General features: G+C 39.9%; 1 protein-coding gene across 4 annotated transcripts; it reads right to left on the bottom strand.

Annotated features, from left to right (window-relative positions):
- Positions 1-24,977: 24,977 nt before the first annotated feature.
- On the bottom strand, positions 24,978-143,024 carry KAT6A (lysine acetyltransferase 6A). Of its 4 annotated transcripts, none has more exons than XM_074383823.1 (18): positions 142,934-143,024; positions 140,658-140,789; positions 139,479-140,403; positions 80,856-80,964; positions 75,901-76,016; positions 75,225-75,306; positions 72,297-72,432; positions 70,013-70,332; positions 68,136-68,254; positions 51,312-51,427; positions 44,500-44,641; positions 43,047-43,208; positions 41,914-42,007; positions 39,379-39,610; positions 38,440-38,647; positions 36,469-37,071; positions 33,011-33,323; positions 24,978-30,319 (listed from the first exon to the last, which is right to left on the bottom strand). In XM_074383823.1, exons 3-18 carry the CDS (start codon positions 140,076-140,078, stop codon positions 27,657-27,659), a joined length of 6,015 nt encoding a protein of 2,004 aa, XP_074239924.1. In that variant the 5' UTR covers positions 140,079-140,403; positions 140,658-140,789; positions 142,934-143,024; the 3' UTR covers positions 24,978-27,656. The 4 variants fall into 4 exon arrangements, with proteins under 4 accessions (XP_074239924.1, XP_074239925.1, XP_039319311.1 ...); XM_074383824.1 differs by having other exon boundaries at positions 140,702-140,789; XM_039463377.2 differs by lacking the exon at positions 140,658-140,789.
- Positions 143,025-144,179: the final 1,155 nt, after the last annotated feature.

Here is a 144,179-nt window from a genome sequence, read left to right as displayed (position 1 = left end):
GCCACCTTGGCACCTATGGACGCATTTGGATCTGACTCCTTGGAGCCTTTGACCTGGCGGTGTTACCTCCCCTGTTCCTGAGACCCCACCCTCTCCTCTTCCAACTCCTGGATGCTTTCTATAGGGCTCACTAATAGAAGCTTCTGCCTGGGCTCTTTTTCAGTTTATACTTTCTCCCTCCATGATCTTAGCCTTGACTTCCACTAGCACCCACATGCCTGGATCTACAACTCCAGCTTTGACCTCTCTCCAAAGTCTGAGGCAAGGAGTCCACCCAGCACACCATCAGAAGTCACCTCCTGGCTCCTCCATCCCCAGTTAACCCAGGCAGAAACCTGGGTATCCCAGAGAGCCCCTCTTGCTCTCCTTTACAGCCCCAAGTCCTTCTTACTCACTAGATTTCAGAGGCTTATTTCAAAACTAGTTCTCAGATTTATACATACACTCACATCACCTAAGGATCTTATGAAAGTCTGGACTCTGATTCAACTGCGATGAACAGATTGCAGCCATGGCTCATAGTCTCTCCCCTGCCTGTAGACTATTTATCTTTTTAATTTTAATTTTATTGATACATTTATTTTGAGATGGAGTCTTTCTGTTGCTGAGGCTGGAGTGCAGTGTCCCAAGAGCTCATCGCAGCCTCTGCCTACCGAGTTCAAGCGATTCTCCTGCCTCAGCCTCCCCAGTAGCTAGGTTTACAGGTACTACCCTCACACTCGACTAATTTTTGTATTTTTAGTATAGATGGGATTTCACCCTGTTGGCCAGGCTGGTCTCGAACTCCTGACCTCAGGTGATCTGTCTGCCTCAGCTCCAAAAGTGCTGGGATTACAGGCATGAGCCACCTCACCTGGCCTATGTATACAATTTACATACACAGCTGTGTAAGCCTACCCAGCCCAAGCCCATATTTCCAGCACCCCATATGCTCTCTCTTATCTCCGCTGTCAATGTCCCTCCAAAAAAGGCAAGCACTGTTTTGACCTTTAGCATCCTAGATGAGTGCCCAGGTTTGGAATCAGGCAACCCTTTCGTATCGGCCTGTGGGACTCATCCACGTTGATGTGTAAAATCGGCAGCTCTTCTCTATTCCTGTGTGGCTTCCCGTGCTCTAAACATACAAGGCATTTACCATTCTCATGTTGATGGATGCCTGCCTCAGTTCCCCTTTGAGGATACTGTGCATAAAGCCACTGTGCCCTTTCGTGGACATTTCTCTTGTAAACAGAAGCCCTCATTGGTGCCACATGTACACATATATGTTGCTTCAGTAGGTACCGCCAAACACGGCAGCCCGGTGGTGATACCAGTTTACACTCCCCTCAGCGACACAAGGGCATCCTAGATGCTCTGTACCCCCGCCAGCACCTTGGACTGACATTGCTTTCCAGCGTAGCCTTTCAGCAGCTAAGCCCCACTTTCGTCCTGTGGCTTTAACTTGCCCTGTTCTGATGACTAAGAAGTTGAGCATCCCTTTTTGTGTTTATTGGACATTTTAACATTCCTCTTTCATGAAATATCTGTTCACATCTTCTCTCTTTTTTTTTTTTTTGACACAGTGTTACTCTGTTGCCCAGGCTGTAGTACAGTGCCACAGTCTTGGCTCACTGCAACTGCCACCTCCTGGGTTCACGCCATTCTGCTGCCTCGGTCTCCCGAGTATCTGAGATTACAGGAGCGCGCCACCACATCCAGCTAATTTTTGTATTTTTAGTAGACAGGGTTTCACCATGTTGGCCAGGCTGGTCTCGAACTCCTGACCTTGTGATCTGCCCACCTCGGCCTCCCAAAGTGCTGGGATGTGAGGCACCATACCCAGCCTCATGTCATTTGCTTATGTTTTAATTGGGTTCATGGTGGTTTGAGATAGGAAAAACCAATGATTCTTTTCCTGCTCTCACTTAACACTCAATACAATGGTGAACATACTGTTTTACCTCTAATCATCAAAATATTGGGGGGTTCCCCACATACCACCAGTTCACTAGTGACCCCCAACTGGGTGTCCTAGAATCCAATTCTGTTCTGAGGCTATCTACCTGGATTTGTGGGCTCAATCCCATGAGACTGTCCCTGCTTCAGATACCAGCTGCAAGCGCGAGGTCACGACCAGTGCTTCTCTATGACTGGCTCTAAATTGGGGTCCCCATGCCCGCTCCTTGGGCTTGATTAATTTGTTAGAGTGGCTCACAGAATCCAGGGAAACACTTTACTCACATGTACCCAATTACGATCAGGGACAGAGCAGCAGATACGGATGAACAGCCAAGTGGACGGGATGCTCAGGGCGAGGCATGTGGAGAGGTCTTGGAGCTTCCAGAACCTGTCTGGGCCCCACCTTCTGGGAAAGTCCATGTGTTCAGCTACCCAGAAGCTCCCTGAAGCCCAGCCTTTTGGGTTTTATAGAGGTATGATTGACGACATCATTGGATCCACTCAATGTTCAGCTCTTCTTCCTTCCGGGAGCTGGGGGGTGGGGTGGGACTGAACGCCCCAACCCTATAATCATGCAGTTGGTTCCCCTGACAACCAGCCCATCCTGATGCCATCCAGAGCCCCCCAGGAGTCACCTCAGTAGAACAAAAGATGCTCCGATCACCAGGAAGTCCCAAGGGATTAGGAAATGGGGTCAAAGGGCAAATATTAGAACAAAAGATTCTTCCAGCACCCCCTTTACAGCAGTATGAGCAGCTATACGTTGGAAAGCAGGCCAGATACCAACGTACACATTTCTTATCATTTCACAGTGGTACTTTCCTAATCTTACTCCTCCGTGAGCTCCTCCTCATTCCCTTTCCACGCCAGTTTCCTTCCAGTATCTCCGGAGGGCACGGTGGACGCACCTCCCCACCAGGGTGAGCCTGCAGGCCCGGCCTTGCACGGAGCCGTCATTGGTGCTTAAGTCCCATCTTCCAAGCCACGTGGCTGCGCTGCACACGGACACTGGTGTCCACCAGCTCACCCCAGACATCGCTCTCCCCTCTCTCCACAGCCACCGCCCCTCCTCGGGCCCCCCACCATTGTCCCCTAGGCTGTGGTTGTCACCCACTGAAACCATGCCCCAGAGCTCAGGGAAAAAACCCAATGACTCATAGAAATGCTTGCGTTTTCAGGATAGCAGAGAAGAAAAGACAACTTCCTGAAACACTGAAACTCCCTCTGCTCATGAGATTTGAAAACTGGCTGCAATTGGATGGAACCAATATGGTCAACTAAGTCTGCACAGAGCCCGCCTGCTAATGTCACAGCCTGAATTTCCGCTGTCATACTAACTTCCCTAGAATTTGCACATGGGACCCATGAGGAGGCATGAAGAGACAGCTGCACAGGTGCAAGAACCTTCCAGATCTCCTTTATCCCCCCACCAGTCACCTACTAATCCCAGAATCCACTCCCTAAATCTTTTCTAATAAAATTCCTGCCTAAAGCCAGCACAGGGAGACAGATATCAGCTGGGCGGCTGTCTCCTCCTTAGCCCACTAGCAATCAAAAGCTTTCTTTTCTCAAAAGTCCAGTGTCGCGGCACTGGTTTCTCGCACGTTTGGGAAAGTCTCTTTTGCTTGGTAATCCCGCCAGCCAAAGCCCCGCCTCGTGTGTCACTGTAGGGTAGCCTCCTCGTCTCCTACGTCTCTCCACCTGCCTCAGCCCTTGCTGTGGCAGCCTGCCAGGGAGCCGTGGGGAGGACAATGGAGATGTCTCCCAGGCGTGATGGCTGAGGTCAAGGTCAAGATCACGCCTCAGGACTGCGAGGGAGCATCTGTCCCAGGCCTCTCTGCTCGCTCCTCGTGGCTCACGTGCTCCTTGGCTTGGAGGTGGATGTCTTGTCTTCTCCCTGCGTCTCCCATCATCTTCCCTGGGTTCGTCTGTCCCTGTGTCCAAATGTTCCCTTATAAGGACACCAGTCACACTGGATGCTGGCCCACATCAGTACCCTCCTCTTAATTTGATCAGCAAAGCCACTTTTTCCAAATGATATGTTACACACAGAGTTAAGTGACTGGCTCCAAGGCGATGGTCGCAGGTTGTGGGGGTTGGGACTGCAGCATCTTTCTGGGGGACACAATTGAACGCCTCCTACTCCCTTATCTCCTGAATTAAGCCCTCAGCAGCAAGGTTCCTCTCCACGCCAATGGAGCAAAGAGTCCCTGGGGTGGCTGTCCAGGCTCCTGGCTCACCCTCTGCCTGCCTTCTAGTCTCATGCCCCCGACACCCTCATGCCAGCCAAGAAAGAAGTCTTGCCGACCCTAACCTGGCTACGTCTGAAGCTCCATGTTCATTGCCTCAGGCCCGCTGTCTCCTCTGCAGGTCTCTTTGACCTCCAAGGCTCACAGGCTGCAGAGCTCTCCCGAAACAGCCCTGCCAGAACCCAGAACTCTTCGGGCAGATGTCCCCTTCTGTGAGAACGCACATCGCAAGCCAGTTGTGTGCCCGCTCCTCGCCTTGGTGTCCTTCAGTCTTGCCTGTCACCTACCAATCATTCCTGAAGCCCCCGCCAGGCACCAGGCACCAACTGGGCTCTGAGTTCATTGTCGCACTCAACCCCCATAGCCAACGGGTCGCAGGAGAAGCACGGTAGAGCACAGCTGAGCGGCCAGCCCTGATGTCGCCTGAGCATGCTCTTTGGGACCCAGCCCTGATGGACTGTCTGTGCACAGGATGGACAGGAGTCACAGACCCCCCCCCCAACCCAGCCCAGGGCCCAGCAGGGACCATAGCAGCTCAGGGTGGGAGGAGGGTGATGAGGAGCCGAGGCACTTAGGCTCAGATTCCGTCCCCAGAAACAGGTCACATAGCTGACTAAGAGGGAGTGAGGCGTGGAGTGGGTTGAGAGGGGCTGATGCCTTCACTCCTTGGTCTCCAGGGCCCAGAGCACCTAGCACAGCACTCCAGGGCAGGCGTCAGTGCATGTGTGGTGCACAGAGAGTCTGCAGAGACAGGAGCGGGAGAAGCCACAGCCCACTCTGGCCTTGGGGCACCTAGTCTATTTCATCAGTCAACAATTCCCAGCCGTCTCCTAAAACCTCTACAATCCCGGCACCTTGTAGGCCAAGGCAGAGGACCCACTTGAGGCCAGGAATTCCAGACCAGCCTGGGCAACATAGCAAGACCCCATCTCTCCAAAACACTTAAAACAAAAAATACCTTTGCTGTTTTCACTTCTTCACCCAATTTTTAGCCCTAGCTGCCTCCGATTCCTTGCCTCCTGCCCTCTCACCTCCCCCACCAGGCCTCCACCCATGGCTCCAGAGGTCACGCTCAGTCCCATCTGACTCAGCCCATCAGCAGCGTTCAACAGAGCTTGTCGCTGGTCACTCCCCATCTCCAGCACAGCATGCCCTTGGTGCCTGAGACCCACCTGGCCTGGTTTTCCTCTGATCTTTCTGGCTGCTCCTTCTCACTCCCTGCCTTTGAGCACTGAGCGTCCCAGGGCACTGTCCCTGCACAGGGTTCCTTCCTGCACCCACTCTCGATGCTCTCACCACCTGGTGGTTTAGACACACCCACCAGCTGGCCACTCCCACCTGCACACCTTCACGCCCACCCCCCGTGAAGTTCAGTAGCCACCTACCGTCTTCATACTTGCACCTGGATTTCCAACCCTCTTCTCTCACCTAACACACCCGGAGCTGTCTCACCCCATGCTCCTCCCACCGTCTCATCTATCCCAGGCCACGCCAGCTCCACGCCTCCAGTTGCTCAGAGCAAAACACAGTTCTCCTAACTCTTCTCTCATATCCCACATGTGCTCTGTCAGCCAATCCCATTGACTCCACCTTCCAGCTGCAGCCGGAACTCAGTCTTCTGCCCTGCCCTTGTCCACACCACCATCCTCTCTCTCCTAAAGTGTGAACAACTCACTAACTCAATCCTGGTTCCTCCTTGTCTACATGATGCCTGTTCCAATTAGCAGCCAGAGCGATTCTGTTCAAATTAGATCAGACCACGTCTCACTCCTCTGTTCAAAACCCTCCGACACTTGCCCATCTCAGAGTAAACGTCAGCGCTGCCCCTGCCACTCTCAGCTCTCTGAGCCCCTTGCTGCCCTGCTGGCTGCCTGGGCACCTCTTGCCTCAGGGCCTTTGCACCTGCTGCCACCCCACACCCTCTGCCTGGCATATTCCCTCACTTCACTTTGATTGTCACCCAAAAGTTAACTTTCTTTCTTTCTTCTTCTTTTTTTTTTTTTTTTGAGACAGAGTCTCACTCTGTTGCCCAGGCTGGAGTGTAATGGAACGATCTCAGCTCACTGCAACCTCCGCCTCCCAGTTCAAGCGGTTCTCCTGCCTCAGCCTCCAGAGTAGCTGGGACTATAGGCATCCACCATCATGCCCGGTTAATTTTTGTATTTTTAGTAGAGACTGGGTTTTGCCATGTTGGCCAGGCTAGTCTCGAACTCCTGACCTCAGGTGATCCACCCGCCTCGGCCTCTCAAAGTGCTGGGATTACAGGCGTGAGTCACTGCACCCGGCCCCAAAAGTTAGCTTTCATAGCGAGCTCTTTCTATTGGTCTTTCCATAACGAAGTACAACAGCCTGGGTGCCTTAAACCTCAGATGTCCATTTTCTCACAATTCTGGGTGTGAGAAGTCTGAGATTGAGGTGTCGGCAAGGCCGGCTTCCCCTGAGGCCTCCCTCTTTGGCTGGCAGAGGCCGTCTCCTTCCTGTGCCTGCCCGTGGCCTTCCCTCTGTGCATGCGGGTCCTAATCGTGTCTCACAGGACACCAGTCCTATTGCATTAGGACCTACCCTAATAGTGTCATTTAACCGAATCACCTCCTTAAAGGCCCTGTGTGCAAATGCAGTCACATTCTGACGGGTGGCGGTGAGGATCTCGACATGGAATTTTGGGGGGACAATTCAGCATGCAACAGCCTCCCTTACCCCTGTGCCACAGCCTTCCACCCCGTGTACCTCGCTCCCCTTCCCTGCTTGGGTTTTCCTCCTCGGGCACTCGCCACTGTCTGCCTATTGCACTGTGTGTTTCATTACACACTGAATTCCTCACCTGTGTCCGCTGCTGCCGTGTGAGCCCCGGGAGTCTTGTCTGTTTCACTTTCTGTTTCATCCGCCATGCCTCTATCAGCCTGGTAAGGCAGGCACTATCTTAATATAGCATAATTAACATCTATAGTTAATGTATATTGACTGAATAACTGAATTAAAGCCACAGCTGTTTTTGCAAGGCCTCCAGAGCATCCTGATGTTCCTATTTTTTTTTTATTTTTCTGAAAGATTTCTTTGTGAGCTCTGAGCACGGACTCATCTTGGGAAACATGTGTCACAGTCATTCACGCCCGCTTTTGCCCGTTCATTTGCAGACTGCTTCCTCCTTGCCACTTGCTTCCTCCACCCAACTGTGAAACAGCCTTTTCATTTCTTAACCTTGTTGTGCCTCCAGAAGGCACATCGTTTTCTTCCCTCCTGCCCTTCTGTTTGGTATTGAAAAACACACCCCGAGAGGCATAAATGCAGTTTTTTTTTTCTTCTAGTGAATTTTCTGTAACCATAGCCTTGCTTTAAGAAGACTCAGCAGATAACGAGTGTAAATGCCAAAAACATCAACCAAAGGCAGAAGGCCAAAGGGAAGGGTAACTGTTTTACTAAAAGGTCTTTTTTCTTTATTTTTAAGGATTCGGTGTGCATTTCCTTCGTGGTGGTTTTCCTTTCGTGCTCATCAAATGTGATTTGACTTACAAATTATAATTCCTATTATAGTATTTAGAGCATTTGTACTACATGAAGGTAGACACAGCTGTCCTGTCATTTTTTTCAGTAAAATGCTTACAAATACTTTGGGCTTTTCTTGACCTTTTCATTTTTTCCTCCCAGGGTTTCTGATTGCCGATGCGGGCTCCCGGCTTTGCCCTCAAGGGCTGGTGTAAGCCTAAGCAGCAGTGGAGTGGCGGCTCCAGGGAAGGGGCGATGTCAGGGGAGGGAGGAGTCTTCCTCCCCGATCAGCCCACAGAAACCCCTGTGCCCATCACACACGCCTGAGCTCCCAGTCCTCTGGGTGTTCTTCGGAGCTTCCGAGACCAGCTGTGACAGAGGGAAAGGGAAAGGCACATCACAGAAAGGGGTTCCAAAGACTTCACAGCCAGGCTCCCTCATTCCTCGGTGAGAAGCAGCAGAATGAAAGTACACCCAGAGAGCAGGGATATTGTGCAGGCCCAGAGAGTTTAAGAGATGACACAGGCATGTAGAGGCAGAGGTCCGGTCCTTCACCCGCGTGCTTGCTGAACACATCTGTTGCAATGGTCCTGGGCACAGAAACATGTTGGGAGTGGGGGGATTCAGCACCTGTGCTCCCACCAGCTGCTTCGCAGGAAAAAATCCAGGAGGGTACAGGAAAAAGTGAAAAGTGGTTTGCATTAGCCTATAGGCATGATGACACATCCCTGCAATGGAGTACTACACAGCCTTTAAAAAGAACAAGGTGGGCAGGCACAGTGGCTCACATCTGTAATCTCAGTACTTTGGGAGGTGGACGGATGGCTTGAGCCTGGGAGTTCAAGGGCAGCCTGGGCAATGTAGGGAGATCTTGTCTTTAAAAAAATAAAAACATAATTAGCTGGGCATGCTGGCATATCCCTATAGTGCCAGCTACTCCGGAGGCTGAGGTAAGAGAATTGCTTGAGCCTGGGGGTGGAGGTTGCAATGAGCTGTGATTGTGCCACTGCACTGTAGCCTGGATGACAAAGTGATACTGACTTGGAAAAAAAAAAAAAAGAACAAGATGATTCCATAGAATAGACGATACAAATCAGATGAAGAAAGTAGTTTTTCATCCATGTGCTCAAACACAAGAGGAGAGTTAGGTGGCATGGACGTATTCACAGACATCCGTGTCTGTCTCTGCTGAGATATGCATGGGGACTGTCTGCCGTGGGGAAGGGAACAGAGGAGTTGGGGCAGAGAGACGAACTAAACGTTCCATTGTATGTATGTCCTGTATGCAGTTCTGATTCTCTGACATGTGAATGTCTTACTTTTTCTGCTAATTACTAATTAATCCCTACTAAAAACAGATTTTTTTTTCCCTGGAGACAGTTTCACTCTTGTCACTCAGGCTGGAGTGCAGTGGCACGATCTTGCTCACTGTAACCTCCGCCTCCTGGGTTCAAGCAAATCTCCTGCCTCAGCCTCCCGAGTAGCTGGGATTACAGACACCTACCACCACACCCGACTAATTTTTGCATTTTTAGTAGAGACAGGGTTCCACCATGGTGGTCAGGCTGGTCTCGAACTCTTGACGTCGTGATCCTCCCACCTCAGCCTCCCAAAGTGCTGGGATTACAGGCGTGAGCCACTGTACCCAGCCTGAAAACAGAATTTTAAGGCTGTTCTTTGGCTGCTCTGTGTTCTGACATCTCTCATGGAGAGTTGTGGTTACCTACCCGCAGAACCACTGAGATGGACTCAGGCCAGGCAAGTCTAGTTTCCTTCCCACTGCTCCTTATATATCCTTCCTGCAGGTGCTGGCAGCTTTCAAGCTCCCCACCATCCCTCACTTGACCCTGCTCTCAGGGGGCCAGGCCCACCTTCCTGCTGGCCACAGGCCCTTTAGACCCCCAGTACCACCATCAGGGATATCTCTTAGAAATGATTATGAATGAACTGGTTCCTGCCACTCCTTTGTTGGCTCTCCTTCTTCACTTAAAAAAAGATATGTTGGCCGGGTGCAGTGGCTCACACCTGTAAATCCCAGCACTTTGTGAGGCCGAGGTGGGTGGATCACAAGGTCAAGAGATCAAGACCATTCTGGCCAGCATAGTGAAAACCCTGTCTCTACTAAAAATACAAAAAAATTAGCCACGCATGGTGGTCCGTGCCTGTAGTCCCAGGTACTTGGGAGGCTGAGTTAGGAGAATTGCTAGAAACCGGAAAATGCAAGTTGCAGTGAGCCAGGATTGCACTACTGCATTCCAGGCTGGTGACAGAGCCTGGAGTGACTGGTGACAGAGCCTGGTGACAGAGATGGAATCTCAAAAAATATATATATGTGTGTGTGCGTGTGCGTGTGTGTGTGTGTGTGTGTGTGTGTGTGTGTCAATATTACTAGTGTAACTATTTGTAAGGTCACGGTTCAGGGGCATTAACTACATTCACATTGTTTTGCAACCATCACAACCATCCATCTCCAGAACCTTTTCCTCTTCCCAAACTGTAGCTCTGTGCCCGTTACCAGTAACTCCCAGCCAGGTGCGGTGGCTCACGCCTGCAATCCCAGCACTTTGGGAGACTGAGGTGGGTGGATTATTTGAGATCAGGAGTTTGAGAGCAGCCTGGCCAATATGGTGATACCCCACCTCTACTAAAGATACAAACGTTAGCTGGGAGTGGTGGCAGGTGCCTGTATTCCCAGCTACTTGGGAGGCCGAGGCAAGAGAATTGCTTGAACCTGGGAGGTGGAGGCTGCAGTGAGCCAAGGTTGTCCCACTGCACTGCAGCCTGGGCGACAGAGAAACACTGTTTTAAAAACAAAACCAGGCTGGGCGTGGTGGCTCACGCCTGTAATCCAAGCACTTTGGAGGCCAAGGCGGGCAGATCACCTGAGGTCGGGAGTTCAAGACCAGCCTGACCAACATGGTGAAACCTCGTCTTAAAAAAAACAAAACAAAACCAGTAATTCCGCCCTCCCTGTGCCCCTGGTAACCACTCTCCAAGGTGCCTAAGTTGGAGCAAAAGTAGCTGAGGTTTAGGACCGTGAATTTTAAATCATTATACCTAGGCTCAAACACATCTTTATTAATCAAAATAGGAACCATTACAATCAACACATTTTTGCCAACGAGAAATAAGTTTGTTTACTCCTGTAGCGTAAAATTCCGTGTGTTGGGATTCAGCAAACTCTTGGAAAGCGTTTTCCGCATCCTGCTGGTGGTGGAAGCGTTTACCCTGCAAAAAAAGTTGTCGAGATGTTTGAAGAAGTGGTAGTTGGTTGGCAAGAGGTCAAGTGAACATGGCGGGTGAGGCAAAACTTCACAGCCCAATTCGCTCAACTTCTGAAGCCTTGGTTGTGACGTGTGGCCAGTTGGGCATTGTCAGAGAAGAACTGGGCCCTTCCCGTTGACCACTGCCAGCTGCAGGTGTTGAATTTTTGGTGCATCTCATCGATCTGCTGAGCATACTTCTCAGGCGTAATGGTGCCACTGGGATTCAGAAAGCTGCAGCAGATCAGACTGGCAGCTGACCACCAAACAGTAATCGTGACTTTTTTTTGGTGCAAGTTTGGCTTTAGGAAGAGCTTTGGAGTTCAGCCACAGAGCTGGTCATCACTAGTTGTCGCATAAAATCTACTTTTCATGGCACGTCACAATCCAATCTCGAATGGTTCCTTGTTGCTGAGTAGAATAAGAGAAGACGATACTTCAAAATGACAATTTTTTTTTAATTTTGTCGCTCGAGACACCCAGTCATTGAGCTTTTTCCCCTTTCCAATTTGCTTCAAATGCCGAATGACCGTAGGACTGTCGACATTGAGTTCTTCGGCAACCTGTTGTGTAGTCATAAGAGGATCAGCTTCAGTGACTGCTCTCAATGGGTTGTTGGCATCTTTCGATGGCCTGCCACTATGCTCCTCATCTTCAGGGTTCCCATCTCCTTTATAAAACTTCCAGAACCACCGTTGCACACTGCATGTTCATTAGCAGTTCCTGGGCCAGATGCATTGCTGATGCTGAGAGCTGTCTCTGCTGCTTTATGGGCAAGTTTGAACTTGAGTAAGAGAATCGCTCAAATTTGGTTTTTGTCTAACATCATTTCCATAGTCTAAATAAATATAGCATAAACAAGTAATAAGTCACTAGCAAAATAAATAGAGAAATGCACATTAAAATGATGTGTAACAAAACCACATTGATTTAAGACTGTATTCCAGTATCAAATGGCAAATTTCAACAATGCAAAAACCTCAATTACTTTGGCACCAAACTTTCTGGCTCTGAATTTGCCTATTCCAGGTGCCTCGTATAAGTGGACTTATGTCTTTTTTGTCTTTTTGTGACTGGCTTCTTTCACTTAGCATAGTGTCTCCAAGGTGCATCCCCGTTGCAGCCACTGTCAGAATCCCCTTGCTTTTTAAGGCTGAATAATATTCCATTGTGTGGATAGACCATATTTTGTGATCTGTTCCTCCGACTATGGATACTTGGGTTGATTTCGCCTTTCGGCCATTGCGAAGTAGCCTGCTAGGAACCTGAGTGGACAAATATCTGTATGAGTCCCTGCTTTCATTTCTTTTGTATATATATGCCCAGAAGTGGAATTGTTGGGTCATATGGTAATTCTGTTTAATTTTTTGAGAAACTGCCCTACTGCTTTCCACAGCAGTCGTTCAATTTTGCATTCCTCCCAACAGAGCACAACGGCTCTGGTTACACTACATCCTTGCCAACACTTACTGTTTTCTGGTTTTTGATAATAGTAAGCCTAATGGGTATAATGTCATGTCTCAATGTGCATTTGGTTCATGTTTCCCTAATGATTAGTGATACTGAGCATTTTTAAAATTTGTGTTTTGTATATCCTGTTTGGGGAAATATCTATTCAAGCCCTTCATCCAATTTCTCTCTCTCTCTCTCTCTCTCTCTCTCTCTCTCTCTCTCTCTGTGTGTGTGTGTGTGTGTGTGTGTGTGTGTGTGTGTGTCTCCCCACCCCTCTAATTTTTTGAGACAGGGTCCTTTCTCCAAAAGGAAACTTGCAAATGTTTTCTTCCATCGTGTGAGTCACCTTCTCTCACTGTTGATGGCATCCTTTGATGCACAAAAAGGTTTTGATCTTGATGAAGTTTAATTTGTCTATTTTTTCTTTTGTTGCCTGAGCTTTTGGTGTCATGTCCGGGAAATCACCGCCAAACCCAGTGTCATGAAACTTTACCCGGATAAGGGAGTTCACTTTCACATTTTGTTTTTTGATCCATTTTGAGGGGTGTGTGTGTGTGTGTGTATGTGTGTGTGTTATGAAACAAGTGTGCAGCTTTATTCTTTTGCATCTGGATATTCAGTTTTTTCATCATTATTTGTTGAAAAGACCGTCCTTTCCCTGCTGAATGACCTTGGCATCCTTGTTGAGAATCAGTTGTCCGTCTTCACATGAGGGTTTATTTATTTCTGATATCTTTCTTCCGTTACGTTAGTCTATTGTCTGTCTTTATGCCAGGACCACATTGTTTTGTTAGTGTAGGCTGGTAGGAGATTTCTTTCCCCTCCATCTTGTGCCCTTTCCCTGACTTGGAGATATCCAGGTCTCTCCGGCTAGCCGTGCCCCTCAGCCTCCACCCTCCTCCATAATCCTATTTATCACTCAGAGCCCCAAATTAAGACCTTTCTCCCTTACCTGCACCCATTAAAATACATCCATTCTTTGCCTCTTTCCTTCAAGTTCACGACTGACCCAGTGCGGAGTTCATGCTAAGGTGTTGGTGGCAGCCATGGCATCATGCACTCTCCCTTTTATGCCGGGTCCCCCCATCCATATAGGCCTAGCCCGCCGTCCACTGCCAGGCTGTTGGTCTCAGACTACAGCCCTGCCTTCCTCCACTCTGCCCTCACCACTGCTTCAGGGGCCATCTCAGATCTTGACCCCATCTTCCCCCCAAACCTGCAATAGCCCTTCAGTTGCCATCTGTGATCCACCCACCCATCCAACTGCAAACCACTTAACTTGGTATTGCACTGGTATTATACCCAAAATATAACCAGAGCCCTGACCTTCCCTTCGCCTCCAGCACGGCTTCCCTGTCCCAGCCACCATCAAGTCTCACCCAGGTCGCCGCAGTAGCCTCTTATCTGCTCCCCCTGTTTCCACCCTGGCCCTCTACGCAACAGCCCAAGTGACCCTCTTCAGGTGTAGGATGGACAATGTCACTCCCCTGCTCAAAATCCCCCCACACGTCCCCTTCCCCTGCCAAGGGATTTCCAAGGACTTAGTGACTACCACCATAAAACTCCATAGGAGCCACCCAACACTCAGCGGCTGGCACAGACATTTAGTGGACCATCCAGGGGCCTGCAGACAGATGGCGTGACCACCAGGCAGGGCTCTAGAGGGGCCTCATCTGCGCGGGATCTGTCCCTTTGTGACTGGCCCTTTCCTTCCAGGTCGAGTCCTCAAGGTGTATCCGCAGTGCAGTGTGCACAGCAGCCCCGTCCTCTGAAAGGGTGAGTCACATTCCGTGGTGTGGATAGACCACAGCTGTCCATCCATGCATCCACCTTTTGGGTATTGTGAATAATGCTATTAGGGGTGTATGAATGTCACTTGTTTTTTAAAAATCCAATTTGATTAGGTATAATTTATATGCAGTAAAATGTATCCATTTTCATGTGCAGTTTGCTAGGTGTCAACCAGATACAGAATGTTTCCGTCGCCCCAGAAAGTCCCTGTGCCCTTTGCAGCTCATCTCTCCCCCATCCCCAGCAGCCCCTCCTCTGCTCTCGCCGCTGTAGGTAAGCTTGGCCTTTTCTTGTTTTTCTTTCTTTCTTTTTTTTTTTTTTTAATTGAGATGGAGTCTCCTCTGTGGCCCAGACTGGAGTGCGGTGGCAAGATCTTGGCTTACTGCAACATCTGCCTCCAGGGTTCAAGCGATTCTTCTGCCTTAGCCTCCCGAGTAGCTGGGACTACAGGCGCACACGCCACACCCGGCTAAGTTTTGTGCAGGGTTTCGCTGGATTGGTCAGGCTGGTCTCAAAACTCCTGACCTCATGATCCACCCACCTTGGCCTCCCAGAGTGCTGGGATTACAGGAGTGAGCCACCCGGCCTGGCCTTTTTTGTTTTATTTTATTTTGAGATAGAGTCTCACATCATCCCCCAGGCTGGAGCACAGTGGCGCCATCTCGGCTCACTGCAACCTCCGCCTACCAGGTCAAGCAATTCTCGTGCCTCATCCTGCCAAGTTGCTGGGACTACAGGCGCACCTGGCAGTTTTTCCTTTTCTAAAGGCTTATAGGAATGGAATGATATAGAAAGCGCTCTTTTGAATCTGGCTTCTTTTGCTCAGCAAAGGGTTTTGGGATTCACTCATGTTGTTGTGTGTGTCCTTTATCAGACAGTTACTGTTCCATGTATGGCTATGCCACGTGTGTCCACTCAACTCCAATGGACATCTGGGTTCTTCCCAGTGTTGGCCACTTGTGGCTCAAGCTGCTACAGACATTTGTGTAGAAGTCTTTGGGGAAACATATGTTTCTGTTTCTCTTGGGTAAATACCTAGGAGTGGGCCTGCTGGGACGGATGTGGTAAACGCATGTTTAACTTTTTAAGTCATGACCAGAGTGCTGATTTTCAGTGTGGTTTACTCTTTTACATTCCCAACAGCGATATGTGAGAATACAAATTTCTCCACGTCCTGATCAATATGGTCACTTTTTAGTCTTTTCCATTCTAATTGTGGGAAACAGTATCTCACCGTGGTTTTAATTTTTATTTCCCTACTGATCAATGATACTAAACATCTTTTCACATACTATTGGTCATCCATATATCTTCTTTGGTAAAGTGTCTGTTCAAATCTCCCACCCATTTTTTTAAATTAGGTTGTTTAGACTCTCAACTTGAAAGAGTTCTTTACGTATCTGGTTATCAGTCCTTTGTCAGATATACGTATTGTAAATATGTGTATCTCCCACCCTGTGGCCAAATTTTTCATTTTTTAACAGTGTCTTTCAAAGAACAGGAGTTATTTTTGTAATGAAATTCAATTTATCAGGTTTTTTTTGTTTTATGGATGATATTTTTTGGTATCCACTGTATTATTTGTTTGGCTTCTTTTGCACATTATACTTGAGATTCATTCATTAAACGCTGAGAAATGCTGAGTGTATGATAGAATATATTGTTTGCTAGGAAGAAGGATGACAAGGAAAACCTAGCCAGCCCTCACTCCAAGTAGAAAACTACTTGGGGCATTCTAAAGTGGCAGGACTTTAGATATTTATATTTATATATCTATATCATACACTAGTGAAAACATATCTTACACCGGTTAAAACAATTCTTTTATCATACTCTTGTTAAAACAATTCTTTAAGCATGGGACATCTGGCCCTGCCTCCATAGCTCCCTTGTGGAGAATACTTTTGAGTTTGTCTGTGATCAGTGGTAAGTGAGTATCAGCTGCCCACTTGGTATATTTTTGTGTTACGAGAAGATACTGAACATCTGTTTATTAATGATCATCACCTGTTCAGAGAAAATAAATGCGTGGGTCAGAATCTGCTCCAGGCCTTCAGCCCAGGATGCTGTCAGCCCCTGAGGCTCTCAGCTTGGAAGGCGTTGGCCCCTGGGATGGATCCACTTTGCTGTTCTATCTGGGTGTCTGCTTCTCAGTTCCTTCAGCACCGCCTGGGTGGGGGTCTCTATGGCCGCGCTGGTGCTCAATAGCATGTAACTATAGTTCTTTCAGTTTCACTGGCTTGCAGAATTTCTTTGTGTGTACATACTGCAAATTGCTTAACCATTCTAATGTGATGGTATGTGAACTGTTTTGGGCCACTACAAATTATGCTGTTGTGAACATTCTTGTACATGTACCCTGAGACAAATGGACTTGTATTTCTCTAAGTTTGTAATTTACAGTGGAGTTTCTGGAGGATGGAACAGGTATAACTTCAACTGTACCAGATATGCCAAGAAGCTTTCAAAAGTGGTTAAACTAATCTACACTCCCATAATAGTTTATAAGTTGCTTCACATTCTCACATTCTCATTAATACTTTATATTTCTTTCCTTTTTTTTTTTTTTTTGAGATGGAGTGCAGTGGTACCATCTTGGCTCACTGCAGCCTCTGCCTCCCAGGTTCAGGTGATTCTCCCACCTCAGCCTCCCAAGTAGCTGGGATTACAGGCACCTGCCACCACACCCAGCTAATTTTTGTATTTTTAGTAGAGATGGGGTTTCACCATATTGGTCAGGCTGGTCTCGAAATCCTGACCTCAAGTAATCCACTCACCTCCGCCTCCCAAAATGCTGGGATTACAGGTGTGAGCCACAGAGCCTGGCCAATACTTTATATTTTAATCCTTTTCATGTTAATCCAGTGGGTGCATAGTGGCCATTCATCTTCTGATTTTTTTTTTGACTATATACATTTTCATTAAGGCCATATATTTCTCTCTAAATACTTCTCTAGCCTTTCAATGTCTTCAAAAGTGGAGAGAATAGTATCATGAGCTCCCATATACTCACCAGCCAGTTTCAACAATTATCAGCTCATTGTTAATGTTATTTCCTTTAGACCAATACTGGATTATTTTGAGCAAATTCCAGATACAATATCCTTGCATCTATAATTATTTCAGTATTTAACTCTAAAATAAAATGACCTTTCAAAAAATAAAGACAATATCACTATTTTACACCTTAAAGTTGCAAATCCTCAAAATCATCAAATCTGCAGTGTTCAAATTGCTATCTCGTAAACATTTTAATTTCTCATAATCAGGATGCATTTCATTCACATATCTCTTAAATCTTTTAATCTGTACCCTCCATGCTCTCCTGTCCTCTTACTCCTTGTAATTTATCTGTCATTTACCCTGTGAAGTTTCTCACAGTCTAGATCAGGCGTTCCCAAACTTTTTACACAGGGGGCCAGTTCACTGTCCCTCAGACCGTTGGAGGGCCACCACATACTGTGCTCCTCTCACTGACCACCAATGAAAGAGGTGCCCCTTCCTGAAGTGCGGCGGGGGGCCGGATAAATGGCCTCAGGAGGCCGCATGCGGCCCGCGGGCCGTAGTTTGGGGACGCCTGCTCTAGATGTTGCTGCTTGCGTTCCTGTGGTGGTATTTACCATGTTTCTCTGTCCCTTGTTTTTCCTGTAAACCGATAAATTGAAGCACATTCAGAGTCAGGATGGTTTTCTGGCATGAATATTTTCATAGGTGGCATGACCTATGAGACACAACATCTCAGATGTCTATTTTTGAGATGCTAGTGGCATTTGATAATCTTTGCCTAGATCCATTATTTCATATGGGTTGCAAATAATTCAGCTCAAAATATTTTCTAAGTATTTTTTCTTTTTTTGGAAACAGAGTCTCACTCTGTCACCAGGCTGGAGTGCAGTGGCACGATCTCAACTTCCACCTCCCTGGTTCAAGTGATTCTCCTGCCTTAGCCTCCCTAGTAGCTGGAACTACAGATGCGCATTACCACACCCAGCTACTTTTTATATTTTTAGTAGAAATGGAATTTCACCATGTTAGCCAGGATGGTCTCCAGCTCTTGACCTCGTGATCTGCCCACCTTGGCCTCCCAAAGTGCTGGGATTACAGGAGTGAGCCACCGTGCCCAGCCATATTTTCTAATTTCGATTCTTCTTTGGCTTATGAATTATTTAGAAGCATTTCTTAATTTCTAAATATCCTGGAATTTTCCAGTTATCTTTTTTTTTTTTTTTTTTTTTTTTTTTTGAGATAAGAGTTTTGCTCTTTTTGCTCAGGCTACAGTGCAATGGCATGATCTGAGCTCACTGCAACCTCCACCTCCCAAATTCAAGTGATTCTCCTGCCTCAGCCTCCCAGGTAGCTGGGATTACAGGCATGAACCACTGTGCCTGGCTAATTTTGTCTTTTTAGTAGAGACGGGGTTTCACCATGTTGGCCAGGCTGTTCTCAAACTCCTGAGCTCAGGTGATCCACCTCAGCCTCCCAAAGTGCTAGGATTGCAGGTGTGAGCCACTGCACCCAGCCCAGTTATCTTTTTAAATAGCTTTTTTGTGTGTGTGAGATGAGTCTCACTCTGTCACCCAGGCTGGAGTGCAGTGGTGTGATTTCAGCTCACTGCAACCTCTGCCTCCAGGGTTCAAGAGATTCTCTTGCCTCAGCTTCCCTAGTAGCTGGGACTACAGGTGTGTACCACCACATTCAGCTAATTTTTGTATTTTTAGTAAAGATGGGGTTTCACCATGTTTGGCAAGGCTGGTCTCAAACTCCTGACCTCAGGTGATCCACCCACCTCAGTCTCCCAAAGTGCTAGGATTACATGCGTGAGGTACCACGCCCAGCCTTTTTAAATAGATTTCCAGCACATTCACATTGCAGTCAGAAGACTTACTCTGTGTGACTTCAATCTTTTCACATTTGTTTAAACATGTTTTATTGCTTCATGTATGGTCAATTTTTAAAGATATTGCATATTCTGTTATGTTTCTATTTGTCCATTAGGACAATTTTACTACATCTATTCAATTCTTTTATATTGTGATTGATTTCTGTCTGTTATTCTGTAATATACTTAGAAGAGTCAGCAAAATATCCCACTATGTACTTTCCAATATACCAGCAATGAACAAGTAGAATTCAAAATTAAAAACACATCACTATTTACATTAGCATCCCCCCAAATCAAATACTTAGTTCTTAATCTAACAAAATATGTACAAGATCCATATGAAGAAAACTTAAAAACTCTAATTTAAAAAAAGAAATAGAGATTTCATTTCGTAGGAGACTCAATATTGCCAAGATGTCAGTTCTTCCCAACTTGATCTATAGATTCAATGCAATCTCAATCAAAATCCTAGCAAGGTATTTTGCGGATTATGACAAACTGATCCTAAAGCTTATAGGCAAAACCAGAATAACCAACCCAATACTGAAAGAGAAAAACAAAATTGTAAGACTGACACCATCTGACTTCAAGACTTGCTGTAAAACAGCAATATAAAGACAGTCTATGGCCAGGTGTGGTGGCTCACGCCTGTATCCCAGCACTTTAGGAGGCTGAGGCAAGCAGATCACTTGAGACCTTGTGTTTAACTATATGCAATGTATGTGTGTGAGAGAGGAAGAAAAATCATGGCTTTCCAATAATGCAGAAAAAGTGTTTGATAAAATTCAACATCCTTTTATGATAAACACTCTTAGGAAACTAGGAATCGAATGGATATTCCTTCATCTGATTAAGGGTGTGCCTGCTCTAATGAATTCAACACTGCTGAGCCAGTGTTGTAAGACCAGTAAAAGAAAAAATGATATTATGTTTGTTGAATGGAAGAATCAATACTGCTGTCAATTTTCATTAAATTGATTTTTAGAATAAATGTAATCAAAATAAAATGTCAATATGATTGTTTAGGAATCTAATACGTTAATTCTAAAAAAATATATGGACATGCAAAAATCCTAGAAGGGTCAATCACTTCTGAAGCAGAAAAATGACTTAGGAGGACTTGCTTTACTTAATATGAAGATTGATTTTGTAGCTACAGTAATCAAGCCAGAATAGACATAGAGAACAATGAAACAGAATAAATCGTCCAGAAATAGGCTGATGCGTATATGGACACTTGATGTAGAGCAGTGGAGAAAGACTGGGTGCTGTCTGAACCGTGTCTCCATATGGGGGAAAATGAAACTGGTCCCTGCCTCATACCATAAACAAAAATCAATTTCAGATATATTTATATAAAGATTATTATATAAAGATTATTAAAGATTATATCTTAAAGATTATATAAAGAGTAAGCAAAATAAAGAAACCGTTAGAAACTAGAAACTGTCAGATAAAATCATTATAATCTCAGAGTAGGGAAAGATTTCCCAATCCACACAGAAAAAGCACTACCCATTAAGAAAGATATTATTGAACTTGAAACACATTAAAAACTTATGTTCATCAAAAGATATCATTAAAGTGAAAGGGCAAGTCCCAGAATGGCAGAAGATATGTGTAACATAGGTAACTGGCAAAACACTCTTATTCAAAGTATATAAAGTACTCCTATAAATCAATAAGAAAAAGGCAATTCAATAGCGATCCAGGCACAAGACTTATACACACTCTTCACAAATGAGGAATCTCAAATAGCTGATAAGAATATGAAAAGGTACTCAACCTCATTAGTGATCAGAGAAATGCAAAAGAAAATCAGAGAGATTCCACTGCACACATATCAGACTAGTAGAAATGGAAGTATTTGAAACATCAAGTATCGACAAGAATGTGGAGTAACAGGAACTCTCATACACTGCTGATGGGGGCCAACAACAAGAAATGGAGTTTGGCATTGTGTGGTACAGCTGGAGTTACACCTGCCTGATCATCCAGCAATTCACCTTTTAGGAGCATACCTATGAGCAATGTCTGCAAATGTGCACCAGATGTATGTGGGATTAGACGCAGCAGTTATCATTGCTAATAACGCAAAATGGAACCTATATATTTGTCAACTTTAGAATGTATACATGTTTGTAGTCATATAATAGACTATTACCGTAGTGAAAATAAATGAACTACAGTAATGTCCAACTTCATAAACAAATCTCACAAACATATTGAGGGAAGCCAGATGAAAACTGTATGATTCTATCTCCGTAAACTTCAAAACAAGACAGAGTGAAGCTATGATGCTTAAGAATGCACACCTAGGTAGTAAGATACGAGAAAAAGATTTATCACCTAAGCCTGGATGGTGATCATCTCCACTTGGAAGGGAGACTGTGCTTAGGAAGGGCCCTCATAGACACGATGGAGGGACTACTGAGCTGCTGTTCTACTTTGGGCCTGATTTATTTTTACAGAGGTATTCACTTTAGACAAATACATTCTGCTGTATTTGTTTTATGAACTTTTCTGTATGTGCTTTATTTTCACAACAAGGGGTTTAAAAAGATGCAAGGAAATCAACTCCCTTATTGCATGGGCACTTTCATGTCTGCATGTGACACCTGAGGCTGCAGAAGAAAGCAGCTGAGAGAGCAGCCCACTGGCTGCCACGACCCTCCAGAGCAGGGAGCCGCCCGACAGCAGCAGCACTACAAACTGAGATCCCTGTGTGGTGACTCAGCAAAGGTGAATGGCAGTAGCTGGCTTGGGTCTGCTTTGCTTTGTATTCCTCTGTTCTTTTAATTGAACTACTTCCCCAGCCCTTTAAAGTTGCTCTTGCAATATTCCATATTATTCGGTTTTCAGATTTCCAACTTTGAATCATCCTTTGAGGAGGTCAGGTTAGGAGTTCTAGTTAATTGTAGCTGTTTTCTCTTAACAGGAAGTAAGACAAACTTCTTTGAAATCATGTAATTATCCTATTTTGCAAGAAGCCCTTGCCTTTAGTTAAGCCTTAAACACTGTCTCTGTCAATGTGTTCATTTTCTTTGGAAAACTATGATCAAATTCAATCATTTTAATGTAATTGACTACAACTGCTTTATTAACCTTCTTTTAAAAAGAAAACTACAGCATTTGGAAAGGCTGAGGTGGGAGGATCGCTTGAGCCCAGGAGATCGAGGCTGCCGTAAGTTGTGATCATGCCACTGAATTCCAGCCTGGGTTACAGAGCCAGACTCTGTCTCAAGAAAAAAAAAAGAAAGAAAAAATTAAATCAAGCAATTTTACTAAATGTAGCAAATCAATTAAACCAGTAAAACTTGCTTGCACATGGGACAGAGCCTCAATCCTAGCAAGGAAGTTATGTATGAACGTTTTTCTTCACTTTGTTCACAACAGACTTTAAACTTAGGATACCAATTTAAAGGTTTTATATAAAACCTTTAAACTTAGGATACCAATTTAAAGGTTTTATGTAAAACCTTTGAAAATATAAGAGTCTACGGTTCAAAAAGCTCTTTAAGGCCAATTTTAATGAGAGGTGATTTGAATGGCCCATGTCTTCCAACATTAAGCGTATGTCCATTTTTCAAGGCATATTAATAGAAATTCCAATGAAATTCGCCAGCTCTAAAGTGAAATGTTGGTGTGCACTTGAAGCACAGGCAACAGCTGACCTCAGTTCATCATGCTTATCTTGCTGGTTCAACTTTGTGCATGTATAAACTAAAAACAGTTAAAAATGAACTCACCATCCCACAGAACATTTACTATTTCTCTTTTGAAATGGCTTAAATGTGACTTCCAGAAATGTCCATTTAGTAAAAAGTTAAATGTTACAACATTTTTGGCTAAAATAACAAGAATATATATTTCACAATCAGAAAGTTTGTTCGTAATAGCCGCAGGAAAACATTCTCTATGACTATCTCTGTCTACGGCTTTAAAAGACCTCAAAATCCAAAGTCATCACATCCCAAGCTTTTCTTATTTTAGGCAAAAATGACAGCTGCCACTTTTTGGAGGCCGTATGCAATTGGTACACCAGTATGTAGGCTCCTTACTAACACAGATAAAAATCTCTATGAAGCCCAATCTGTAGCTGTCACTCTGGAAAGAAAATCTATGGGTCTGTGTTATGTAACCACACAATTTACGTAACAAACCCATCCTGCCCATGATCAGAAATTTATTAACAAACAGGTTGGGTTTCGTTCTGGGGACTGTAGGCATTTACTTGCATGACCATGCTCAAGAATTCCAGACACTTGCCAACACTAAAAATGTTACTCTAAATGATCTTTTGAGTTCATTTACATAAATCATTCATTTGATTTTTAGATTTCTTGAAGGTCAAGTCAATAAGTAGAGCTCCTTTTCCCCACCACTCGTCCTAAGGATCCTACTTATTCTCTTCTGCCAAGGATAGCTCTTTCTTGCACTATTCCTTTCAATTTCCATCACCACTGACCCACATCTTGTACATTATGAAGACTAGAGGAAGGAATACGACAAAAATCACCACCGCCTGAGCTGTGATTTGGAGAACCTGAGAACATTTTCACCTAAAGAGCTGGAATCGTGAGGCTGGTAAGACTCTGGTGTTCAGGGAATTCATACCGGTATCACCATGTTGCAAAAGCAGCCAGGCACCACCTGAAGTGCCCAGAAAGGCTTTAGAAGAATGTGATTCCTGGTGCTCTAGTTACTCAACGTTTGCCAATAGGTTGGTTGACTAGGGCTCTCAGTATCACACACACTGATGGAGCATCACTTCACTTTCCTCCCACATCCACTGTCTGCAGGAGGTGGACAGACAACAAAGAAATCGGAGCACTTCCCCTACTACAAACAATTCATCCATTCCTTGGCTGTACATTGAATTACATAAATTCAAATTATACTTAAATACAATATTGTGTGTATGCGTGTATATAGTCTAGAATATGGTCTTTGGCCACATTATCTCTTACACAGAAAAAAACAGAACTGCTTTATGTTGAAACCACTTAAAGCAGGCACTTTTCAGTAGCAAAGGCAAAAGTTTTCAAGACAATCCACTAGTAATTGCATAGCACAGTGACACCACCTGTGTCCATATCATGGTTATATAAGCCAGCCAAGACATCAAGGGACACAAACCATTCCTTTTCTGGCGATAACATGAGTGTACCGCCTAAACTTTTAACAGCATGAAATTTAGAACAAAGGTCTGCTATAGGTAATGTCACGTACAGTTCCTCAACTCCTCACTCAGTGTGAAAGGGCAGAGAAAGTGTGGAGGCCATTAAAACTTGAACCTGCCTCACTGCCTACCACCAGGAACTAAGGCCAGTTTTCCAAAGTGAAATCTGATTTTCTGGAATCTGTCTCCTGCCCACAATTCTAAATGATAAGAAGCAAACACAACCCAAAAGAGAACACCAAAAAGTCATCAGTGTTCAGGGCCTTGAGTTCTGGCAAAAGCAGAATGAGCTGGGGGGTGGGGGGCGCGGATGGACGAAAATGCTTTAAAAATAGTTACATTATAAAATAAGATTCATAAAAATTATTCCAATTTATCACGTCAGGAGCCACTTGCTATTGCAACTGCTTTTTTTTTTTTTTTTTTGGACGGGGGATGGTTGGGGAAGGGGAGGCAGGGGACAGGAATTAAAATCCCTTTAGGTTTTTGTATGAAAGGCCCTACAAAATCCAAAGTAGGGTTACTGGGCCATGTTCTTTGGGAAAGTAAAATCCATCCATATTGTTGGTATTTAAACACAGACATAAATGAAAACTGGAATTTCAAAGCAAAGGCCAACCTGTCCTCCTATAATAAAGAGGAAAATGAAAAGGCTGTTTATAGGTCTCTGGGTGTAGGACGAGAATTGAGTTCTGACATACTGGGAAGGGAGAAAAATTCCACATGCAAGACAGACATCCAAAATGGCTCAACATAATTTATTTTTTATGTTAAAATGTACAGAGTTCCTTTGAAAGTACTTGCTAGAAAGGGGAAAAAAAGATATTACATACAAGGAGAGGAAGGGAGGCCAACTGGCCCAGGAGCGCATGACATGGAGAAGTACAAAGGCATCTAGGCACCCCTTCCCCTTAGCTTACAAGTCACCATGAACAAAGTACAAAGAGGTTACAAAACAGGAAAAGCAAATATAAACAGACAGGATAGACGTGGCTTCCTTTGTACATGCGGCTTTTAGAGGCATCTGGAGCTCTATTCACACACGCTAGAGATCTCTTTAAAGAGAATTTTTATCTTTCTTAAAATAGTTTTTAATATTCTACAACAAAGATAAAAAATTTTAAAGATGGAATGAAATGAAAAAGCTCTTATTTTAAAAGGCATCAAAGTCACTAACAGTGAGTTTTTAAATTTCTTTTTTAGAAGATTACCCAAGTTATCTTGCTAAAAATACATTTTTTTTTTAAACAGAAGTGAAAAAATGACAGGTACCAATATTACTGTGTTGGATAATTTCTTTTATAATATAGAAAAGAACATTTTTTTTCTACAATAGTTCTACAGTCACAAAGAGGCTTGTGGAAAAGGGAGCTGCCCGATTGAATTTTTTTTTCAAAGAAACAAACAAAACCAAACACAACCGCAAACCAACAGAAACTGAATTCACGGCCCTCATTTCAACAGCTTCTCCTTCTGCCTTGACCCACCCTCCTCCCAATATACCTCCCTCCCGACCCACCCTGTCCCCACCCCAACCAGGAAGCAATGACACAGCTGAAGATGTAGGGCGAGGGCAGCACAGTGCACTTTCTACATAGATGACTGGGAACTGGAGTATATACAGAGAAACCGGGTCCTACACAGCCTTGCACATGCTCAGAGCTGAGAGTGGGAAGATGTGGAATTCTGCCTGTTTCTACCTAGCACGCTTGAGAAAGTCAATTAAAGTGTATAAAAAAACCAACAAACCTGTGCATTTGAAAAAATTTAATGCCTAATTAGTACTTTAAAAATATCTATATAAAATGTACAAATAAAGGAGAATTTAATGCTTACAGATATTTCTTTAAGCAGTACTTCCCCCTTTTGGATATTTGACTGCACATACCAAGTGGTATAATAGTTTCCATCTTCTAATGATGGAATATATATATATATATATATATATATATATATATATATATATATATATATTTTTTACCTATCCCTGGAGCAAGTAATAGGAAGAGAATGGGCAAACTGGTTGCATCAGAGAAAAGGGAATGGAGTTGGGAGCAACACATGGACCTGCCAACATCCTGCTGTCCAGATCTGCCCTACTGTGCTGGTGGTCGGTCGGTCCCTCTTCTCATTAGCCACTCACAGGAGAGGCGCGTGTGCACTCTGATTCAGAGGGGATGAACTCAGGATCTCAAAAGACAAACAAAAACTAGAGGTATCTTATTTAAGTAGTTATGAAACCCACACCGTGATCTCCCTTCTGACACACATCTGTGCCATCTCTTCCAACATGAAATAAACAGTGTCAAAGGTTTGTCAGTTACTTTTCAAATCACTACAATGTACAGTAATCCACCGTTTCATGAAATAACCTAAGAGGCGAATCACTCGGGACTGCTTTTTGAGTTTTATCAGTCAAAGGCTCAAGCATCAAGACCCTCAGTTAGCATTTCAAAGTACATACTAGAAACAAGAGGCTGGGTGGTGTGTGCGTTATGGCTGATTCACCAGGTGGTAAAAAACAAGAGGTTAATATCCTCTTTTTGATTGTTAATTGACCATCTCTATTCCTCCAAAGGCTGGATTTGGATTGCAAACAGCTTTTCTCTGAGATTCTGCTGTTAATTGAGACTTACAGTATTTTTGTGTCTCTGAGTGCTGAGTGGGAATATTTTAAAAAAGAAGAAAAAAAATTATATTACACTTGATTCAAGAACAACAAAGATTTCAATGAAGTCCGTCTATAAAGAAACATTCTTGGGGAAGGGTTTCAAGAGGTGTGTGTGGGGGGGGGAGTGGAGGGGATTTTAAAAGGAGAAGCATTTTCCTGCCTCACTTTATTAATAATAATAATAATATTAACAATAATAATAATAAGTTTAAGGAGCTTGGGTTGTTCTCCATGTCCCCGTCCGAGTCTCCCCTAAGTGCCTCCTGCTGGAATGAAGTAGGAAATGAAAGGGTGGGTTTGGAGGAAAGGGTCTGGTTAACCCTTGAGATGTATATAACATTTAAAAATGACAACATTGGGAGCTGCAAACAGTGAGGGAAAACATACATTTTAAAATAAAGATAATTCACTTTTACACAAATTCTGTCCATGTGGTATGTAAAGAAAGTAAGGCTCTTTTTAATTATGAAAAGATTTTGTGCATGTTTCCCATCCCCAAATCCATTTTTAGATGAGTTCTACTGTAAAATGTTCAAGATTGTGAAGAAAACCAAAACCCAGAACAAAATGAACCCAAAAAAAGGGAAGATCAGGTTTTCTAAAAAATAAAATAAACCAAAGAAAAATTCCTCTAAATCTACAGCAATATTTTAACTGGAAAAAGGTCCATTTTTCTCTGGTTTGTCAGTATAAAAGTTTCCTTTATTTATATATATTTAAGTTTTTGACTGCAAGTCCATCTTGCTCATCTTCTCATGTAAGGTCCGTTGAGTGACTGCTTGGGCACACCAGCAGCGTTCATGTAGCTGTGATGGGAGGGGCCCGTGTACATCATGTTCCCATGAGGGTTTGGCTGCATAGGCTGCTGGGTATAGGCCTGGCTCCCCATCATTCCCATCTGCATCTGCATAGGATACTGTGCTGTCTGGTTCATGTAGGCAGGGTTACTATGGTAACTGCTGTTCATCATGGGCTGTGTCATTCGATAGCTGTTCATGGCATTCAAGGTGTTCATATTCATGGAATTGACATTATAAGCGGGGGTAGGCATCAGATTAACCCCCATGTTCATGCCACGCTGAACAGCCAGTGCACGAGGACCGGCCTGCATGGCAACCGCTGATGGGCTGCGGCCATACAGCTGCTGCTGGTGAGCAGCCGCAGAGGGCAGTGGTGCCGACTTGGAGCGGATGGAAATGTGCCCCTTCACTGGCATTTGCCCTTGCAATCTCTGCGTGTGAGGAATGCCAATGTTGGTGGCAGACATGTTGCACTGGAGCAGAGGAGATGTGAGGTTCATGGTAGTGGATGCCAAGTTTGGGGGTGGTGTCATGGTGGCTTGTGCTTGAGGAGTCCCAGCTAAGGGATGAGACGGAGCCAGCTGAGCCAGTCCTGTATTGGACAGAGAAACACTGGTTGCATAGGAAGTCACAGCAGGAGAATGGCTATAAGGCATGGCATGAGGGTCCATAATGGTGTTGGTCAGCTGCTGCAGCTTGGCTAGGCTGAAGGTGGCTGATGGTTGAGAGTAGCTGCCGGCACCAAAATCCCCTGGAATCCTCTCATAGATACTTATGTTCCCAGTGCTTCCAGATTCTGGTATCTCCATGATCATAGGAGCTGCGGTGAAACTGTTATTCATACTACACTGTGACAGAGGGGGCTGCTGTTGGGGAGGGGGTGGGGGTGGAGGCTGCTGGGGCTGCGGCTGCGGCTGCTGCGGCTGCGGCTGCTGCTGGGGTGGTGGAGGCTGGGGTGCTGGTTGTGGCTGTGGCGGCGGCGGCTGCGGCTGCTGCGGAGGTGGTGGCGGCGGCTGCTGCTGCTGGTTACTGGGAGGCCTCTCCACCACACAGCTCTGAGGTGACTTGATGCCGCAGTTGGCAGCAGGCTGGACGCTGCTCTGCTGCATCATGCTGCAGCTGCTGCCCATGCTAGCCATCTGCTGAGTGACCACACAGCTGCTCTGGGTGAGGCTGCTGGAGGATGACAGCCCACCATAGGAGCAGCTGCTCTGGGAAGAGCTGTTCCCACAGATGCTGCCACCCATCGTGGAATCGTAACTGCTTGGGTTCTCATAGTTTTCAGTGGTGCTCTCAATGCTGCCCAGATCACTGAAGCCGCTGTCCACCACCTGCTGAGAGTGGTCTGAAACGGAAGGCACATCCATCATGGGGCTGGTCTCCATGTTCTGCATAGAGGGTGCGGACAGGGATCCTTGTTCTGGGCTGATCTGGGTGTAGCCACTCTCAAGGGCAGGCACGTTGGGACTGCTGACCGAACGGACTGACTGGCTGGGGTGAGACTGAACAGAGGAGATAGGACTGTTATGTTCTGATGCATGACAGTCTTCAACCATGGACATCTGAGGGTCCTCGTCAGCCTGGGTGTAACTCTGCAGGGTCTGACACGCAGCGAGAGTTTCCTCACAGTCCTGGTAGGCGCCCTCATGCTCATTGCTTTCTTCTTGAGTCAAAGACTGCACTGCCTGTACAGTTTCCAGATCCAGTTCACTATGAGGAATCTCTTCTTCCTCTTTTAATTCAGTTAACTCTTCCTTAGTGTGGGAGTCTTCTTCGTGGTCATCCTCAGACCCAGGCATCGGCTCTGACACCACGGATGTGTCATGGGAAGGCTGCTCCTCTTCAGAATCTGGCTCAGTTTCCTCTTTATCCTTTATCTTTTCTCTATTTTTCTGCATATTAGCATCTAAAAAAGACTCTTGACCACCAGGTTCCTCCTTGACATCTTCCCTCACAGGCTGTTCCTCCAACTCTTTTTTCTTTATGGACTCGAGGTGGCCGTCATCCTCATCATCAGCATCATGGTCGTCATTCTGGACAGTCTCTGCAGCCGCATCCTCCTCCTCCTCTTGCTCTGGCTCCTCCAGTTCCTGCTGCTCCTCCTCTGACTGCCTCTGCTCCTCTGAGACGCGGGGCTTCTCTTCTTCCTCCTCCACCTCTGGCTCCTTGGCTTCGGTCTCAGGACTGTTGCTGCTCTCTGCTGGAGAGGCTACTGGGACTTCACTGCTGGCTGCGTCCTCTTCCTCACCCTCTTCAGCCTCTTCTGCCTCTGCCTGCAACTCTTCCTCCTTCCTCTCCTCAGGTAAGGGCATGTCTTCTTTTGGTTCAACAGTCTCTTCACACTCTTGGATCTTGGGTTTACGTCCAGCTTTAGAAACAGGGATGACAGGCTCAATGACGCATGCTTGAGCAGAAACCGGCATGATTTCCCTACTCAACTTAAATCCTGGTTTCCGACCAGGTCTTTTCTTCCAGTGGATTGGTTTTCGGCTCTTGCCTTTGGGCCATCCCTTTTTCTTTTTCAAAGGTGTGGATGTATCTGGCTCAAGAGAAGAATTCTTCACATCACATTTTCGCAAGAGAGATACTGGCTTTAGGATAGGAGTGTCTATACAGGAAGGATAAAAAAATAAAGACATGTTACAAGGTCTTATATTTTTCTAGTTCCTTCTTCTGAGACTAGCATGTGCAACAGAAATGACTTTATAAACAATTACTTGTATAAACTAACTCCTGATAATCTTCATTTTAAAACTAATTAATGACATACTCCAAGTAACACAGTGAACTGGCAGAACTATGAAAGAATCCTGGTCAACACTGTATTATCAGACACTAGTGAGAACCAATTCAGCTGGGTGTTCACACCTGTAATCCCAGCACTTTGGAAGGCTGAGGCGGTCAGATCACGAGATCAGGAGCTGGAGATCAGCCTGACCAACATGGTGAAACACTGTCTCTACTAAAAACAAACAAAAATATTAGCTGGGCATGGTGGTGTGCGCCTGTAATCCTAGCTACTCGGGAGGCTGAGGCAGGAGAATCACTTGAACCTGGGTGGCAGAGGTTGCAGTAAGCCAAGATTGCGCCACTGCACTCCAACCTGGGTGACAGAGTAAGGCTCTGCCTAAAAAAAAAAAATAAAAAATAAAAAATTCAAGACTACCATCACCAGCTCTATGGCTATGGGAAATTTTTCCATGTTTTGGTTTCTTAATCTGTAAAATGGAGATGAGCTCTACAAAGATGCAAATAAGTAGTAAGTCAGCCTTTTATCAAGTTGTCTCAGCCTTTTATCAAGTTGTCTCTACTGAAAGCTACAAATCAGCTTATTTCCTCTTTTCTTTTCTGCTTGTGATTTATGTTCTCTCTCTGATTTTCTTCGTTTCCATAAACCATCACTTCAGGTTGTATGATGAGCTAATTACTCCAGGCCATGACTGAGCCATCGTATGTAAGAAGTTGTTCAATTAATGTTGTGTTTGTATGGGAATAGCTGCAAAGCATTTATTTAGTCCTAGACAGGAACTGACATTTAAAACTAGACAAACAAGAAAAAATTAAAGCACCAATTATATTCATTAGAAATAAATTTGATATTAGCATTTTTAAAAACGGTGGTAAACTATACATAAAACTTAAAATCTTAACCATTTCTAAGTGTAAGTTCAGTGGCATTAAGTACACTCACATTCCCCATTAATTTTTAAAGGATAAGAATATTAATATAAGAACAAGAACAAGAAGGGGTGAGAATGTAGCTAAGAAGATACATTTTGCAGTAACTTGAAAGTCAACAAAGGAAATGGCTGCATCAGCAAAAACCTAGGTAAACAGGAACTTCATGGGGGTAGAGTACTATTTTAGTGTACAATGATCTAAGACAGACTGTAAAGTGCCAAATTTACAAAATAAATTTTTAGTTTCACAGTTAATGTATTTCAAAACATAACAAGTTAAACTTTGTAGAATCATTCATGATAGAGCAAAAAATTCATTCATCTTATCACTATATTAAAAGTATTGTTGGCTGGGTTGGGTGACTCATGCCTCTAATTCCACCACTTTGGGAGGCCAAGGCAGGCAGAATGCTTGAGGTCAGGAGTTTGAAGACTAGCCTGGCCAACATGGTGAAACCTCGTCTCTACTAAAAATACAAAAATTAGCCAGGCATGGTGGCATGCACCTGTAATGCCAGCTACCTGGGAGGCTGAGGCACGAGAATCGCTTGAACCTAAGAGGAGAAGATGGTAGTGAGCTGAGATGGTGCCACTGCACTCCAGTCTGGGTGACAGAGTGAGACTCCATCTCAAAAAAAATAAAAAATTATTTGTTATATAGAAAATATGAGAATGGAGAAAACACAAGTTTATCTTCTAGACTTGAAATGACTTTAAAAAAAAAAAAGAAGAAGAAAGAGCTCAACTAGTTAATGTATGAAAGCTAAAGGTTTATGTGCCAAGACTGGACAAACAGATTTCTTCAAATTTCCCCAACAAAGTAACAAAGCTCATTCTGCGCCCATGCGAGACAAACACACTGCAGATGCAGGAAGCATGACACACTGGCAAAACTTCAGGCTAGGGTGAAAAAGACTAGTTTTTGACCTGGCTCATATACATAAAACCTAGTTTCAGCATTGCTAGAGAAGAAATGACAACTAGGCTACTTTAAAAGTTGACAGTTGAATTTTTACCTACACTATAAAATCTATTTTGAGTTATTGTTACCATTTGTGAGAAATTTATTACTAGTTGGGTAAGACATATTACAGATAGGATTCAGGAAAGATTCCTGAACAGATCTGAAGCTAGTTCCGATTTATATGAATCTGCTCTTTCTGAAGAATTTTCTTCTTCGCATTCACTCATTTAACACCACGTACTAAGTGCCTGGCTTAACCACTCAGCATATAGCAATGAACAAAACAGACTAAGTCTAGAGAATGCACATACTAGTGAAGGGTTACTACATCTTCCTGATGCTAAGTCCAACTCACCCTTTAACTAAAGAGTCTAATAAAGGCTTAGAAAGGATTAGGGAAAAAAAAAAAAAAAGTTGCCTAATAGTAAGATATTTTCTGCAGAGGCAAATTAATACAGGTTCTGAGTTGAAGGGAAAACACATTTAAAAATGAGGGCAGATATACTTCATACAACTTTTTAGAGACTGCCAAGTATTCCTTTTCTTGTTTAGTGGGTGTGTTCATTTTTCAGCCTTTTTGCTGAAGGGTCTGTCGCTGCGACTGCTGTATATCTGAAGACAATAAATCACAGTAAGTGAGTTCTATAAAACATACCGTCAGCATCATCTGACTCTTCATCTTCTTCTTCATCTTTAGACTTCCTCTTAGAAGAGGACTGACACCTGAGTACATCTTGCGAGGACAAACGACGGAAGTATCCTCTAGGGAAGAGTTCGTTTTCATCCTCTTCCTCCTCTTCTTCATCAATCTCAAATGTGGGTTCTAATCTTGGCATTGGCCTCTCAGAGTCAGAATCTTCAAAAGGTTCATCTAACACTTCAGTGGTCTCAGAAATAGTTTCTGTGACTACACTGCTATTGTGGTGTTTGCGCTTTCGGACTCTCCTCCTTCGGTGGAGAAATGGTTTCTGTTTAATAGAGAAAGCAAGTATTTACAGTTATGAACACTATCTTTTCTAATAATAAAATGAAAACAGTTTTAAAACCAAATAGAATTAGTACATATTAAATGAGGATGCTGCTTACCAAACACATTCTGAATATTATTTCAAAATACTATAGTAAGATACCATACTTATTATAAATGCAAAGGTGTTAGACAACTGAATATAACTTTGTAAAAGAATAGGCAGCCATCTCCAAATAGCAGACATTATAATTCTCTTAATAGTTCAGTTGAATTTAGCACCCTAGAGAGTTGCCCATTTTAATACTGAAATGACCAAGAGGCTTAATCCCTTAGCTCTTCCTTAAGAGCAAAAGAGAAACAAAAACACTTTGTCTTACAGCACTACTGTGAAGGTTAGCAGAACTATCAGTAAAGCTGTATGCAATTTTCATGAACTATTCATAAAAAGTTGTGGAATGTAGAAATACGGAGTTGAAATGTATTTACTCAGTGAAATATTTCAAAAGTAAAATAAATCTGTTACTGAAATTTAGGCACATTTAGCACAACTTCACACTGGGCTGACCAAATAGCTTCAACTACACAATTAATATCACAAAGTAACAGATGAAGCCCCAGAGATGATCTAATCCAATCCCTTCATTCTACAGATGTCAGAGAGGTTATAGGACTTAAGTTCACACATTCAGTCAAATACATGTATTCATTAACTTCAAAATGACTTTGCATTTGAGCTAACTGCCTGTTTTTTTTTTTAACATAATAGCATAATTTGTTTTACTTTATAAATTGGCAATATAAACGCTAGCATAGCAAAGATCTATTCTTCATTATCATGCAATGAACAGCAGAGTTAATCAATGCTCAACTTTCTTCTACTTCAAACTTACTAGTCCTAATCGAGAATGTAATTTTCAAATTAGATTTCAAATAGCCCTGATCCTTGGAGCAATGGCTGATTCTAGGACTAGGGCATGAAATCTACAAGATGAACCTGAAGCATCTTGTAGTGCCAGAAAGGAAATGCTTCAAACAAAACAAAAAGATCCCAATGTGACAACAACAGTATGTTACAGTAAAGAAACACAGAAGGCCAGGTGTGGTGGCTCACACCTCTACCCCCAGCACCTTGGAGGCAGAGGAGGGTGGACTGCTTGAGCTTGGGAGTTCAAAACCAGCCTGAGCAACATAGCAAAACCCAGTCTTTATCAAAAATACAAAAATTAGCCAGGCGTGATGGTGCATTCCTGTAGTCCCTCAGCCTAGGTGGCAGAGTAAGACCCCATCTGAGGAAAAAACGAAGACAAAAAAAAAAGGAAAGAAACTTTCGGTTGAAAGATCTCCCAATGGTCAAAGCTGGAACAATCTGAGCAATACGTTTTAAAAAGTAGTAGTACTAGATTATAAATTGAAGTATCGAGTAAATATCTGGGTCCATAATGATATAAATAAATGCTTGGATAAACAAACAGCTGAGGGAGAAAGGACAATCTCCCAAGCAGAAATTCAAGTAACTTATGCTGAGCCTCCACCCTGAGGGGGTAGAAATCTTGTGTGGTTGTGCACAGTGACTTCCTTCCAGCACAGGAAAAGGGAAAAGAGAAGTAGACACCTGGCAAACGGTATCTTAAAGCAGATCATCAAAGTTAACTTCAACAAGGAAAAGTCATATTGATAATAAATACCCTCATACTTGATACTTTTTTTTTTGTTTTTACAGACGGGGTCTTGCTATGTCACATAGGTTGGAGTGCAGTGGCTATTTACAGGTGCAATCATCGTGCACTACAGCCTCAAGTTCAAGTGATATTCCTAAGTCTCCCAAATATCTAGGATTATAAGAGTGCACCACCATGCCCAGCTTCCCTATACATAATGATAGATACATGTTGACAGGCACTCTTTAATTATGTGGTAAGAATGCCTTTTACCTCTATGGTCTTCCTCTTAAGAATATATTACCCCATTCTAATATTATGAGGGATCTTTTACAAAATACCTGACCAGTCATTCTCAAAACTGTGAAGTCCACGGAAACTAAGGAAATTCTGAGAAACTACCACAACCAAGAGGAACCTAAAGACACACAACTACTAAATGTAAGGTGATATGCTGGGTGGGATCCTGGAATAGAAAAAGGAAATTAAGGAAAACTGGAAGTCTGAATAAAGTATGAACTCTAGTTAGTGATGTATCCACATTGGTTCAATAACTGTGATAGATGTACCACATCGACACAAGGGATTAGTAATACGGGAAACTGACTGGGGTATATGCAAACTCTGTACTTTCTTGGCAATAATTCTGCAAATGTAAAACTGCTCTGAAGATATTATTCTCTTAAAAAAAAAACACACACACACACAAAAAAAAAACCTGCCTTGCTTTTTAAGGCCCTGTAAGGAAAGGAAAGGAATGGAATGGTTGTGCTGCTGCTTTGGCTGGAAGCTAGCTGGGAGTGGCCTCGCTTCAGTCTGGCTGCCTCCTGGTAATGCTTAAAGCCTGGAATGCTTCTGGTAAACAACTTAACAGAATTCCTTATCATCATCATACATTATTTAATAATTAATTGGCTATCATTCAGAAATTGCAAGATGATCGAATATAGTTTAGAAAATATTTTTAAAGCAAGAGAGACCAAGTTAAGCCACTGGAGGGATATGCGAGAAGTGGGGAGAGCAGAGAAAATAGTAGCACCCAAGATGAGTGACTGTACTGAGTACCCCAAAATACAGGGCATCACTATGTTCGCTTTCCAATTAATTGTGTAATATTTTGGTCTCCTTTTCTAATATCAACTCTTCTAATCTGTACATACTTTAAAAATATTTTTAAAGCTCCTAAAAGTCCTGATTTGGACATCAAACCAGTAGGCCGAAAAGAAGTCTGTTTGCGTCCCAAGAGGTGGAGCCCTTAAATAAGCTTATGATTTCCGAGTGATTTCCCATGAATCAAAGAAGTCACATGCACATCTCAAATGTTCACTGCGAAGATCTCGAGCTACAATACATAAAGGCTTAAAGTTTCTAAAGCAACACACTATGAATTTCTAACTTTACTCTTTCAGAACTGTAAGCTAAAATAAAAAGGAATATAATAAACTGGAATTGGCGGAAGAGAAGACCTGGAAAGAAACGTGTTACCTTTCGCTTCAACGTGGGCTTTGTGAGAATTGGTGGTGAGCTTGACTGAGGGCTTTCTGGCTCTTCCTCCTCCTCGCTACTCTCACTGAAGTCCCTGAGGACAGCCCTGTCACCCTCACTGTAGCGGCGGGGCAGCCTCTCATTTCCTTCTGTTAGTCTGCACTTCAGAGCCTCAGGGCTTTTCTTGAGCTGTCCTCGCCAGGGCTCAACCCCTTCACTGAGTCTTCTTTTGGGAAGGTCAGGTTTCCCATCCTGGCTTGGCTGCTCCTGAGAAGCCACCAGCTGTTCTTCACTTTCAGTGTATTGTTCCTGGGTAGCTTCTGATTTCTCCCCACATTCTCCATATTGTTCCTGAGGAGGTGAAGATGTCTCTTCTAAGAGCAGTTTAGAATCTTTATCACCAAAACGTTCCTGGGTTTTTCTGTTCTTCCTTCCCCAGCGGCCCCTCCGAGATGGCTGGCTATTTGCAGGAAGACTATCACGAGGAAGGACTTGTTTGTTCAAACGTGTAGAACTGACTGGAGCCATAACTTCTGGTTTCTTTTCACTTTCTACTGAGTAAGAATCTTGTTCTTTGTCCTCACGACACACAGACTTTCCCACCTGATTTTAGAAAATAAAACAATGCTGGTTAATTTTTCAGTCTTGTTTGCTTACATTTATCTCTTCTGACCTTTTAAGTACTGAGAGAGAAAAAAGGAAACTGAGTTTTAAAAACAAAATGATCAATTATTTAATATTTAACATGAATATTTCCTGTTTCAGCACTGTTTTAAATTCTATATATGCATTATTCATTTAATCTCCCCAATGATCATAGGAAGTATTACCACTACATTTCCACTTTACAAATAAGGTGTGTTGGGTACAAAAAATAAGTATTCTCCCCCAGGTCACTCAAGAGCAAGTGAAGATGGTGGGTTAGAAAGCCAGGCAGTCTGACTCCAGAGCCTGTGCTCCGAAACTCTCTGCAGTACCATCCTCAATAAACAAAGTGAACACTATTGTTCTTCTAAATGTTAAATGAGATTGTGAAATAAAAATTTATAAACAGGGAGGAGGAGACAGGATCTTGCAACATGGGCAAGAAGAAGGAGGCATTTGAGAAATATGAAAGAAAATTTATGTAATTTAAAAATTTACTTTTATTCTGAATATTTTGAAAATTAAACTGCACTAAAGAGGGGCATGGGATTTATGTTTATCAAAGAAGGACACAGATGTTGAAAGAATGAAGCACTGCTTAAAAAATAAGAGCTATAAAAATATGATCACATGAAGAAAAACACTGACAATGACACATGTAGTACAGTCCATCAGCAACCCTTTAACAGCTAAAAAGACCTGTGTGTGCAGGAGATGCTTTGGTGCCCCATTAGAAAACATACATGAGTTTACAACAGTTCCTTGATATTCTATTTAAGGAACATCTATCTCCATTTCATTTTGTTTTGTTTGTTTGCTTTTTGTAGAGATGGAGTCTCACTATATCCCTAGTTTGTTTGTTTGTAGAGGTGGAGTCTCACTACATTTCCCTGATTGTCCTGAACTCCTGGTCTCAAGCAATCCTCCTGCCCGGGCCTCCTAAAGCACTGAGATTACAGGCATGAGCCACTACACCTAACCTCCATTTCATTTTTAAAAAACTGTTGGATTTGGATTCAATTCGGATTTCTCAACTAATATCCAGCTTAATATTGAGCTGCTTATTGGCACCCTGGTAAGAAATACTTTTGTCATAAGTAACACATTGTAAGAAACCTGATGGTCTCCTAATTGCCCAGAGCCAAAAAATACATAAGTAAAGCAGGCTCAGTCTTCCTGAAACCTCCACCATTGAAATAAAACTCTTGACATTCTGATGTGAATTTACTTTTCTGTGAAAGATTATCATAATACATTATCATAAATACTCATGAAATCAAAAATATATCTTATGTCATCAAAAATAGAGACTATCCATGCCCTTACACTGGTCTCCAATTCTCTTTCCTGGCATTGTGACTCTTCATTTTCTCCTTCCTCAGCCTCCTCCTCTTCCTCCTCCGAGACCACAGAGTTGGACACTATGACTGGAGTCCAGCGTAAACATTCTGGATCTACATCTACAGGTCGCAAATTCAGCTGAAGCTTTGCCATGTGATCCTGGATAAGTTTTTCCCGGCGGATAATCACAAATCTGGAACCAGAGAAAAGTTTATAGCAATCAACAATGTATAAGATGCACATAAAAATGAATGTGGAGATGGGAACCCCTGGCAAAGCCTATAGAAGATGATGGGCACTGCAAAGACAGCCTGCCTGGGAAGATGGAATGTGGAAATGACCCACCACATGAGATGGCCAGGAGTATGAAGCAGGGCAAACGCTTAGCTCTTTACCGTGGCCACAGTCTGTTTTCACTGCCTGCTGTCTCACACGGCCCACTCCAGAAGTTCACCTGCTCTTCTGTACTCTCTTTCCTATCTCCATTTATTTGGCTCAAATGCCTCTGTTCTTCGTGACCTTTTTCTACTACTTTAGGGAATGGTGAACTGTCTGTTCTTCCTTTTAATCTATATTCACTTTGTGCCATTTATATGAACATTTATCACGGGCACTTCATTTAATGACACTGTTTCTAGAGTGGTTACTTCTTATACTATGAAAGAGCTCCCAATACTAGAAGATGAAAGATTCAGTAGCTTATATCCAAAAATTAGGAGGAATACACAAGAAAAAGAGTTCAGTTTAAGAAGTTTGTATATATAGTCAATTGAATAAATATCCTAGAAAGGAAAATGGTATCTCATCATCACCAAGTACATCATTTGTATTAGTTAATGCCCTTTCATCAATAATCTGGCTGGCTGATCCAAAAGCTTCAACGTAATTATCTTTCAAAGGTATACAAAAGGATGTGATACTCACTGGTCACTACGGAAGTCCAGCATTCGTAGGTGGTGGAGTGTGGAAGTGATGTCTTGAGGGCAGATTCCAGTTAACTTGCTTAACTTCTTAATGCTAATCTGCTTGTCATTTTGGTGATAAAGGCACTCCAATATTACACTTTTCCAATATGCCATGTAGGAAAGACGACCCAGATCAGATAACGGTTTCTCTGGAGACCCTGCTTGGCCTTCACGCTTTGATAACAAATAACCTAAAGAATCACACATAACCTAAATCACAAATATGTCAGCCAGTCCAAAAAACAGGATTCACCAAAATAATAATCCCCTCTTCTACAACCAAGAATAACTCCAAAGGTAAATTCCTTCAAAAAAAGAGAACAACATTGCAAAACTATTTTAAAACAACAAATCTGCAGAAAGAATACATAGTTTATATGTATTGAACACTAAGTATTATTTTGTCTAAGTTAATATGAATTACCTTGTTAAAAAATTCAAAAGTGTTAAAAACCAGGACTCTGTTAACTGTTTGTAGTTCAACGTCCTAGGGGAAACAAGCCTTGAATGCTTTATTTGGACACTAGGTGGCAACAGCTATATCTGAACTGAGAAGCGCCAAAGAATGCCTTCCTTTTCACGTAATCCTATTAAAACTGTAGTTCTGTGAGCGAATTAGATGACAAAACTTTCACTTCAACCAAAACCCCTCACAATTACCTATCACTCTAATTCTAGGCAAGCAGGACTGCCAACCTAAGTGTGGGAACTGTGGACTCTGTCCTCTCTAGTGCACAGCTCTCAAGAACTGAAAAATAAAGGCATAACTTCTAAGGAAAAGCATCAAAAATGGGAGATGGGAGAGAAAGGTATTTTTATTGCCATTAAAGAAAATGTAAAAGCAGTGTAAGAATATAATTTGAAAACATGTATCAGGAAAAGTAAATATAAACAATACTGTTACTACACAGATTGTTTGTATACCTCACACACAACACACACACCCCCCTCAAATATTTTCCTTAACTTTGCAATTTAATGGTATATATAAGATGTCTAATCATGAATTCTATTTCAAAACAATATATTAACATTAAAGGAAGTAATCTGAGTTCCATCCCCTACTGTTCATCTAAAAAGACGAGAAAATGTGTAAAACAACCAGTAGTACATACTTCCAATAAAATATGGACAGAAGGACAGTCTAAAGCCAAGAAGCAGCTTAATTAACGTCTCAAGACTGGAATCAAAATCTTTTGTTTGAGGCCGGGCGCGGTGGCTTAAGCCTGTAATCCCAGCACTTTGGGAGGCCGAGGCGGGTGGATCACGAGGTCAAGAGATCGAGACCATCCTGGTCAACATTGTGAAACCCCGTCTCTACTAAAGGTGCAAAAAATTAGCTGGGCATGGTGGCGCGTGCCTGTAATCCCAGCTACTCCGGAGGCTGAGGCAGGAGAATTGCCTGAACCCAGGAGGTGGAGGTTGCGGTGAGCCGAGATCGCGCCATTGCACTCCAGCCTGGGTAACAAGAGCGAAACTCCGTCTCAAAAAAAAAAAAAAGTTTGAACCATTAGTTCTGCATATATTCATTTAAATATTATTTTATAGCACTATCCGAGTTAAATATTCCCTTCAATTACTATTTCATAATCATTATGGCATTTATTACAAACATACATCTAACTTTCTAAGCAAGATTAACAATGTGTAAAAAACAAAATGCAGTTCCACAATGATCTCTTTAGAACTGTGAGCTGTCACTTTTTAACTCAGATTAAACTACTTTCCCTATCGTTCACTTCTTCAGATATTGAAAGATGTGTTGCATATGCTTAACCACTAAGTAAAGCCTAACTAAAAAATACACACATTTTTCTCAGATAATTGGATAACAAAAATAGGGAAGGCACAGTACTTATTAGCACTAATTGAAGCAGTTATACAATATTCTTAACATTGTATTACTGCATAAAACTAAGTTCCATTGTAAATGAACAGCTGCAAATTAAGGGTATGTGCTATATATCACAAAAAATTTTATTCAGTGTTAAGTTTTTAAAAAATATTTCATGTCCAACCAAAATAAAAGGAACTTGTGGCTTTAGGTTTATTTCCATTTCTGAGATACAGTCTTGCTCTGTGGCCCAGGCTGGAGCCTGCAATGCAGGGGTACCACTGCTCACTGCAGCCTCAACCTCCTGGGCTTAAGTGATCCTCCCACCTCAGCTTCCTCTATAGCTAGAACACTAACCAGGTGCATACCATCATGCCCGCCTAACTTTTTAAATTTTTTGTAGAGATGAAGCCTCACCATGTTGCCCAGGCTGGTCTTGAACTCCTGGGCTCAAGCAATTCTCCCACCCCAGCTTCCCAAAGTGCTGAGATTACAGGTATGAGCCACAGCATCCAGCAGTGGCTTTAGGTTTTTAAAGGCTCATATAGCAATACAACAAAAGATACTGGGAGCCAACAAATCATCTACAAATCTTTAAATATATATATACAGAAGAAGGTCCACCAGAAGAGACCAATGAGAAATTAATATAATCCTTACTGAAATCGATGAGAAACCTGCCATAGCCCTTACGCTGGTATTGAGGAAGAATCATTATACAGGAAACGTTGTACTTCTGTTGGCAGTGCTTTTCCTGGTGGAGAAAATACAAGTTTTAAAACAGGCTGGTAAAAGTGGATAATAATGCTAATTGTTAGGAAACAAAGACTAATGGCCAAAACCACAGCCCTGGTCCTTTGGGAATAGCAATATACATCAAGAAAAAAATACCCAACTGGGAGAAGATAGGATAATGTTAAGTCACTGCCATTACCCACAAAGCAACTATCTCAGGAGAGTAAAAATACAAAACAAAACAATGCCATCAACAACAGTACACCAGTGCCTAAGGAACAACACTGGAATCTGAGTCCCAAACAATCTGCAAAGATATAAATGATGAATCAGTCAGTGTGCCACTCCAGAAGTGAGAAGACTCATCAATTATGTCAGAGTTTTCTTTTTCTCCTGCTCTGGTGCTACTCAGGGCAGTCCTATTAGTTGTATCTAACTTTACAAAATAGTCATCTTTTTAATTTTATAAATTAGTCAATGTATTTTAAGTCATATTTAACCAATGAAGTAGCCTACTTAAAGAACTCTTATAAATGCTTACAAAAAGCTAGTACTTCCACTTAACCGTTTCATACACTTGGATTTTACTGCTTAAATAAAAGTATACCTTTTGTGCTGTCTGACTAGAAAAGAAACTTTTCCCTCTAAGGGAATGGAAGATTAAAAAAGAAGTGTCCTTTAATCAAAATGTCTTCTTACTTGTATTTCTATGCCTAAAGTTCAAATTAGAAGATTTAAGGTGAGGCAGACAGAACTCAAGAGAGCTAATGACTGTTTATTTCACAAGTTCCATGTTATTACCATGGGAAGAGAAGTCATTTAAAAACTTCCTCGTGAGTATTGCCGGCAGTCCATGCTCCTAGGAGAATATAGGCTGTTGAATGTTGTTAGGTACCTTCTAGCACTTGGTAAATTTCCAAATATTCCTTCTATTCTTTCCAAACAGCTAGATGACACCTAGGAAGTGCTGCATCTTGTCCTGTCCCCAAGTGAGAACCAGCAACAATTGTTTTAGATTTCCATATCAATTCAAACAAACTTTAAGCTGACATACTTACCTTAGAAAAGTAACCAACAAGGTGGCAGCCCTTGACATCATTCTGTGTTAGTACATAAAAAAGAAATGGCTCCACATCGTAATAGAGGGTTTTGTGGTCAAGAAACAACTTTGCCAAGAGACACAGGTTTTGACAATAAATGGTACTCACATTCCCATCAACCTAGAGAAATAAAACAAAATAGTCAATAGATGGTCTCTTCAGTTCTAAAATAATAAATATTGATTAAAAGCATTTCTAGATATCCACAGTCCAACTTAGGAGAAGGTATCCATGACCAGAACACTATGGAACCTGGAAGCTATCCTTTGAAATGGCAGTATTATGTTATCTGCTGTTCTAGGACAAGCAAATATATAAAATATGGTACCTTCAACAAAGCAGGAATAGCTAGATAAGGAGGTGATAATCTGGTTTTCAAACAGCAATTTTTGCTTTTATAAAAAGATGAATTGCAGCAATCCTTTCGATGGCAGGCTTTGTTTTCAAAGTATCTAACACAACGAAAGGTCTAAACGCAACCCTTCTAAAACACATTTACTAGGTAAAATAAGATGTAACTATGTAGTCTAATCTGTGCCAGCAGCCTGAAGCAATGCAGTCTAACTACCATGATCAGGCTTACCCCCAGATGAAGCTACTTGAGGGGGTACTAACTACTGCCAAGCAGAAGCATCAAGTGAGTTCTCCAAGTTATCATGTGGCAAATGAGGCTCCAGGCTGGCCAGGCTCAGGAGCACTCTGCTCTTTTCGCTCCTCTCAGCCTTGTCTGTATTCATGGAGTTGCCAGAGCTTTCTCTTTTATAAAAATGCCAATGGATGCCCACATTAGCACCGAAGACACTGGCATACTAACAGAACTCAACAATCCAGGTAAGTTAATATTCTCTTCAAACAGTATTTTATACCACACCTACTCCAGCTTCTCCCTGGTAGAGAGCTCCTCTATTGATCACTTAAAGTCTTAGGGAAGACCAAGAAAGTGAGAGACTGAGGAAATCCTGACAATCTGAAATTTTACTGTTAGACCAGGTAACAGGGTACATAAACAAGTAGTCGATTAATACTAGGCATAAAGACCACACAACTGAGGATCAAGAGCCCTATTACCAGCAATAGAGAATCAGACACAGCAGAGCACACATCATCATCATATTAAAATTTACTATTAAACACATCTCTGTGAGATACTCCTTTAAATAAATGACAAAAATCCTTTCATTTAAATGCCATATTTCATAATGCTAAGACGTACTTTTATCACATCTTAATATGTACAATCAACTGGCATTTTATAATCAAATGAAGTTTTAAAAATTATAATTACCAGTATTTTTTCCTTTTTTGTGATACATAAAATAGTAAGTTAATAGTAAGTTGCACAACAGATGCAATACAGGTGGCCCTGTTTTTGAAATGGATGGGAAGGCAACTACTTAAGCATCTACCTTACCTCAAAGACTGAAATATTATTCTTTCTGTAAATCTCATTGGCAGGAGGATGGAACCAACCACATTTCTTCATGTGCTGCTGCAGAATAGTTCTACTTTTCATATATTTTAAACAGAATTCACAAAGATATAATTTGGGCAGCCTGTAAATGATAATTAAACAAAAAAGACAGGGTTTTGTATTTTAGAGAACTTTACACTTAGAATTACCATCTTTTTGCCTCTCACTGCTAACCAGGTAACAGGTTAAAAAAAAATTAAAATGGCATACACAAAAATACTGGATGGTAAAATGACAAAATACGTAATGCAAATAAATTACTGTATCTTGTCTCATATTTAAGTACTGAGATGAAAAGAAATAAAAAATTAATTTAGTTGCTATCAATTTGGATAGTTATGCTTAAAACATTACCCTAGAATTAAAGAAAATATTTGCTAAGTAGATTAACACAAACAAAAAATGTTTGATTTGTGTGAAGACCACAGCTATTTTTTCAAGTTCCCACTTTGAAAGCAGCTTTTGAAATATAATGATAATTTATCTGAAAATATCTAACATTCTACTAAAGTTTTTCCCAAGGTATATTTATAAAACACAAATCCTGCAGATACTAAGGATTTCATGCTCAAATAAGAGCGAAAAGGCACATGATTTTTCCCACTTTTCCTGGGGGATTCACAATGTGCATTAGTTCTTTCCACATAACCTCACATCTTATTTTTTAAACTGTCATTCAATTCAGCACACTGAAAGCTTTCAAGGAACTTCTGTCGTATAATAATCACTAAACATCTATGGTATATAATATTGTTTTTCAAAGTCTCTAAAGCTAGCCACAGCTTGTTATTATATATACAGCTTATAATTATACTATTAATACAATCACTCCAAAATCAAGCAGAGTGAAACAAATAATGAGTGGCACTATAAATTAAGAAGCAGGAGCTAAGAGCATGGAAAGCAACATGCCATTGGCTACTTTGTTTCTACTGCATTCGGCCTCAAGCCCCACTATTCAGAAGGAACCACTAGATGAAGATGTTTTTACTTCACCACCAGAGCTACAAATCACAAAATGAAATGGCTCCAGTTATAAACTTCATCATTAATATGAGCACTACATGTATTTACTAAGCCTTACAGGTGATGACCTACAACTGCCAGACCACTTCCTGAATACTAAAAGGAAGAGGAAGACTGAGTCTCCCTATGTAGATGTTAACGGGTGGCACCTCCCTCCTTAACTGTTTTACTTACCTCTATTTACGTGCACTAAATCCTCAATGACCAATTTTAATTTGTCATGGCATGAAGATAACAGAAGTAACATTACCTGAGTACAGTTTCACTTTGAGGGCTAAATATTACACTAAATAATTCCTGCAATATGAATCTGAGAAACCTAAACAATTTTGAGTTTTTTAAAGTATTTTTATAAAAATGAGAGAGTACAAAACAGTGACAGACCACAAAGCTTTCCAAAGTATGGTAAAGATAAATGCCAACTTTAAGGGCATCCAATCCAACTGTTGTCTCAGCACAGAGACGTGAAAATAAAGTACCATTTACGTTAATTAGCTAGATTTAGTCATATTTCATAATGTATATTTTTCAAAACATCATGTTGTACATGATAAAGATATACAATTTTAGCTATCAATTGAAAAACCAGAAAATATTCAATAAACGCTAATTACTTTTCTGGAAACAGAAGGGAGAAAGGAAGGAAGGAAAGACAGAAAAGAAAGTACAATTTATTTCCTAAAGTCTGTGATAGAAGGCCAAGCATTTTTAAAGCTGACATCAAAAGAAACAAAATCTCCGAGAAAATTACTGTAAAGTCTTCTCTGGTAAATGATGAGTTCATGCCATTTCCTTGGAATGGCAAGATATACGGCATTTTATTTATAATTTAGAAAAAAAAAAAACAAAAAAAACTTTAGTTAACCTTATTATGTGAAAAACAGTAAACTGAAAACAAGCATTATGATCTATTTTATTCCAATTTAGTTCTCCCTGAAAACATTTTAAAAGCACCTTACTTTATTAGAAACAAGCCCACTGGGATGACATTGCTAATCTAAAGGGAATCATCTGCAAAAAAACTCCTGGAAAAACAAAATATTTCTAATAATAGTATAAACAATTGCAGTTCTCTCACTGAAAAAAAAATCTACCATATAGAAAGGACATGAGACTATGTGAAATGAAATGTAGTTATGAAGATTATGAATACTCCTGGCTGCTTTTGGCGGTCTTGTTCCTGGTAGGACCTAGGTCTCAGCTATCAAACAGGTATGGTGGTTTTGATCAACTGTACCATGAGGTGTCACCTCCACACTGGAAGTTTATTCTCAAGTCTGCCGCAATGCTGACAACCCAGTCCATGGAATCGGGACTGTGCTGCAGCTGGGAGTGCTTCTCTCACTTCTAGGATGATGCAGTTATTATTCTCAGGAATTACTACAGTACCTTCCGGCCTTTTCTTTTTTTTTTTTTTAGACGGAGTCTCACTCTGTCACCAGGCTGGAGCACAATGGCGTGACCTTGGATCACTGCAATCTCCACCCCCTGGATTCAAGCGATTCTCCTGCCTCAGCCACCCGAGTAGCTGGGACTACAGGCAGGTACCACCATGACCAGCTCCTTTTTTTTGTATTTCTAGTAAAGACGTGGTTTTACCATGTTGGCCAGGATGGTCTCCATCTCCTGACCTCGTGATCCACCCACCTTGGCCTCCAAAAGTACTGACATTACAGGTGTGAGCCACTGTGCCCAGCCCCTTCTGGCTTTTGAACATAGTCCAACATAGTAGCAGTCTGTGCAGTCAACTTGAAGCAAATTTTTAATGTAACAATAAAAATTATACCAAATTATTACTTAAATCTAAGATTACAGTACAAGCCAAGTGAGATCAAACTAGACACACATGTTACATGGAATAGCCTAGGCCAGCGGTTAATGGTGATGGCTATGTCGTAAGAGAGAAGTGATTTTAAGTTCTGCCACTTATATACCGTACTGTCTAGGCCCAGGTCTGCAAAATTTAGATGGTAACATTCACCTCACAGAATTATACTGGAGATGCTTAGTCCAGTACCAAGCTCAATGGATGGTAATTACAGCTTGTTATTACTTATGATTATTATTTGTATTCTCCTTTCATCAATTTTACTCAATAATTTAACAGCCAAAGGCATTAGGGATTCTATTTGGTTTCTTCTTCAGTAACTGGGATGATGAGAATAATCAAACTGGTTCTAGTGACAATCTCATAATCTAAGCATCAAATAAAGTCCGGAGGAGAATCAAAAGGCAGAGGAATCTTCTTAGGCTACTCCATCACCTAGGAATCTGCCTCTTTAGGATCTCAAAACAAAAAGGTTATTAGAAACTAAGCTCTAAGCAGCATAGGAGCAGAGGGCATCCCATGATCACAATTTCTTTTGCCTTCATCCCATCTATGTCACGGCAGAGTAGGGTTTGCGATGAACCTGTCTCTGCCATTTGTGGGCACTACAAGGCACCATGGCAGGAATTCAAGGTTAAAACTCTGTTTTACACTCTACAATGTCTGAGGACTCGATCACACTGCTCCAAATGAAACAGTATTATTGTTTCACTGTTTGTTTGTTTTTTACAAACAAGGCATACACAAATATTTGCATATGAAAAGATATTCCCTAAAGCATAATCCCACTTTCCAAAAGAGATTTTTATTCTTGTGATCTTTTCATTTTTGTTTGTTCCAATTGCCCTGTTTTTGTATGTTACAGTGTTTAAAATCTTTAATAAGAAAATAATTTACTCTCTCCCTCTCTCTTCCTCTATTTTTCCTCTTTTAAAAAAAAAATAATTTAAAAGTAATTTAGTACAAAATAAAAAGGCATTAACAAAATTAAGAATATGGGTTTATTATTTGGAAAACGTTAAGATCTATGAACATTTTAGTCACTTCAAGCTTCAAAGAATTCAAGAGTAAAACAGCTTAAGCTCTTTTAAATAAATATATGTATTTTTTTTAAAAAAAGGTAACCAAGAGAACTGTGAATGTAAAGATAGAAAAAAAAGTCATAATTACTCAAGAACCCATTAAAAATTATAGGCTATTTTCTAACTTAAAACTCAAAGAACCCTACCCAATGCATGAAGAAATGTAGAGAAAATGTCTAAAACTGCTTAAGGAAGTTGATGAACTTACAAGTTCCTATCCTATTTCTGCTTTCTACTGACTCCTATTATACTTATTTTGATTACTTATGACATTTTTATTCCTTCACTGATAACTAGTCTTATTTTGATTACTTATGACATTTTTATTCCTTCACTGATAACTAGTCTCCTCACACGTGTTTCTAATGAAAATCTCATCACAACAAAAGCTACATTTTCAAAGACTCCTTTTAATATCTTTCTTTTAAAAGACAACAGTTTATGTTCCATTCTCATCATTCTCTTGAAAAGTAAATGCTAGCCCTCTATTTCCATTCCTGAATCTATTTCCTCCGCCCACCTTGAGTAGACAAGGGGCTTGTGGTTTCTACAATCCCTGGAACAGCTGATAGACGTGTTGAATAAGCTTTCCTTTCTAAGTTGAGCACTCTTGTGATCTGGGCAGCTTGCAAAGAGCTCACTTAAAAAATGATCATAACAACTAATTTTAAACCTGATGAAGAAATTAATTACTTCGCTTCTTTCTTTTTTTCTTTTCTCGAGACTGAGTTTTACTCTTGTTGCCCAGGCTGGAGTGCAATGGCGCGATCTTGGTTCACTGCAAACCCCGCCTCCCAGGTTCAAGTGATTCTCCTGCCTTGGCCTCCCGAGTAGTTGGGATTACAAGTGCCCACCACCACATCCAGCTAATTTTTTTGTATTTTCAGTAGAGACGGGTTTTGGCCATGTTGGCCAGGCTAGTCTTGAACTCCTGACCTCAAGTGATCCATCTACCTCAGCCTCCCAGAGGGCTGAGATTACAGGCATATCCTTGGCATATTTCTTCTTGGTCATAAAAGACTGTGGCTATTTAGAACTCCTGAGGAATGAGTTACCCTGAACACCAAGTTCTGTAGGTAGTTGAGGAAGTTCCTGCCTTCTTTTAAAATATATACATATAGGGCCGGGCGCGGTGGCTCAAGCCTGTAATCCCAGCACTTTGGGAGGCCGAGGCGGGTGGATCACGAGGTCGAGAGATCGAGACCATCCTGGACAACATGGTGAAACCCCGTCTCTACTAAAAGTGCAAAAAATTAGCTGGGCATGGTGGCACGTGCCTGTAATCCCAGCTACTCAGGAGGCTGAGGCAGGAGAATTGCCTGAACCCAGGAGGCGGAGGTTGCGGTGAGCCGAGATCGCGCCATTGCGCTCCAGCCTGGGTAACAAGGGCGAAACTCCGTCTCAAAAAAAAAAAAAAAAAAAAAAAAAAAAAAATATATATATATATATATATATACATATAGAATAATATGGAAATGCAAATACAATGTAACCTTCTCTTAAAGTCAGATTAATTGTTGCCAGCTCATGATACGGTATTGCTGCCTTAAATATACACCACGGTGTTTGAGGCTAACTGATCCTACAGTAAATAGCCCTCAATTGTTGTTTAATGAGCTTGTATGTTAGTTTCCTGGAGTTTTGCTTTTTCTTTGTTAGTTGTCACTTTGAGGTCAGTGTCTGAGATAGCATTCTTACTCCACTTTTTCTACTTGGAGTATAGACTAGAGAAGCAAGTTATCATATGGAAATAAAAAGTAGAATGATAAATGAGTTCTACTAATTGGCCCTTTAACAACTATACTGGCCTATTCCTAGTTTCTTGAAAACAACCCATGTTGAGGCACTCAACATACTGTAAAGTACTAAATAAATTTTGCTAATATTTTGGACAGGCAATATTACTAGATGGGTGAAAACTTACATGATGAGAGTATTCTGAACATGTATTTAACTCACAAAGCACGATGAAGTATTATTTCTTGTATGGGTAACTGGGGCATAAGTAGTATATAGATTAGAGAGCATTAATGGCACTACTACACTTCAATTAACTAGTATTTAATTTTTTGATCTCATCTTATTTCATCTTTTAATTTTAACCATAAAGAAAAAATATAATAACTGACATTGTTGAACACTTACCATTTTCTAAGTGATTTACATGTTGTAGCTCATTTAATGTTCTCAGTATCCCCGTGAAGTATTCTTACTATCTCTGCTTTACAGATGAGGAAACAGAGTCACAGAGCATTTGGGTAGCTTGTAAGGTTACACAGCTTATCAATTTCAGAGCTGAGTCATGAAACCAATTTAGCTCCACCAAGCTGGTGAATGATCAATGTTTATTAATACATCTGGAAACCCAAGCTATTTACATATAATTTTATACCATTTGTTCAATTATTTCTGGGAAAACAAACCATTTACTACATTTGTCAAATTATAAATATTTAGATTAAAGGCTAATCAACTGAAAATTTATGTATGAGCCTCTTTTTCAAAATTCTTAGTGATAGGAAAGAAGACAAATTTCTCTCAAAAAAGAAAAAAAAAAAAAAGCATCCCCCTTTTATTGTGACCATGCATTCAGGTTTCTCATTTTAAACATCAGCATCTGAGAGGTTACAGAAAAGAACATCTAGAGCAAACTGAGATGACGTGGCTGTCAAAGCTGCTGCTATTACAGACATTTAAAAGCCCCCAGTTTCCTCAAATGTAAAGGATAAAGTGGACTCCAACATCTTCGAGAGCCCCTCCAGTTGCAGACTTCTATGGGTCTCAAAACAGAAGGTCAAGGGTCTCTCAAAACATACCTTGAGTATTCTTGAGGATATGGGGAGGAGTACCAGGTGTGAATTTCATACTTCCCAAACTCAATGACAGAGGGACAGCGGACTTGTGGATCAGGGGGACCAGTCACTCCAACTTTCTGTGCAGTCAAGAAATACATTCAAAAGTTAGCTAAATTAGACACACTGAGATAACAACAAAAAAAAAGTTCTGATTCTAAATGTTTTCTTCTCAGGATTCCAAAGGAGAAAAACAAAAATAAAAAAAGCCAGAAGCTAACACATTTTGAAATAAGTTATATTATTCCTTATATAGAGTACCCAGATAAGGAATAAAAATGCTAATAAATCTCTTAGACCAAATGCATTTGGTGTCACTGCATTTCCACATTTAATAACCCTAAGAATATTTTCCTCAACTAAATTCACTCTTCATGACTTGATATGAAAGAGAAACTGCTGATACTTGATGATATAAGTTAAAGAATAATTCACAGGTGAGGGAGGGGGACACTGCATATTTGCCGAAGTCCTACCACACTGTCTCCGCTGACAAAAATGGAGACGTCCTACTGAACACGTAAGCACACAAAGAAAAGGACGATTTTCTAGTTTGGGGAAGAAAGCATTTAAGAGAAATATAAAAAGAATCTGATAAAACAAGTATCAAGAGAGTCTTCAATTCATTTCATACTATGCCTAAAATTCCCTTCATCAGTAGCTCTGCATATATTTGACCAAAGAAAAAGATACTGTGTTATATTTAGACCTTCTCTTTTTCCTACCTTCTCTTTACAATGAAAGCAATCTCTACGCCCTTCATCCCTGCAATAATCTGAACTATACTATCCAAACAGGAGAATAACTTTTAAAGCCTTTATGACTTGCCTGACTTCCAGATCAGCAATTCAAACCTAAGTACATATTGCTCAAGACAATAAAGGCTGTTAAGGGTCTTAACACCTTAACTCAAGGGCAACATGACTCGCTCTGCACCCAGTCTAGCAACAGATGCATATACACACTTGCGCCCACATGTGTGCATACAGATTTATCATGGATGCTCTACAAATACTGACAAGAAAAAGACAAAGTTAGAGTTCAGTTTAACCCAATACAAGTATTAATACTCTTCCCCAAAAGGACAACTGAAACTTATCCTTCAATTTAATGCTTTAACTTATCCTTCAATTTAATGCTTTAACGACCACTAAGAGATTCGTAAAAATCCCTTGTTGGAGCATGCAGACATGCACACATATTTTATTACAAAACTAAAAAGAACAGAGATTTTTCTTCACTGGTTTTACATAAATTCGTTTCTAAGAAAGACGCCTCTTCACCATAACTCATTTGAGAACTCTCTGGTCTTTCTAACCACTCTCTTTCGTAAAAGGCCAAGGGACTTAAGGGACTTATCTCAGGTTTCACACTGGAATATAGCCAAGTGAAACCTACAGCTCTTCCTTAGACACCAAAAAACAAAAGACAAACATCTGTTTGTGGAACGAACTGTGTTATAACACCAACAAGTACTGGGGCCCCTCCAAATACAAAAACAAAAACAATAAAGAACACATAACACCGGGCTAAAATAAGATTTTTTTCATTTCTCAAAACCCAAACAGAACTCTATAAGAAGATTTAAAGGCTGCTCTTCAAACTATATTCCAGAATCAACTATTCTAACTCATAAAGTAGTATCTTTTCATCTATCTTCACAACTCAAAGGAGTAACAACAGTATAGGAAACTTCTGAAATAACCAAATACCAGAAACCAGATCTAACTTCCTGAGGCAAGGATAAGATGGGAAGCCCGAAAGCTGAAGTCATGCACCTGCTGCGGCACTGCCTGTTGTTGGAGGGCATTCCCATCAGCTGCCCACTGCTCTTCTAGGCGGATGCCCGATGTGAAAGTGGATATCCAGTTCCAGTACAGTTGTTTGCACATCACCACAACTATGCACGTCTGTCCAGAATGGGACCTGTGTTAGATTCCCTCTACCAACACCCGCCCTTCACCTTTGCACCGCGAAACGCTCCTCCTGCACATGTGCTCATGCGCGAGACTGCCTCCACTCACAGCTCCCCTGAGCAAGCTTCCACAGCAAGGGTGTTTCCTTTTAGGAAGGTTTAGAAATTAAACTAGCAAGGCTCTCTACAATGGCTACATGGAAACCACTCATTCCAGTCCTAGCCAAGATCGGACTGCAATAACTGAACTACAAGGTTACCTTTGCTAGGTTATTTTCTTTTAAGATTTCAGCCAAAGTATGCTTTCATTAAACATGTGATTTTAAAAAGTAGCAGGTATCTAATATAATCAAGGGCATAAAATATATTTAAATGTTTAACTCAAGTTCTGCCACTTCATGTCCTCATTTCAATATCCTAAATTCTTTAAAAGAAGACATAATGTTGTTCTAGGTCAGAATTGACCTTTTAATCAAAAATAACTAATGAGGGGTGGCGGATTAAATGCACTAGTAATCGGACTAAACCAAAAGAGAACTTTACGCCTATTTCTAGATAACAAAGTTTTTATTACCACCAGTGTATATGAAAAAATTATTACTCTTCTATGAAAAATTAAGCTTCTGTTGAATGACTCATCTAATTCCAATTTCTAACATGAAAAATGGCCATTCTTGCAGTACCCCCAACTCTGGATCTGGTAGGAACACCAAAATTGTCTAAATAACAATTTCTGTAAACACAGAGCTGCTGCCTTCCCCCATCTGTCCATTAGAGTGCTCCCCCTTGCCCCTTCCTCTCTATTCCCCATGGGGGAGCAATGTTTTGAGGAGTAAGAGGGGAGTACCCCTTTATTATCAGTGTGAGGGTGGGAAATGTGGAGAGAAGAGATGTCTTTCTGGCATTTGAACATTTTCCCACAGAAACACTATAGTAAGTAATTCCATTCATTAGGGATTAAAAGTTATATGATTGAAGAGGTATTTAAGAATGAATTCACATGCTCCACAACACAGAGAGCATGAATTTAAGGACTAGAGAGAATCTGTTTGTGGAGCACCGACTGTGCTAGACTCTGAGCTGAGCTTTACACCGTTACATCCTTTGGTTCCCACAATCCATCCCTCAAAGTAGAAAACGATATGCTCACTCTGCAGATGGTAAAACAAGCCTCAGAGAGGTTAAGAGGCAAAAGTACCGGGGCAGGAACAGGGAGTGAAGCATAAAGACAGAAAAGAATGACATGGGTAGAGATGTGACTGAAGTAGAGATAGCCCTCAACTAATTCCTCCCTAAATTCCCAAAGTTTGTGGCATAAACTTTTAAAAACTGGAACTTGGTTTTCCAAAGAAATGAAGCTACAAGTCCACAAACTCTTAACCTAAAACCCTTGGACTGGAGTAGAATGTTTTGGAGTTCTGAATTTTTCTGATTTTACAGAATTATGAGGACATATATGTGCGTAGCCCCAGTAGGATTTGGGGCAGCACTCCATAATCAGACACACTAAAATTTCCTTAACAAAGCATATGAATATTCACATTAAGTAGCATAAATAAGACACAAAAAGTCTCACATCAGTTCAGATCATGTTTTGCCAGCAACTCAGTTCAGGTCAAGTGGGACCTTATTGCAAAACGAGTTGGAAAAAAATTTCTTTTCATTCTCCAAAGAAGATACACAGATGGCCAAAAAGTTCATGAAAAGCAGCTCAATATCACTAATAATTAGGGAAATGTAAATCAAACCATAATCAGATACTACTTCATACCCATTAGGATGGTTATTATTTTTAAAAACGAAACAAAACACCAGAAAATAAAAGATGTTGGTGAAGATGTGGAAAAATCAGAACCCTTGTCCTATTGCTGGTGGGAATATAAAATGGCACAGCTGCTGTGGAAAACAGCATGGTAATTCCTCAAAAAAGTGAAAAGAAGTACCACATAATCTAGCAATTCCACTGCTGAGTATAGACCTCAAAGAACTGAAAGCAGGGACCCAAACATATTTGTATACCCATGTTCATAGCAGCACTATTTACAATAGCCAAAAGGTGGAAATAACCCAGTATCCATCGATAGAAGAATGGATAACCCAAAAGTTGTACATACATACAATGGAGTATCTCCAGCCTTAAAAACAAAAGCGATTCTGACACAGGCTAAAGTACAAAACCTTGGGGACATTATGCTAAGTGAAACTGCCAGACACAGAAGGACAAATATTGTATAATTCTACTTATGATACCTACAGAAGTAAAATTAATAAAGGCAGAAGACAGAATGATGCTTACTGAGACAAGGAGGATTGGGAGTTGTTTAATGGGTACAGAGTTCCAGTTTTGCAAGACAAAAAAGTTCTGGAAATGGATGATGGTGGTGATTGCACAGCAATGTGAATATTTTTAATGCCACTGAACTGTACACTTAAAAATGATCTGGTTAAAATAACTTCTTTGTTATTTATATTTTACCACAATTTTTTTTTTCAAGTTTTCAGGACTCCTTAGAATTCAGGTGTTGTGACCTATATAAAGAGTAAAACCCAGCTAAGATATAAAAGCTCAGGACACAATATACTACTTATCTTTCCTTTCTCCTGAGCCTTTTTGCTCTACACTCAGACTTCTCTTTATCCATCTCCTTTGCTAGTTCTTTTACCACTAAATATGGACAAAAATCTAGAATCCTGTCCTAAGCCCTCTTATCTTTTCTCTCTGGAGGACCCATAATCCAGTGCTCCTATCAGCTTTCCACTCTCCCCACGCCCTCCTATCTCTCTACACAGCTTTGATTCTAAGGTCTTTCCCTAAAACTCCACTCTCTGCATAGACCTTTAACTTCCTTGTTTTCTTCTAATTTAACAACAAAATCCTAACCCCTGTTAGATTCAACTCTTCACACAATCCAAGTTATTACCTCAATGTGAACATGAGTGGTGAAAAACAGAGAATCATGCTACCCAGTCTCATATGATACTCCTACCCACAAACCTCAAGTGGGCCCTGATGCTCCCTACTCCATTCACCCTCCTGTTCTGAAAGACAACTGCATCCTTTCTCCTCTGCTCAAGTCTCCAACACTGCTTACTCCATCTTCACTTTCAGCCAATGCTTTTGCTTCCTACTGCACTAAACTGAACAAAATCAAAACAAAACTTGCATATTTTTTTCCACCCACATCTGTCTGCCTCCACCATTGTGTCACATGTCCTGCCTTTCACCAATACTAAGGATAGACTGTCTGAGCTCCTGAGCCCATGGCTTCTGCTTGTGCATGAGATATCTTCTGCTCCTTACCCAAAGACATCACCCAACAGTTCCCCTCTTCGGCATCATCAGCTTTCCCTGTACCAGGGCATTCCAACAGCATATACAAACAGCTTTTATTCCTTCCATATTAAAAAAAAAAAAAAAAGGTGTGGGGAGGGGCCAGGCCTACAATTCCAGCACTTTGAGAAGCCAAGGCAGACGGTTCACGACGTCAAGAGATCAAGACCATCCTGGCCAGCATGGTGAAACTCCATTTCTACTAAAAATACACAAATTAGCTGGGCTGGTGGCACATGCCTGTAGTCTCAGCTACTCGGGAAGCTGAGGCAAAAGAAATCGCTTGAACCCAGAAGGCGGAGGTTACAGTGAGCCAAGATCAAGCCACTGCACTCCAGCCTGATGAGAGAACAAGACTGTCTCAAAAAAAAAGAAAAGAAAAGATATCTTCTTTAGCTCTCACAGCTCTACCCAACTCTCCCTTTCTCTCCTCCTAATTACTGTAAAATACCTCAAAAGAATAGCCACATATTACTACTATGATCAACTTCTCCTTCCATTCTTTCTTGAACTCACTCCAACTATCTTTTTACTCTTCCCTGTCCCAATCACGGAAACAGTTCCTCAAGATTACTTCCTTGTTGCTAAGTTGAACAGTCAATTTTCGGTTCTCACCTTACTTGGTCTATTTGCAGAATTTAAAAACTGATCCTTCCTTCTTGCAACACAATCTTCATGAACTAACCTTCATGGTTTTTTCCTACTTCACTGGCCATTCCTTCCCAGTTTCTCCAATCTCTAAAGGCTGGAATACCCTAGAACTCAAAGTTCTTCTCTTCTCCCTAGTCTCATTTTAAAAAAAAAAAAAAAACAAAAAACCTACTTCCTGGTGAGTTATGAATTGAAAATTTCAGCCCAGGCCTGTTCTTTGGACTCCAGAGACACATATACCACTATCTACTTGATATCCCTTCTTGAACTGTCTCATAAGCATGTCAAGTTTAACATATCCAAAATCAGACTCCTAAATCTTTTCTCCAGATGTGTTCTTCCTATTTCTCCATCCCAGTAGATGGCAACTCCATCTTCCAACTGTGTTCTGGCATCACCTTTGATTCCCTGCTTTCACAATGCATCAACATATCCGAATGGGTCTACCTTCAAAACATAACTGGAATTCCAGTTCCACCACTACCACCATGATCCAAAAACACCACATCTCTTACTTACTTCAACAATTTTAAGAGTCTCCCAAAGTTCTCCCTGCTTCTATACTGCCCCCTTGAATCTACACAGGAGCCAGAGTAATCCTGTTAAAACCGAAGTCATTCTTCTGCTCAAAACCCTCCCAGGGTTCCTATCTCATTCAGAGTAAAAGTCAAAGTCCTTACAACAGCCAAGAAGACCTTACAAAAGCCCAGCCTTCCACTACTTTTCTGTCCTTGTTATCTGCTATTTTCAGCCTTACTTACTTAGCTCTAATCACATTGGTCTCCTTGATCATACCAAACACAAATCATGACTCAAGGTCTTTGCATTTCCTGTTCCTCAGCCTGGAATGTGATTCTCCCAAATACCTACATCCCCCTCACCTCCTTCAGTTTTTGCTAAGTGTCAGAAAGACAGTCCTCAACCCACCAATTTAACATTGCACACATTAATCCTCTCCCTCTGAATTCTCCCTCTTCCTTCCCAGCTTTTACTACATAACACTACCACAGGAATATCATTTATTTTATCCAAATTAAACTGTAAGCTCCCAAGAGTAAGGATTTTTTTTTTAATGTTTTGTTCACTACTAAATTTCTAGTGCTTAGAACATGATAACCAGTTTTCAGTAATATTTATTATTAAATATTATCTATGATAAAAAACTTTATCAACAATCACCTGTGTGCTAATAACATTGCAAATCTCCTACTCAAGATCTCCTGTATATACATGTACACAACCATCTACCAAAGTTCTCCATTTTAGATTTCACACAATTCCATAACTATGTAAGCATGGTCTCGTCTTCCATCTAAATAAGCTCCTCTTCCTATATGCCTACATTTAATACAATCATCTAACCCCAAACAGAACACGAGAAGACCTACTTTGTTCTGCCCTCTCCTTCTATCCTAACTCCCAATCCAATAGTAGTCTTTTCCATTCTATCTTAAGTCTTTCTCAAAAAGATTATCTGTGTCTCCTGTCTATCTCTTCTACTTTCATTTAGGCCCTAGTCACTTCTCATTTTGACTGCTGTACATTTGACTGGTTCCTTGCTCAGGTTTTCTTCAATTCATTGATCACAACATCACCAGAGTTGAGTTTCTAAAATGCAAACACGTCATCCACTTAGTGGCTCAAGCCTGTAATCCCAGCACTTTGGGAGGCCGAGGCGGGTGGATCACGAGGTCGAGAGATCGAGACCATCCTGGTCAACATGGTGAAACCCCATCTCTACTAAAAATACAAAAAAATTAGCTGGGCATGGTGGCACGTGCCTATAATCCCAGCTACTCAGGAGGCTGAGGCAGGAGAAATGCCTGAACCCGGGAGGCGGAGGTTGCGGTGAGCCGAGATCGCGCCATTGCACTCCAGCCTGGGTAACAAGAGCGAAACTCCGTCTCAAAAAAAAAAAAAAATTCTTTTGCAGTTCCAAGAGCTATTTAGTTACTATTTAACTACTTTAAAGAGCTACTTTACCTGCAAGATAAAGTACAAACTCCTTAATATGAAACACAAAATCTTCATGATCTAGTACCTTTCTAATCTCATCTCTTGTTTGAGCTCCAACCAACTACATACAGCTCCAAAATTTCAACAAGATTTCTCATCCAAACTTTCTCCTAGAAATGCCTTCTCACTCTTCTCCAATAAGCTCTTACTCATCTCTTCAACACCCTATACAAATGTTACCTCCTCTATGAAGACTTGAAATTTTAGTTAAAATGATAACATCCCTAGATGCCTTCCTGTTCATTCTTACTGCATCTTATGTATATCTCCATAGTAATACTATTTCATAACTTAAACAGTTAAGAGTTAAGGCCATAGAGTCAGAATACCTGGGTTCATATATTGACTCTGATACTTAACAATTTAAAACTCTAGGTAAAATAATCCTTCTAATGTTTCCTTCTTCACTTGTAAAATGAGGCCAAGTAACTAATAAGTTTGCATTAAATGAAACAAATTGATATATAATGCTGAATACAGTACTTGGCATATAGTAAGAGGGTATCTATTACTAACCACATGGCTTTAATTATTCATTTATATAATAGTCCCCCTTTTCCACCCACAGGGAATACATTGTTCCAGAACCCACAGTGAATGCCTGACAACTGCAGTTGGTATTAAATGCTATACAAGTTGAGTATACCTAAATTTTCAGTATACTGAAAATTTGAAACCTGAAATGCTCCAAAATCTGAGCACTAATGATACTCAAAAGAACTGCTCATTAACATTGCAGATTTTGGATTTAGGATGTTTGACTGCTAAGTAGATGACACAAATATTTCAAAATCTGAAAAAAAAAATTGAAATCCAAAACACTTCTGGTACTAAACATTTTGGATAAGGGATATTCAACCTGTATATACTATGTTTTTTCCTATACATACATACATACATACATACCTATGATAACATTTTATTTATAAATTAGGCACAGTAAGAGATTAACAATAACTAAAAACAGAACAATTACAACAATGTACTGTAACAAAAGTTGAGTGAATGTGGTCTCTCTCAAAACATTCTATTGTACGGTATGCACCCTCCTGAGGAGGAGGAAATGATGATAGTAAAATTCAGACCTTGGCTAACCAAGGGTAACTGAAACCATGGAAAGCAAAACCATAGATGAGAGGGGGGATTACTATAAATATAAGAGATAGGGAGATTATTGGCCCATCACATCAACAAATAATTGAGGACCTACTACGTGCTGCAAGTCACACTGTGGAGATGATACAGAAAACATAGTATCTGCCCATAAAGGAGTTATAAGACAAGCAGTCCTTATTTTTTATGGCACTGTGTTATAGGAAACATGTACACATCAGAATTGTGTCCTTCCTTCTGAGGTGACAGATTTGACCTTAGTTCTGATATGCATGAGTTTTGTGTGTGTTGTAATAAAACTGTTTATGAACACTGACATTTTTCACATGTCCCTAAATATTATTCTTTTTATTTCTGTCCGACTGTTTAAAAACATTTAAACCATCCTTAGCTTGCAGGTCACACAAAACTGGCTGTGGATGGGACTGGGCCATGGGCCATATTTTGCCAACCCCAACACAGATAAAGCAGTTTCTAAGCTGTATCTATGCTCTCAAAAATGACTCTCTGCATTATCTTTATGATTCTTTTTATCATTCAAAACATTCTCTTATCTAGCCAAGATTACCTTTCCAAACTGGCTTCAAACCACTTTCCCTATTACAGTGTCAGAGAACCTGGAAGTCATCTTTGATCATCTCCTGTTCCTTCAGGCTATCTTAGTTGACAAGCATGAGTTTCAGTTAACATTACACCATGCAAAGTGAGGAATGCCTGGAATTTAGTTTGAGATAAAACAGAATGTAACATCTGTTGGGCAATGATAAGTAATACATTGAATTACTAGTATTCAGCTGGATCTTGGAGGGTTATGAAAGCTAGTAACAAGATGTTAGCTTTGGCATGATAGGACTTTAAGGCACCCTCATGACTTATTTTTGCTGTTGTTTAAGTGATTTCTCCTTGATAATGCTCAAAATAGGGATGGGAAGTTGGGAGGTGTTTGGTGTGTTAAGGCAAATATTTACCCATTAAGTATAAGCCACATATTAAAGGCTGCATAGATGTATTTTTAGTTCACTGAATAATTCAGCACAACTTTAAGTACTTACTAAGATAGTAATTAAGACCTTAGGAACTAGAAAAAGCTAGCACAGTTCAAATCCTCGGCCGAGTCACCTTATTTGAGCAAGTCATGATTAGGTTTGTTAAAAAGATTAAACGAGTTGATATTTGCACAGCATTCAGAGCACTATGCCATTCATGCAGTGAGTGCCAGATATACATGAGCTTCTGCTTGCTATCTCAGTGGCAGGTTCTTGGAATACACAGATAAGCAGTTAATACGTCTTTGCTCTCCTGCTGGAATTATTTACAGTAGTCTCCCCTTATCCTCAGCTTTGCTTTCATAGGTTACCTGTTGTCAACTTTGGTGCAAATTTTATCTCACACCGTCAGAAGAGTGAGTATTGTACAACAGTACAATAAGATATGCAGAGAGACCACACTCATATAACTTTTATTACAGCATATTGTTAAGAATTGTTTTATTAATATTTTATTATGCCTAATTTATAAATTAAACTTTAGCACAGTATGTATGTATAGGAAAAAACACAGTACAGTACATACAGGATTCAGTACCCTCCACAGTTTCAGGCATCTACTGGAATCTTGGAGCATATCACTGGTGGATAAGCGGCGACTCCGTAGTCATTTCTTCCTCAAAGCTGAAGTTAATGTTGTTTACTACATCTGATAAGCCATACTTCTGTCCATTTACCTAAATCCTCAGCATTCCTTAGGCCTGCTGCTTCTGTCATCATCTCAGACTGCACCAATTCTCACACATCTTAGTATACTGTGAACATCGGAGACAAGTCTGAATCATTTAATAGAGTAATGCATTACATTTCACTGGTACTCTAAGCATCTATGCACCTTTACCTACCTGCATTTAGCACATGCCTAATGATTTTGCTACCCCCATAAGATCCTGCATACAGAATAACGTAGGATGTTTTTGTGATTAAGAGTACAGAATTGAAAGTCACACAGGCCTAAGTTTTCATTTTCATTTTGGCTCCACTACTACTAACATAAAAACTTAAGAGGAAGTCACGGAACTAAAAGTGTTGGTTTCCTCGTATGTAAAATGGGGATAACACCCCTACATCATAAGGTTAATAAAGTTGTTGAACATAGCTTACTGCATTTTTAATAATGATTTAACTCTTCACGCAAAGAAATTTTAATAACCTACAAAGATTTCAAAAATGCTCTGTACTTTCCAGAACCACACAAAACCCAAAGGAATCCTTCAAAATCAGAAAGCATTAAAATTCATATGAAAAGATAATGTGCTCTTTGATATTTTATGTAAAAATCATTCCATATATTTCAAGAAGGCTGTCATGCTCCACTGGAATGAGCTGAATACAAATGCTTCTTTCTACTGAAAGAGGCTTTTAAGAAAAATTATTTCTCCAATCTCTTAAGATCATAGTTGAAATAAAATTCTAGAACAAAAACCGATACTACTAACTGTTTTATGCTTCCACTTTTGTGTTCACAAGTGGCTCTTTTTCCTGGAACTGTACATTGTACAGCCAATGATGGAACACAGTACTAGGCAAACTACATCCACACTTCCACTACTGCCTGTAATAATTTTTTTTAAAAAATCAAAACCACTGGGCGTGGTGGCTCATGCCTGTAATCCCAGCACTTTGGGAGGCTGAGGCAGGTGGCTCACCTGAGGTCAGGAGTTCAAGACCAGCCTGGCCAACATGGTGAAACCCCATCTCTACTAAAAACACAAAAATGAGCTGGGCATGGTGTTATGCACCTGTAGTCCCAGCTACTCGGGAAGCTAAGGCAGGAGAATCGCTTGAACCCAGGAGGTGGAGGTTGCAGTCAGTTGAGATTGCACCACTGCACTCCAGCCTGGGTGACAGAGCGAGACTCTGTCTCAAAAAAAAAAAAAAGTCAAAACCAATTAATAGCTGGCTCTTTTTGAAAAAATCTTGCCAAACATTTCAGTTATTTTTGACTTAGATAATGTTCCACGCAAAGTTTAATTATTTTCAATATAGTCCCTTCCAGAGTATAAGCTCTAAGAGGATAGAAAGCATGTCTTTGTGATAACCCCTACACGTAGCATAGTTTCTAGAACACAGCAGGCACTCAGTATACAATAGGATGTTAGTTGGATGGATTCTAATATTAATTGCTTCATTATTGTCTTTTGCTGGTGCTGCTGTAAAACTACAAAAGACCCTGTAACAAAATATTACCGCAAAATTTTTGAAACACAGGTTCAAGCAGCTTCTAAGCTATATCTATGCTCTCAAATACGACTTTCTGCATTGTATTTATGAATCTTTTTAATGTTCAAAATGTCTTCTTACCTAGTCAACTTTCCTAACTGGCTTCAAACCACTTTCTTTATTAAGTTAGAGAACGTGGAAGTCATCTTTGATCATCTCTTGTTCCTTCAAGCTAAACATTAAATGCACCACTAAGTTCTGCTGATTCTATCTCCAAAATGTATCTAAATCCATTCATTTCTCTCCCACTTCTACCACTACCCCTCTAGTCCTAGCTAGCATCTTACATCACCCTGATCACTGGAATTGCCTGCAAAGTTGTTTCCGAGCTTCTAGTCTTGCTTAATTCCAAACCACTCTTCATGTAGTGGCCGAGAAAAACCAATTTTTAATAAAACTGATCCTGCTGTTTGCTTGCTTAAAAACCATTCGATGGCTTCCCAATGCAATTATGATAAAAACCCCAATCCTAACTTCTGGCCTCGGTCTATTTCCCCAGCTTTACCTGGTGTGACTCTTTTGTTCACTGTACTTGAGTGACACTGAACTTTAGTTCCTCAAACGTATCAACTTCTTTCACTCCTTAGATGTTTATATAGGCAGTCCTCTTGTGTCTGTAATATTCTTTTCTAGCTCTTCACTCTGCTGACTTTTGAATCATCTTTTGGAACTATGTATAAATTGTTACTTCTTCAAAAGTCTTCCCTTGTCATAAACCCTCCAACCCCAACCCTCAGCACTGTAGCCCAGCCCAGCAGAACCCCTAGCTGAATTCTTATTTCCTTCCTACCATAAGTTTCTAAGTACAGTTTTATTTTTATGAGTGTTTATTATCTATCTATTCCTGAAACTAAAAGCTTCGTGAAGGCAGAGTCTGTGTCTTTTTGTTTGTCTGTCTTATAGTTCTGGTATCAAGGCAGGTGCATGATGCTAAATGAGTAAGCCTCATAGAGAAATAGCACCATCATCAGAATTTCAGCGCACTGACAATAAAAATAAAGATGAATTAGACTTTCAAGATCTAGCTGTTTATTTCCTTGGTGCCAATACATACATAGACAATCATGAGTTTAATCAAATGCTGGGAAGAAACTAGGATTAGCTAGATTACCATCAATATGCATTTACACTGTCTCCCCGAGCCTCGGCATCCCATTTAACTCTTTCTGGTCACCCTTCTCACATCTTTCTATTATTTCAACTCCTGCTTCATTTCTCCCAGAAGAAATTTCATTCAAATATCCATTCACTAAACAAATATTTACTGAGCCTTTACTATATTCCAAATACTCACTAGGCAGCAGTGACCAAAAAGAAAGCCCTCATTCTCAAGGCACGTATATTCTAGAAATAAAAAATTTAAATTAAAGAGGTGGTAAGTACTATGCAGAAAAAGCAGGCAGGTCAGGGGATAGAGTGACACAATAGGCTGTAAGCTATCTTCGTGCGAGAGTCAGGAATGTCTCTGGCAAGATGATGTATAACCAAGACCTAAATGGAATGATCCTAGTAAATCATCAACTCTAGAGGAAGGGCCATCGAGGTAAGGTGCAGCGACTACAAAGGCCCAAAGCAGGCATGCTTGGTGTGTCTGATAAAGAGAAGAAGAGCGGCCAAAGAAGGAGGCAGGCACAAGATCATATACAGCCTTGAAGATGAGAGGACAGACTCTTCTTTATTATTAATTCTAAAGAACACTGAAAGACATGAAAGGTTTTCTGAGCAAGGGAGTGGGATAATCCAACTTACATTTGAAAATAATTACACTGGCCCTGTGTAAAGAATATAGACTAGAGAGTGGGATGGGGGCAAAAGCAGAAGCAAGTTTAGTCTGGAGGCGATTATAGCAGCTCAAGACAGAGATGACAGTGAGTTGGCAGTAGCAAATACAGACATATTCTGAAGGTGGAACCATTAGGATTTGCTGATGGACCGAATGTGAAGTACGACAGAGAAAAAAGTCAAGGATGACATCTCTTTGGGCCTAAGCAGGTACAGGACAGAGCTACCATTTACTCTTACTGATCACTTAAAGAAGCCAGGATCTATGGCTACAACAATAGGAGCCTAGAATATCTTGCTGTGGACAGAAGTAAATAAAGTGATGAGGATGTGTTAAAAGGACACAGGAGCTTCTAGAAAGGAGTTCTCCTCTGCCTAAATTTGGAACAATTTAAGCATCAAAATAAATACTAACAGCAACGAATTATAACCCATAAAATAATCTACCAGTTTAAACAAAATGAGAAATAAACAGAAAGAAGAAAAAGCTTTTCCTTACAGTAGAATGCCAACTAATAAATGACAAAGAAATGACAGAATTAGAAAATAATGTTTGGCCACCAACAAAGTAAATGATTCAGGCAAGAATCATCTCTAGATGCTAAATATGGCAGATAAAAGTTTGATTTAAAACAGGATATTTGCATTTATGTATCAAAGTATGTCCCCTCAAGACACTTAATTATATATAGAAAACAATAATGTTAGAGAAGAAACATGGACACCACCTAAACCGGGTGGTCACTGTTAGTGGCACCTGCAATGAGAATTCGGATATTATGCGGCTCCTGATGTGACACACTGAGGAGGACACGGCACACCTGCGGGATTTTCTAATCATGATGAAAAACAAAACAAGTTCAAAGTGATGACATTGTGTAAAATAAATGACTTGTGTGCTTCAAAACTGTCAAGGTCATCAAAGATAAAGACTGAGGAACTGTTCCCAATTGGAAGGAGACTAGAGATAGGTGACAACTAAATTAGATAGTAGTACTTGATTTGTGTTAAATTCCTGATTTGATGATTGGACCATGGTCATGTATGAGAACATTTTTGTTTTTGGGAAATACATACAAATAATTAGGAGTAAAGGGATATTCACATTATGTCTGCAACTTACTCAGAAAAACGCAACAAACAAAAAACAGTTCTTTCAGTCAGGAAGAACATAACTACTGCCCCCTTTCAGTTCCCACTGAAGTCCACGTAGATTTCTACTAGAGTATCTATAATAACTCATTAACAGGAAAGGAAACAAGCTTTGAGAGCAACTTGTCCAAAGCCGAAGTTAGTGAATGACAGACCAAGACTTGAACCCAGGTCCACCTGACTCAAAGCTAGTATTTTGTTCAACCATAATACAGCAGCATGCTGAGTAAATGTGTGCTATTTGTACTGCTGTTTTATTTTTTCAAAAGTATTCACATAATGACCGACATCACGGTCTATTCACCACTGGGTCTCTTAATACAAAGACTTTTCCCTAGAATCCTTGGCAGCAACCTTAGAAATTCTTACTTTCAAGATAAGAGATAAGAGAACTTGGCTTACATGGTACATTTGTTGGTGGCAAAGAAGGAAAAGACAAAAAATAAATGAACATAATCTGTAAGAGCCTTTATAATCTAGTCCCTGCACTTTTCCAACCTCACCTCCTGCCATTCTCCACACCCTATATTCTTTATCTTAAGCCATTTTAATTCCCACAATTAAGCATGTTTTCTCCTGTCTTCAAGTCTATTCCAACTTCACTTCTGTTCCGATTATATGGGAACCAAATCGCTGTTATGCTGATAAACTCCTACATATCCTTTGAGACCCCTCAATGAATCCTCTGACCTCCCCAGGCAGAAGTAGAAGCTGGCTTCCCTATTCTTCCAAAACACTGTGTATTCTATAATTGAACTTTTCATGTTAATGACATTATTTATTTACAAATCTCTCCTACAGTTCAAGGAAAGAATTCAGTCATTCACTGGTATCTCCAGCATCTGGCACATACACAGACTCTTTGGCTATATATTTATATTCTTGCCATATGTCCAAAAAAAAAATGGCAATTTTTTTTCTTTTTTTTTTTTTTTCTTTTTTTTTGGTCACAGGGTCTCACTCTGTCACCCAGGCTAGAGGGCCAGTGGCATAATCTCAGCTCACTGCAACCTCCACTTCCCAGACTCAACCGTTACTACTGCCTCATGCTACTAAATAGCTTCGACTACAGGTGTGTGCCACCATACCTGGCTAATTTTTGTTATTTTTTATAGAGATAGGATTTTGCCATGTTGCCCAGGCTGGTCTTGAACTCCTGGACTCAAGCAATTCACCCATCTTGGTGTCCCGAAGTGCTAGGATTATAGGCATGAAATACTTCTTGAATTAATAAATATGGGTGCTTTACCACTCACGAGAAGCTTGTTTTTGTTTTTGGTGAAATCCCAAATTATTCTTCATACAGTAAGACAAAAAATAAATAAACCAAGCTTATTTAATGCTGATAGTCAAATCCACCTGCTTATCTGCAAAACCAAAGCAGTTATCATGGGTTTGAAAGGACTATTATAACCAGCAGAACTACATATACACACAAAGCACAACTACTCTGAGATTAGGCAAACTGCTATTATTGCTTAACCCACAATGTAATTAATCTGCTGTTTCTCAGCCATGAACAAGTTGCTTGATTGTCCAACCTGAATATCCAACTTTACCTGCAGTGCTTGTTCTTGGATATCACGAAATAATTCCATATCTTTCTCAGTCATGATTTCCTGGCTCCCAAAAAGCCGTTCCTCATTTTCTTGTTTGCCATCCCAGCCATCCTGATTGTCTGCATATAAAGAAAGAACTCACATGTTAACTATCCTTAGATTAGTAAATGAATTAGAAAAAATTTCAAGTCTTTATTTCAATTTGAAGAACTTAATATATATTAACAAAGAAGAATACAGCATTAAACTGACTCCTAGAAGAATACTACTCAATAAATATTTACGGATTAAATCTGCTTTATAGTGGAAATCCTGAATTGTCTTAGAGCTTCTGAAAATATTATACAACTAAATTTAAACTTCATTAAAAGACTGTCATCTGTTATTAACTTAACACAAGAAGGAAAAGGTCAAGGACTCAATGTTGACAGCATTCCCAAACTGGAAGAAAAAAGTACAATCTAAAGGTACTATGTGACTTTAATGCCCTCTAGTGCATGACACAGATAGATGCAGGCACAGTTCTAATGCAACATTCGGTACTTAAACTGTGTAATTCATAAAGAAAATGACAGATCCTATTAAAGCAAATGTTCACACCAATGCCTAAAGCTCAAAATTGGTTCTCTATATCCTTTATACATTTTCTCTAACAATTTCTAGTTCAAAAGCTTTCTAGTAGATTCTTCTAATAAACCATCTCCAGTACAAATGGTTAATTCAAAAATGTCCTTCATTAAGATTAGCTTTGAGATTCTTTCCAAGTTCAATCTCAACAGACTGCACATTTTCTCAGATAAACATGCTCAAGACAGGAGCTTATCTACAGTCTACATGGCTGATAAAGACATGAACAGTCTTGAATGCTTAGAGAGTAATTAGTTAATCATCACTATGGTGAAAAAAACCAATCAATAAAGCATACAAAGGGGACTCTGACAATGACAAGGACTTTTTCTCCTGCACTGGACAATCAACCATTTATGAAAGCAGGAATGACAGCAGTGAATACACTCCCTCACCAAGGAGACATTCAGGGAGGAAACCAAGGTCAGGGAATTCTCTTGCAGCAGATGAGACACTACAACTCTGGCCTTTGTGATCCAAAATGAGTTCATTCTCATTCTACTTTCTTCAGCCCTTTCTACTTTCTTCACAGGGTTAGTTTCCCTAAATTCAAGGCTGGGCAATGAGACTAAGTGAAGCTTTAATTTATCGGACAGCTCATCAAACTATTCTCCTCTGTCCTGAATGATCTGCAACATTGTTAAGTCCTCTCCATAGATGTTTTCTACTTTGAAAACTAGGAAACTTAAGTCTGATACATACGCAGCCTGGAGCTGTGGTTCTCTATCTTCCTTTTTTAAGTGCAATCCGTGAAAACTTACAGCTATATTTGCCAAGATCTAAAGTAGAAAAGTCAATGACCTCATGACATCTGCATATATTTTGGTCTTCTCTTCATGCTTAGATCAACAGCATTTTACCCACCTCTATTCTTTCCAGTTTCCTTCCTGGAATAAGCAAGGCATCAAAACATTTACCATATGATTTATTTAGTAATTTATGAAATGTAAAGTTATCCTCAGGTGACATCCCAAGTTTCTATAGGCAGATTCTTTGTGGGTCTACCAAAAAGGCAGCTTCCTTTTGCCTAAGAGTTCCTACTGTCCCATTCTGCAACTTGATCTCTATCTTCTAAATTCCTGCTATAATTATCACCTCAGTATCATCTACATATGTTTTTTCAATGTGTTCTTATATTCTATAATCAATTTTTTATAATCCAATATAAATCTACTCTAGATAATTAGTGTTACCCCAAATAATACATGTATACAATACTATCTGTTTCTAGGTTTGTTCCAAACTCTTACCTGTGGGCCAATCTGAAGTGCTTGACTTCCTGTTGCCCCTCTTTCTGATTCGATATTGCTCAGAGTAGTCCACCACTTCCCCCCGAGGTTTCCGCCCATCAGGGGAAGGGGTAAAAAATTTGGTAAGGCCATCAATGAGCCCTTTGGTTTTCTTGTTGAACTTCAAGGATACACTGCCATCTCTGCAGAAGTCCAAGCCATCTATCCGCTCTAAATATCCTTCTTCTGATGAAGATGATGCTGATTGGCTGGAAAGAGTGATTTTTCGTTTCCTACCCCTTCCAGGGCCAGTTCGAACTTTGCTGAAGGGACCTTTTGATCTAAAGAATTAAACAGGGGAAAGGGTAACTATTAAAAAAGATATTTATAAAGATCCTATTTAATACATAACACATACTTAGTAAGGAACCTACAGCTTTTTTAAAATCGGTATTAAGAATATTCTGAAAACTATAAATAGTACTCCATGAATGTAAATTAATATTATTAGAAACACCTCAGCCGGGAGTGGTGGCTCAAGCCTATAATCCCAACACTTTGGGAGGCCGAGGCGGGTGGATCACGAGGTCAAGAGATCGAGACCATCCTGGTCAACATGGTGAAACCCCATCTCTACCAAAAATACAAAAAATTAGCTGGGCATGGTGGTGCGTGCCTGTAATCCCAGCTACTCAGGAGGCTGAGGCAGGAGAATTGCCAGAACCCAGGAGGCGGAGGTGGCGGTGAGCCAAGATCGCGCCATTGCACTCCAGCCTGGGTAACAAGAGTGAAACTCCGTCTCAAAAATAAAAAAAAAAAAAAAGAAAGAAACACCTGCTTCCAGGAAGCCTACTTATAGTGCAAAGAACGGTAGGCCAGGAGTCAGAAGACTTGTTCTAGTCATAATTCTCTCTCTTACTAGTTGTACAACTTGAAGAAAACACATATTTTCTAAACATTTATGTCAGTGTCTTTATCTGTAAAATGACAGACAATCGGACTAGAAAACAACTAAGATCCTTCCAGATATAAAGTTCTACTGCACTGTGATCTCTGCACCAACTCAAAGTTACATTTTATCTCTAAAACACAAGGACAGGTTATTTCTTGAAAGCCAGGAATCAAAACATCATTTTAGAGGAAAATCAAACCTTAAGATTCTGAATATAGACTACAATACTGGTTCTGTACATTTCAGGTTGCTAATGCCCATTCATTTCAGTTATATCACCTTCAAGATAGCCCTAAGTGTATTAAGTAAAACTTCTGCGAATAAAGGGAGGTTGACAAGCCTGATGATATTTGCATATCATCAAAGGTGAGTTACTACAGAGATATTTTTTTAAAAGACAAAACTAGCTACTGAATCTTCTTGCCCCACCTCCTCCAGACATAGCCCAGCTTTCTAGCCCAAAATTTCTGGTTTCTGCTAACAGATGAAAGAAAACATTCAAATTATTTCAAATAAGAAGAACACAAAAGTGGGACTTAGCCATCAAGCCATCAGTTCAATAGGAAGAACCTATCTAGTGATTTGTATACCTAATAGATATTAACAACTGAGACAAGATCAGGAGAGAGACAAATAAAATGTCACAGTAACGACTTTTTTTTTTTTTTCCTGTTTTTATATAAGAGAAGCAACATAGGCAATGGTTAAAAGTCAGACTTTGAGGCCGGGCGCAGTGGCTCAAGCCTGTAATCCCAGCACTTTGGGAGGCCGAGGCGGGTGGATCACGAGGTCGAGAGATCGAGACCATCCTGGTCAACATGGTGAAACCCCGTCTCTACTAAAAATACAAAACATTAGCTGGGCATGGTGGCGCGTGCCTGTAATCCCAGCTACTCAGGAGGCTGAGGCAGGAGAATTGCTTGAACCCAGGAGGCGGAGGCTGCGGTGAGCCGAGATCGTGCCATTGCACTCCAGCCTGGGTAACAAGAGCTAAAATCCGTCTCAAAAAAAAAAAAAAAAAAAAAAAAAAAGTCAGACTTTGATGCCAGACTACTTGGATTTTCATCCCAGTTCAACATTTACTACGCCTTAATTTCTTCCTTTGAAAAATGAAAGTAACAGCAGCAGCTAGATTTCACTGGGTAATTAGGAGAATTAAACAATTCAATGTAAAAGCACTTAGAACAGTATCTGGCATTTATTAAGGGCTCAATAAGTGTTAGCTATTATTATTATATAAAAGTGCCAGACAGAACAATGGAAAATGTTTTTCATAGAGAATACAAGTGAATCCTACACTCTAGAGAAGACCCTATCCTTTTCTCCCCTCACCTTGCCACAAGTACAACTTACACCGTGTTTTGTTTCTTTAACCTGTTTTTTGGACGTCCTATTGGATTAGCATAGCGCCGTTTTATCTGCGCCGCCTTCTTTTGTAGAAGTTTTCGTCCTTTTTTCCTAGGTCGACATATTTGACATATCCACATGCCTATAAAAAAGTAAAATTCCACATACGAGTATGACAGATATAAATATACTGAAAGGTTTCAGATAGTCTAAGTCAGGATCTTAACTTTTTCAAGTAAAAGACTGTCATTGGAAAATCTGATGAATACCCCCCCACAAAATAAACATTAAAACATATACATACTAAATCCAACAAATAATTGGAAGACACTCACATACACCTTGAAGCCTACACTGGAGGTCCACCGACAGCTAAAAATCCCTGCTCTACATCTAGCACCCAGATATTGGTCTCTAATCACTATCCTACAAAAACAAAAACAAAAGCCACGTTTCCACATAATGTTTGATTCCAGGTCAGGGGAGGGATTATACTGCAACTTCTTGTAGTACCAAAAAACAAAGAAGTAATTTTTTAAAATGGAGGCATATCAAAAGGATCCAGGACTTAAAAGAGTTTCCAACAGCCAAATGTGGGACAACTTTGGGTAAAAATAATCACAACAATGGATTATAACCCCTAGAATAAAATGATATCCGTAAGTCCATAATGATATAAATAAATGAATGAATAAGTGAAACCAAGGAATAGTTCTTCCTTACAGAAGCATTCCAATTAATAAATATAAAAGTATAATGAAAAATAAAATCCCTGTTATGCAAACACCAATGACAGATGCTAAAGTTAGTGAGCAAATGGAAAAAAGAGGAACTTTAACGTATCTATCAAGTTTCTTCACTGTAACCAAGAGATCAAAATTAACGCTCCTAGTATAAGACACGTCACTATTATATACCCCTGCTATGATGCACTGAGAAAGGCACAACATCATTTCCGTGGTATTCTTGCCAAAATTTACGGCTTCAATCTAATCATCAGAAAGTAACAGGCAAACCTAAACTGAGGAGCTTTCTAAAAAATAATAGACCAATTCTTTTCAAAAGTGTCAAGGTCAGTTAAGACAAAGGTCGAGGAATTATCACAGACAGGAGGAGACTAAGAAAGTACGACAACTACATGTAATATGACATCGTGGGTAGGATCCTGCACCAGAAATTCAAACAAGATCTAATTGGAGCCTATCAATATTCACTTCTTGGTTTCAATAATTGTACTCTTTTGTAAGATGGTAACATTAGGGGAAGCTAGGCTAAAGGATACAGTGAGAGCTCTCTGTACTGCTTTGGCCACTTTTCTGCAAGGTTAGAATAATTTCAAACTAAAATGTTACCTGTCTTAAGCTGCTATATAATCTCTTTTGTAGAATTTAAACACAGGAAAGGAGTCCTAAGAAAATCTTTCTTGGCTGGGCACAGTAGCTCACACCTCTAATCCTAGCACTTGAAAGGTCAAAGTGGGCAGATCACCTGAGGTCAGGAGTTTGAGACCAGCCTGGCCAACATGGTGAAACCCTATCTCCAAAAAAATTAGCTGGGTGTAGTGGTATGCCTGTAGTCTCAGCTACTTGGAAGGTTGAGGCAGGAGAGTCGCTTGAACCCAGGAGGAAGAGGCTGCAGTGAGCTGAGATAGTGCCACTGCACTCTAGCCTGAGCAACAGAGCAAGACTACATCTCCACCCCAATCCCCCAACCAAAAAAAATCTTCTTAAGGACTCTTAGAAGGCCCTTTGCTCAGACTTCAAATATTGAAAAGGTGAGTATTTATTTTTTAATATTTATAAATTTAAGACTTTTCAAAAAGTAACAATCAGTAAGTGAATTCAGGCCAGGCGCGGTGGCTTACGCCTATAATCCCAGCACTTTGGGAGGCCGTGGTGGACGGGATCACTTGAGGCCCAGAGTTCCAGACTGGCCTGGCCAATATGGGGAAACCCCGACTCTACGAAAAATAAAAAAAATTAGCTGGGTGTGGTGGCACACCCCTGTAGTCACAGCTACTTGGGAGGCTGAGGCAGAGACTCGCTTGAACCTGGCAGGCAGAGATTGCAATGAGCCAAAATCATGCCACTGCACTCCAGCCTGGGCAAAAGTGTGAGACTCCATCTGGGGGGTAGGGAATAAGTGAATTCAAGTAAAAACCTCAAGTGGTAACATGGCTACAAAGTACGATTAAGTCCTTTCCCATCAACAGAAAACTTTTTCCAAACAAGTATTATGAAATATCCTATAGGCATCCTTAAGAAACCTATAAATTATAAAATCAGAGTTAAAATGGAATTTATGATAAGACGAAAAGGAGTAACTGACTGAAGTTTTTTTAAAAAAGCATATGAATATGGAAGTCCAACCAAAAGGCAACTGTGCCCAAACTAAATACTTCTCAATGAACAGGGACCAAAAGAAAAGAGTAACATTAAGCTGCACCCTTATGATCTGGACACTTTTTTGTTTACAATGTACTTCATAAAAAGGTTTAAGTTTTGAATAAACTGTCTATCTATAGCTCTAGGCCCCTCAAAAGTGCTAAGCTGTGATATAATCAACATGATCTAATACTATTTTATTTCCTCCTTTAAAGAAAGAGGAATTTCAAGATAGTATTTCAAGATATATTAAGCCAAGTATTTTATCTTCTAGCTAGAGAAGTATACATATTTATGCAAAGATGTATAAATGAACCACTTCACTCTTCATGGATGCCTATATATTGAAAATAACAATACAGCCATACCATATAAGAATTTTAAGATACCTAACCAGATCCCCACCTTTTAAGGTGACAGCTCTCTTCCTACTTATACAACCTCAAAAAGAGAGATCCAGTTATTCTTTCATTTAGCAAAGTAGATAAAATGTGCTTTCACTAACATATTCCTTTATATTCCCAGTTTGATTTCAGAAAGTATTTCTCACCTTTTGGCATCCGGGTGAGTGGTGGATCACAACACTCCATGTGAAAACCTCGGTCACACGAATCACAAAAGAGCATGTTATCCTATTAGAAAAAAGATAAAGGACAGTTTTGCTTAATCTTATGAAGCAGAAACATGTTAGGATCATAACCACATAAAACCTAGAAAGCTTCAGGGATCTTAAAAAAAGAGATGAGTGACCATAAGATTAAGTTTTCTTAATTTGTATCAACTAAGTAAATAGAGTAGCAAAAAGTTATGTTCCACCCAATCTTTCATAAAGAGCTAAAGTTCCATCAGTTTCAAGTCTATCCAACAACCAGAAATAAGCTAACCCTGGTCTGCTTTAATAATGAGAAAAGGACAATTTGTAACTAATATATCAACTGACTATCCTAAATGAATGCCTCTGTACCGCTCAAAGAAATTTTGGGGGTATATACTGCAGTCTCTCTGCAAATATATAATTAAGTGCTTTACAAATTTCCTAGACATAATCTCAGTCTAAATGAACAAGTATTCTAAACTAATGACATGTAGATTAAAAGAGGCTACTGGCTATTCTAAATGCTACTGGACCAAGCGTCTGAAAAATAACCAGCCATACTTAGATGAAAACACTGGTCGGACATTCTACTGTAAATGAAACACCCGTATTAGAAGGCAAAGATACTCACCGCATTTTTGCCTTGATCTCGACAGGAGCTGCACGTTTTACACTCAATGCACTGCCACCGTAAGGCCTTCACTCTAACCGTTAGTTCAGGGGAAAACTTTAAACAGGATGGATGGCCTAATAAGAGGGAGAATATTCATGAATGAAACACTCAAGAATGATTTTACTATTGTACTAGAGAAATTATGTAGAAAAAGGCAATCATCTTAAATACAAAGTACATATCAAATAAAGCAAGATGCTTCTGGAAGTTTGCTACACATTTTTCATCAGGACTTGGCACCACAATTCAGTTTTATTAATGTTAAAGAGAAATTTTAGGACCCCCTCCGCACAATTTGATTATAAAAAACTTGACAAACTCCAAACTTTTGTTAAGCCTGCATCAAAGCATTATGTTTCTATAAATGCCGGTAAATACATGAATGCGTTATCTGTTCATATATGAGAAATGCTCATATATGCATTACTGAAAGAATATACAAAAAACTATTTACATTGGTAACATCCTAGAAAACTGAGTTATATGTATCTAGGAGAGGATTTTATGTTGCACTTTTATACCCTTTTGTGCTGTCATTTTTTTAAATGATAACATTTAACTTGTAATTTTTAAAACACAGTTAGTTCCCTCTGATCTGCTTTGTTTTCTGAGGTTTTAATTACCCACAGTCAATTGCAGTGTGAAAGTATTAAATAAGCAACTCCTAAGTTTTAAATTGCACACTGTTCTAAGTAGCATATGAGATCTGCTGTCTCAACTGGGCTGTGATCACCCACACTGCATACACTACCCACTTGTTAGTCACTTAGTGGTCATCCGGGCTAACAGGCTATCGTTGGTATCACCATGCTGGTGTTATTACTATGCTTGTGTTTGAGTAACGCTTATTTTACTTCATTAATGGCCCCAAAGCACAAAACTAGTAATGCTGGCAGGTTGTTATAATTGTCCTATTTTATTATCTATTATTCTTAACCTCTTACTGTGCCTAATTATTAAGTTAAACTTTATCACGTGTATGTATGCACAGGGAAAAACACAGCACCATATACACAGAGTTCGGTTTCATCCAAGTTTTCAGGCATCCACTGGGGGTCCTGAAACCCCAAGAATAAGGGGGGACTCCTGTATACAATAAAAATCCTGTCACTTAAAGTGAGTTATCTGCTCACAATTTAAGGCACACAAGCTAAAACTAAAACCAAAAGCAGTATTTCTACAATGCTCAGAATGAATACCAACAGAGAAAAAAACATGCTTCCTCTTCCCAGCGTTAGTCATCAATCTGACTCTAAAAAATTAAGGGTAGCCAATATGCCCTTAAAAAGAGCTGTCCCTCTCTCTCCTCCAAAAGTTGGTTGTGTTTATTTTTCTTTGGTGAGAGAAAGGGCTTGTTAAATCATCTTCTCCTCTCTTTTCTATTCCTAAAGGATTTTCTCTGTTATGAGATAGCAAGTTTATCATCAAAACATCACTAGCACTGAAGGAAAATCCAAGAGATGTGAAAATTTCACCCATAATCCTATCATCCTAGAATAACAGCCATTTTTATGTTACACTTTTCCTATTCAAACTAGCTGAAAGCCCTTGCATGACTGTAATTTTAGCATATACACAGTTTTTACTTAATTTTATTTAAGTAAACTTTATATTCCTTAAACTAATCATATTCTACTGACTGATACACTATAACCTGCATGACCATTTCCCCATTGTTAAATACTGAGACTAGAGAACACTAAAGTGAATTACTTCATGTTTACAGATTATTTCTTTTAAATTAATTCCTTAGAATGAATTCCTGAAAGTGGGACTGGTGAGTCAAATGAATTATACACATTTATAGCTTGATATGCACTGCTAAAACATCTTCCAAAAACTATGATATAATATACAGTGCTACCAGCAAAAGAACAAGTGTTTTACCACAATTACATGAACTCTAAGTTTGAGCTCTATTTTCTTTCGATTGTGATTATTACAAAAGCTATAAAATGATACTTCACTGCTACTATGGTAGGTGTTCCTATTATTACTTGAGTAAAACACTTTTTATAGGCTCAATTATTAGTTTTCTTTCATATAAATTGCCAGTTCATAGGCTCTGCTCTTCAGACTTTATGCTTAGAAATGGAAACATGTTCTTTATACTTACATAGCTTCTGGCCCCTTGCCATATTTATAGCAATTATTTTCCCCAAATTATTCTTGCTCTATTTTAGGTATGTTATTTTTTAATTTAGAAAATATCAACGTTCATGTATCCAGCTAACCCCATGCTTTCCTTTCTGGGGTACTGTGACAGCCAGCCTCCAAGCTGCTCCCTGGGCATTCTTGCCTCCTTCTAGTCATACTTTCACAGTTCCCTCCCATATAACTGGGTTGATCTGCATAACCAAGAAGATACTGCTGAAATAACACAGTGTGACTCCAAGGCCAGGTTAAAAAACACACTGCACATTCCACCTCATTCTCTCTCAAATACTCATCTGGGAGGCCAGCCGCCATGTTGCAGGCACTCATGCAGCCCTGTGAAGATGTCCACATGGCACAGAACTGAAGCTTCTTGTTAACAGGCTGTGGCAGCAGCAACTTGCCAGCCAGGTAAATGAGCCGTCATGGAAACCTTCACATGACTGCAGTACCAGTTAAAATCCTGGCAGCAAACTCATGAAAGATACCAAGTCAAAATGACCCAGATAAACAACTCCCAAATTCATGACACACAGAAATAGTAGGAAGTAAAAAAATGTTTTGCTGCTTGAAGCTAAGTTTTAGAGTAATTTATTTTCTGCAGCAATAGATGATAGTTAACTGTTCTACAATTTCTTTAAAAGTTACTACTACAGTAAGAGTTTTCAAATTATATTCATCCTTAGCTCAGAAACCACCTCAAATAGAATGCTACTTAGAAGGCAGGGCTGTAAACACAACACTCCCTATCCTCCATTTCATTTCCACCTTACTCAGAATAAACTCCTTTTATGTTTCATATATTTCAGTTTTATTTAAGGAATTTGAAAATCACTGCATTATATGGTATGCCATTGTATTTTCATCTAATCTTTTATGATTTATGGTTTATATTTAACCATGAAACCCATCCAGAGTTCATTTTAGTTTATGATAGCATGTTGGATATGATCACCCAGCACTCAAGATCTATTCTCACCTTCTTCTTTGCATAAATTGAAAAGCTAAAAACTGTACTTCTTAGACTCCTCTGCAGCTAGGCTCTAAGTTCTGACAACTCGATATGTTCTCCAGGGATATTTCAAAGGCAAAAATAAGGCAAAGATCATCCTCCTCCTAGTACTATTTTCTAATGATTAGAAAAGTCATGGAAACAACCCTATCCATGCTTCTCCCTCGTGGACATCCAGAGCTGTTGTGATGATGGCCAAACTCAGCTCTTCAGCGCCAACTACAGAGTGCAATCGTTGTGCAGGACTCCCTCCTGCTTCCACCTCTTCCAGATAGAGGCAGGCACATTAACTCCTTGGATGGGTCAGTGCTGCAGCGTCCCAGGTGTCAGTCGTTAAAGCCCAGCCTCCAGCTTTCCTCTTCAGCCCCACCAACAATTTCACAAACACCTAATTCCAATAGTAACTTCCTTCCTCTTGAAGTATCTAGTGTGGTTTCTGTTTTCTAAACTAAGTCATGATTGTTATTAATATAGAACACTGAAAATTAAGCCAATAGTCAAAGATAATGCTAGTTTACCAAGGCCTTCCTGTAACGTCTTGTGAGTTCTTAAAATGTAGAGCAAGAATATCTCTGGAATTGGCAAGTTAGGAGATTCTGCAAATTCTTTCTTAGGGCCTAGAATTTCACACTGCTTGCTAGACTGCAGTATCAACACTATTTCCCAATGTGACATATGTAAGTTTCCATCAAGAAAAACAAATCTGTTATCCTAGTTCTATTCATCAAGCCTGAGGCATAAATCAAGAAAGACTAAGTAGTGATTATTAAAGAAACCAGCAACAACTTCAAACTGATTGCTGTGATTTAAGCAGATGTTAAATACTGAAATGTACAGACCAACAGGAAAAAATAACCCCACAGAAAATGTTTTATATATAAAAAAAAAAAACTAAGACCTGATTTAAATTAACTGGATTACACATTTCAGCTATATATTCAAATCCCTTCCTAGTGCAGAAGCTCATCTCAGTTAACTAAAATCATAATCAAATTAAAATATAGTCATGCATCACACAAGGACGTTTTAATCAAATACAGCCCACATATGTCTGGGCACAGTGTCTCATGTCTGTAATCCCAGCACTTTGAGAGGCAAAGGAGAGCGGATCACCTGAGGTCAGGAGTTTGAGACCAGCCTGGCCAACATGGTGAAACCCTATCTCTACTAAAAATACAAAAATTAGCCAGGCCTGGTAGTGGGTACCTGTAATCCCACCTACTCGGGAGGCTGAGGCAGGAGAATTGCTTGAACCCAAGAGGCGGAGGCTGCAATGAACCAAGATAGTGCCACTACACTCCAGCCTGGGCGACAGAGGAAGACTCTGTCTCAAAAACAAACAAGAAAAAACAGACCACATATGACTGTAGCCCCATAAGGTCATAATACTGTATTTTTACTGTACCTTTTCTATATTTAGATATGTTTAGATACACAAATAGTCACCAGTGTTATAACTGCCTACAATATTCAGTATTGGACAGGTTTGAGCCTATAAGTAACGGACTATACACTATATGACCCAGATATGTAGTAGGCCATCCCTCTTGGTTTGTGTCAGAACACTCTAAGATGTTCACATGATGATGAAACTGCCTAAGGACATGTTTCTCAGAATGTATGACCCATCATTAAAAGATGTATGCCTGTATTAATTTCAGAAGAATCAAGGACACAAACTCAAGTTACACATACTTTCCTCTTGCTTTCATAACACATTTTAGAACAACAGAAGGAAATCACATACCACTGTTGCCACAGTCGGCACAGGAGATGAGTTCCTCTGGCTTCTTTTCTCGGTTTTGTTCTTTTGTACCAAGACAGAAACTACAGATGGGGATTGGTTCAGCAACCGGCTGTGAAGAAAAACACAATTCATTCCAGTACTAATACTTTTATTTAGTATTACTATAAAGACATTAAAATTATAGTTTTAAATTCCAATGAGAGTAAGTTTAGGATGATTGTATTACTCTCCTAAATTCCAACTATGTAGGTGAGTTTTTACAAGCCTGTTCTGGCTAGGCCTTTACAACTGGTCCTTGCGATGACCATTTAGAAACTTTACTTTAAAAAATCATATCCCAGTCATGTTCGTCACTTAGAAACTAAGTGATACAACGTGGATTTTAAAACACAAACCCTTAAGACTGAAAAATTCAACTGGAATAAGTTCAAGAAGACACAGTCTAAGCCCTGAAAATGCATGTTATCTACTGGAAGAGCAGTAAGCTCTACACAAGTAAACACAGACACAGTGACTCCTCGGCAGAAGACACTAAGTGCTATAAGAGAGAAACAGTAAGTGTTTTCTAGCAGTAGGAAAGAGAAATTCCAACTGTGGTGTGGAGGAGGGAAAAGGTTGAAGGAGGAAGACAGCATGTATTAAGTACTGGTACTACGTTGTGGGATCTTTAGGAACTTGTCCAAGGACAATAGCTAACAAGTGCTAGGAGCAGTTTAATCTATGTTCCTTCTAAGAGTGATGGAGAGAAGGCAATAGAGGTAGTATAAACAGAACGGACTTAGGTGTGCAGTCTGGTAAGGTCAATGCTTCAAGTACCTGGTTTCTGCTACAAGACAGGAAAAGAAAAAATAAAAAAAAGAAACTAGATAAGTTCATGAAGACTGAAACCAAAGGTAAGCCACTGAAGGTAAAGAAGTTGGACTTTCAAACTCACTAAAATATATACATTAAATATCTGCAATTACCTAAATATAGCTTTCAAATAAAAATATAATGTGTTTTTTTAATTGGACTTTATCCTACAGGAAAACTTACTGAACCAGGACATACCACTTGTATTAGAGAAAAATAATTATTGTAGCAATATCAAAGACAAATGGGGAAAAGTCCAAAGATAGATAAAACATTTACACAGTAGTTACAATGGTCTGGTGAAGACAAGTGAGAACTTGAACCAAAGCTAAGGAAACGATATAGAAGAAATAGCAATGGGCTTAAAACCAGTTGTGAGAGTAGCAGAGAAAAGAGAGTTAAATATGACTAAAGGAACTGAAAAGATGCTATCAACTGTGCACAGTGAGTCATTTTAAAGTAGAAAATTTGGAAGAAAGCAAAGGAAAGCAATTTGGAGGAAACTGATGAGTTCCATTTTAAATGTGTTTAGTTGGAGGTACCCTCAGTCACCCCTCAACTATTTATGCTAGGCAGTGTGCAGGATGGCAATAGAAAGTCCTCGAGATGCATTCATTCGTTCATTCATTCATTCATTCATTCACTTGCTTGCTTCCCCATGGACAAAGTATCGAGATGCATTTAGTCTACTGGGGAGAACAGATAAGTACAATAAAATATTTGTAGGTGCTACGATAGAACTATAGCAATGGAAAACAGAGGAGGAAAGTAGGGAAGGAGGTACTTTGACAGAAGCATCCTTTGACTTATGTTTTTCCAGAAGCATTTAACAGGCAGCCCCACTAGGTTAAAAAGGTGTTCAGAAAGGCAGAAAACACACAATCAGGTTTGGGAGGGGAAAGTGAGCTTAGTTTAGGGCTTACTGAGCTTTAAAATGCTTATGTAACATTCACATAGCAATACCAATGGACAATATAATACAGGGAGACAGAGACTGGTCTGGATTTTAAAATCTAGAAATCATATACATACAAAATGGCACTAAAGCCATCAGAGTTGATAAGTTTTCTTATGAAGAAACGTGTAAAGAAGAGAGCTAAGGTGAGAACACCAATACTTAAGTGGCTGGCACAGAATCAGCCAGAAAAGCAAACAGATTTAATAAGAGAGTTGGGTGGAACATCAATATGAAAACATCCAACACAAACAAGTTAACAGTAGTGCTCTAGCCAAGAGACTGAGAGATGAACAGCTAATTGTCTTAATAATTATGGCTTAATCATAATTAAGACTATCACATCCTTTCCTCAGAAACGAATGAAAAAAGAACTGGGAAAGTAAGTCAGGAAAGACTTTGTCCAGCAATGAAAAACAAAACAAAACAAACCTCTAAAGAAGGCCTAGGAAGAAGGTAGAAGCCAGTCATGAGATTTGAGCTTTATTCTGTAGCCTCCAAGGTACAACTGGGAGAGTTTAGGCAGAGGAATAGTATGGCCAAGATTTAAATTTTAGAAAAGTCATTATAGGTACACAATTCAATGTAATGACCTATGAACGGTGGGTCACAGTGCCATATTCATATATAGAGCACATTATAGCACTTCAGCAGTCTGGTTAAAAAGGAACAAAAGTTGAGTTTAGAGCCATCACTAAAGACAAGCCCACTTTAGGACAGGAAGCTAGAGGGAAGATTGAGAACAGTATCACAACTCAAACCAAATTACTAAAATTACATATTTAGGTACAGCAAAGTACTTGGCTAATCTGCTCTTACTTCTCAGGGACAAATTAGATCATTTTATTACTACCTAACAGAGAAAACATAAAAGGGGAAAAAGAGAGAAAGTCTGGAAAACAAATTATTGTTATTCTTCAGCATAGGAAACACAGTCTTAGAAAGTTAAGACTATGCAGTAATCTGTATCTTCGAACATGTGTCTTTGCCATCCAGACCAAGACAGTAAAGTTTCTAATCGCAAAAAAATATTTAAAATCATAACTAATAAACCCCTAGCAAAATTATCCCTACATGTCCCTATATGTTCCCTGTAATGTTACTGTTAATACTTCTTTTATGTATGATCAGTTTCACACTACTAGACTTTGTCTAGCCAAACCATTAAAACCTGAAGGGCAGAGGCGTAGTGATTCAGACAAACTGGCTGTGTTGTTACTTAGAGATGGGTAGACAGTTAAACTAAATCATTCTAGCACTTACCAAATAACCCTAGTCTTAGACCTTGCTTACTCATGACACAAAACAATTTGCTGATTTAGTACCAATAATGACAACTTAAGTTTACACAATATTGATATTTACAGTGTGAAAATAAAGCTAAAAAGCAATTAAGTCAAATAAAGGCATTATTCCAAAGAGATTCAAGCTGTATAAAAACAGTTTTCAGTCACACATGGCATGCCCCCCCTCCACAAAAGACGCATATTATTTGGCCAAACATAAAAATGATAAACTTTTCAGCTACCAAACCAAAGTAAATCCACAGAGAAATACTATTACTGACAATGATCACGACATTTTAACTAAGTGATTATTTCAGTTTGTTTTTTAAGTGCAATTTGGAAAAGAGTAACAGTACCTCAGGGGTTTAGTCATTTTAGCTGATGAGCTACAGCAAAAAACGGTTTAAATAAATCATCTCGTTTTATGGGTTTTCTTTAATTTGTTGATCAAATAGCATTACTAATCAGTACACCATGATTTGTTTTACAATCTGCCAAACTATATTGTTAAAAGCATTTAAAAATTTTAACTCCAGGTCACTCTCATTCCCAAACTATTAATCAGCATGAAAACCAGTGAGGCAGGGTAAACCTATATTGGGCTCACCATAAAATGTGAATCTGAAATGCACTAAGGTGATTATAGAAAAAAATAGGAGAGATATTCTTAATATTTTCCAAGTAAAATTCTACAAGCTGATTTCAATTGCTCTGTATCACAAAGACAGAAACTACTGATAATCGGTGAATATAATTTTTAAAAATCTATGCACATAGTATGCCAGATATTTCTCTCAGAGCTATCCAAGCTTCTTTCTTATCCCTTATTTTTCCCATGATCTAATAAAGGAAACCTGTTGCTACAGCTCATAAAAGAAAGGTTGTAGCAAATGACCTTACATACCATTAAACACAACAGCCACAGTGAATCTGTTAAAAGGTAAATCAAAGCATGTCATTCAGCTACCCTAAACTCTCCAATCCAGTTGCTTCCCTTTCAGATTAAATGCCACACGAACTACAAGGCCTGTGTGATCCGTACTCCCCTGCTCTCTCCCTCAGTTGCATTCCTAACTTCATCTTCTATTGCTGTCTGCCTCTACTATACTCCACTCCAGCTTCCTTGCTTATGTTTCCTTCAAGGCAGCGGTTACAGGCACAGGGCCTTTGCATCTGCTTTCCTCCATATCAAGAATGTTTCTCCCTAGATCTTTCAGATCTCTACGCAGGAAGTCACTTTTTCAGTAAGGCCTTTTTTGAACCCCCATCTAGCATTTCATAGTAACCCACCAACCCCAATATTCACAAGTTCCTTCCCTGCTTTTTTTTCCCCTTAAACCTTTTCATTAACTAATGTGTGTATGCGTATCTTATTACTTATTCTTAACTAAATGTAACTTCTATGAAGGCTGATTCTCATCTGTTCAGGACCATATTCCTACTACTAAAAACAATGCCTAGTATATAGTAGTCACTCAATAAGTACTGCTGAATAATTAACTGAATTACCTTGTAGAACTAGAAATAATAAGAGTACCTTACATAGAAAGAACAATGAATTGGGTACGAGCCTGATAAAAAGCCATGTGCAGCACAATAATTACAGTAGTACACAAATGCTCTATTGTTTACAAAGCAATTTCAGAAAGTGATTTCAAGGCCATAAATAACCAAGTAAGATTTCTGCCACAGCAACTCATCTCCATTCAATTTCTCATGAGACTGTATAAACCTTGTGTCATTCATTGGTTGCCCTACATCACCTTAAGCACCATTTTGAGATCTCTATAATAATCACCAGATGGCAGCATTGAGGCAACACAGGGTGGATGCTCTGGTAACAGGCATTCTGACTTGAACTTCTGGAAACAACTTTTAACAACAGGAAAAGTAAAAATGTTCCCAATGTTCTCTGTTAAAGTTTATATCATGAAAGAATTTTTAATCACAACCACTTATAATATATTAAAATAATGATATTTTCTAGATATACAGATATAGTATCAGATATTCCCATCTTAAAGTATAACTTTCATTTCCTTCCTTTTTTTTTTTTTTTTTTGAGACGGAGTTTCGCTCTTGTTACCCAGGCTGGAGTGCAATGGCATGATCTCAGCTCACCGCAACCTCCGCCTCCTGGGTTCAGGCAATTCTCCTGCCTCAGCCTCCTGAGTAGCTGGGATTACAGGCACACGCCACCATGCCCAGCTAATTTTTGTATTTTTAGTAGAGACGGGGTTTCACCATGTTGACCAGGATGGTCTTGATCTCTTGACTTCATGATCCACCCGCCTCAGCCTCCCAAAGTGCTGGGATTACAGGTTTGAGCCACCGCGCCCGGCTGGTTTTTTTTTTTGTTTTGTTTTGTTTTTTTCCTTTTTTTGAGATAAAGTTTCGCTCTTGTTGCCCAAGCTAAAGTGCAATGAGGCGATTTCGGATCACTGCAACCTCCACTTCCTGGGTACAAGCAATTCTCCTGCCTTAGCCTCCCAAGTAGCTGGAATTACAGGCATGCGCCACCACACCCAGCTAATTTTGTGTTTCACTATGTTGGTCAGGCTGGTCTCAAACTCCTGACCTCAGGTGATCCACCCGCCTCTACCTCCCAGAGTGCTGGGATTACAGGCATGAGCCCCAATTTTCATTTCTTTCCCCCATACTGTCCTTAATTTTTTTTAGCCATAAACCTATAATTATCTCTATTTTCTAATATCTTCTGAGAAATTCAAATCTACCTTTATTTTGTCTCTGTTCTTAAACACTGACATAAAGAACAGTGGTTCTTCTAGTGGTTTCCGAGTACTTTATCCCACCCCTTCTCCTACAGTTTTATGTAATTATTTCCAGTTCTTTTAAGACTACATTGAATGATAAATTCTATAATCTGTCAACACCAAAATTTTCATGGAAAAAAACTGTACTTGTAAACTCAAAGCTTATGACTTTGGAAACCTCTAAGAAATCACTTCATAAGCAATCCGGCAATACAGACATGCCTTTTCTAAAGCTACAAAATTTCTCAAGTTTTACAGCCACTGGAAATTACTGAGACACACTGGCATAACCAATTAAAAGAGTATGGAAGAAGTGGCCAGGCACGGTGGCTCACACCTGCAATCCCAGCACTTTGGGAGACCAAGGCAGGTGGATAAGGAGCTCAGGAGTTCGATACCAGCCTGGCCAATGTAGTGAAAACCCATCTCTACTAAAAATACAAAAATTAGCCGGTGTGGTGGCATGCACCTGTAGTCCCAGCTACTCAGGAGGCTGAGGCAGAATTGCTTGAACCCAGGAAGCAGAGGTTGCAGTGAGCCAAGATTGTGCCACTACACTCCAGCCTGGGCAACAAAGCAAGACTCCTTCTTAAAAAAAAAAAAAAAAAAAAAAAAAGAGTATGGAAGAAGTACAAATATAATTCATGTAATACTCCCTGTAACACTCAAACATCCACCAAGCAACAAAAGAATAATAAGCACATCCTTCCGTAGACTTAAAAACAACTATCTATAACAACAGTTACCTACAGTTTCAGTGTCCCCTCCAAATGGTGTTGCCATTTAGCAGTGTTGAGAGGTGGGGGCCTTCGGAAGGTAACCGGGTGATGAGGGCTCCCGCCCTCATAACTAGATTAATGCTGTTATCAGGGGAGTGGGCTAGTTATCGTTGGAATTTGGCCCCCTTTTCCTCTCTGTCCTGCATGCTTGCTTCCATCCTCTGCCCTTATGCCATGTTACGGCACTGCAAGAAGGCTCTTATAGAGAGATGCAGCCCCTTGATCTTCTCAATCTCCAAAACTATGAAACAGATAAACTTCTTTATAAATTACCCAGTCTGTAGGATTCTGTTACAGCAGCAGAAAACAGGCTAAGGCGTACACAAAACTTACATTCAACTATAATTACTACAACTCATTTCTTTCAAATCCAGTAGTGTACCACGAAAGGGCACATATTATATGATTCTACTTATATGAGGTACTTAGAAGAGGCAAATTCATAGAGACAAAAAATAAAACAGGTTACCAAAGGCCATGGGAAGTGAAGAATGGGAAGTTATTGTTTAGTGGATACACAGTCTATCTGAAATTATGAAAAAATTCTGGATGGATGGAAAATAAATGGATGGTGGTGATGGTATCACAACCGTGTGAATGTACTTAATGCTACTGAATTATACGCTTTAAAATAGTTAAAATGGTAATTTTTATATAAATTTTACCATTATGAAAAAATGAACAAAACCAACTGGTATAGATATTTTCATATTCTCGCAAATCAAATTATTTAAGAAGTAAGTCAAAACTGATGTAATGAAAAGCAACTACTATAATTTGTTCTCATCTTGAAACCTGTATTTTTAACCATTCCTGTGGAACCCTATGAATATGCTAATCTCGTATGCAGTAAATAGAATTAGAATATAATTGTAGCCCATCAAAAGTGAAAAAAAGTTACAAATAACAATTAAATTTGGCTACTGAAATTAAATGTTAGCCATTTATTTTCACTGTACCTACATGGAAGTTAGTTATCTTTTAATCCAATTGCATAAATACAACTCACCTTATGTCTTAACAATTGTCTTATGAAGTAAGACTAAGAATTAAATCTATTGATCAAACACTTTTCAGTCTCAAATGAAAAATTCTTTCCCACCACCATGTACCTTTCTCCAGCCAGGTTACTCTGAGCACAAACCACCATAAGCTTCTTTCAAATCTATCCCTCTACAACTACAGCCCAGACTGCCTCTCCAGTCTTCTGGCAGTTCCCAGGTACTTTATCCCTCCCCTTTCGTCTCCCACAGTTAGAACCAAATAAAGTAAATTTAACCTGAAATTAACTTTCTTCAGTGGGTATTTGTTTTACAGAAACTGAAACAAATAGTTTTCAGCAGAGACATTATCTGTAAGTTGATAAATATCTACTGACAAGCACTCAACTATACAAATATCTGAAGGATAAAGAGGAGTAAGTCAAGCTTACAAGAGTGGAAAATTGGACTATTCTCAGGCTTGGTATAGAAGAAAACCAAAATGATGCTCAATGGCTGGGCACGAGGGAAATGAGTATTGCTAGGTTGTCAAAATATAACCCAATGCATGCATAATAGAAAGTCCAGTAAATATTACTCCTTGGTGGGCATTTTAACATAACATAAAAATCTGAGTCAATCAAAGAACAGGTTATACTCACATTTTCAAAACACTTATAAATGTCAGTCAATTCAAAACAAAATCCACACAAAACAATTAGAAACAAATTACCATTCATATTATCTACTCACACACCAAAAAAGTAAGCCTTTTGCGAAATCTTTGCAAAATTAGTTATTTCCAATATCGTAAGGGTAACAAACCGGTACACATACTCCCTTTCGGAAACTCATCCTTTGTTGGAAAGTGTTGATACCTTGCGAAAGCTGAATATTCTAAAATGTATGATTCTCTTTCACTCAGGCAAGCCCTCCATGTCAATTTTACCAAGTTTTTCATTCTTTGACTAATAATAGCCTTTGATGAACTCATGCTCCTCCCAAATCCTGACAGTACAGAATTCCATTTTTATCCACCTTTTCCAAATTGAAGGTAAGCAGAAATAGCCACTTAATTCACCTCACATGTCTTGTACTTAGTATGTACTAAGTAAGCATTTGTTGAAATTAAAATGCAACGAAACCATGCTTAGCTCCATTTATCATTATTTACTCAGAGCTTTTCCTCCTAGATTCTGTATCTTCAAGGAAACTATATTTGGGTGGACTTTAATCTCTTTAAATTCTTCAGCATCCCATATACTATCAAGTACTGTATGGCTGCATATTAAACATTTTTAAGGATAATCAGTTCTGAAAAGTACACAGTTGCAAAAGATTGATAATAATTTTAAAAAATGAATGGCCTGAGAAAAGACCTATAATCTCCATTATTGATAGTCTGTAACTTTCTGTAATTTTAATCAATTCCAACATAACACATTGGCCATTACAAAACTTTAATAGGGATGGTAAATTGAATTCATTTTTGTTATGATGAGTTCATTCAATGACTTCTACAATTAGACATCCATAACATTATTGGTGAAAATTATATAATTAAATCAGTAATGTTCAACTTCAATTTCCACTTTTACTATGTATGCAGAATATTGGAAATTTAGATGAGAAAGCAATCGAAGTGACATCAAAAATGACAATATGTATATTTGCTGAATTTAAATTCTAAGCTAAGAAACTGTAAAAAGTTATCTTCCTTTCACAGGTTCTGTGGTTATTTGAAAGCTCCACTTTCTATTTGTCAGTGATATATAATTTTCCTCATTCATCCAAATACTGGAGGATACTTCCAATTATTATTGCCTCTCCCTTCCTCTGTGGTCCTTTCTTTCTTCTTTCGTTTCTTTTACCTGACTGTTCCACTCTCCTGACTCAGTCATGTCACCATATGCAATCTCCTACATAGACTGACACCTTCTACTCTTTCCTTTGACTTTTTTTCTGCATATTGCTACCAGATTAATCCTCCTAAATACTATGTTTATCCAGTCATTTGCCTGGCTCAAAACTTACGGAATATATCTCAACTGTCAACGCCCACAGGCTGGTATTCAATTCACTCCTTTATATACTAAACTACCTTTCTCACTCTATCTTCCTCTATTCCCAATCTATTCATTCATCTTCAGAGATCATAATTTACGCTCATTCTCCTGGCTATTTTACCACTTATCTCAAAGTCCTTTGTATCTCTACCTACAAGAATCAGCTCAGCAGCACTTAGAAACAGACTGGGTTCTGCCACTGTGGCATCACTTTGAGGAAGTTACATAATCTCTTCAGTGTTAAAAAGTACGACATACCTGCCTTTCAAGTTATCATGAAGAGTAAATCAGATAAGGTTATGGCTGTGTAATTCAAACGTTAAGAAACACCTAGTAAGTGCTAGTTTTTGCTACACCGTTTTCCAAACTGTATTCTTCAAAGCTTATTTTTGTTAACTGACTGATTGCTACTTCTTAGGGCAAGTTTTAGTTCTATTTTAACTTCCTGAAATAGGCAAGGTAATAAAATTTCCTGTGGTCTAAGAAATTGTCTACATATGATATTTATTTATGCACTTGCACTAAGAGTTTTAAAGTCTTTGTATACACACATTTACCACACTGCATATTATCCACTTAAAAAAATAATGTAGTGGCACTTGAGTATAAGAGCATTAGCAAAAGAATTTTTCTATGCTTAAATATATATAGAAGTGATGGTTGCCAGGCATGGTGGCTCATGCCTATAATCCCAGCACTTTGGGAGGCCAAGGCGGGTGGGTCACCTGAGTTCAAAGACCAGCCTGGCCAACCTGTTGAAACCCCGTCTCTACTAAAAATACAAAAATTAGCTGAGGTTGGTGGCAGGCACCTGTAATTTCACCTACTCAGGAGGCTGAGGCAGGAGAATCAGTTGAACCCAGGAGGCAAAGGTTGCAGTGAGCTGAGATCACACCACTGCACTCCAGCCTGGGCAACAGAGCAAGGTTCGTCTCAATTTTAAAGAAAGAAAAAAAAAGTAATGGTTTAGAAGAAATAAGATATTCAAGAAGGCCTTTGTGTTCATTAAATTGTTAAAAGATTGTTACGGGAGGCATTTATTTCGGCCAAACAAAAGTTTAAGAACACTTGGACAAATTGGCAAAAAGCATCATTTTCTTCAAAATCTACTAAGAATAATAATTGACACATATCTGATAGAATGCAAGATTCTGCTATGAGAATCATGATGTTTGGAATTGGATGGGATCTTGGAAAATCATTATCCGCTACTCAGTTAAGGAAAAAAATCACTGTCAAAGGGTGCACTAGTAAAGTGAGGAAAGTGACATTCAAAGTTTGGTGGATATTCTGACTCCAAGTTCATAACTCTAAATACATTATGTAGTTTTCAACTCGGTCACTTAAGTAAATAATCTATAGATAAAACATGAGAGAGAGAGAGAGAGAGAGAGGAAGGAGGGAAGATGGAAGGAGGCTTTACAGGTAGAAAATCCTGTGTTTCTATTATTGGTAAAGTAAATGGCGATACTAACATAGTATAGTGTAGAATGATTTAAGTTAAGATATTCAAAACAAATATTGACCAGAGGTTCTCTTCTGCCTTCCTCAAAGAACAGCCTTAGTTATAGCAAAAAGAAATCAATCTTTTACTCCCTTTTTCCACTCTCAGAGAATTATTAAGGAAAGGGGAAAGATAAACAAAAATGTGGAAGCTACAGCAGGTTCCTAAATGCAACTAAAATAGTAATAAGAACTTTTATTTTAATACAGCATATGTGTCTCTGTAACTGAGTAAGACCAAAACTTTTCTGCCTAAGAAACTAAGAAAAGGCATTGAGAGGGTCAAGAAAGGTGGAAGGAGGTTGAAATGCAGAGTAAGTGGCGGCTAGTGACAAGTTCCTAGAGGCTACGTAGTCAAGGGACTATTTAAAAAACTGTTAAGACTCCATTGTAAATTTTTTCTATGCTACAATAAAAATCTTGAAACTTGTAGTCCACTAAAAAACAAGTGAGTCATTTTTCAGTAATTTTTTTTAAAAGGCAGAGGGTTTAAGTTTAATTCTGTATGGAGCAGAGGGAAGAGAAACATCCAAGGAGCTAGGGCAAAAGTAAGATGAAGGCCTTGGGAATCTAGCCAGAAGTGAGTGTAACAATGCAAGTCCCTGAGGATCTGTACAGATCTTGAGAAGAATGAACTTCTCCTACAACAAAGAATAGGCGCTTGTCAAAAGACAAACCTCAGTTGTCAGCTGTATCTAGGCTGCAGCAGGAAATGCTTTGTTACCCACAAAGAGAGTATCTTGGAGTTCTAGGTCTCCTACAAGTAAGCAAAGATACTTAGTACATCTTTGTCTGCTTCATTGTTTTTAGTTTTAATACAAAAGTTTTACTATTTATCCTAATTATAAAATCATATCATTCATATTAAAATTTTGATAATAAAATAAAAGACTAAATAAAATTATCTTCTAATCTTTCTCTTCCTTTTTTTTTTTTTTTAACTTTTGGAGATGGCATTTCACTCTTGTTGCCCAGGCTGGAGTGCAATGGCGTGATCTGAGCTCACCCCAACCTCCACCTTCCAGGTTCAAGCCATTCTCCCACCTCAGCCTCCCAAGTAGCTGGGACTGTAGGCATGTGCCACCACGCCCCACCTCCTCCTCTTAATAGCCAGCATCTACTGAGAACTTATCACAAGCACTGCTCTATATCCTTTACAGGTATTAACACCTTTAGACCTCACAACTGTCCTATGAGAAGGTAATATCACCACTTTCCAGATGGGAAACATCCTCAGAAAGATTAATTTGAGTTAGCCAAGTCATAAAGATATAAGTGGCACAGCCCAGATACAAACCCAGGCAGTCTGGCTCCAGAGCCTGCATTCTTCAACCTGATATTGTACTGTCTCTTTTCCTATATATTGTTTTCAGCTTTTCCTTTACATAGATTTAAAAAAAAAAAAACAAGCCTGGCAAACATGGCAAAACTTTCTCTCTTCTAAAAATACAAAAATTAGCTGAGCTTGGTGGCACATGCCTGTAATCCCAGCTACTCGAGTGGCTGAAGCACGAGTATCACGTGACCCTGGGAGGTTGAGGTTGCAGTGAACCAAAATTGTGCCACTGCACTCCAGCCTTGGCAACAGGGTGAGACTCTGCTCAAAACAAACAAACAAACGATACAAAACCAATACACATAGATGAGTCCATACTAGAATAGGGTACAATCTCCTTTTTTTTGTTAAATTTCTATTTTCACATCAACAAATCAATATCGTCTTTCTTAAGGCTATATAACACTTCACAAAATGCTATAAGGTAATTTGACCAATCCCATATTGAAAAACATTAAAATTCTAATTTTTTATTGTACGCAATATTGTCGTCAAACAGCTTTGTACTTCCATCTTTATACTTTTGGGATTATTTCCTTAGGATATATCTCTTGAACTGGAATTACTGGGTCACAAGGTATTCGTATTTCTAAGATTTTTGATCCATACTGCCAAAGTGAATTTCAGAGAGGCTATACTCCCACCAATAATATCTGTACCAGCTATTACGCTGCTGTGTCTCAAGTCCAAGTTCACTCTTCTCCACTGGGCCTTATGAGGTGGGGCTCAGACTTTGCACACTTCATTTCTCCTGTCAGGTGGCTTCCCATTCAGCTCCACCAGCAGATAATACACTAGAGGAAGACTAGAAGGTAAAGGTGACAAAAGAATGGACTTGCTCCTTCCTGTCTCCTATCCTATCAGTGGAACTCTAGCATTGGCCCTTTCCTAGAAGAAATGGTCATTTCCAGTCTTCAGCTTCTTCCAGTTCAGCTCTCTCAGAATTAGACTTGCCATGGTCCCTCAGAAAGCCCACCAGCAGCAGGGCAAGGCATTTTTTTGAGAGAGATGAGACCCAACCTTGTGGGGCCTCTCACTCAAGTCTTTGAAAACAATCAGGCAGTGGGCCTTCCTCCTAAGTCTGAATTCCAGCTACATGGAGCACTTCCTCCAAGCTTCAAATAATCCAAACTTCTTTCTTTTGTTCCCCCAGCTGATGGGGTGGTAGCTGATTGAGGAAGTTATTACCTCGGTGTTGCTTCAGTTTTTTTTACATTTCAGTTCTCCAGCATCTGCTTTAATCAATTCCCTATACATCATTTTCTTTTCTGAAGTATCTAATGTGGTTTCTATTTTGATATCTTAATAACTTGGCATACCTATCTATCTTTAGGAGGTCAGTGTTATTTATAAGTTAAATTTTGCTCCCAGCAAAAATTCATATGGGGAAGCCCTAATTCCTCAATGTGACTGTATTTGGAGAGAAGGACTTGAAGGAGATAATTAAGGTTAAAGAGGTCATAAAGATGGGGCCCGAATCCAATAGGACTGGTATCCTTATAAGAGGAAGAGAAACCTGGAGTGTACTCGCAGAGAAAAGCTCCTGTGAAGACACAGCAAAATGGTGACCGACCATCTGCAAGACAAGGAGAGAGGCCTCACCAGAAACTAACCTTGCCAGTGCCTTGATTAGAACTTCCAGTTTCCAGAATTGTGGGAAAACAAATTTCTGTTGTTTTAGCCACTTAGTCTATGGTATTGTTATAAGAGCTCCAGCACACTAGTAGTCAGCTAATGAAATCACCTCATACTATTCGTATCTTCAGTGTTATCTTCACAGACCATTATCTTTAGTATTTATTGTGTATAAGGATATTTAGTTAGGTGCTATAGAAACAAAGATATAATAAAATTAGCTCCATGCTGCTGGGTCTTATGATCTAGTTGTAAAATTAAGACGTATGTATTAAAAGTACATAACAATACAGGATAGCACATGCTAAGGAACAAACATAATGAAAATACTACAGATAAGGTACCTGAATAAATTGATTCAAATTAATGCTTTCTTAACTGTAAAGGTCTAAAGGATTCAGAAAAAAAAGAAGTAGGAGTACTTATATTTTAAAAATCTACATAAAGCTTTAATAGGCAAAGCTCTTTTTTTAAGACATTGATTCAAGCACTCTTACCAGTCTTTGCAAAGAATTTAAAGCTCATTTTTCCCTCTAAAACCACGGACACATTTTGCAGTCCAGATACTCAACTTTATTTTAAAAATCTCGAAAATAAGCACTCCAAATTTCAAGATCTTACATTACCTTCTTTAATTCAATAGACTGGTAAATGAGACAATTTGTTCTAGAAATGATTATTCACAATGCTGAACAACAGTTAAAAATCACTACTTCGGCCAGGTACAGTGGCTCACGCCTATAATCCCAGCACTTTGGGAGGCTGAGGCGGGCAAATCGCTGAGGTCAGGAGTTCAAGAGCTGCCTGGTCAACATGGTGAAACCCATCTCTACTAAAAATTTAAAAAAAATCAGCCGGGAACAGTGGTGGGTGGCTGTAATCCCAGCTACTCAGGAGGCTGAGGCAGGAGAACCACTTGAACCCAGGAGACGAAGGCTGCAGTGAGCCAAGATCATGCCACTACACTCCAGACTAAGTGATAGAGCAAGATGCTATCTCAAAAAAAAAAAAAAAGTTAAAAATCACTACTTTGGCTGGGTGTGGTGGCTCACAACTGTAATCCCAGCACTCTGGGAGGCAGAGGTGGGCAGATCACCTACGGTCAGGATCAGTTCGAGAGCAGCCTGGCAAACATGGTGAAACCCTCTCTTTACTAACATGAAAAAATTAGCCAAGCATGGTGGCACGGGCCTGCAGTCAGCGCTACTCAGGAGGCTGAGGCAGGACCATTATTTGAACCTGGGAATCCGAGGTTGCAGTGAGCTGAGATTGCACCACTGCACTCCAGCCTGGGCGACAAGAGAAAAATTGTCTCAAAAAAGAAAGAAAATCACTACTTCTACATATAAATGGAATCATACAGTTGGTAGCTTCTTTTACTTAGCAGATTACATCTGAGATTCATTCATTTTAATGGTTGTGTCATAGTTTGTTCTTTTTCATTGCTACTAACATTCCATTGTATGGCTAGGCTACAGTCCATTCCTCATTTGAGGAGCATTTGAATTGTTTCCAGATTTTGATTCCACCATTATAAATATTCGTGTTTAAAAAAAATCAGTACTTTTCTGTCTTCAAAGTCCTTTGAGGAGGCATTCTTCTCTACACTACCCTAATGTTGCCCAGAAACATACAAATGCATACTCTAAGTTAAAATTGCATCAAATTAAAATTTCTCTGACTTAAATATATTTCATCTTCAATACTACCTCCGTAACAGGATAAATAAAGCCATAAGTGTTTAACAAGTTTGAAGCCTGAAGACAGTAGCTTTCAAAAGAAAAGACAGTGTGATAAGGGTGGAGATCATAGTGACGTAATGCTCAATAAGGAAAGCCCTGACAAGTGCAGACTGCACACACACACAATGAGAGAGAGATCAGGAAAGCTAGGCTGAAGCAGCCAGCTTGGTTTCATGCTGCAAATTTTTGGCAGACATTCAACTCCTTCTACTGTTTTCCTAGCCAGCACATTTATCTATGTAATGTCACCAGATCCAGAGAGTGAGTGAGGTTGGAAGGAGGGGGAAGAGGAGAAAAACTGTTTTACAGGCTGCCAGCCCTTCCACACATGCTGTTACTATACAAAGGATGTCTAGAAAGCCAATGTGCTGCACAGATTCAAATGCCGCAAGCAAACACACACACACACACTCTCTCTCTCTCTCTCTCTCTCTCTCTCTCTGTCTCTCTCCCTCTGTCTCTGTCTCTTTCTCCATCCATCCAAAGAACGAGTGCAGAAAAGGGAACTGCCTTTGACAAGAGGAGCTCATAATTAAAGTCTTGATTCAGAAGCAAAGACTCCCTTCTGACAATGATTTCAGTTCCTGGGGCAAGAAGGTGAGAATATTAACCCTATGGGGAAATAACTTGTATTCTGAAAAAAAAAAAAAAAAAAAAAAGCCTGGCCTGATCTGGTGTCTGCCAACTACAAGCATATGCTAGCACAGAAATAAAGTTTCTGAGAAAAGTATACCATTAAATAACAATTACCTTATTAATATCTAATATACACCCACCACTTTGCCAAGGACTAGGAGGAATAAAAATGAACTTTAAGAAACAGCTTAGGCTGGGTGCGGTGGCTCACACCTATAATCCCAGCACTTTGTGGGGCCGAGGCAGGCGGATCACTAGTTCAAGAGTTTGAGACCTGCCTGACCAATATGGTGAAACCCCATCTCTACTAAAAATACAAAAATTAGTCAGGCATGGTGGCGTGCGCCCGTAATCCCAGCTACTCAGGAGGCTGAGGCAGGAGAATCGCTTGAACCTGGGAGGCAGAAGCTACAGTGAGCCAAGATCTCACCACTGCACTCCAACCTGGGCAACAGAACGAGACTCCATCTCAAAAAAAAAAAAAAAAAAAAAAAAGGAATAGGAAAGAAACTGTTTAGGCACCCTAGAAGAATCTAGTATTGTCAGTATCTAGGACAATTTGGTGTTCTTAGCGCACTTAAAAGTAGGTGTCTGGGAGTGTGTGTGTGTGTGTGTGTGTGTGTGTGTGTGTGTGTGCGCGCGCGCGCACATGTGTGTACACAACAGTAATATCAAGACCAAAACCTGTAACTGGAATATAAAACTAGGGATCAGAATGTATAGCTCATAGAAATAGTCAGGTCTATTTGTTTCTATAAATAGACACTCTAATTTTAACATCTTACGTTAAGTTACCTCAGGTTGGGTATCCCTTATCTGAAATGCTTGGGGTAGGAAGTATTTCAGATTTCAGATGTATTTTTGGATTTTGGAATACTTGCATTACACTCACTGGTTGATCATCCCAAATCCAAAAATTCAAAATCTAAAATGCTCTAATGAGCATTTCCTTTGAGAGTCATGTTGATGCTCAAAGAGTTTCAGATTTTGGAACTTTCTGAATTTGGGATGCTCAACCTGTACTACCAAATACAATACATGAAGATATAAACTGGGAGTAAATCAGTTAGATGGGCGCAGTGGCTCATGCCTGTAATCCCAGCACTTTGGGAGAACAAGGTGGGCAGATCAACTGAGGTCAGGAGTTTGAGACAACATGGCAACATGGTGAAACCCCCTCTCTACTAAAAGTAGACAAATTAGTTGGGCATGGTGGTGCACACCTATAATCCCAGCTACTTGGAAAGCTGAATCGTGTGAACCCGGGAGGCAGAGGTTCCAATGAGTCAAGATCATGCCACTGTACTCCAGCCTGGGCGAGAGAGCAAGACTCCATCTCAAAAAAAAAAAGGAAAGAAATCAGTCAACTTACTCTAAAACCAAAAAATGCCGTTTTCATAGTAGTGTATTTCCAAAACTATCATACAATTTGCCCCTAAGAACAACAGGAAGAAACAAATAGAAATACAGTATGCTGAAATCAGGAGTTATTTAACTTTATCCCACAATGACACAGTTTATACAGACAACATAGTATTCTCAACCTACAGTAGTGCTTAGAACTTCCTTCAGGTTAATTTAACAATCAACTAATAAAGTAGATAATCTGATGAAAGGTTAGTTCTTTAGTCCTAATTCTCCAAATATGGGGAAGTGACTTAACCTGCCAGGGTTCCTCATTTGTAAAATGAAAATATTTGGTATGATTATCTCTAAAGTCTCTTTTAATTCTTAATTTCCAAAATTATAAGTATTTTAAGTATAAAACAAGGTTTCTAATTATCTAGTTAAAGGTAATCATAAATGAATTAGTAAATTATGTAAGACAGTGACTGGTCCAGAGCAGTTAATAAGTGTGTGGACTGAGTTCTATAAGGCACTCAAGTGAGCTTTAAGGGCTTAGAAGTCTCAAGAAGGAGAGATGAAGTTGAGATAGCTTCAAAACAGAGCAAAGGTTTCTCCTGGGACTAGAACTAGAAGGTTCATTAAAATTTTTATTGTTAACTTCATAACCTCAATCAATTAATTCAAATTCCATGCAGTTGGTATCTCATTACCCTCATTTTATTTATTGATAAGAAAAAGATATTAAACATCAAGGCTTTAACCACATAAAACAAACCTTTGCAAATTCTGTACTACTTAACCAAAAAAAAACCCTCAGCCAATTATGGTTGATGTATATAGAGCCAGAGAGACTAGTAAAAGATTAGGCAGAGTGTAAACATGACAGGCTTGATCCACGGATAGTAAATCACAAAGCTCCCTCATTAGAATACTCTAAAGCTAACATTTTCAATTCCAAAAATCCTAAAGCCTAAAAAGTGAAACCCTGTCCTTAAGTAATATTTTCTTTTTTTTTGAGACAAGGTCTTACTCTGTTGCCCAGGCTGGAGTGCAGTGGCACAATCTTGGCTCACTGCAACCTCGGCTTCCTGGGTTCAGACAATTCTCCTGTCTCATCCTCCCAAGTGGCTGGGATTACAGGCATGCACCACCACATCTAGCTAAGTTTTATATATATATTTTTAGTACAGACAGCGTTTCACCAAGTTGCCCAGGCTAGGCTGGTCCCAAACTCCTAACCTCAAGTGATCGCCTGCCTCTGCCTTGGCCTCCCGAAGTGCTGGTATTACAGACGTGAGACACCGTGCCTGGCACCTCAAGTAACTTTTTAACACTGTTCTCAAGAGCAGGGCTGTCTAGTCGAAATTTCTGGGATGGTAACTTTCTGTTCTGTATCTCTGCTGTCCAATACTGTAACCACTAGCCACATGTGAGCTAGTGGGTACCTGAAATGTGGCTAGAGGTTATCATTACTTTGTTTTAACTTTAGTTAATTTAAATTTAAATAGCTATGTGCAGCTAATGGCAACTGTATTGGTATAGTTCTAGAAAGTCTACAGAGTATATATGAAGACATTTTAAAATTGTAATTTAAAAGTTGGTGAATAAAGCAATATAAAAAGATGAATAGAGCAATTTTTTAGCTTGAAAGTCAATTTTTAATGTAAACTCTACAGTAAATGACTCTGCATAAAAAAGGCACCCTGTACAAAGGTGGCTTTCATACCAAGTGTCTCAAATCATGTATCATCATTCATCCTTTAATATCATGAACTCCAGTTTTAATCAGTTGCTGAAAATACATTAGTGAGAGCATTGCATGTAAGTAACTAGCTACATAAGAAAGAAAATCAGTTAACTACAATGGGTCTCTTTCCTTGACCGTAAAATGGAGTAACAGTAAATAAATCTGTCTGACTTGAACAAATAAAACAACATCATTTTAACTATTATCTTAATGCTGTTATCTTAGGAAACTTCACAGGAACTGAATTCTCGGTGAACAACCATATATATAGCACCACTGTGCTAGGTGCAGATAATCTAGTTTGGAAGGCTGAGGTGAGAGGACTGCCTGAGCCCAGGAGTTCAAGACAAGCATGGGAAACATATGGAGACTCTATCTCTATAAAAAACTTTAAATATTAGCTGGGCATGGTAACCTGCACCAGTGGTCCCAGCTACACAGAAGGCTGAGGTGGAAGGATTACTTGAGCACAGAAAATTCAGGCTACAGTGAGCTATGATCACAGCACTTACAGCCTGTATGACACAGTGAAGCCCTGTCTCAAAAAAAAAAAAAAATCCTTTGTAAAAAGCACAGGTCTCATTAAAGAAAAAGTACATATTTACCCCCAAAAAAGTACACATTACATGAAAGCACAAAACTAGTTTCCTATGAGAAAATACAAAGGAACTGGGTTCAGATTCTAGGACTTCAACTTTATCTACAGGCAATTACATTTACTAATTAGGGCAGATCTACAGAAATCCTGACTTGACTCAAAAAGATTCAAGAAAGCCCAGAGTCTGCCTGGCTTTCTTCCACACACACTTAGGCAAGTCTCTTCTCAATTCCAAACCCTCAGCCTCGAGCACCCTACTGTGCAACAAGTCTGATTACACCTCCCCATCACTGGGGTATATGAGACAGCCCAAGTTTACATCTGTTGTCCTAGTACTTCCCTTCATCTCCAAAGTGATCTGGCTTGTGTAACAAATCATATGATGGCCCTAGCAATTCACTAACCCAGCAGTCACTCCCAGCCAGTATTATAAACTGTTTGTGCTCTACTATGTGCCCAATCATTCTTGACACCAGATTCTTCTTTGCCTTAAATTTCTCACAGCTGGTTAAGAGAACAGTAAATAAATGGAAAGATCAAAAGAAGTGTTAGAAAGGGACAATACAAGAAGCTAAACAGAAGTCCCCCAGGTAAACACATGACATTTAAACTATTAGTTTACATTTGTTCCTACAGTTACTTCCTAGAGACTGTTTCTAGTAAAACAAAAATATTAAAAAGCATAATCAATTTACAATCATTAATTCGAGAATTAACCACTAGTATTTTCAAAAACTAAAAAAAGCATTAAGGGTGGCATCTTAATGCAGATTCTCTTGGAGCCTACTGCCGTAACTATTGTGTTTTTGTCTATCCAACCAACCCCCACCCAACAAGGGTACTTAACTCAGGCTGGGCCAATGGTAAAAATTCGCTCCCCTGATTCACTCATTCAAAACCATGCACTACCATATGCGCCATACTGTACTAGAACTATATCACAAAAGTAAGATAATGTCCCTAAATTCATGTAGTTTACAGTCTAGTGGAAAAAAAGGAAAAAAAAAAAAAAAACATAAGAGATGAATGGCCAGGCTTGGTGGCTCATGCCTGTAATCCCAGCACTTTGGGAGGCGGAGACAGGCAGATCCTAAGGTCAAGAGATGGAGACCATCCTGGCCAACATGGGGAAATACTGTCTCTACTAAAAATACAAAAATTAGCTGGGCGTGGTAGCACGCGCCTATAGTCCCAGCTGCTTGGGAGGCTGAGGCAGGAGAATCGCTTGAAACCAGGAGGTGGAGGTTGCAGTGAACCAAGATCGCGCCACTGCACTCCAGCCTGACAACAGAATGAGACTGTGTTGAGAGAGAGAGAGAGAGAGAGAGAGAGAGAGAGAGAGAGATGGATAAAATGATGCTGGGTTATAGTAAGCAGTACTGTGAGGCAAATAAACAAGGAGCTTAGAAAGAGATGGGAATGAAGGAGGAGCCACATACTTTAGAAAGAAGGCCTCCCTGAGAAGGTGGCATGTAAGCAGAGGTCTAGTCAATGGAAAGAGGCTGGCCTTGCAAAGGGTAAAACACAAACAGGAGGAACAGTGAGTGCAAATGTCTCAAGAGGAGAAAAGAGCTTGTGTGGTTACAGAACAGCAAGCAAGGGTGATGGTCTAGGTAAGGGAAGAAAAGTGCTATTTCTCACAGGAAAATCGGGGAGGAATCAAGACTTCCTTCTTTACTGGCATCACTAAAGAGGTGGATTTGATACAGAGACAATTATAAAAAAGGAAAGAGAGATGAAGACTTTGTTTTGTTCACATCAAGTTTGAGTTAAGATGTTCAAGTAGGTCAGAGTCACTGCTCTAGGGATCTCCATGTAACTCCATGCTAGGCCAAAAACAGTGCTTCCCCAGGGTTTCCTGAGCTAATTTGCAAAGAAGACCCCTTTTCTTCCTCTGGGGTCACTAAAATAAAAGGATATACGTCCTAAAACACTAGCAACCATGATCCTAATCATTTGGAGAAAACCTGTCTGAGACAGGAAACAATGTAATTAATTCAAAGAGAGAGCAGAGATGAGAGAATATAATTCAAGCAATAATCTAATTCCCAGATCAGATGTCCTCAAAAACCAATTCCATCCCTATCATTTCTTACAGTTTGGTCCTAGGTACTAACAAATTGCCCTTTTTAATTCAAGGGTTTCAGTCACTTGTAACCCCTGACCTGACTACCACACCCACTACATGTTAATTTAGATTATATTTTCTTTTCTGAGAAAATCTATCAAAGCCAGAAAAGAACTCAACTCTAATATACCTAGGTTTAGAAACTCCGAACAAGTTTGTGGCAAGAAATCTTGTGCTTTAATAATCCTTCATATGCCTCAACATTTGAAACTGGAGCCCAAAACTAACTTTGGGGAGAACAGAGGTGTGGGGGAAAAAAGGAAAAATAAATAAATAAACAACAGAGAAAATCTTCCCCCTCCAACAAAAAAATAGGCAAACTATCTGAAGAGACACTTCACCAAAAAAGCTATGTACATGAAAACACATGAAAAGATGCTCCACACAACCAATCACTAGGGAAATGCAAATTAAAATCACAATGAAATACCACTACATATCTATTAGAATGGCTTTTTAAAATAACAATATCAAGTACCAGTGAGGAATCTGAATAAATGAGATACTCATACACTGCCGGTAAGCATGCAAAACGCACAGCCACTATGAAAACATCTTAGCAGCTTCTTATTAAACATACCATTACCATACAACCCAGCAATACACCTCCTAGGTATTTGCCCAAGTCAAAGTAGCAGACTGAAATCCCCCACAGACAGCTCATACTAATCCTTGGACCCTGTAAAGAATTGACTTGGGAAAAGGGTCTTTGCAAGTGTGGTTAAATTAAGAATTTTGAGATGGGGGGTTATCCTGGATTATCTAAGCAGGCTGTACATGTTGTAACAAGTGTCCTTAGACAAGCAGAGGGACAGATGACACACACACAAAGGAGAAGACATGATGTGAAGAGGCAGAGACAGGAGTGGTGCTACTGGCCACAAGCCAAGAAATGCCAAGAACCACCAGAAGCTCAGAAAGCCTGCAGGGACAATGTGCGCCTGCCAACACCTTGAGTTTAGTTCAGTAATACCGATTTCAGACTTCCAACCCTCAGAATAGTGAGGGAATAAACTTCTGCTGTTGTAAAGCTATCCAGTTTGGCAACCTGTTACAGCAGCCACAGGAAACTAATGTACTATATTCACACAAAAACCTATATATGAATGTTTATAGCAGGCTTATTCATAATTGCCAAAAACAAAAACCAACTGTCCCTCAATAGCAGAAGAGTTAAACAAACTATGGTGTATCTACCATACCAAGGAATACTACCCAGCAACAAAAAGGAACAAACTATTGACAACAACACGGATGAATCTCAAATGCATTATGTCAAATCAAATAAGCCAGACTTAAAAGACTATACATGATTCCATTTATATGATAGTCTGGAGAATGTAATACTATAGGGAGAATAATAGCTCAGTGGTTTGCCAGGGTTTTGGGAGAGTGAGGACTACAAAAGTCAAGACTTTTTGGAATAGATAATGGATCTTTCCTGTATCTTGATTGTGGTGATGATTATGCAACCCTGTGTATTTATCAAAACTCGTAAAATTAGACACAAAAAAGAATGCATTACTAAACACCAGCAACCATGATCCCAATCATTTGGAAAAAACGTGTCTGAGACAGGAGACAATGTAATCAAAAAGAGAGCAGAGATTTATTTATCTATAAATTTATAGATAAATAAATATAGCAATACAGAGGAAAGTTGCTCTGCCATTTTTCAATTAAAAAATGCTCATGGGCTGGGCTCGGTGGCTCACACCTGAAATTCCAGCACTTTGGTACGCCGAGGTGAGCGGATCACGCTATCATAAGTTTGAGACCACCCTTGCCAACATGGTGAAACCCCATCTCTACTAAAAATACAAAAAATTAGCTGGGTATGGAGGTGTGTGTCTGTAATCCCAGCTACTCGGGAGGCTGAGGCAGGAGAATTGCTTGAACCCAGGAGGTGGAGGCTGCAGTGAGCAGCGATTGCGCCAATGCACTCCAGCCTGGGTGATAGAGCGTGACTCCGTCTTAAAAAAACAATGTGCCGGGCGCGGTGGCTCAAGCCTGTAATCCCAGCACTTTGGGAGGCCGAGGCGGGTGGATCACGAGGTCGAGAGATCGAGACCATCCTGGTCAACATGGTGAAACCCCGTCTCTACTAAAAATACAAAAAATTAGCTGGGCATGGTGGTGCGTGCCTGTAATCCCAGCTACTCAGGAGGCTGAGGCAGGAGAATTGCCTGACCCCAGGAGGCGGAGGTTGCGGTGAGCCGAGATCGCGCCATTGCACTCCAGCCTGGGTAACAAGGGCGAAACTCCGTCTCAAAAAAAAAAACAATGTTCATGCACACATACAAATGTTCATGCACACATACATATAGTCACTTCTGTATTCAATCACATTTAAACACAAGATATGGGATTCCTTGCTCCTATCCTAACCAAGGTTAATGGTCCTTTTGTAACTTTCTTTCATTCAAAACTGTCCTTGATATTTATTTATTTATTTACCTATTTTACCTAAACAGAAGATAGTTTACTTTCTAAAGAGATCGCAACACTGACTGTGCAGATTTAAAGGGACAAGGACAGAAGCAAGGAGACAAGAACAATGACTTAGTCAAGAAGGAAGTAAAACTGCTGGATTCTGGACATACACCAGAGCAGTGTTTGGCAAACTGTCTGTAAAAGGCCAGAGAGTAAATATTTTAAGTTCTGAGGTCATAGGGTCTCTGTTACAACTATACAACTCTGCCATGGTAGCGTGAAAGAAGCCATGGACAACACAAACTAAAACAAGTGTGGCTGTGCTCCAATACAACTTTACTTATGGACACTGAAATCTGAATTACATATGATTTTCATGTGTCTGAAATATTATTTTTCAACCATTTAGAAATGTAAAAAACATTGTTAGCTCATAAACTGTACAAAAAGAGGTGGGCCCATAATTTGCCAACCCCTGCTCTAAGGGGCAGAGCCAAAAGGATTTGCTACTGGACTAGACGTGATGTGTGAGAAAGAGAGATATATCAGATATGCTATTAAAGTTAACTATGCTTTTGCTACAGTTAATTTTCCTACCAAACTGTCCCATACACAATACAAAGCAAAAGAATTTCTGGGCCATAAATCTGTAATCAGCTATTATAGGCCATTCACAATAATCTATACCCATACTATCTATCTATCTATCTATCTATCTATCTATCTATCTATCTATCTATCTATTCAGGGCCAAACTCCTAAGAAAAATAAATTGAAGATAAAACACCAGTTAAATGAACCACATTTTTGGCTTGAGATTACAGGCTATGCTCTCTCTTAAAACATACACACACACAAATGCCTCAGGCAACTAGTTTATTAAAATACATACATAATTAAGTCAACAAATATACCTTCAATCCACCACATGATCAAAAAGGGGCAGGAGGGTACAGCAGTAAGACAAGGACAGATCAGGGGGCTAAACAGAAGCAAGCAAAATAAGAACAGAAAAAGATTATATGGGGCCAGGAGGACAGCAAATTAACACTTTTTTAATAAATAAAGGAAGAAATTCAGAGAGACTACTCAACTAGAATAAGTGACCTCATATACAAGGGAAATTGAAGTAGACGCAGCAGCAATATGTGATCCAATGAAATACTTTGGTACATGAAGTTATTAAATGTAGTTACAGGTTCAGGATTAGAATAGGCAGATTAGATTATAGGTTCCGTTCTCTCTGAGTAGCTGAGAAATCACTGTTCATAACTGTTCAACTATTCCTCATCTTTAAGCCTCGAGAAACACTATTTCAAATGGGATAATCAGTGCATGAAGGGAGACAGTAAAGCAGAAGAGTGGAGAACAATATAACAGAGTAGGCTAAAACGTCAAAGTCATTGTCTGCCAATGTTATTCACAAAGACATCTCAAAGCTCGCAAATAATATGCCCAATGCGTTCAGGGCTATGGTATCACATCCCTTCTGTGCTAGAAAGAATCCTGACTACCAAGCTGGCAGCCCTATCCAACTTACCGCAGGACTGCAATCTACAGCGCAATCCCTTCGGCATGGATAAACTGGGGGAAAGTGAACTCGGAAGCCAGGAGAGCAGACTCTGAGTAGGTAACTATGCAAACAACTTTCCAGATACCATGACAGCATTTAATAGCAGATCCTATACAAACTCTTTCTTGCCTTAAATTCAGAACACAAATTACTGCCTCTCATAAAACAATATTTACCTGCAGGCAATAAAAAGATGTAAGAGACACTGAACACTTTACCTTCAAGGCACTTATAAATTAGTGCTAGGAAGCTTTCACTGCAAAACCACAACCTCCTATACAGTTGTACAGTCAAATTTCAATGTACAGACAAATTTCAACTCTTGGCATAGGTACTATTCTATCCTTTCAGCAGACAAACAGGTAACAAAGGGTGAGCTAAATATGTATATTGAAGGATATTTTTCATTTGAAAATTTGGGTTCTCAAAAAGCATTTTTATTTCATCATAATTTTGTATTAACCATCTTTTCGTCCCACGCAATTCTATGAACAACTGAGTTGAACATCAATTTATCTATTCCTACTGCAATAATGCAAAACAGCCAACAAGTCTGATGTTCACACAGGAATTTAAAAATAGCAATATTTGCTCATGCATATAGACACACTCTAGACATAAACTTTTCCAATTGAAACAGACTAGCTCATTTTTCCCATGAAGTAACTCCCACAGACATTTTACTGCAAATGCAGATGAGGCAAAGACTCTAACTCCCATTAAATGACCAAAAGGCAAAGTTCCAGGACATTAGAGCCCCAGAAATTGCCCAACAGCAACAGACTTCTCAAACAAGTCTTAAGAGAGGTAAGAGATGAAGAAGGGAGGTTGTCCTTCCTTACATAAATAAGCTAAGTTAGCAAAGTTAAACAGGTGTAGAGGTGGGAATTCCACAATTCCTTCATCATGTTTACGTGAAATATGAATATGCACCATTTGCTACACTTATTCTGCCTTGGAATCCTCTGTTCTCTGAACACATATTCAGGAATCAGGTGCCAAGTTGAGAAACACAACTCTCTTCTACTTACTGTTTTAAAATTACTATTAAATGCAGGCGATATAAAAATTAATACCAAAGTTCATTTCAATGATCAAACCTTTCCCTTATAACAAATTTGCATACAATGTATATTCTAACAGTTGTTTACAAAATAAGATATTTACATTTGGTATATTCAAGGATATGTGTATATCCTTGAATTAAAAACTCAGCATGAAATATACAAAACACTTTACATCTCCATAAAACAACAGGTTAAAAGATTAATGATTGTAAATACAAAAGTCAAACTGTAATATTCATAAATTAAGAGAACTGTAATATGAAAACAACTAAAGTTACTGTTTAAAAAAGGACACAAGTGAAATACAGAGATATACAAGTAAATGGCTTTACTATGAAGAGCGGGCTCACAATAACCCAAGAAAGAAAAGATGGGAGAAATTTTTCTCCAAGGGTAGCACTTACAGGTCAAAACTTCGTTCTTAATTAGAAAAATAAAATTTTATAAGCCTTCACACATTCTTAAAGATACAAAAAACAACTTAACACACACAGTTTGTCAAAATATATTTTATATATTACTGAACTATCCAAATGACTCTGGATCTCTGAGGAATACCAAAAAAAAAAAAAAAAAAAAAATCAGCACTGCATACACTTTTATTTTCCCCAAATTTTAATCAATATCTCTTCAGTAGTTTAAGCCACTACTTAAATAAAAAGGTACTCTCAACATTTGTTTAAATACTTGATGGAAACTACTAATATATGTAAAATTTAAAAGATAGTATGCTATGAAAATAAGGAAGCTGTCAGCCTTACTGTGGACTTATCTGAGGAGAGATTATCTATGTATCTCTACCACCAGCACATAATAAGCACCCCATAATTTAAAGGGTTACTGAATGAACCCCCTGCATGCTGTCCCGTTGATAGCATTCAGATGGTAGATAGAAGTCTGGGTCATTAATTCATTTGTTCAATTAATGTTTCAAACCGCTATGAGCCAGGCCCCTTGAAAGACACTAAAAAATAAAGAAACAAAAAAACAGCCTTTGCCTTTAATTCTAGCAGGACAGACAGATAAATGAACACACTATCATAATATAGGGACAAAAATGTCATCGTATCAGTATGCCATATGTACCATGGGAATATAATTGTTTATAAAGGAAGAGAGTCATGGCACCAATGCAGAGAAGTGGCAGTGAGTAAGTCAAAGAGGCTTAAAGATGAATATTTGCTATTTTTGATCTTATTTTTGGGGGCAGGAAGATCTAAAGGAATAAATTTGCAGTCAGAAATATATGTATTAAAATATTAAGACAGTGTGGTGCCAAAAAGGGACTACAATGTGCTGGAAGGCAGAGAGTTAAAAAGCGCATGGCAAGAAATGAAGTGGTAATAAAGGCTAAGGAGCCTGAACCTTTCCCAAAAGACAATGGAAACCCACTCCACTTGCACTTGAGGATTCTGAACCCTGGGATGACATGTGTTAGAGAGAGCATTCAGACAAAAGTAGAGAGGGAAGTTCTCAAAGTTTAAAGCTGGAGTCTGCTTAATAATAAGCTCCACGAGGGCAGGGAGGTTGATCCATCTGGTTTGCTGCTGAATTCACCGCACTTAGAAGCACCTATTATGTGTCACCACTTATTTATTGAATGACTAAAGGGAAGCCATCTGAAAGACAACTACAATAACCCATGAAAGAAAAGATGAGGGCCTAAACCAAGGTAAAAGGAGACAGATACAGAGGAGGCATGACTAAAGCTGCCAAACAGCAATTACTTTATATTTTTTGCTTGTCAGTATTTAATGTCACCTCTCCCTTCTACTAATGCAACTCAAAGCGACTAACAGTATTGTAAATTCTAAGCTCTGTAAATAAATTCCAAGTTAGTTCACTACAGAGCTACAAACATGTCATAGAAAACTGTTGCTAGTGGCAACATTAAAGAAATAAAAATTATTACATGAGGTCCTGTGGCTCACGCTGCACTCTGGGAGGCCAAGGCAGGCAGATCACCTGAGGTCAGGAGTTCAAGACCAGCCTGGCCAACACAGTGAAATCCCGTCTCTACTAAAAATATAAAAATTAGCCAGGCATGGTGGCACATGCCTGTAATCCCAGCTAGTTGGGAGGCTGAGGTAGGAGAACTGCTTGAACCCAGGAGGAGGAGGTGGCAGTGAGCCAAAATCATGCCATTGTACTCCAGCCTAGGCAACAAGAGCGAAACTCAGTGTCAAAAAAAAAAAAAAAAGAAAAGAAAGGAAAATTATTGAATTTTTAATTTACAGTCAAGCCTATGAATAGCTGCTAACCATCTCTGTTAAGGTCAGAAAATTTCCTATGTCAACACTTCCTAAGTGCTAAAAACATGTAGAACAAGTTATTTGGTGCTTAAACTGAAACAGATGGATTTAACTTAAATTCCTAACCAAGAGGCAACAGCATCTGGCTAATCAATGAATGTTAGAGAATCTTCTCCACACAAAAAAAAAACAACATATCAGCATTTAGGGAAAGTCATTTAATCTCATCTGTAAAAACAAGGGTTTGAATTTAAAGAAGTCCTAAGACTTTTAGTTCTACAATTAAACGATATTTTTACCTGTTTCAGATACCTCTATTTAGAGGCCTTACATGGGTTTGCATGTTATTTTGAAAGTGTTCCTCTTCATTTTTATATACACTTCCAAGAAAATTTTAAGATTCTTATGTGTCAGGAACTTTTTTTTCCTCAGTTTCCTTTAGTACATTAGTAAACTGTTCTGCAGGCAGGTCAGAAGAGAAGAAAGTAACATCTATAGAAGGCTCACTATTTTCTAGCACTATACCAGTTGCTATCTATAAATATAGTGTTTTAAAAATAATTTTCAAAAGTATGTTGCAGTACTATCATCCCATGAAGAAACTCAGGGCAAAGAAGTTAACTACTCTGCCAAATTCACATGTGTTAAGTGATGAAACCAAAAGGTCAACTCCAGAGCCCAAATTTTATTCATTACCCTAAATCAGGCGTCCCCAAACTTTTTACACAGGGGGCCAGTTCACTGTCCCTCAGACCATAGGAGGGCCGCCACATACTGTGCTCCTCTCACTGACCACCAATGAAAGATGTGCCCCTTCCTGAAGTGCGGCGGGGGCGGGGGGGGGGGGGTGATAAATGGCCTCAGGGGGCAGCATGCAGCCCTTGGGCCGTAGTTTGGGGACGCCTGCCCTAAATAATAGCAACAGATTAAGTATCCAGGGATGTCCTCTTCTGGTCTGGGGATTACAAAGTTTACAAAACTGTCTAGAAAAAACAATTTATAGAAATGCTTCATTGCATACCTATGCTGAAATTCTTTAACTCCTGTATGTCACAGCTTCTTTCCCCCATATAATAAAAGGGAAAAATGGGAATTTATGCAGCTCTTCAGGAGTTTTAACTGAAGTTCCAAGCAACAGACCTTAACCCTTTTTTTGCCCCAGTGATATACACGGCAAATGACAATCACATTTATAATATATTCTCAGGGGTATCCCTAGGTAAACAATGAAGGTTCCAAGATAGCATATTCAAATGCAAATGAATCAGTGATACAGTGACGTTATCAATGTGATTACCTTCTTTTTAAAATAAATCATTCCTTTAAATTATTTTCATATCTTACTAGTGAGGAGTAGTATGCTGTCATTCTAGAACTACAGGCTGTAAACCAAATCCAGCCCACCACCTGGTGTTGTAAATAAAGTTTTACTGGAACTCACAATCATTTACATGTTACCTGGTTTGCAGACTTGAGTAATCAGATCCGAGACTGTATGGTCCGCAAAGCCTAAAATATTTACAGAAAAAGTTTGCCAACAACCATTCTATATCTATCCTACATTGATATCCAATATAGTCAAAGCTCCATTCTAGCCTATTGGGCACCTAGACGTCATAATATCAGACAAACTAGTTTCAGTGTCTTCATAAACCTGTCAAAAAGCAATTTTTGTGCTTAAGATTATCAGCTCCCTGGACTTCCCATCACCACTTACATATACTTACTTTGTTGTTAATTCTTTGGCTTCCCAACTTGTCTAAGAGCAGACTATCTACCTAGCATCCCTAGTACAACCCCAGTACCTAGCATAGTGCCAGGGACATATATGTTCAACAGAAATCTGCTGAATCAATGTGTGAAAATAAACTATGATTTAAGATAATTAGTCAAGAGTAAAAGATTAGTACTATAGAAACTTGCTACTCCAAGTGTGTTTTGTGCAGCAGTGGAATATTAGGGAGCTTTTTAGAAATGTAAAATCTCGGACCTCACCAAAAATCTGAAACTTCATTTTAACAAAATCCCCAAATAAAAACTTCAGAAGCAGTGCTATACACCACAGTGCTTAATTATATTACAGTCATTAGTTTCATTCCCAATATGAACCAGGCCACTTAGCAAAGGAAAAAAAACAGCTCTGTAACTTGATCCTTATCCTATTCTTGAGCTTTCAAGATATAAAATAAAGAACTATTTTAACAATTTTAACAATGGAGGGGGGCGATTCTGTTATTTGTTTTTTTAATGAAGAACTTTGTTGTCCTTGTTACTGTTCTTTTATTGAGGAAAGAGATACGCTGTTACTTCCAAATACTAAAAACTGGGGCCAAACTGAGAAAGAATAGGAATGCTGTTTAAATATTTCGCCTTTTCCAAAGAAGTATGAACAGAAAACAGCCATCCTAATTAAAATGTGAAAAATGTTTTTTAAATTATCTACTTAAAAAAGATGTCTACTTCTATGTCATATTAAAATTTATGTGTTCACGAAAATTTCCAATGGTTTTAAAATATGATGGCAATATTTCATGAGTTAACAAATGCTGTTTTGTTTTGTTTTACTGGAGAAAAGAGAGGGAAGTCAGCACTATTTCCTGCTCTTTATTTTTGAAACAGGCTAAAAAACCATTGCAGCAATGACATGGTCAGGCTAACCCACCATCTTTTGTAATTTAGGTACTACTATAATACTATCCCTCTTTTACAGAAAAGAAAACTAAAGCTCATGGAGAATTAATTTAAAGATCAAAGAACAAGTAAATGGTGAGACTAGAATCTGTGCTCTTAATACTATTATGCAAGTCCTAAACCAATAAGAATTTGTATTGTAAAAACTCAGGGAGTACTTTAGGCCAGGCATGGTAGCTCACACCTGTAATCCTAGCACTTTGGGAGGCCAAGGCAGGCAGATTGCTTGAAGCCAGGAGTTCAAGACCAGCCTGGTCAATATGGAGAAACCCCATCTCTACAAAAATTTAAAAATTAGGCTAATTAGCACACCCGTAGTTCCAGCTACTCTAGAGACTGAGGTACAAGAATCACTTGAACCTGGGAGACTGAGGTTGCTGTGAGCGGAGACCACATGACTGCACTGGGCAACAGAGTAAGACTGTCTCCAAAAAAAAAAAAAAAGGAAAGAAAAGAAAAGAAAAAAAAACTCAATACTTGACTGCACAAGTTTAACATTTTCGGTTTATCTCAACTCTGAATCTGTATCTTTCTCTTTTGATGACTCTACCAGCATCTACATTCTAATACACTACAGGCAAATCACTTGACTTCTATGAGCCTTTGTTTCATCCATACCATAGACAATCTTCTTTAAAGGATTGCTGTGACCTAAATATAATATCCATCATAATATATATTCAAAATTATACAGGTTTTCAAATACAAGTACTACATAATGGGCACTTAAAAGATCAGTATCAACACCTATCAGGACAGAAATCTATCAGTACAGGTCACCACTTACAAATCAGACCTGGCAAAAAAGACCTAGATATTTCTAAAGCAAGATAGTAATAGTTAAAAAAAAAAAAAAAAAAAAAACAAATTTCTGATTACCTGTAAATATTGTACATTTTCTTTTTCTTTTTTTTGGAAAATCAGGCTTAAAACAGCCTAACAGGGCCAGGCGCAGTGGCTCAAGCCTGTAATCCCAGCACTTTGGGAAGCCGAGGCGGGTGGATCACGAGGTCAAGAGATCGAGACCATCCTGGTCAACATGGTGAAACCCCGTCTCTACTAAAAATACAAAAAATTAGCTGGGCATGGTGGCGCCTGCCTGTAATCCCAGCTACTCAGGAGGCTGAGGCAGGTGAATTGCCCGAACCCAGGAGGCGGAGGTTGCGGTGAGCCGAGATCACGCCATTGCACTCCAGCCTGGGTAACAAGAGCGAAACTCTGTCTCAAAAGGAAAAAAACAAAAACAAAAACAAAAAAAACAGCCTAATAGTACAAATACAAATTAGATGTTGTCTTTGGTCTTTAGGCTGGGAGAGCAAACTCCCTCGTGAGTGAAAGCATGTAGTCAAAAGTGGGTAACAACTTTTCACTTGTCAGACTGTCAAAAATCAAAACATTTACAGTGCATTGCAAAGGGTATATAGGGAAGCAGTGACTCTCACATACTGCTGATGATTCTCTATGGAGAAAAATATAGAAATATCAAAATTATAATGCTGTAACACTCTTTGACCCAGTAATTCCACTTCTAGGGTCTTATAAGTGAAACCATATACAAGTGAGGTTATTAATGCAGCACTATTCGTCATCACAAAAAACTAGAAACAAATATCCATTAACTAGGGGATACTCATATAAATGTATAAATTATGATATACTCATACAATGAAACATTACTAAACCTAATGTACTGATATGGAACATCCTTTTAAGATACAGTCATTCATTCCCTAACGAAGGGGATTCATGCTGAGAAACATGTCATTAAACAATTTCATCATTGTGCAACATCAGAAAGCGTACTTACACATACCTAGACTGTATAACTTACTACCCACCTAGGCTATACACAACGCATTACTATACTGAATGCTGTATGCAACTTTTAACACAATGGTAAGACTTTGAGTATTTAAACATAGAAAAAGAACAGTAAAAATACCGTATACAAGATTTTTTAAAATGGTAAACCTGTATGGGACACTTACCACAAATGGAGCTTGCAGGACTAAAAGTTGCCCCAGGTAAGTCAGTGAATGAGTGGTGAGCAAACACAAAGGCCTAGCACATTACAATACACTAATAGAAACTTTATAAACACTGAACACCTAGGCTATACTAAATTTGTAAAAATTTGTAAAAAAAAATTCTATCTTCAATAATGTTAACCTTACCACAATGTAACTTTTTAAGTTACAAACTTTTTACTTTTCAAATTCTTTTGTAATAAAACTTCACTCAAAACACACATTCTACAGTAGAGCTGCACAAAAATATTTACTTTTTTTTTAAGCACAGCGTCGGCCTCTGTTACCCAGGCTGGAGTGCAGTGGTGTGATCTCAGCTTTACTGCAGCCTTGACCTCTCAGGCTCAAGCGATTCTCCCACCTCAACCTCCCAAGTTGCTGGGACTACAGGCATGCACCACCATGCCTGGTTAATTTTTGTACTTTTGTAGAGATGGGTTTTTTTAATGTTGCCCAAGCTGGTTGCAAACTCCTGTGCTCAAGTGATCCACCTACCTCAGCCTCCCAAAGTGCTGCGACTACAGGTGTGAGTCACCACACCCAGCCTACTTACTTTCTTTATATCCTTATTCTATGAACTTTTATCTAAAAAACAACAAAAAAAATTTTTTTACTCTTTTTATTAAGCATTAAAAAAAAACATTCAACATTAGTCTAAGCCAACATAGGGTCAGGATTATCAATATCGATGCCTTCCACTGCCCGCATCTTTCCCCACTGGAAGGTCTTTCAGGGTGATAACACAGATGGAACTGTCATCCCCTGTGGTAACAATGCCTTGGAGTACTTCCTGAAGGACCTGCCTGGGGCTGTTTTATTGCTGACTCTTTTTAATAAGTGGAAAGAGTATACTCTAAAATAATAACTTTAATACATAAACCAGTAAAACAGTAACAACTTTAATAAACACATAAACCAAGACATAGCATGTGCTAAGGTCTTCTAAGACTGACTCCACGGGTTTGTTTACACCAATATGACCACAAACATGCTCAGTAATGCAAACTATGTACATTACAAACTGTTCACTTCCACCGTAATTATTTTCAATTTTTAATATATCCATAATTGTACACATTAATGAGGTACACGTGATATATTTATACCTGTATACAATGTGTATTGATCAAATCAGAGTATTTAGGATATCCATCACCTCAAACATTTATCTTTTATGTTGAGAACACTTGAAATCTCCTATTTTTAAATAGGCAATACATTGCTGTTAACTACAGTTACCCAACTAAGCAATGAACATTAGAACTTACTCCAACTGTGTGTTTGTATCTATTAACCAGCCTCTCTTCAGCCACCCCATCCCCTAGCCCTTCTCAGACTCAGACTTTGTAACTATCATTCTACTCTCCACCTCTATGAGTCAATTGTTTTTACTCCCACACATAAATGAAAATATGTGATATGTGTCATTCTGTACCTGGCTTATTTCATTTAAAATAATGGCTTTCAGTTCCATCCACGTTGCTCCAAATGATGAAATTTCATTCTTTTTGATAGATGAGTAGTATTCCATGGTGTGTGTGTGTGTGTGTGTGTGTGTATACACACATACATAATTTTCTTTATCCATTTAACCACTCATAGACACTGTTTCAGTTTTCCTTATAGAAGTCTTCAACCCTCCTTGGATAAATTTATACCCTGGTTTTGTGTGACTGTCTTGGTATCTCTGTAAGTAGAATTGCTTTATTTCTTTTTCCATTATTTTGTTATTGGTGTATATAAACAGTACTAATTTTTGTACGTTGATTTTTTTATCCTCCAACTATCGAATTTGTGTTATCAGTTTTAAGAGTTTTCTCATGGAGTTGTCGTGTTTTTCTACATATGATATCATGTTGTCGGCAAAGAGAGACAATTTGACTTATTCTTTTCCAATCTGATGCCTTTTCTTTGCTATTGTAAATGGTGCTGCAGTAAACTTGGGAGTACAAGTATCCCTCTGATATACTGCTTCCCCTTCCTTTAGATAAACACCTAGAAGTGGAACTGCTGGATCATATGGTAATTCCACTTCTAGCTGTTAAGAAACCTCCATACTGTTTTCCATAATGGCTGTATTAATTTACATTCTCACAACAACGGATAAGAGTTCCCTTTTCCCCCATCCTCATCAGCATGCTATTTTCTTTTTGACAACAGCCATTCTAACCAAGGTAGAATGATATCTCATTATGATTTTGATTTGTATTTCACTGATGATTAACGATCTTTTTTTTTTTTTGAGACAGTTTCACTCTTGTTACCCAGGCTGGAGTGCAGTGGCACAATCTCAGCTTAAGGCAACCTCCACCTCCCAGGTTCAAGCAATTCTCCTGCCTCAGCCTCCCAAATAACTGAGATTACAAGCATCTGCCACCACACCTGGCTAATTTTTAGTATTTTTAGTAGAGATGGGATTTCACCATATTGGGCAGGCTGGTCTCAAACTCCTGACCTCAGGTGATCCACCTGCCTTGGTCTCCCAAAGTGCTGGGATTACAGGAACAGGCATCGCGCCTGGCTGAGCATTTTTTAATATACCTGTTGGCCACTTGTATGTATTCTTTTGCGAAATGTCTATTCTGATCTTTTGCAACTTGTTAATAGGATTATTTGGTTTTCTTGCATTTGAGTTGTTTGAGTTCCTTTTACATTTTAGGTATTAGTCCCTTGCTGGATGAATAGTTTGCAAATACTTTCTCCCATTCTACAGGTTGTCTCTTCACTCTGTTGATTGTTTTCTTTGTTGTGCAGAAGCTCCTTAGTTCAATATATTCCCATCTGTCTATTTTTCATCTTTGTTGTCCATGCTTTTGGGGTCTTAAATATAAAATCTTTGCCTGTATCAATGTCCTCAGGCTTTCTTGTTTTCTTGTAGTTTCTTGTCTCATGTTTTCTTCAAGGAGTTTTGTAGTTTCAGATCTTACATTTCAGTCTTTAATCCATTTTGAGTTGATTTTTGCATATGGTGAGAGATAGGGGGTCTAGTTTCATTCTTCTGCTTATGGATATCCAGTTTTCCCAGCACCATTTATTAAAGAGATTGTCCCTTCACCAGTGTATGTTCTCGGCACCTTTACTGAAACTCAGTTGGCTATAAATACATGGACTTATTTGTGAGTTCTCTATTCTGTCCCAGTGATCTCTGTGTTTTAATACCAATACTGTGCCGAATTGGTTCCTACAGCTTTATAAAATATTTTCAAGTCAAGTAGTGTGATGCCTCCAGCTTTGTTCTTTTTGACCATGATTGCTTTGGCTAGTCAGGGTCTTTTGTGGTTCCATTCAAATTTTAGGATTGTTTTTTCTATTTCTGTGTAGAATGCCGGTAGTATTTTGATGGGGATTACATTTAATCTGTAGACTGCTCTCGGTAATACGGTCATTTCAGCAATAGTAATTCTTCCAATCCACGAACGTAGGATGTCTTTCCATCTGTTTGTGTCCTCCCATTTTTTTCATCACTGTTTCAGTTTTCCTTATAGAAGTCTTCAACCCTCCTTGGTTAAATTTATCCCCTGGTTTTGTGTGACTGTCTTGGTATCTTTGTAAGTAGGATTGCTTTATTTCTTTTTCCATTGTTTTGTTATTGGTGTATATAAACAGTACTAATTTTTGTACGTTGATTTTTTTATCCTCCAACTATCAATTTGTATTATCAAGTTTTAAGAGTTTTCTCATGGAGTTGTCGTGTTTTTCTACATATGATATCATGTTGTCGGCAAAGAGAGACAATTTGACTTATTCTTTTCCAATCTGATGCCTTTTCTTTCTCTTGCCTAACCGCTCTAGTTGGGACTGCCAGTACTATGCTAAGTAAGAGTTGTGAGACTGGGCAACCTACTACAATTCTGAGAGAAAAGGCTTTCACATTTTCCCCATCTAGTATAATGTTAGCTGTGGGTTTGTCATGTATGGCCCGTATGTTCAAGTATGTTCCTTCTATGCCTAATTTGTTGAGAGACTTGATCACTTCAACATCAAAGGATGTTGAATTTTATCAAATGCCTTTTCCGCATCTATTGAGATGACTATAAAAATATTTGTCCTTCATTTTGTTGATGCAATGTGTCATCCGTATTGATTTGCATATATTGAACATGAACATATTTGAATATACATCCCTAGGATAAATCCCACTTAATCATGGTGTATCATCTTTTTGATGTGTTGCTGGATTGTTAGTACTCTGTTGAGGATTTTTGCATGTATGTTCATCAGGACTATTGGCCTGTCGTTTTGGGTTTTTTTTTTTTTTTCTGGATTTGGTATTGGGATAATGCTGGCCTTGTAGAGTGAGTTAGAAAGAATTCCCTCCTCTTTAATTTTTTGGAATAGTTTCAGAAGAACTGGTGTTAGTTCGTCTGCAGTTTGGTAAAATTCAGCAGGTAGAATTGAGAGGAAAGCCATCTGGTCCTAGGTTTCTCTCTTTTTGGAAACATTTATTTCTGATTCAATTGTGTTACTAATTATTGGGTGTTCAGGTATTCTATTTCTTCCTGGTTCAATTTTAGTAAGTTGCACGTGTCGCGAATTGTATCCATTTCCTCTAGTTTCCAATTTGTTAGCACACAGTTGTTCATAATCATTGCTGATTGATTCTTTGTGGTATCAGCTGTAATGTCTTTTTCATTTTTTGGGCAGGGAGGGTCCTTTTTTCTTGGTTAGTCTAGCTAGCAGTTTATCAATTTTATCTTTTTAAAAAACTAACTTTTCATTTTGCTGATTGTTTTTTTTTTTAGTTTCTATTTTGTTTATTTCTGCTCTTACCTTTATTGTTTATTTCTTTCTACTAATTTGGAGGTTTGGTTTGTTCTTACTTTTCTAGTTCCCTGAGGTATACCATTAGGTAGTTTATGTGATATTTTTTGTTGTTGTTTTTTGTTTTTTCTGATGGAGGGACTTACTGCTGTAAACTTCCCTCTTAGCACTGCTTTTGCTATATTCCATATTTTTTTATTTCATTCTTAGTATCTTCATTGACCCTGACCCAGTGATTGTTCGGGAGCATACGGTTTAATTTCCTTGTATTTATATAGTTTCCAAAGTTGTACTTCTTGTGTATATCTAGTTTCATTTCATTTTGGTCTAAGAAAACACATTATGTGATTCTGGTTTTAAAAAATTTGTTGAGACTTGTTTTGTGACCTAACATATATATGGTCTACCCTAGAGAATGAGCCATGTGCTGATGAGAAGAATGTGTATTCTCTAGTTGCTGGATAAAATATTCTGCAAATACCAGTCAGGTCCATTTGGTGTAACGTATGGGGTTTAAATCCAAAGTTCTCTGCTCATTTTCTGCACAGTTGACCTGCCCAATTCTGAGAGTTGAAAGTTGAAGTCCCCAACTATTACCCTATTGGAGTTGTTCTCTCTCTTTAGATCTAATAACATTTGCTTTATATATGTGTGTGCTGCTGTGTTGGGTGCATATATGTTTACCACTATTACATCCTTTTGCTGTACTGATCCCTTTATCATTATGTAATGACCCATTTTGTCTTTTCACAGTTTTTGACTTAATGTCCACTTTATCTGATAGAAGTATAGTACTCCTAAGCACTTTTGGTTTCCATTCTCATTTAAAATATCTTGTTCCATCCCTTCACTGTCAGTCTGTATATGTCTTTACAAGTGAAATAAGTTTCTTACAGGCAGCATATAGTTGGGTCTTAAAAAAAAATTCAGCTGATCTATACATTTTGAGTGTGGAATTTAATCTGATTCAAGATTGTTACTGATGGGTGACTTATCCTGTATTTTGTTAACTTTCTGGTTGTTTTGTGTATCCTTGCTCCTTTCTTCCTTTCTCCCTTTCTCATTGGTTGTCACTGCAGTTTGGTGGTTTTCTGTGGTGGTAATATTTGAGTCCTTTCTCTTCCTAATTTGTACATCTGCTCTTCTAGTGAGTTTTACATATTTGCATGTTTTCATGAAGGTACATATTGTCCTTTCACTTTCAGATGCAGAACTCACTTAAGTATTTCTCATAGGGTCGTCTAGTGTTGATAAATTCCCTCGTTCTTTTCTTTTCTGGGAAAGAATTTATTTCTCCTTCATTCTAAAAAGACAGCTTTGTGAGGTGTAGTATTCTTGGCCAGTAGTTTTATTCTTTTAGTACTTTGAATATATCATCCCATTCTCTCCTGGTCTATACGGTTTCTGTAGTTAGTCTGATGGGGATTTCCTTATATGTGATTCACTGCTTTTCTCTTGCTATTTTTAGAATTTCTCTGTCTTTGTGACAGTTTGACAGTTGGTAATGTGCCTTGGAGAATACCTTTTGGAATGACTCTAATTTGAAATCCTTGAGTTTCCTAAATCTGTATGTCTGTATCTTTTGTAAGATTTGAGAAGTTTTTAGTTATTATTTCAGTAATAATTTAATGAATTCAGTATTTGTTAAATCGTTTTTCTATGCCTTTGCCCTTCTCTTCTTCTGGAATACCCAACACTCAAATATTTGGTCACGTTATGGTGTCCTTCCCATACGTCACATATGCTTTCTTATTTTTTTGTATAACAATTATTTCAAAAGACTTGTCTTCAAATTCAGAAGTCCTTTCTTCTGCTTGATCTAGTTAAGCATTCAGCTGTAGTTTTGTTTTTTGTGTTTTTTTGAGACAGGTTCTCACTCTGTTGCCCAGACTGGAGAGCAGTGGCATGATCGCAGTTCACTGCAGCCTCGACCTCCCGGACTCAAGCAATCCTCCCACCTCAGCCTCCCAAGTAGCTGGGATCACAGGCATATGCCACTACACCTAGCTAATTTTTTTGGTGGGGGGAGTAGAGACGGGGGTCTCACTATGTTGCCCAAGCTGGTCTCAAACTCCTGGGCTCAAAGGAGCCTCCCACCTTGGATTCCCAAAATGCTGGGACTGATTACTGGCATGAGCCAACATGACCAGCCTCAATTACAGCTTTTATTTCATTTGTTGAATTCTTCAGTACTACAATTTCTGAATTTTTTTTTTTTAATGATATCTGTGTTAAATTTCTCATTCAGATTTTTCTTATTTCTTTACATTGTGTACCCCTGTATTTACCTGAGCTTTTTAAACATTATTTTGAATTGATTCTCAGGCATTTTGTAATTTTTTTTCACTGGACTCTTTCTGGACAATTATGTTCTGCACTGCTGGGTCCAGCTAGCAATGTGATGCTGCAGCCCTCTGCATGGACACAGGAAGATGCCATCAGGGCACCAGGAATATGGAGATGCAAGGGCAATTAGGCCCCAGAGCAAGATGTGGTCTAGTGGGGGGCTGGACTCTCAAAATGGCTGCAGCTCATTGGGTCTCAGGGTAAGGGGGTAGTGAGAGGGACAGCATGAACTCTCTCTCTGAAATAATGCCGTTGCACAGATTCCAGGCAGCTCCCTATTCTCCTATTCTAGTATCAGGGCCTAAGAGGGCGAAGAAGCTGTCCTGACACCAAGATTACAAGAGTCCATGGTGGGAACACAAATCACTGGGGATCTGTCTCTTACCTTTAATCCATACTGAGGAGTTTCTCCTGGCTCCAAGCCAATCAGAAGCAGGCCAGCTGTTCACTTCCCTCTCCTCCCGTGCCTCAGAGGTTCCTCGTCCCTTCCCTTCCGTGTTAAATTTCAGTGTTCTCTCTTAGATGCTGTATTCAAAATGTGATTATCTACTGGCTGTTTTGGTCCTTCTTTGTGGACAAGGCGAGTGTTGGGGTCCTCTAGTCATCCATCTTAAAGCCTCTTTAATTCCACCTCTCTCCATTAGAATCTTTTTTTTTTTTTTTTGAGACAGAGCTTCATTCTGTCACCCAGGCTGGAGTGCAGTGGCAGGATTGGCTCACTACAACCTCTGCCTCCTGAGTTCCAGTGATTCTTGTGCCTCAGCCTTCCAAGTAGTTGAGATTATAGGAGCTGCCACCACACTCAACTGATTTTTTTTTTTTTTTTGAGACAGTCTCATTCTGTTGCCTGGACTGGAGTGCAATGGCATGATCCCGTTTTACTGCAACCTCTGCCTCCTTGGTTCAAGTGATTTTCCTGCCTCAGCCTCCTGAGTAGCTGGGACTACAGGTGCGTAACACCACGCCTGGCTAATTTTTGTATTTTTAGTATAGATGGGTTTCATCATGTTGCCCAGGCTGGTCTTGAACTCCTGACCTCAGGTAATCCACCCATCTCAGCCTCCCAAAGTGCCAGGATTACAGGCATGAGCCACTGTGCCCGGCTCAATTTTTTTTTTTTTTTTTAGTAGAGACAGGGTTTCACCATGTTGGTCAGGCTGCTCTCAAACTCGTGACCGCAAGTGATCTGCCCGCCTCAGCCTCACAAAGTGCTGGGATTACAGGAGTAAGCCACCCTGCCCAGCCTCTCTGTTAAAAATCTTATGGGTCAACCTTTGTATATGTGGTGTACCACTGACTGAAAAGCTGTTATGCAGTACATGACCATATATTGTTAAGTGGTGGAAAAAAAAAAAGATGCAAAAAAGTATGTTAAAGTATGTATGCTACCAACTGTGAAGAAAAGGGACAGGAGAAATGTATACATAAAGTGATCACTTGTATACACATACAATCTCTTTGAAAGATACAAAAGAAACATAAAACTCACTGGCTGCCTCCCAGAAGGGAGCTAAGTAGCTAGGGAATATGAGTTAGAAGAATACTTTTCACAGAATACTCTTGCACTTTTTGAATTTTACACAGTGATGAATACATTACCTATTGAGAAAAGTTTTTTTAACTTTTAAAAATGTTATATGGGTAACAAAGAACAAATACTATCTCGAAGGAAGTGGCAAATGGTACTTTTCAGCTGAGGTAACAAGCATTTCTAGAACACATCTGAAATCCTATTTTCTCCTTTTCATCTAGATGCTATAAATTTTGAGAGGATAAAGAGAGCTAAATAATTTTTTTAATAAACCTAATTTCTATCATCCCCCTTCTAGTTCAAACATGATAGTTTCAATTCTAAAAACATTCTGTAGGCATCATTACATATTGCTACAAGCTACATCCAAAGATGAATAATACATATGATCTGATAAATGGTTTGACAGATCCATAAAACAGATGTTGAAAAAGTATTCTTCTTTTTTTTTTTTTTTTTTTTGAGACAGAGTCTCACCTTGTTGCCCACGTTGGAGTGCAGTGGTGCGATCTTGGCTCAATGCAATCTCCACCACCCAGGTTCAAGCAATTCTCCCTGCCTCAGCCTCCCGAGAAGCTGGGATTACAAGCACCCACCATCATACCTGGCTAATTTTTGTATTTTTAGTAGAGACAGGGTTTCACCATGTTGGCCAGGCTGGTCTCAAACTCCAGATCTCAGGTAATCCACCCACCTCGGCCTCCCAAAGTGCTGGGATTACAGGCGTGAGCCACCACGCCTGGCCGTACTTGTTTTTAATGTTATGAACTACAGTCTTACACAAAAGGCAGCTTGATGTGGCGGAAGAAGTACTGAGATTGAATAGACCTATGCTCTAGTTCCATTTATTTAATTATATATCATGGCACCTGGACTGCCTACCTTTTGTACCTACGTACAAAATTGTTATATCAAAAAAATATGTGAAAGCAAAACTATTCAATATCTGAAATATTTCGATACTATCATCCATATAAAGTTTTAGGGGAACAGATTCTCTAATTTGTCCTGATTCACTAAAGTTATGAGGAACAAAACTTTGTATTTTTATCAGTCTTCTTTCAAAGTTAATAAAATGATGAAGACAATCCACTTGCAAAACATTCAAATAAGAGAGCAAGAGGTAAGTTTTTATTTTACTAAAAATTACATAAAGTCTCAAACAGACTAAAGGAAGTATTCAATAGTAAATTAATAGTTGGAACTTGCACAGCACATTAACCAATGCCACGTTACTCTTACAATGGAGGACTAATGAGAACAACAGGAAGTGTGGAATGGCAGCAACAAGAGCAAAAAGAGCCAACACAGAGTGAGGCTAAAAAAGTGACAACAGCTGTGGCTGGCATGCTGGCCACCTTCAGCCTTCCTAATGATATGCTTTCTCAATGGTCTAACGCTTGTTTAAAACTGCGGCCTTTTTTTTTTTTTTTTTTTAAGTTGGATTCTTGCTCTGTTGCCCAGACTGGAGTGCAGTGGTGCAATCTCAGCTCACTGTAACCTCTGTCTCGCGGGTTCAAGTGATCCTCCTGCCTCAGCCTCCCGAGTAGCTGAGATTACAGGAACCTACCATGCCTAATTTTTGTATTTACAGTAGAGACAGAGTGTCATCACGTTGGCCAGGCTGGTCTTGAACTCCTACCTCATGATCCGCCCTCCTTAGCCTACCAAAGTGCTGGGATTACAGGCATGAGCCACTGTGCCCGGCCAAACCTTGGCTATTCCTAAGCAATAAGAGGAATGTGTTTACTTACTTTGTCACCACTCATGTGTTCCTGGCCCTGTAGAGTAATTTTCAGACAAAATAAAGCCTTTTTTCTGCTTTAAAAGGCAGTAAGTAAAAAGATGTATCCTGCTGGCATGGAAGTTACTCTATCACACCTTAACCATCTACTCAAAGTGTGATATCAAGTATAAAAACTGCTTTAAAAATACAGAAGCACATAAAATGCAATGTTTGCTGGGAAGGGTGGTGTCCTCAAAACCAAGAGCTAAAAGTTAGACATGTGATTTTTTAAATTCATATCCAATTAAACAGTTATTACGTGCACACAATGTTTTGCTTCTTGGCCTTTGTACATGCTGTTCCCTTTCCAGGAACTACTCTTTCCCGCCCCACCCATTTGCTTCTCCGCCTCACTAACCTCACATGTGACTTCCTCTGAACAGACTTCCCTGACTTTCTCCACCCCGACTCCGTGTTTCCACAGTGCCCTATTTTACTTTATCAGAGCACTTATCACCGTGTGTATTTATTACAGAAACTGTCTTCTTTACCTACTCCCTCACTCCTAATCACTGTGCCAGCCCCTAGAAGATGCCTGATACATACGAAACAACCCAAACAAAACACTTAAAATTTTTTGAATTAAAATACGAAACAACCAAACCCTGCTAGATAGATGGGAATACAAAGATCAAAAACGAGAACCTAAATTCACTAATAGGAGACAGTCTAAAAAAATACAATGTATAATGCCCTATGATGGAAGTATGTAGATGTATGCGGCATGGATATGAAGTGAGCTCTCAAAGTCAGCCTGGAGCAGGGTGAGTGATAAGAAGGAAGAAACAGAAACTTGCCTAAACTAAGTCTGCAACGTTGAAGAGTTAATGAGGAAGAAAGAATGGATAATAATCATCCCAGACAGGAGAAAAAAATAGGGGCAAGGGAAAACAAGGTAGATCTGAGGAACTACGGGAGATTGATGCAGTACAGTGGCTCTTGAACTTTACCATGCATCAGAATCACCTGGAAGACCTACTGACTTAGGGGCTGCAAGGCCCCAAATTCAGTGCCTGATTCAATAGGCCTGGAATATGGCTCAAGAATCTGCATTTCAAACAAGTTTTCGGGGGACACTACCACTGGTGCTAGTCCTCCACACTTTGAGAACTGGTACAGTGGAACACAGAGGACATATGAAGAAGTGGCAATTGACAAGTTTGGAGCAACACAGGGGAACGGGTTACAACTCCTATATACTATTATCACAGAATTTGGCACTGAAGGATTTTAAGCAGAGAAGTTTAATTTTACAAAGATGGTAATAATAGCTAACATTTATGGAGCACTTACGTGCTAAACACCGTTCTAAGGACTTTACATACTCTGTACTGTCCGTTATAGCAGCTACTAGCCATAGCCATGTGGCTATTTCAATTAAATTATAACTAAATAAAATTTAAAATTCAGCTCCTCAGTCAACTAGCCATATTTCAAGAGCTCAACAGCTACATGTGGCTCTAGCTATCACAGAGGGCAGTACAGATACAGAACATTTCTATCATTGCACAAAGTTCTGTTAGCCCAGATGTATATTAACCCATTAAATTCTCACAACTTCATTATGAGGTAGTCATTGTATTATCCCCATTTTATAGAAGAAAATGTGGCAAAGAATGGTTAAGCAAATTACTCGAGGTCATAAAGCAAGTACTCCCAGTGTGGGATACAAGCCCAGATGGTCTGGTCTTAGCACCTGTGCTATTAATCACTTCTTAATAAGATAATTCTGGCAATAATGTGGACTAGATGAAGAAGATACTGGAGGAAAGAAAATCAATGAGGAAACTACTAAGGTAATCAGGAGAGAAATGATGAGGATCTGCCCTAAGAGAGGACCTCAAATAATGAATTGGTTAAATAAGAGATGTTAAAAAGTCTTAGAGAAATGATGGAATGGATCCAAAAGACAGACAAGTGAGGTATGGAAGATGACACCAAAGTTTCCATTTTAAGCATCAGAGTCGATGGCAATGCCTCTTATCACAGTAAGAAATGACAGCCAGTTAAAGAAGTTGATAAATTCCATCTAGGCCATTGTGAATCTGAAGATAATGGGATACACAATCCCAGAGATCAGAAAATAGTTCTCAAATCAAGATGTGAAATTAGAGTCATCAGTATGAACAGAGAGGTCCAGAGATAACTGAGGAAGGCTGAAGCAGTAAGAAATGAGTGAAGCACACAAACTTAGGGAATCCAACATCTAGGATACAGGCAAAAGATAAAATGCCAGCGAACTGAAAAGGAATTAACAGAAAGATGAAAGAAGCGGGGAGACATCAAAGAATTATCCCAAAGGAAAGGGAAGAAAGAATGGTCAACAAATGCTAACTGCAGTTGAGAGCTCAGGTAAAATAAGACTGAAAACTGTCCACAATCTGTTTCAAATAGTGCTGCTCTAGGGCCAAAGGCCAGAATGCAGCAGATGTGGAATGAATATAGACTTTTTTCAAGAAGTTGAAAAATGAAGGGAAAGAGATAGGGTATACATAGAAAGAAGGATCTGCAGTAGTTTTTTTGGTTGTTTCTACTCTAATGAGAAAGGCTTTTGCCTGTTAAGGACTAAAAAGTGAGAGAGAAAGATGGCAGAGTCAAAAATGGGACAATTTTTGATGGCACACGGTCCCTGAGGCAGGAGGATAAGGTCCTGAACATGAAGGAGAGATGAGCCTTTTGACACTTCTTTCACTGTCCTGAGAAGGTCACAAAGAGGGCAGAAATAAGCACAGACAGACCTATTTAGGTTGGCATGAGAGGGAACTCAGTGAGCTCAATTGGACAGACAGATTCCATTCTCTCTATGATGTAGCATATAGGAGTATCTACTGAAAATGAGAAAAAACAGTAGAAAGAAATACTGAATTTCTGCAGACAACAAACTATACACAGACATGTATCTTCAAGCAGAGGGTAGAGCTGAGATTGGAGGCCATAAACTTGTAAGTGGCATCCCATCACCACACGGTCATAAATTTTTCCCCAAAGTTAAAGCAGAGAAGGTAAATGGCTGGGTTTTGCCAACGTGGTGAGTGAGTGAGGTGCCATAAGAACAAACAATGAGAACAGCATTAGAGTGATAGGGGGCACCTGTTGAAATCATGCAGGTAGCTTTCTCGAAACTATATGCCATACAAGATCTTCATGAGATAAAAGAGCAGATGCAGTGAGGATAAAGAAAAAAAGAAGAGTGAAGATTAGGGCAGTTACTGCCAGGGAGGACGATAAAACAGAATGTACATTTCCAGAATTACAGTGTCCTGGGTACAAAGTGTGTTTCTTGAGGGTGGGTGTGAAGTAAGCTATTTCATCTAATTGTTTGAATGTCTGATTAAGAGGTTAAAAAGTACCTGCTGCTTCTGTCTCCTGACTCTCTTAGCCAGTTCCTACTACAGAGATGTTGATTCTAAGCATTAGAGCAATGGTTCTCAATCCCCGTGGCACATCAGACAAACATTCTTTAAAACAAAAAACAAACCAAAAAAACCTGAAACCTGGGTCTCACTGCTAGTAAAAATTAATTGGTTTGGTGTGTATTTTTTAAGCCTCCTCAGGTAATACTAAAGCGAATATAGTGCCTAAAACCACTGCTTTTGAAAGAATAGGGCTTTGGATTTATGTTACAGAATTAAAAAGAAAACGGAGTGGCATGGAAAACACTAAGGCAGGAAAACGGTGAAAGAGTCTAAACACTAAGTTCAATATTTAAAGATGCCCTGAATAGAAATATTGGAAACTATTAAAGTACAGAATCACACTCCACACACAAAAACAGTAATAATGTTTCTGAGAGTTCTGTTACAGGTTCTAGAAAACTCAGGAGTTAAATGCTTCACTGTGCCCAATAAGAAAAAAAGGAACCTAGACTTTACTAAGCTCAAAGAATTGAAAATCAACACTTAGCAGCTCTCTAGGTCAACGAGAGTTCATAATTCCTGGAGGAAAACGCAGCCCATAGTACAATCTGACAATACCTCTAGATCCTCAGAATCACCTATTCTACACAGAAGGTAAACGGCAAACGAAGCAACTATCTTTTCACACATTAAAAGTTTTTTTTTTTTTTTTTGGTTGCCAGATTTTCTTTCCACGCCAGTTATTTTCTTCTTAACAAGTTACACCTATAATCTTAAAATCGCCCAATTATTTTACAAATAACTGTCCCCAATCTTAACCTTTATTTGCCACTATTCTAATGTACGTCCTAAGCTTTATAACAAAGCAGAAGTGATGCAGAGATGAAGTGTTAGTCATAAAGACAAAAAATTAGTGTTGTCTGCAGTCTTCCCCACATGGTCTGTTTACAGGTAACATTACAAATCTCTCAAGCTCTTCCCAGACACTATGTTTATAGGAGTGCTAGACTATACACTTTTGGTCTACCCATATTTAATGTCTTTGGTAAAAATTACTTCACTAAATAATAGAATGGCTTGTACCTTGCTATCTCTATCTCAGTCTCAAGAATTTTAAATTCTAACCAATTATCCAAGTCACTCAGAGATCATCTGGTAATAGACCTATTAAAAATCAGACTTACCTTTTTTTTTTTTTGAGACAGGAGTTTTACTCTTGTTGCCCAGGCTGGAGTGCAATGGCGCAATCTTGACTCACGGCAACCTCCACCTTCTGAGTTCAAGCGATTCTCCCGCCTCAGCCTCCTGAGTAGCTGAGATTACAGGCATGCGCCAACACGCCCAGCTAATTTTGTATTTTTAGTAGAAATGGGGTTTCTCCATGTTGCTCAGGCTGGTGTCGAACTCCTGACCTCAAGTAATCCACCCGCCTCTACCTCCCAAAGTGCTGGGATTACAGGCGTGAGCCACCGTGCCTGGCCAGACTTACCTTTAAATGAACTTTTTTTTTCAAAACTCAAGGAGTACTTTTTCTTTCAGCATTAAGATAGCTCAACATGTTCCTCTTCTAATACTTAGCCAGTAACATAAGAAAACTTTCTGATTGCTCTCATCTGGGCCATAAGAAAGCAGTCTTTTCCCAAAAAGTTGTTTGAAAACTCTTAACAAGAGAGTGCAGCTATTTTCATACACTCAAATAGCAGATTTATATACTTGTGATTTACAATACCACCAAAAATCTCTAGACAAGGTTTATTCTATGGTTTCCATTCAGGAAGAGAATTCTAACTACATTATCTTAGGCTCACAGTACTACAGCATAATGAAAAGAGCACAGAACTGAGAAGGGCCTAACCAATTCTCCTAGATGGTATTAACTTTCTCTGTGGCATTGGACAAGACACTTCAATCTGGCTCTCAAATTTCCCTATTATTTGTGAAATCAGATTAGAATCACTGTGATCCAAGATTGCTACTGGCTTAACATTCTACAAAATGCAGAAGATACAAGTCATTTTTTTCTAATCATCTATATTTCATAAGCAAAATACAACTCAACCATAAAAGATACCTCAATCAACACTACAGCCAGACTTCCTTAGCAGTCTTTTTTAATTGCTGACAGTTAAAAACAATTTTGACCCAGAATTGCATACGACTATAATCTCTATGCTTAATTCAACCCCTAACAAAATAGTGCCACACTACAAACGGTTTTTTCACCTGTTCCCTAATGAAGATGAAAGTAATTCTTTGGCCTTGAATTTACAGATACATGTACGGGGCTGATGAAAGCCATCTGTTGGGAACTACGACTTTCCTGTGAAAGGAAAAAAACCAGAAGGAATTGCTTTCATTTTCCTGGGAACCAGCTGCAGTTGAATGAGTCCTAATCCTGCTCCAGCTGGGACAAGCAGAAGGGTGAAGCTACTACTGGTCTAATTCATCTGCTGCAGATCCTTTGTGAAATGACTCCACCGCTGAGTAGCCAATTGGTAAACAACTTTATCAGAATGAAGCTCTTAATAATTCCTATGCATAAATCAGAGCATGAAAAGCATTCATTTTTATAATTTTTAAAAACACTCTCCAGGTCACCAGAAAAAATAAATTTTTACTTCTACTTAAACCAGTGAACTTGGCACCTAGATTAGTCCTCTTACATAGCTAAGAACCAAGTTGGTATGATGAAGATACTTTCTCCAAAACTTTAAATGCAAAGAGAAAACAAATCTATAAGATGTTAAAGAGATTCTTACGGCCTCAAGAAGACTGAATGATAAAAATTTTCTTTCCAGATTCATCACAGTTCCTGTCATGTATTTGCTCTCCTAGTATTAAAGGTTAAGTGTAACAAAAAAAAAAAAGGACTGGCCCACATGTCCAGGATGAACTAAATAAAAAACAGGCAGCAAGGATCAAAAGAAATTTAATGTGTTTTGCATTTCTTTATATTCATTTTCCATTTGGTTTTCTATAAGAAATAAAAATTTATATTATTAAATATTATTAAATACCTATTATATAAATGTATTATGCCTATAAAACTTAATCATGTCGAGTTCTTTTGAGACTTCAATAAGAACATGTTAAAGAACTTTAAAAAAGTGCCCAACACTTCATCAGCCCTTAACAAATGTTAGCTATTAACAGGTTTCTATAGGCAGCTTTTTACATTCCCTCCAACTCTTTGCCCTATTAATATAGGGGGAAAAAAAAATGAGGTTAAGATAGTTAAATCCTTTACATTTCTATTCCTGAAGCCATTTGTAGTATCTGATGTCTTCATTGATTTGTTCCCTTTATTTCATCAGATGGAAGGTAGACCAAGAAAGAGTAAAGTACTTAGTCACTAGAAAAATGTCTAGATTGTAAGTATAAGAAAAATTGGTTTGGTATAGAAGTTTTGATTAGTAATGCCTGTAATCCCAGCTACTTGGGAGGCTGAGGCAGGAGAATCACTTGAACCCAGGAGGCAGGGGTTGTGGTGAGCCAAGATTGCGCCATTGCACTCCAGCCTGAGCAACAAGAGCGAAACTCCCTCTGCAAAAAAAAAAAAAAGAAAAAGAAAAAAGAAGAAATGTACAACATGGGCCGGGCACAGTGGCTCACGCCTGTAATCCTAGCACTTTGGGAGGTCTAGGCAGGCAGGAGTTTGAAACCAGACTGACGAACATGGTGAAACCTGTCTCTACTAAAAATACAAAAATTAGCTGGGCATGGTGGCATGCACCTGTAATCCCAGCTACTTCAGGGGTTGAGACAGGAGAATCACATGAACCTGGGAGGCGGAGACTGGGCCACTGCACTCCAGCTTAAGTGACAGAGCAAGATTCCATCTCAAAAAAAAAAAAAAAGAAAGAAAGAAATGTATGGCATGAAAAATTATTAAATGTAACAATGATTGAGATCAATCCGTTTCACACTTGATACTATTACAATATATACATTTTCCATGTCATTGTATTCTCAACATTTTATCCTTTGCTTTCAGAACATTTTTTGGGTTTTTTTTTTTTCCAAAGGGAACAATTCTGCCAAGCAGTCCACACATCCCTAAATTTAACAGCATGGACTACTATTCATTGCCTTTTTCACACAATATCAAAGCAACAAGGTATCTGAAATTGAAATTTCCAAGCTTACATTTATTACCAATTTTCTTATAAAACACCATAATTCTAACATATAAAATGTGAAACAATTCTACCATAAAGGTCATTTCCAAATAGCTAAATCAAAACTTTAACACTCACTTTCCATAACTTAAAAACATATCCCCAGGTGTTGTGGCTCATGCCTGTAATCTCAACACTTTGCGAGGCTGAGGCGGGCAGATCATGAGGTCAGGAGTTCGAGACCAGCCTGGGCAACCTGGTGAAACCCCATCTCTACTAAAAATACAAAACTTAGCCAGGCTTGGCGGTGCACGCCTATAATCCTGGCTTACTTAAGAGGCTGAGGCCGGAAAATCACTTGAATCTGGGAGGCGGAGGTTGCACCACTGCACTCCAGCCAGGGCAACAGAGCAAGATTCCATCTCTTAAAAAAAAAAAAAAAATTAATCAGTATCTCTACATCAAAAATCTAAATTCCTGTCAAAGCCCTACTTCCTCTATAATTTAAAATAAAATTCCAATAAAACAAAATAATTTGGACCATATTGAGATGTAACTTAGGTGGAAGTCAAGAGACTTATCTATCATTGGATCCTTCTGCTCCAGGTTACCCAGCTGGGTAGTAACTTGAACAATAACATTAGTTGACAATACCTTCTCTTCTCTTTCCAACTGAATGCTTTAGCAAATTATAATTCTGTTCCAAAACACTATGCCACAGAGTAACAACACTGATTTGGCTGATTACCATGAAAGAGCATACTTTTCTGGACTAGCAATACAGAACACAAACTATATATATAACACTGATTTGGCTGATTACCATGAAAGAGCATACTTTTCTGGACTAGTAATACAGAACACGAACTATATATATTCAAGTAAGTTAACGTTAGTGTGTAAAATGAACTCAGAAGTTTGAAATCAAGGTGAAAATTATTCTTGAAAGGAAATTGAATCTTTCCAAGACTCACTATATAAAGATAATTTTTTAAATAGACCATCACAATCTCAAATAATTGCCTTGCCCACTAAACACCTAATTATTTCTCAGTCATGACACTTAATTGTTATGAAAAAATAATAATGTAAAAAAAATAGTTCATAAAGTAAAAAAGGCTTTCAAAAAATGTATCTTGTATCTCTATTATTTCTGTTTTAATCCCCTCACAGGACCTAAATCCTAAATGCACTGTTCGTGGCAGGCATTCAAATGCTTGCTAAATAATGAGTAAGTTAAATAAATGGAACAAATTACCTTACAGTGATATCTGTATTTCTTTTTTTTTTTTTTTTTGAGACGGAGTTTCGCTCTTGTTACCCAGGCTGGAGTGCAATGGCGCGATCTCGGCTCACTGCAACCTCCGCCTCCTGGGCTCAGGCAATTCTCCTGCCTCAGCCTCCTGAGTAGCTGGGATTACAGGCACGTGCCACCATGCCCAGCTAATTTTTTTGTATTTTTAGTAGAGACGGGGTTTCACCATGTTGACCAGGATGGTCTCGATCTCTCGACCTTGTGATCCACCCGCCTCGGCCTCCCAAAGTGCTGGGATTACAGGCTTGAGCCACCGCGCCCGGCTGATATCTGTATTTCAAAAAGAAATTTACAAGGAGGACGTTGCTAGTTAAGCCAGTTACACACTATCCTCCTAACCTGTAATCCCATGATTCAAGGAAAGCAATATTTTTGTCCCAAATTAAAGCACTCTGGTATAGCCATACAACTGATTCCCTAAATTGCCTATCAGAAAATGTTGGTGACAACTGAAATGAAAATTAGTTAAGGACAGAAATTATCTTTAAGGGAAAAAAAAAATTGCATGTAAGTGAAACTTTTTTTTAATGGACCTCAGATATACAAAACTAGATTATTCATATTTGCTTCCTAACATTCTTATCACTGGTCCAAAGTGAGTTTTCAAATGTCTTCTGCAAAAAAGAAAAAAGGACATAAACAATGAAAGTGGGGTGACAGAAACTTGTCCTTTCACAATTAGGAAATGTGCTATGAAGTTAACACCAAGGAAATTCACAATTTTGTACTTGAGTGCAGTGATGGCCATTATACATGACTGCTCCTAAGAGGTGGTCAGTGTGGCTATTAGAAAGCCTCTGGAGCCAGACTGCCCAAATTCAAATCCCAGCACTGCCACCTAGTATCTGTGTGACTTTAGCAAATTACTGAAATCTCTTTTATGTGTCAGTTTCTTCAGCTGTAAAATAACAGTACCTATTTCACTGCTGGTACTGGTATATTATTAATAACTAGCTAGTTATGTTAGAGGATTAAATGAGTTAATATACGTACAGCATTAAAGTAATGCCTGGCACATAGTAAATAAACACTTAAGTTAAACAAATAAACTCACCATGAACTACCACACTCTATAAAGTTAGCTCAAAAATTTCCCTTGTAACATAAGTAAAAACTTTTAATCACAGTATCCCACGGATTCTCCTCACCACTTATCAATGTGAAAAGAACATACTAAAGTTCAAATGTCTTCACAGAACTCCTCTTAAACATATTTTTACGGTTGATCTCCCAAAAAGACCAAAACCACTCAGCAGCTGAAAATCTAACCTACAGTTCCATCCAAAGGTTAGTAACACACACACACAGACACAGACACACACACACACACACACACACACACACACAAATAAAAGTTAGAATTGATATTGGAAAAAATAAAGAGGAACTTGCTCAGGTTACTCCACGCAGTCTTTGAATTTCATCTTCACCTTACAGCTGGCCAGGTCAATAGAAATACCTGTATTTAGTGTCCCAGAGAAGACAGAACTGTCTGTTCCAAGCAGAGTACTGGGCCCACAGTAGATGCTCATTGACTATATGCTGAGCCAATTAATGCCTAAAAGTGAAAATACTTCTTGCCTATACACCTTCCTTTCTCCATCACTGTCAAATAAACTGGCTATTTTTTTTTCTTTTTTGAAAACATCTAGGTTCATAACAGCAAACCATCAATTCTGCATAGGAACTGACTGGATAGTTTAAAGGAGAGGAACGAAAATAGTTAAAATAAAATAAAAGGAGCAGACATAATCTGTTCAGAGGAATAATTCCTCATCCTAGAGTTCACTGTATTATGATTTTGAATGTGAACTGTTCATATCTTTGGGGAAGTCGCACAGGAAATTCACTACTGAAGATAAGACTCCATTTAAAAATATAGAACAGAGCTCTTCAACTCTAACTTCATAGATATTTTCAAGAAATTAGTTTTCCAATGAGATCAGTACACATACAAGTCTACTTACTCAAAGAAATTCAATTTTCCCACATGTCTAAATTTAGTTACTTCAGTTAACAACACTATATATGAAAGCTATGTAAGCAAATGGGTATTTCTTTTTCAATTACTAAATGACTTTTGTTTTTCTTGTTTTATTTCTCCAAGAAAAAGCAAATGGGGCCAGGTGCAGAGGCTCACCCTTATAATCCCAGCACTTTGAGAGGCCAAGGCAGGCAGGTCATTTGAGGTCAGAAGTTGAGACCAGCCTAACATGGTGAAAGCCTGTCTCTACTAAAAATACCAAAAAAAAAGTAGCGGAGTGTGGTGGTGCACACCTGTAATCCCAGCTACCCGAGATGGTGAGACAGGAGAATTGCTTGAACCCTGGAGGCAAAGGTTGCAATGAGCAGAGATTGCACCACTGCACCGCAGCCAAAGCAAATCGGCACATCTCTACTAAATTAAACTTTTCTTAATAAAAAAGTCCTATGAAATGGTCTCAACAAAGGTCCTTAGCTCAGCTGCAAAATAAAGCTATTAGACGGTTCTCAGGGTCCCTTGCAAAAGTAAAATCCCAGGGTTCTAGGACTTGGATTTGTCTTGCATTGTACCATATTGACTACCTTTTAAAAATATGCACAAATGACATTTTTATATGGCTAATATATTTTTTAATTAAAGTATCTATTGATAATTCAAGCAGGGGTGATTACATTAAAAAGCAAACAACAGGCCAGGCACCCTGGCTCACACCTGTAATTCCAATACTTTGGGAGGTGAAGGCGATGGATAACCTAAGGTCAGGAGTTCAAGAGCAGCCTGGACAACATGGTAAAACCCCGTCTCTACTAAAAATACAAAAATTAGCCAGGTGTAGTGGCACATGTCTGTAATTTCAGCTACTTGGGAAGTTGAGGCAGGAGAACTGCTTGAACCTGGGAGGTGAAGGTTGCAATGAATTGAGACTGCATCCCTGCACTCCAGCCTGGGCAACAGAGCGAGATCCCATCTCAAAAATAAATAAATGAAAGCAAACAGCTGTCCTAACAAGAACTTGTAACATCCAATTCACAGGTATGGCACTGAACTGATCTAACTATAAATTACTTCCTGTTTCCAGGCAGTTAAGCTGTTAGATCAGTTTATAATAACTGTAGAAATTCCATCATTATATTTAACTTCAGCCACATGTGACAAAGAAACAGTTTTTTCAGGTAAGAGTTCTTGCAGCACTGAAATACAGAAAAAAGCATCTTAATTACTTGTCTACCTTGAATTTTTAATACATAGTCTTAATAAATGCTCAAATTAGGCCAGGCGTGATGGCTCACACCTGTAATCCCAGCACTTTGGGAGGCCGAGGCGGGTGGATCACGAGGTCAAGAGATCAAGACCATCCTGGCCAACATGGTGAAACCCCGTCTCTACTAAAAATACAAAAATCAGCCGGGCGTTTGGCACATGCCTGCAGTCCCAGCTACTTGGGAGGCTGAGGTGGAAGAATTGCTTGAACCCGGGAGGCTGCGGTTGCAGTGATCCGAGACTGCACCACTGTGCTCCAGCCTGGCAACAGAGTAAGACTCCGTCTCAAAAGAAGAAAAAAAAAATGCTCAAATAATATAGAACCATTTTATGAATGAGATTCTCTATCAATTCATGATTACATGAGAATCATTTCAAGGGTAATAACAGTAAGATTATGTTTCTATTTCAATGTTCACAGGGAAAATTCAACCCTAAAATAGATCACTAAAAATTTCATCAAAGAAAAATACTGTTAATTTTCAATTGTTAAAGTAAAATCCACAGGTGGGCTGCTAACAATACAACAAATTTAGATCAAACCTCAAGTTTAAAATACATTGAATGGTAACTTTGCCATCTCTCCCTGAGAAGTATCCTCCATCATCTTAAGCAAAATGAAGATCGTTTTATTTATTTATACCAAGGTGTGCAGAAACTTAAAGCATCACTGCTCTCCAAGGAACTACAATTCAGAGCACCTCAAGTAAATTTACAGCTAAGATAATAGGTCAATGTAAAAAACAGGTACTAACAAAATTCTCCTAATGTCCAAGTATCTACGTAAGTACCAAATTTACTCTTTAAGTCATACTTTCAACTATACACAATAAGACCCTAAAACACACAACAAAATATACACCTGGACATCAAAACTCCCAACTCTCCAGAACTTTACCTTTCTTTTTGTTTTCAGAACAGGGTCTCAGTTAATTAGTTGTCCAGGCTGAAGTACAGTGGTGAGAGCATAGTTCACTGCAGACTTGAACCCCTGGGCTCAAGTGATCCTCCCCAACACAGCCTCCCAAGTAGCTAGAACTACAAGCATGCCTATACCTGGCTAATTTTTCTATTTTTGGCGGACATGGGGTCTCCCTATGTTGCCCAGGCTAGGCTCAAACACCTGGGCTCCAGCCATCCTCCTGCCCCAGCCTCCCAAAGTGCTGAGATTACAGGCATGAGCTACTGTACCAAGCTCTCCAGAACTTTTCTAATATAGGATACTGTATTCCTGTCCCAAGTAACTATAGCTGTCATAAATAACAACATTTAGGACTTCATCATATGCAAAGCCGTAATACATGATAGAAAGCTATAATACAAACAGCAGAAACAAGAATTGCTAAGTTTGCTTAGTTGTGCCTATGGGTCATGGGAATCTGTCTCATTCCTGTCCAACAAATAACATGCCACAACATGGAAAATAGAGAAAGACAGGTTCTCAGAGTCATCTGCTTGCTTCAAATTCAAGTCTCCAGGATTTGGCTGCTCATCAACTTCCAGCAGTAAGGCATTAGTTAAAAGTTTTCAAGTCTCACGTTGGAGTACTCCTCAGGCAAAATAATAGGCTTCAAATATTTCAAAGTATCAGAACAAATCTATGAAGTTCTCATAGCTAGAACTCACCAATAAAAAACCAGAGGTGATCACTTCATAAAAGTCCCCAAACAAAAAAGTTGAATATAACTTCCTAGAAACGTGAATTTGTAGCATCCTGTATCATCAGCTCTATGAACCCGAACACATATGCCATGCTTACCTTATCCTTTTCATGTGGAAGAAGGGACACTGGAGGTAAACAGGAAAGAGACTCACAACTCTCTTTCCCATCCACACTGGTAGCTTTAGTGTTGAGCCGATAAAGAGGTCCATCTTTGAGGAGTCTGCCGTGGCCAATGGCACGTTTGATAGCCAATCGTAACTGCTGGTGAAAGCCAGAGGCAGCACTGCCTCCAAATAATGCAGACACATCCTTCTGACCTTTCAAAAAACGTTCAATGCTTTTCAAAGTTGAGCCACCAGACTCTGCCAAGCCCTCAACTGCCCTCTTGATCAGTTTATTCCAATCCACATTTTGTTTATTTTCCAATTTTCCATGGTTCCGAGGCTTAGGAAGTGCTATTCGCCCAGGATTATCAGGATCTTTATAGGAATTGAGTCCTTTATTTGAGACTTTTAAAATTGTTCCATCTTTAACACTCAACTCTAATTGTTCTAAAACAGTTTTACGATCCAAGCCATGGGATGAAGACACTGCATTGCATATCCTTTCTTCTGAAGGACGCTGTTTCTGCTTTTTCACTTTTTTGATGGCCTCCAAAATCCACTCAGTATAAAGCGGGTTTGCGAGTTTTACCATGGTGAAGGATTCTGTATATCCATAGAGTCGTTATCCCTTATCCTGATGCTGAGTAAGTTTTACACCATGGAAAACAAGACTCTCGGAGGCTGGGAACCAGTTAACCATAGCATACAAGTTTTCTGGCCTAAGTCCTTCCTCCTTTCACAAAATAGAATGCCTCCCCAACTGTACTATAGAAACCAAAACAACCTGTTGTTTGAAATGTCTTCAAACTTCCCAATGAATTTCTCAATAGCACCACACATGGGTCTCGTCATAAAGTTGTAAGAACTCAAGAATATTTCATTCCCAGCTTCAGAGCAGAAAAATGTGCATCTTACGCCTGAAAAGCAATGAAAACATTGTCAGTTTTCTACCAAGACCTATTTTGAATGAAAATAAGCATCCTTATCTTAAAGCAAGCAAACAGCAAGTGTTTACCAGGCACCCTTTAGAATTTCCAAACTTATCTATTAACATTCCAAACAATCATGTACATAAACCACTGGGATAAAAAAGAAAAGAAAAGATGAGTAATTCGGATGCAAAGGGGAAACACAGGAGATGTTCTAAGAATGACCTTAAGCTACCACTAACCAGAGGGGATGATGGCTATTCTGTACTCCGCAATCTCTGCTCACCAGTCTAGGAATTTCAACTCTTCCTCCACATCTTTCCCCAAGAAACTAGTCAGCACTTCAACAAGTATCTGGATTAGTAGAAAGAATCCTGCAATGAAAGTAAGAGTGAATCTTTCATCTTTCAAAATTCTAGACATTCAGAGTGGAAAAAAAAACAGTCAAGATAGGCAGAAAACAATTGAGAAAATTTAGCTATTTCTTATACGAAAATAATGACTACAGCATGCGCCTAGTTTATAGTTTAAGTACAATATTACCTTAAGCTTTTCAAATGGAAACAAAAATACTATTGAAAATAGCCTAGCGTGAAAGTGCTTACTGAATTTAAAAATAATCCACTTTCATTCAAACTTGAAGAATTACATGCTGATAGCTTCTCCTAACCCAAACTAAGATGTTACTATCCATATGCTGAAGAGAGTCACAGCTGTCAAGCTGTGCATAAGCAATGCATAGACAGGAAAACTAGAAATAAGGCAGGCCCTGGGGTCAATGCACATACTACATACAAAATGTACAGTACAGAAAAAGAATGTACTGACTACTTGTGGGTCTAAACAAAAGCCTATATAATAAAGATATAAATTCAAGATTGCTGCTCTGAAACGAACATTAATAAAACATAAACACAAATATACTGTCTCTCTGAATCAAAGTCAGTATCCTTTCCTACAAAAGAATATGGTAAATACAATTTTTTTAATCACTAAAATATTGAATTCTGAATCCAACTCTTTTGCCTCCAAAAAAAAGTTTAACTGAAGTGTTTTTTGGAACTTCGGCTCTCGTTCTGGAGATCATTTGCATTACAATATAAACAATGGTAGACAAATGGCTCCCACAGCAACTATTCTTAGTAGTGACATTAAAATCAAACGGAAAACTAATACGCACTAGGAAAGAGATATTACTATTAACTCTGATAGGAAATAAAAGAGTGAAGCAAACATTCAAATCTGAGCCAAGATTTGTTTTAAAATTAGCTGCCTAAAAAGAAGCCCCCTGGGAGTGGGATTCTTCATTTTGGTGAGGGTCTCCAGAGGATAGAAATCGGAGTATTATTACTCCAAGCAAGCTCACTACACAGACATTAAGCTAAACTAAATGAGACGCTACAACGTGAGCTTAAGAAGCTGGGAACGAACGTCCTAACTGATTAAGCTTCGCAGGTAAAAGAATGAGTGACAGTCACTCATTGTCTTTCCGACCCGGATTGTCAGCAGTCTCCAGGTCTTCGGAAAGTAAAGCGCCTGCAGCCTCGTAACTTAACTCCGGGAAAGTACACCAGCGGCTAGAGCGAGCGCTACTCGCTTCCGACAGTCCTTCCCGTCCCCATTCCCCACCCCCAAACACGTCTTCGCGCTCTCTTTTCAAAGAGCGAGAAACTTTAAAAACTTGGATCGGCACAGCCCCGCAGCTCGCCGACCGGCGCTCCGCCGTTTCCACGCGATGGAAACAGACCCCGAGAACAAGTTAACAATGAAATCACGTGAAGGAGTTTAGAGCGGTGCATCGCCCCAGCCCAGCTCCGCACCCTAAGCTCCGGGGGCCGGCTCGAGGTGCCGGGAGCCTGACAGTCGCGCACCCGGCCAGAAGGCGAGGTTGACAGGCGCCCGGCCTTCCCTCGGCGGCGGGGCTGACAGCCGGGCAGACACAACACCACACGTGCTGCGCCTCGCACCACAACACCCGCCGGCCTGTCAGCCCCGCTCGCCGCCACAGCCCGGCTCCGATCCTCACTCCCCCGGCCAGAGCCCAAGCCGGAGCCGGAACCCAAGCCCATGACAGAGCGCCCGCGAGCGCGGAGGAAGCCGCCCGACCCAGCCGACGCGGCGCGCGGAAAGCGGGTGGGCGCGCCCCGAGGGAGAGCGGGCTCGCCGGCTCCGCCAGCCCGAGGCTCCGCGGCCTGGGCCGCTCGCCGCCCGCCCACCCGCCGGCTCCCCCAGGGCGGGCCCGGCCGGCGGGGTCGGGGCGCGGGGCCCACGAGCGCGGGGCCAAGCGGCGGCGCGCGGGCCGCGGGCGGGGGCAGCAGGGCGCCCGGCGGGCGGGCGCGAGGGGGCGGCCACGGCGCCCCAGCCCGAGGCCTGGCGCAGAGCAGCAGGAGGCGGCGCAGGCCGCGGCGGGGCCTGCAGCGGCCCGCCGACCCCGCGAGGCAACGGAGCGGGCCCTGGAGCGGCTCGGCCTCGGGCTGGGCGGCTAGGGGCGGCCGGGGGCGGCCCGTCGGCTACTTACCGGGAGGAAGGAGAGCCGGGATCCCGGGGCCCCAAGCCGGACCGCGGAGATGCCCCAAACTGACACGGCCGCCATCTTGGAGACAGTGAGCTCTGGCCGGGGGGAGGGGAGGCGAGGCGGCGGAACAGCCGCGGGGGGAGGGGAGCGTCGCGAGGGAACGGCTGCCTGGGGGAGGGAGCGGGAAGAGCCTGGGCGGGAGGCGAGGGGAGGTGGAGGCTCGGCAGCGCGGGAGGGGGGCGGCCGAGAGCGGGAAGAGCTGGGCTGAGAGCCGGGAAAGGCCGGAGGGCGGGGCGGGGCAGCAGGGAAGAGCCGGCCGGCGGGGTCACGTGGGGCGGGTACAAAAGGCCGAAGCCAGGGTGGGAGGAGGACTGGAAGGGGCTGGAGGCCGACGAGCGGGGGCTCCTTCTCGCCCTTCTCTCATGTTTAGGTCAGGCAGCGACCCGGGAGAGGTGGAGCCGGTGCACCTCCATGCCACAGCTGGGGAAACTAAGGGCAGGCGCCTGGGTGGGGTGGCTTCAGTGTCGCACGGAAATCCGGCAGCCACGCAGGATGGGAACTCTTCGGCGGCGTCTGTTTACTTTTAGCGCGCCCTCCCTCTCCACTCTTTTGCCTGCACCCCGACATGTACGGCGATGGTCCGGGAGCCCGAGACCAAGGTGTGCCCGTGGGCGGGGCTGGGGGGCGGCGGGGAGGCGGCTTCCTGTCCTCACCACTGGCTGCTCGCCCCAGCCCCGGACGGAGCTCTCCTGCTGGAGGGAAGAGTAGGGGAGAGAGCGGAACCGGAGGCACCGGTGTGAAACCCTTTAACCAGTGACTTCATTTCTTCCTTCCACCAGCAGCTGAGTGGGTTCTTGGACCTCGCTAGAGCCATTTTGTGGGAAACTCCACAGACCTGGGTCGTGTGACTTGGACAAGGTCACGCAGCTAGTGTGTGGCGCTCACCTGAGCCTGGGACCGAGCTTTGTCTTATTCTAAAGCCGGTCTTCGCTTCCTGCGCTGTACGGAACTCCAGTCCGTACTTACGGCAGAACCACAAGCAGGCACTTCATGGCCTGCCTGTCCTCTACTGACTGCATGGATGTTTCTTTTTGTCTTGCCTTTCATCTGGTTTAAACTCTTGGATGTAGAGACTGAGTCATACTTTTTTTTTTTTTTTTTTCTTTTGAGACTGTCTTGCTCTGTCGCCCAGGCTGGAGTGCAGTGGTGCGATCTTGGCTCACTGCACCCTCTTTCTCCCGAATTCAAG

The sequence above is a fragment of the Saimiri boliviensis genome, chromosome 13, assembly GCF_048565385.1.
Source record: "Saimiri boliviensis isolate mSaiBol1 chromosome 13, mSaiBol1.pri, whole genome shotgun sequence".
Taxonomy (NCBI): Eukaryota; Metazoa; Chordata; class Mammalia; order Primates; family Cebidae; genus Saimiri; species Saimiri boliviensis.
This window is presented reverse-complemented; position numbering and strand designations above follow the sequence as displayed.

Excerpts from the sequence above, each read along its gene's own strand:
- KAT6A (XM_074383823.1), bottom strand. The coding sequence starts at position 140,078 with ATGGTAAAACTCGCAAACCCGCTTTATACTGAGTGGATTTTGGAGGCC. Across the intron at positions 80,965-139,478 it reads TTCCACATGAAAAGGATAAG|CCGGTTGCTGAACCAATCCC; the intron begins GTAAGCATGGCA and ends TTTTCTTCACAG. Across the intron at positions 75,307-75,900 it reads GAGATCAAGGCAAAAATGCG|GATAACATGCTCTTTTGTGA; the intron begins GTGAGTATCTTT and ends TTTTTCTAATAG.